We start from the raw sequence: 144,179 nt of genomic DNA on the forward strand, positions 1-144,179 counted from the left end.
ATGCGGAGGACTTGTTGCTATATGTGGCGGACCCGGTGGGGGGAATGCCGGAGGTAATGAGGATCCTCAGGGAATTCGGGGATTTCTCTGGGTACAAGCTCAACATGGGGAAGAGCGAGTTGTTCGTGGTTCACCCAGGGGACCAGGAGAGGGGGATTGGCGAGCTCCCACTAAAAAGGGCGGAGAGGAGCTTCACGTATTTGGGTGGCCAGGAGCTGGGGGGTCCCTGCATAGGCTTAATTTCACAAGGCTGGTGGAGCAAATGGAGGAGGAGTTCAAGAGGTGGGACGCGTTGTCGCTGTCTTTGGCGGGTAGGGTGCAGTCAGTCAAAATGTCGGTGCTCCCAAGGTTTTTGTTCCTGTTCCAGTGCCTCCCCGTGTTTATCCCGAAGGCCTTTTTTAGGCGGGTCAACAGGAGTATAATGGGGTTTGTGTGGGCGCGAGGGACTCCGAGGGTGAGAAGGGTGTTCCTGGAGCGGAGTAGAGATAGAGGGCGGCTGGCGCTGCCCAACCTCTGTGAATACTACTGGGCCGCCAATGACGATGGTGCGCAAGTGGGTGATGGAGGGGGAGGAGGCTGCATGGAAGAGGCTGGAGATGGCGTCTTGTGTGGGTACGAGTCTGGGGGCGCTGGCAACGGCGCCGCTGCCGGTCCCTCCAAGGGGGTATACCACAAACCCGGTAGTGGCCTCTGCCCTCAAAATCTGGGGGCAGTGGAGGCAGCACAGGGGGGAAGTTGGGGCCTCGGTGTGGACCCCAATACGGGGGAACCACCGGTTCGTCCCAGGGAGAACAGATGGAGGGTTTTCGGGGTGGGACAGGGCAGGGATACGAAGGTTGGGAGACCTGTTTGTGGACGGGAAGTTCGCAAGCCTGGGTGAGCTGGAGGAGAAGTATGGGCTCTCCCCCCCCCCCCCCCCCCCCCCCAGGGAACACCTTCAGGTACTTACAGGTAAGGGCGTTTGCCAGGCGGCAGGTGGTGGAATTCCCGCGGCTGTTGCCATGCACAGTACAGGACAGGGTGCTCGAGGGGGGAGTGGAGAAGATCTCAGAAACTTACCAGGTGGTGCAGGAGGAGGAGGTGGCCTCGGTGGTGGAGGTGAAAGGCAAGTGGGAGGAGGAGTTGGGAGAGGAGATCGAGGAAGGGATGTGGGCAGACTCCCTAGGGAGGGTGAACTCTTCCTCATCGTGTGCGAGGCTCAGCCTCATACAGTTTAAGGTGCTGCACAGGGCCGGGACAAGGATGAGCCGGTTCTTTGGGGGCGAGGACAGGTGTGTTCTGGACATATGTTCTGGGCATGCCCAGCGCTGGAGGAATTTTGGAGGGGTGTAGCGAGGACGGTGTCGAGGGTGGTAAGTTCCAGGGTCAAGCCGGGCTGGGGGCTCGCAATATTTGGGCTTGCAGAGGAGCCGGGAGTGCAGGAGGCGAAAGAGGCCGGTATTCTGACCTTTGCGTCCCTAGTAGCCCGGCGGAGGATTCTTCTTCAGTGGAGGGATGCGAGGCCCCCAAGCGTGGAATCCTGGATCAACGATATAGCGGGATTTATTAAGTTGGAGAGGGTGAAATTCGCCTTGAGTAGGTCGGTACAAGGGTTCTTTAGGCGGTGGCAACTGTTCTTAGACTTCCTGGCAGAACGGTAGACATTGGTCAATGGCAGCAGCAACTCAGAGCGCGGGGGGGGGGTGGTGTTTACTTTATTTTTGTTTTTGTTATTTACACTGGGGGGTGTATATATTTGTTGTGTTAAGTCGGGGTGTTAATGTTAATTTATTATTTATGTACAGGGGAGAAGGGGTATGGAGGGTTGCTTTTTTGGACTGTGTTTTGTACGTAACCCTGTTTGGTTCCTTTTTCATTTTGTTACTGATATTTTATGAAAACCTTAATAAAAATTATTTTAAAAAAAAAATTACAGCATTATTTAGTGCTTTATTTAACCCTGTGGTATATGCTGATTTGGAATTAATTACTTAAAACTTATGATACTTGGTGGAACGATTGACTTCATTGTTTGGGCAGGTAAGGTAGCGAGGATTCGGAAAACAATGCAGGGTGGGGGCTATTTTTCGAGTCATGTGTATTGGTTTTTTTTTTTTTGCTTTGTATTTTTTGTTTTATGTGTAAAATGTTAACCAAATAAAAATACATATATTTAAAAACTTACGATATTTAGCAATAGAACTGAAGAAAGTTTACTTTGACAAATATGGAAATATCTGTATCCATTAGGGAGTAATCAAAAACCATTAATGATTTGCAGTTATACATCAACATGAAAGACATTATAAAGAACTGTTAATGGATTAAAATTGTATTTTCTTAGACTCATGATGCCTGGAGTGAAAGGGATGTTGTTTCTTGAAAGCTCCATAATTGAATAAACAGCTCTCTCCGTCCCTCAGGCTACACACATCTCAATGCTTGTTCATCTGACCATGAAAAACACAGACAACCGAAACAGAGACTGAGTGTACAATGTTTGCTTCCTCCATATTTTGCAGGAACCAAACAAACCGTACTGTCACAGAGAAGATCTTTTACAAAGATCTTTCCAAATTTTCCAGCCTGACTACCCCACCCCCCCACCACCCCATCTTCGCACCCTGATCTTGTTAATTAAATGCTCTCTTCTGACATGTTATTAGGAATGCTACATTAGTTATCACATTGGTATATAAAAACAACTTGAGATGATTGAGTTTATAGTTAATGTTGTATTCAGCAATTCCTTTTGCCAATCATTTTATTCCTCAACATCGAGGGAAAGGCCCTAGTGTCCTTTAGGGAACAAAACCTACTCTTTGACCTGGTCTGGCCTACTCTGCCACCACCTCCTTGACACGGGAGTGGTTATGCAAGTTTGGGGTGCCCCCTCTGGTCTCGATGTCTCCCTCTTGTTCTGGGCTATCTTGTTCTGCATGAAGACAGATGGACAGGGTGTGCTGGGCCCTCCCCAGTAAGAGCTGAAACCACTGTGCAGGATCCTGCATAAGATGGTGATGCGAAAATGGTGGTCAAATATTCAGTTCTGTTGTCCCATCTGCTGAAAGTGTATGAGATCCCTATGGGCTGTAACCCTTAGATTGCCTGATCGCCTTAGGGGAATGTGAGGTTGAAGGCTCGCTTACCCTGGCAAAGCAGATGTGATCATTCATTCTCTTCCTCCACTGCAGCGCAGACTTTTTTTGTTGCCCATGGGTGTTGACCTCCCTGGCGATCACCTCCCCAGGTCACCTGAGGTAGGTGGATAGCCCTTCTGCTCCCATCTCTTGGAATGAGGACCTCCCGCCTTCCCTTGATGGCCTGGAGGAGAATCACCAAGGACGCTTTGCTGAACCGTGAAACTGATGGTTTGAAATGTTTTGCAGACATTACCAGGAGATTTCCCAGACATCTGGACTGCAGAAAGTAAATATGTCTGCAGGCACAGTTTAAATATGGTGCAAGGATCTTCGACTCCACGAGATAATGGCTGGGCAGACAAATCACTGTTCCACCCACCGCCCTCCCCCGGCCCCCACCATCACAAGATTTGACAAGCTGCATGCTGATGCATAATTAATGAGCTCAAAAGAGGAACATCGGGGGTGAAAACGCACCCCGCGGCCCAGATGGAAACACGCCAATTTTCCCACCTGCCACTGCATCGAGTCACCAAAACAGAAATTTCCACCCTGGGGAGTGTGGAATTCTCTTCATCAGAAGGTAGTGGAGGCTGGGTTTTAAATTAATTCAAGGCTGAGTTAGTTACATTTCAGTTTGACAAGACAGTCGAGGTTTATGGGAGGGTGGGCAGACAAGAATGTGGATCTGAGACCATAACCAGATCAGCCATGATCTTATTGAATGGTGGAGCAGGCTCAAAGGGTCGAATGGCCTACTCCTGCTTCTAAGTCCTTTCTTCCTACCTAACCTCAAGCCACCCGCGGTCCACTCCTTTTCATGGCCCGTCAACCCCACCTCGGAACTCCAATTTACTGACCAAGTAAAATTCTGGCCCCTATTACATCAATATTACCAGTGTAGGGCAGATACAATGGGCTGGATTCTCCGCCGGCGGGATGCTCCGTTTTGCCCGACAGCGTGGGGCTGCCCCACAATGGGAAACCCCATTGACCTTCCGGTGTAACGGAGCATCCCGTCGGCGGGCTGAAAGGGAAATGTGGCGTGGCGGGGCAGTGAATCCAGCCCACTTTTAAAATTAGCACTGAAGTTGTAGTAGTTTCAAGTCACGTTGAGTATCTGTTGCAACTGCAATTGAATTGACAATTTTCTATAATTTATCAGACTGTCAGTTAACAATCAAGCAGCGTGCCCTTGTTGCAAGGCTGTCCCTGATTTAGAAATCAAATTGGCCTCAAAACCATGAATATAAATTCAGTGCTCTAATACCAGAGGTAACTGGCTTCTTCCTGTTAATCTTTACACTTTCCCCTGCTTACTTACATTTGTTTTCCTCCATTTCATATTAATTTCATCACATCTATCCCACTACACAGCTGACCCAGCAGTCGTTATTTCCTGTATATTACCCACGCATGTCTATTCAATCTGTTCATTATTGCTGCTAGTTCTGGCTCTAGCATTTTCGTGCCTGATTGCATTGTAGCATTCTCGTGCCTGATTGCACTGCAGCATTCTCATGCCTGATTGCACTGCAGCATTCTCGTGCCTGATTGCACTGTAGCATTCTCGTGCCTGATTGCACTGCAGCATTCTCGTGCCTGATTGCACTGTAGCATTCTCGTGCCTGATTGCACTGCAGCATTCTCGTGCTTGATTGCACTGTAGCATTCTCGTGCCTGATTGCACTGTAGCATTCTCGTGCCTGATTGCACTGTAGCATTCTCGTGCCTGATTGCACTGTACTATTAACATATTTCCATATGTAAAAAAACAGGTGGTAGATTTTCTCTGTGATTTTCTTGCATCTGGGGCTATTGGATCACCTGGCCGATTGCAGGTGAAGTAAAAAGGGAGGGAAATCCCCAATGGAGCCCACAAAAATGTTGATTGATTAAATTAATGGATGATTTGTGTCTTTGTGGATTGGTGTATTCTGTGCTACAGATGACACAATGCGTGCGATTTAATTTTTAAAAAATATATATATTTATTAAAGTTTTTAACACAGTTTTTCTCCCTTACAAACAATAACCCCGCCCCCCCCCCCCCCCCCGTAACAAAAAAAAGGAAACGAGAAATTGCGTGGAGCAAGATATATACATGACAAAATAGTATCTTTACATACGGTGGGCACAGTGGCCAGCACGGTAGCATGGTGGTTAGCATAATTTCTTCACAGCTCCAGGGTCCCAGGTTCGATTCCCGGCTTGGTTCACTGTCTGTGTGGAGTCTGCACGTTCTCCCCGTGTGTGCGTGGGTTTCCTCCGGGTGCTCCGGTTTCCTCCCACAGTCCAAAGATGTGCAGGTTAGGTGGATTGGCCATGCTAAATTGCCCTTAGTGTCTAAAATTGCCCTTACTGTTGGGTGGGGTTACTGAGTTATGGGGATAGGGTGGAGGTGTGGGCTTGGGTAGGGTGCTCTTTCAAAAGAGCCGGTGCAGACTCGATGGGCCAAATGGCCTCCTTCTGCGCTGTAAATTCTATGATGATGGCATAGCTTTGTACTCTTCATGTTATCTCTTGCTCATCCACCCCCCCAGGCAGCTCCCCCCCCCCCCCCCCCCCCCCAGGTTGCTGCTGCTGCTGACCGACCTTCCTCTAACCCTCCGCGAGATAGTCTAGGAACGGTTGCCACCGCCTGTAGAACCCCTGCGCAGACCCTCTCAAGGCGAACTTGATCCTCTCCAACTTTATGAACCCGGCCATATCGTTTATCCAGGCCTCCACGCTGGGGGGCTTTGCCTCCTTCCACATTAGCAAGATCCTTCGCCGGGCTACTAGGGACGCAAAGGCCAGAATACCGGCCTCTTTCGCCTCCTGCACTCCCGGTTCGTCCACTATTCCGAATATTGCTTGGCTTGACCCGGACTTTCACCACCTGAGATATTGCTCCCGCCACTCCTCTCCAGAACCCCCCAGTGCCGGGCATGAACAAAACATATGGACATGGTTCGCCGGGCTCCCTGAGCACCTTCCACATCCGTCCTCTATCCCAAAGAACCTGATCAACCTCGCCCCCGTCAAGTGAGCTCTGTGAACCGCCTTAAATTGTATCAGGCTGAGCCTGGCACACGAGGAGTAGGAATTAACCCTACCCAGGGCAGCAGCCCACAGACCTTCCTCGATCTTCTCCCCAAGCTCCTCCTCCCATTTACCCTTCAACTCTTCTACCAGCGCTTCCCCCTCTTCTTTCATCTCCTGGTGTATTGCCGACACCTTGCCCTCCCCGACCCATGCACCCGAGATCACCCTGTCTTGAATTTCTTGTGCCGGGAGCAACGGGAATTCCCTCACCTGCATATATCTAAAGGCATTTCCCGGGGGTAACTCAAACTTCTCCTCCAGTGCCCCTTGGCTCGCAAACGTTCCGTCAATGGACAGGTCCCTCATTCTTCTGATCCCCGCCCGATGCCAGCTCTGGAACCCCCCGTCCATCTTCCCCGGGACAAACCGATGGTTACCCCTGATCGGGGACCACATCGATGCTCCCATTGCACCCCTGTGCCGTCTCCAGTGGCCCCAGATCCTTAGCGTTGCCGCCACCACCGGGCTCGTGGAATACTTTGTCGGCGAGAGCGGCAGCGGTGCCGTCACCAACGCCCCCAGGTTCGTTCCTTTGCAGGACGCCATCTCCATCCTCTTCCATGCCGCCCCCTCTCCCTCCATAACCCACTTGCGGATCATCGCCACATTTGCTGCCCAGTAGTAGCTCCCCAGGTTTGGCAACGCCAACCCTCCTCTGTAAAGGAGCTTAACCCAACTGATAAACCCTCCCCCGAAGCCAAACCTACGCAGCACCTCCCAGAGGTACTCCCACTCTACTCGGTCAAAGGCCTTCTCCGCGTCCATAGCTGCCACTATCTCCGCTTCTCCCTCCACCGATGGCATCATTATCACGTTTAAGAGCCGCCGCACATTGGTGTTTAGCTGCCTACCCTTTACAAATCCTGTCTGGTCCTCGTGAATCCCCCCGGGACACAGTCCTCGATCCTCATGGCCAGCACTTTTGCCAGCAACTTTGCATCCACATTAAGGAACGAGATCGGCCTGTACGGTCCACATTGCAGTGGGTCCTTGTCCCGCTTTAGGATCAAACAAATTGTCGCTTCTGACATTGTCGGAGGTAGGGTCCCCTTCTCTCTTGCCTCATTAAAGGTCCTCACTAGTAACGGGGCCAACAGGTCTACATACTTCCTGTAGAACTCCAACGGGAACCCGTCCGGTCCCGGGGCCTTCCCCACCTGCATGCTCCCCAAACCCTTGCTCAGCTCCTCCAACCCAATTGGTGCCCCCAGACCAGCCACCTCTTGCTCCTCCACCCTTGGGAATCTCAGTTGGTCTAGGAATCGTCTCATACCCTCTTCCCCCGCTGGGGGCTGAGATCTGTACAGCTCTTCATAGAAGGCCTTAAATTCCTGTTTATTTTCGTCGCACTCTGAACCGTGGCTCCCCTTCCATCTTTGAGTCCCCCTATTTCCCTCGCTGCCATCCTTTTACGGAGCTGGTGTGCCAGCATCCGACTGGCCTTTTCCCCATACTCATAGGTCACCCCCTGCGCTTTCCTCCACTGTGTCTCCGCCTTCCCTGTGGTCAACAGGTCAAACTCCGTCTGGAGCCGTCGTCTTTCCCCAAGTAATCTTTCCTCCGGGGCCTCTGCGTATCTCCTGTCCACTCTTAAAATCTCCCCCACTAACCTCTCCCTTTCCATGCCCTCTGTCTTCTCCCTATGAGCCCTAATGGAGATTAGCTCTCCCCTGACCACCGCCTTCAACGCCTCCCATACCACCCCTACCCACGCCTCCCATACCACCCCTACCCGCACCTCCCTGTTGTCATTGGCCTCCAAGTACCTTTCGATACACCCCCTCACCTTCCCACACACCACCTCGTCCGCCAGTAGTCCCACATCCAACCGCCACAGCGGGCGTTGGTCCCTCTCCTCTCCCAGCTCGTTCCACCCAGTGCGGGGCATGGTCTGAAACGGCTATGGCCGATTACTCCGTCCCCCCCACCCTCGGGATGAGCGCCCTGCCCAGAACAAAAAAATCTATCCGGGAGTAGGCTTTGTGTACATGGGAAAAGAAAGAAAATTCCCTGGCCTGCGGCCTTGCAAACCGCCATGGGTCCACTCCCCCATCTGATCCATAAACCCCCTAAGTACCTTGGCCGCCGCCGGCCTCTTTCCAGTCCTTGATTTGGAGCGGTCCAGTGCTGGATCCAACACTGTATTGAAGTCCCCTCCCATTATCAGGCCTCCTATCTCCAGGTCCGGAATGCGCCCCAGCATGCGCTTCATGAATCCTGCATCATCCCAGTTCGGGGCGTATACGTTTACCAACACCACCCACGTCCCTTGCAGCCTACCGCTCACCATTACATATCGCCCTCCATTGTCCACCTCAATAGTCTTGGCCTCAAATGACACCCGCTTTCCCACTAATATTGCCATCCCTCTATTCTTCGCGTCCAGTCCCGAGTGGAATACCTGTCCTACCCATCCCTTTCTTAACCTGACCTGGTCCACCACCTTCAGGTGAGTCTCTTGGAGCATGACCACGTCCGCCTTCAGTCCCTTTAAGTGTGCGAACACTCGAGCCCTCTTCACCGGCCCATTCAGCCCCCTCACGTTTCACGTTATCACCCGGATTGGAGGGGCTCTCCCCCCATCTCCTCCCCCCCCCCGCTGACTAGCCATCTCGTTTTCTGGGCCAGTCCCGTGTCCACGCCTCCCTCACCCTCCAGTCCCCCAGACGGGGTACCCCCGTCCCAACCACCTCTTCTATGTCCCATTCCCTTTCGGCCAGTGCAGCAGCAACCCTTTTTCCCCCCTGCTAGACCCCTGTCTAGCTTTTTTGCTCCCCCCATGTCACTCCCGTAAGTCAGCTGACACCTGCTGACCCCGGTTACCCCCGCTATCCCATTGACCTCCCCGTGTGGGAGTTCCCCCTCCCACCTTTCTTCCCACATGCGGGAAAGACAAAAAACCCCGCGCTTTCCAAAGCCCGCTCCGCCCCCTCTGGCGCAGCTCCTGTCGTGGCCTTGTCTCTCTCCCCCAGCCCATATAACATTTCCTGCGCGTGATTGTGATTGACCCCCTATATACAACAACCATCACACATCAAACCTCAAATATCAAATATCCCCCCCACCCTCACAAACCCTCAGTTAGAGTCCAACTTTTCGGCTTGTACAAAGGTCCACGCCTCTTCAGGCGAAGTAGTAGTGTTGGCCCTTGTATGTGACCCAGTGTCGCACTGGCTGCAGCATTCCGAATTTCACTTCTTTCCGGTGCAACAGCGCTTTGGCCCGGTTGAAACCCGCTCTCCGCTTTGCAACCTCCGTGCTCCAGTCCGGGTATATTCGGATCTCTGCATTGTCCCACTTACTGCTCCGCTCCTTCTTGGCCCATTTCAGGACCCACTCTCTGTCCGTGAACTGGTGGAACCTCACCACCATCGCCCTTGGCGGCTCATTTGCCCGGGATCTCCTTGCCAGCACCCGGTGTGCCCCGTCCAACTCCAGCGGCCTCGAAGGGGCCTCCTTGCCCGTCATCGCCCCGAGCATCGTGCTCGCGTATGCCCCGGCATCGGCCCCCTCCGCTCCTTCAGGGAGACCCACGATCCGCAGATTCTTTCTCCTCCACCTGTTCTCCAGGTCTTCGAGTCTTCCCGCCCACCTCCTGTGTAGCGCCTCGTTCTGCTCCATTCTCACCACCAGGCCCGAGATCTCATCCTCGTTCTGACCAACTCTTTTTTGTACCTCCTGGATCTGAACCTCGTGGGCCTTCTGGGTGATCCCGAGTCCTTCGATTGCCGAAAGCATAGGCGCCAGCATTTCCTTACGCATCTCCTCGCACAGCTCCTCGAAGCAGTGCTTGATAAACTCCTGCAGCTCCACTTTGTCTCTGGCCGCCGCCATTTTGTCTTTTTTCCCCAGTTTTTCCCGTTGCTCCAATGCCACTTTTGTGGCCGTTACGCTTTGAGTCCGTTTCATAAAAGTTGGAGGGGTACCTCCCTCTTACCTTCCCCACGGGTTAGTCTCGGAAAAAGTTCCGTTGGGGCTCTTCTAGCGAGCCCGAAAGTCCGTGGTAGCGGGAACTGCCGAATCGTGCGGCTCAGCTCCGCATAGCCGCACCCGGAAGTCTCGCGTGCGATTTAATGGCTGCGTCACGCTTGAGCCAGAGAGGCCAAAATTGAGAACCGTGCCCGGCGCCGATTGGTTTGTGATCTAACCAGCCCTCTTTTTTTTTTTTTTTACCATAGATTAACATAGAATTTACAGTGCAGAAGGAGGCCATTCGGCCCATTGAGACTGCACCGGCTCTTGGAAAGAGCACCCTACCCAAGGTCAACACCTCCACCCGATCCCCATAACCCAGTAACCCCACCCAACACTAAGGGCAATTTTGAACACTAAGGGCAATTTATCATGGCCAATCCACGTAACCTGCACATCTTTGGACTGTGGGAGGAAACCGGAGCACCCGGAGGAAACCCACGCATACACGGGGAGGATGCGCGCACAGACAGTAACCCAAGCCGGAATCGAACCTGGGACCCTGGAGCTGTGAAGCAATTGTGCTATCCACAATGCTACCGTGCTGCCCCAGTTGGTTGGAGAGGGGAACGGCCCGCACCCCCCACCCACCGAGACTGGATGCAGCTCTCCTTGACTAAAATATCCCAAGCCATCAACGATCCTGCGACCAGAATGGGAAGGTCTTACACTCTGCCATCTGCGAGGTTCTGAACGTGGTCATCAGAGGGACTTATTAGGTCCATGGGGAGAGGAAGGAAAGGGAAACCAAGCAGCAGCTGATCGACTCCATACTGGGGGTGGATCAGCAGTCCCCAGAGGGGAGGCTAGGGCTGGGCGGAGTCATGGAGTGCATCAACTCCATGCAATCAGGGAAAGCGCTGCGACCAGATGCTGAAAAAGCCTTCGATTGAGTAGAATGGTTCGGAGAGGGATTCACCACATAGATGAAGCTCCTGTACAGCACTCCTATGATGAGCGTACGGACAAACACCACCAGCTCCGAATGCTTTCGGCTACACAGGGGAACGAGGCATGGGGTGCCTATTATTCCTGCTCCTGTTCACACTGGCAGACTTTAACAAAAGATTCTCAGCAACGTTGGCCCCACCAGCGGGAGATGTTAAATGACTCACTGTCTAATGGGTCCCTGCCGACTACGCTGGCCCAGGCCTCCATCTCATTGATCCCCAAAAAGGACAAAGACCCGACCGAGTGTGGATCATACAGATCCATCTCTCCTAAACACTGACGCGAATATCCTGATGAAAGCTCTGGCGAGGCGACTGGAGAGCTGCCTGCCAGATGTGATCACGGGAGATGAGACCGGATTTGGGAAAGGCAGATAACTAACAGCGAACATCAGAGGCCTGCTGAACATGCTAATGACCCCATCCGGGAGAGGACAGCAGAAATGATCGCCTCTCTGGACGCTGAAAAAGCCTTCGATTGAGTAGAATGGTTCGGAGAGGAATTCACCACATGGATGAAGCTCTTGTACAGCACTCCTATGATGAGCGTACGGACAAACACCACCAGCTCCGAATGCTTACGGCTACACAGGGGAACAAGGCATGGGGTGCCCATTATTCCTGCTCCTGTTCACACTGGCAATTGAGCTGCTGGCTATCACCCTTAGATTGGCGGATTGGACATCTGAAAAAGAGGCAGAGAGCATAGAGTGTCACTTCATGTGGATGACCTGCTCCTCTTGGTGTCAAACCCTCTACCAGCATGGGAAAGATAATCCGATTCCTCAGGGAGTTCGGCGCCTTCTTAGGTTACAAACTCAACCTGGGTAAGAGCAAAATCTTCCTGGTAAACCTCAGAGGGAGGAGCGGAGCTGGAGGAACTACCGTTCAAAGTAACCCAGACCAAGTTCAGGTACTTGAGGATCCAAGTAGCCCACACCTGGCGAAGGCTCCAGAAATGGAACCCCTCCAGCCTGGTGGAGGAGGTGAAGTGGCACCTGCAAAGATGGGACTCACTCCCTATTTTGCTAGCCAGAAGGGTACAGACGATCAAAATAAACGTGCTGCCTAGATTCCTTATCATATTTAGATTGTCCCGATCTTCATCCCCATATCCTTCTTCACCAAGGTTGACAAACTAATCATGGCCTATGTCTGGGAGGGAAGAGTACTTAGAATACAGAAGTCCATTTTACAATGAGGGCTGCGTGTGGAGGGCCTGGCTCTACCAAATCTTCTGTTCTACAACTGGGTGACCAACCAGGAGAGGGTGAGGAGGTGGCTAAGGGAGTGGATTTGGTCTGAATGGAGGAGGCCTCCTGCACACGGACCTCTCTCTCCTAACGCTGGCCACCGCACCATTCCTGCCCCCCCCCCCCCCCCACCCCCACACATGCACATACTCTAGGAGCCCAGTGGTAGTGGCCACCCTTAGTTCCTCCAGGTCCTGCTCCCTGTAAAGGGTGAGGACTCTGATGTCCGCACCCCACCACCTGTCAGAGCCCTCTCCCGTCTGTTGTGGGCCAACCTCTCCTGCGGGGACACGGGGGCATCATGGGTTGCACGCTTCATTCACTACGGGTAGGGGGTGATACGAGGGGAAGGGGGAAGCGGGGGGGCGGGCGGGATGGTGAGCATTGGATTAGATTTGTTTATTGTCACGTGTTCCAAGGTCCAGTTAAAAGTATTTTTCTGCAAGCAGCTCAAACAGATCATTTAGTGCATGAAAAGAAAGAAAATACATAATAGGGCAACACAAGGCACACAATGTAAATACATAAACACCGGCAGCAGGTGTAGCATACAGGTATATTAATCAGGTTGGTCCATAAGAGGGTCGTTTAGGAGTCTGGTACAGCAGAAGGGCAAGGAGAAAGCAGAAGGGCAAGGAGAAAGCATAAGTGAGTCAATTTGAGCTTCAGTGGCTGGTTACTGACCAGTATTGGCCGAGATTCTGCAGCATTTTACTCGGGCGAAATAATTTGACAATGGCCAATTTAGGTTTAATGGAAATGAAAATCCTAAATTGAAAATTAACTACATATTTTCTACTGTCATGTGCATCCTTTTTGTAGTAAACTGGACAAAAACCTGGGTAAAGAATAAAAAAGCTCCGAGCAGGACAGTGGCACAATGGTTAGCACTGCTGCCTCATGGCATTGAGGACCGAGTTCGATCCCAGCCCCAGGTCACTGTGTAGAGTTTGCACCTTCTGTGAATAATGTGATGCAGTGTGCTCATTAGATTGTGTAGAGATAGAAGGACAACTGTTAGTTTAATGAAGCATGAAAAGACTGCTGGCTGAGCTAACCCATCTGTTCTTACATTGCTGGTTGTAGATCTAGCAAAGATTCACTGGACCCAATGAGAATCCTTACTTTTGCTATCTACATTTGGATATTACATATTGCATAGCCAGTCGTGTAGTTAACAATTCAAATTTCCAGTTATTATTGAGTCCAATCCCATCTCCCACAATTCTGGGACTTGAGCAAAAAACACCAACTCAGCAGTCATCACCATAGATAAGGCTTAGTTTCTGGATTGCTGACATCACCAGTACGAAGCTGAGCTGTGCTGTGAATCACTCCAGTTGATTTGCCTGCTGCTGCTGAGACAATGTTGAACAAATCTGAATTTTTTTTATGCTTACCTGCCTGTTAAAGCAACCAGTTTTTCTGATTGATTTTTTGTACCACGCTATTCATTATATCCAGTGTTATTGAATCCCAAAAGAAATCTAGTGTGTTACTTTCTGTGCAAACTGGTGAGCTGCAAAACAGAAGCTCCGTTACACTCTGCTGTTTGACAACACCAGTTTATTGTGAACAATAAATTGCACACCAGAATACCAAGGTAACATTACCAAGGTAACATACAATACTGTTGGGAAGACATTGGTCAACGAACATTATTAGCTGATGAGTGCATAATGCTGGAATGTCTACCCTGGAAGAATGCAACATGCAGTGGAGCATTCAGGAGTGAATAACGTTGACCTTGAATAGTATTGCAAAATAAGACGCAGCATCCAAAACAATCAAATAACAGTGTCTCAAGTCACGTGGTACGAATGTTGGTTGCCACAATCGGAATGTTTTTGATTTTTCCAATTTCAATATTTGCTATTATATAATCAGTTTAATGAATGACAAATAGTTTGGAATTGCCTCCCGTTCCTCCCCAACCACTAAGTCAAATTCTAGTTCTTTGCTTTCCGATGTTTATTGTACAAAATAAACAAAGGTTATAGAGGTAGTGGGAAACGCTTTATTAGTTTTGTTTTTTTCAGAAAAATAGTTAGCCATTTTGGACAATGAAGCTTCACAGGTGTAATTGATTGGTATTGACAATTGGGTGACAAGTTTTGACAACAAGGATGTCAACTCCATAGGATTCAATCTTGTAATACATAAATTGGAGTTTCACTCTGCAAACACGGAGACACTGCCCCATTTATAGGGAACATGACAAACTGGAATATGAACCACTTCTAGATTAAATGGTTTATAAATATTGCATATAAAATAATATTCAGGCTATTAAGGTTTTTGCAGCTACAGTATTAATCTACACTAACATATATTTTTGTGAGTATTTCAAGTTCCACATGCTATTTGTGTAAATGTTAATCTTTTAAATTCCGATTTCCATATTGGGAACCTGAGTTGCCACGAAACACCATGCTACAAAGTGACGGGACACATGCCTGCAAAATCCCCCCCCCCCCCCCCCCCCCCCACTTTAGCTTCATACACATGGCATCACAGAGTTGAGCTCAATTCAAGATCAGACACATTATTCAGAGGAAAGGAGGGAAGTCACCCAGAAGTCAACCATTTCACAGTTCCTAACAGCTGAATTAACCTAAGCAGACTTCAACACCATGTTCTCCAGGGACACTTCAGTAATGAAGACAAAAAAAAATACTGTAAGACTCAAAACACAAAAAACATTATTTTGTACCTGTTGGTAATAGCTCTAACATTGGTTACTGTCATCTGAAATGTAGAAAAAAAATGTACAACGGTCAGAATATTTTCTACTGTTTTCATTTGGACAAATGAGACACTGGCCGGGATTTTCCCCTCCCATTGGGCAGGTTCGGTGATGAGTGCGAAAAATATTGTTTTAAGTCGGCATAAACGTGTGGCATGACAAATACAGTGGTTATCACTGCTGACTCACAGGACGAGAGACCCGCGTTCAATTCCAGCTTTGGGTGACTGTGTGGAGTTTGCACTTTCACCCCATGTCTGCTTGGGTTTCTTCCGGGTGCTCAGATTTCCTCCCACAGTCCAAAGATGTGCAGGTTAGGTGGATTGGCCATGCTAAATTTCCCCTTAAGTGTCCAAAATGTTAGGTTGGGTTACCGGGATACAGTGGGGCCTGACCCTAGGTAGAGTGCTCTTTCAGAGGGTTGGTGTAGACTCTATGGACTGAATGATCTCCTTATGCACTGTGATTCTATGAACTGGTTTGCTCGCTGCATGCTGGGGCAGCCTCTAAAAATGGCACCCCAAATCTTGCACTTCTAAGTTGCTGGCAGGTTGGGCAAATCAGAGGCTGCCCCAACAGTGTGACTTGCTTCAGTGCCGCTTTTCCCTCCCGATATCAGGGAAAATCCCAGCCGCTGGTTGCTGGGGTTCTTTATTCCTATGTTTGTTAAGAGTCAGAATAATGGACGTAAAGGTATATATATACATCAATGATTTTATTTTGAACAATGGGGGCAAATGGGATAAGATTGTGTCTGTTGGAATACTAAGCGCTGTTGGCGTAATATTTGACCACTGGAATCCAAAAAGGTGAATGAATGGGCCAGATTTGGAATTCTAAACAATGTGAATGAAAGAAAAATGATTTGATTCATTGGAACTACTTATAATCATAGATTATCATAGAATTTAGTGCAGAAGGAGGCCATTCGGCCCATCGAGTCTGCACCGGCTCTTGGAAAGAGCACCCTACCCAAGGTCAACACCTCCACCCTATCCCCATAACCCAGTAACCCCACCCAACACTAAGGGCAATTTTGGACACTAAGGGCAATTTATCATGGCCAATCCACCTAACCTGCACATCTTTGGACTGTGGGAGGAAACCGGAGCACCCGGAGGAAACCCACGCACACACGGGGAGGATGTGCAGACTCTGCACAGACAGTGACCCAGCGGGGAATTGAACCTGGGACCCTGGAGCTGTGAAGCAATTGTGCTATCCACAATGCTACCGTGCTGCCCATGGGCGTGAATGTGAATGGATTTATTTGTTGGAGCTTCATTTATGTGAAATTGACTGTAGTTTAAGATTATAAAAACAGAAAATTTCTATGTTTCTGACCATCATTGAACCAAGGGAAAATCTTCTTGATTGTTGACCTGATGATGAACTGGATAATGTTGTAATGCTGCAACCAGCATTCAGCATCTCTCAAGTTCTTGACAGGTCGTAGCTATTGCAATGGCAACTGATGTTGCACCTGAGCATTGGAAGTTTCTTTTGTTTTAAATAGAACATTTTAGAGGAATCATTTTCTATATTCTATCTTAATTTAAAGCTTAATTGATGCAAATCTCTATAGTATAGAAATATTTGTTTCCGTTCAAAAATACATCCACATTTACTGTTGATTATTTCCATTATAGGAAATGCTTCTGTCAGGGACTTTCTGCTCAAGATACATGAACATTTCTCAAAAAGATCAGATCATCTATTCCTCAAAAACCTAGGCTGTTGGAATATTTGGAACCATTAACACCATTTGACTGGACAACCCAAAACAGCCTAGGAGGAAATAACCTTTCAAATGACCTATTGTTAAAATTACATTTTTGTTACCTGTTGCTGAAACGATTGTATAAAACGCAAATTTATTTCATGTCACAGTACACAAGCCTGGGAGCAGCATAAAAGAATGAACAGGTGTAGTATTCCCAACACTAGTTAGAAACCTAAATTGGAACAATCTTTTGGTGATTTGAGGGAATGGTGGTCGGAAAGGAGGGACGGTTTACATAACTGTCCCCTCCTCATCTCAATCAGCTTACTCCTGTAGTGAGACAAGCCAAAGATTACAGCAGTCACAAAGGGGCCAGAAAAAGAAAGAAATCAGGTAGCCTCATGATGTCAAACTATCGTGAGCTTTTTTGTTCAAAACACTAGATTCTTGTGTCCTTTTTCACTCTTTTTCATCCTCTTCATCATTCTCCTCCTCCTTGTCCTCTCCTGACTCAGTTATGAATGGTATCTGTGTTTCTGACTTTCTCAGCAGCAGTGCTCCTCTTTCCAAGTCAATCACACACTGTGGGTAAGAAATACAATTTAAAAAAAAATAGAATATAGTCAATATTGTGAAAATAGCTGAGCTATTGAGTTGCTATTAGTAATGGCGAGAGATAATTGCATTATTTGCCAACTTTAACATAGTAAAACACCCTCAGGTGCGATGTGAAAATGGACAACAAGCATTGGTAGGAGAACAATTAGTAAAGGCAACTGAAGGCTTGGTAAAAGGTTAATTTTGTGGAGGCTTTTGAAGAAGAAAGGTGAATGGTTTATGGAGGCCATTCAATCAAGGTTGAAGAAAGTTGATGCAAAGAAGGTTTGAACTGGAAAAGTGGAGGGTACATACTACCCTCCACAGTCTCCACATACTACCCTCCACAGTCACAGAAAACTAGCATGCAGGTACAGCAGATAATGAAGAAAGAAAATGGAATGTTGGCTTTTATGACAAAAGGAATAAAGATGTGTTGGGGTACATCAAACAGCAAAGAGGTTTGAGATAGCCAGTACCTCAGGAATAAAAATCATCCAATGCAATTTGATGTGCTTCAGGTGTCCTAAGAGTGTGAGACTTTGGTCCCAGAAATGGGTCATGTTGCATCCATTTTAAGCCAATACAATGGGCGCACAGAAGCTGAATGTCTACCCCTGTAACTCTACACTACACCAGCTCAGGGTAGGGTATCCTCAAAAGCAGGCCCAAGAGATGGAAACAAAAGAAATTAAATAAGGTATAAGATATACTGTAGCCATCGACAATATAGAAAGAAGGTAAATTCACTGATTGCCCTAATTGGACCAGAGCCAGAGTAAAGAGCATAGTGAAGCGGAATCGGCAACAATATGAGTGGAATTAAGCCATTTGGCCCATCGAGTCTGCCCTGCCATTCATAGAATCTACAGTGCAGAAGGAGGCTATTCAGCCCATCGGATCTGCACCGGCCCCTAGAAAGAACACCATACTTAAGCCTACGCCTCCATCCTATCCCCGTAACCCAGTAACCCCACCTAACCTTTTGGACACTAAGAGGCAATTTAGCACGGCCAATGCACCTAACCACATCTTTAGACTGGGAGGAAACCGTAGCACCCAGAGGAAACCCACGTAGACACGGGGAGAAAATTCAAACTCCACACAGTGACCCGAGGTCCCTGCGGCTGTGAGGCAGCAGTGCTAACCATTGTGACACCATGCTACCCTTCGATCATGGCTAATATGTTCCTCATTCCTGTTTTCCTGCCGTCTCCCTGTAAACCCCTGATCTTCATATTAATCAAGAAATCCCCTATTGATCATGAACACCATAATTGTGTGTGGGGTGCTGCTACCTACAGTGCTGCAGACCAAGAGCTGGATGGTAAAATCACATGAACTAGGAGTAGAAATAGGCAATTTAGCCTCTCGAGCCCACCACCGTTCAATACGATCATGGCTGATCTCATCCTGGCCTTAACTCCACCATCCTGCCTGTTCTCCATAACCCTTCAATCCATTACCAATTAAAAATCTGTCTAACTCCTCCTTAAATTTTCTCAATGTCCCTGCACCCACTGCACTCTGGGTAGCAAATTCCACAGATTCACAACCCTTTGGTAGAAGGGTTTCAACTCTGTTTTAAATAGATGAACAGAAAAGGAAAAAGACTGAAAGTAAAAGAGAAACTGCTGCGATTAAAAATAGAGACAGACATATTACTTACTTTGAGAGACAGGAGTGTTTGAAGACCGAGGGAAAGCTCACATGTCTTATTATCTACAAACCAAATGCACAACAATTACACCTTCCAAAAGTAGGGCAAAACTTTAATATCATTTAACAATTGCTTTCCGGGTTATGACTGAACAGTGAAGCACAAAATCAGTGAGATTGAACCGTCTTCCATCTTTTAATCAGTAACAATGGTCTTCAAATTCATCATCAATTGGCATAAAGCAGGAACTTAAGCTTTGGAAAGTGTCAGATTTAAAAGGTTTCTCATTACAGGGCTGGAATTGTACAGAGCTATATGGGATTTCAGTATTAATGGTAATGAAATAAGTTTGTATTGCAATATTCTGGTACATTTGAGTGCACATTCTCTCCCAAAACCACAATGATGGATAAAATATGAAGATAACCTTCCCCTGAAGCAACCTTGTGTATTATCTAATGACCAGTTACAGTTTTACAGAAGTGTAGGATTAGCTCACTATCTATCATCTTGCCTGGGGACAAGCATATGCCATAAAAAGGCCGCAAAGACGTGAAAGGGATAAAACTGGTTAAAAAACCCTCACCTTTGCCATTAGATAAGTAAAGTTGAAAAAATACACTTCAGAAGGACTTCCGACAATACATCTTCTGACTACTTACTCGTCAGTCAGCTCAATTTTAATTAAAGCCCATGGCTCCTTTCTGTTAAATAAGGAGTCCTTGGTGCATCAATGCTGATGTGCAAGTAATTGCGTTTGAGTATTTATTCATTTGATTTTCTACCAATTTGTGGAAGATAATGAGGCTGTGACGTAGTTCTATAGGCATCAGTCGCTTTTTAATACCGAGTTGCAATCCTTTATTTCCAAGCCTAGTAATGTCATACTCCAACCATTACAAATTGTGTGTGTGAGGAGTTCCACAAGGACACAGTTTGCGCAAGTAGGCTTCTTAAAAAGATATTTTGATTGCAGGTTTTTTTTTCATTTTCAATTAACAGTTTTGCTTCATGTATTATTTTTATTTTAGGCTAGTTCTCCACGTTTACATTTGTGCTGATTTTGCCCTCTCAACCATTTTTGTCAGCCTTATAGAATTGCATAGTAACAGAATCTTTTCCTCAAAGTGTCAAACCGAAAAATTATTCAAACCTATTTTGACCTGACAAGAGTGTTTATAAAGACACAAGTAACAATGGATTGTCCCCTTTGAGTATAATCTCCATTCCATACCATCAGACTTGGATTACACTCACCTGCTCGGGTCAAGATGAAGAGTTTCTTAACAGACACAGCTTCCGCTTAAAAAAAAGACTTTAGGCCTGGTTCAGATTCATCTAGAAATACGTACTAAAGCTTGGAACTTATTTGGATCTTATTCTTTTACAACTGCAAAGAAATTGGAGGATGATAAAATTACAGATGGGTGCTGCAACCAGCCCTTTCACATTTATTTTTCTAATTCTCAATTGAATGTATCTACACATCACCAACTTCTCTGAATTCTTTGAGATTAAGGTGATCCTTAAACTTGAATTGCACCACATTCCTGTGAATGTGAGATGAGTTGTGCCTGCCAATGCATTGCAGAGCTATTTCCACTGTAGATTCTTCAATCAGTCATTTGCACAGCCATTGGAGAATACACTGGCAAAAATTAGAGTGCATCTTTTAAAAAGCCAATACTAGCTGACATTAGCAAAAGCAACCTGGGTGAGCAGCAGTTAAGTTTGGGCTCAGTGTACACCTGAGCCTCTATGCCACAACAAATATCATCTGCACAGATAAACCCTTAGGAACAGGATGAGGGTACTTCCCTGATCATAGAATCCCTACAGTGCAGAAAGAGGCCATCCGGCCCATCGAGTCTGCACTAACTCTTCAAAAGACCACCCTACCTAGGACGAATCCCCCTCCCTGTAACCGCACCCTAAGGGCTAATGTTTGCATAGCCAATCCACCTAACCTGCACATCTTTAGACTGTGGGAGGAAACCCAGAGGAAACCCAAGCTGACACGGGGTGAATGTGCAAACCAGTCACCTGAGGCCGGAATTGAACCCGGGTCCCTGATGCCATGAGGCAGCAGTGCTAACCGCTGTGCCACCATGCTGCCTCCAACTATACAAGCTGGCAATGCCACCTGGGCACCTTCGAAGTGCCAGGCTGGCACCCAGGTGGCACTGCCAGGGTGCCCAGGTGGTACTACCAGTGCCAGGGTACCACTCTGCCCAGACGGCATGCATCTGGGGGCCTCCAAATTCCTGGGAGACTCCCATAAGTGACATTCTGTCTGGTCCCCATTTGTGAGGGGCGGTACTGAACGGCACTGCTCCGAGGTCTTCAAGGTAAAGGGGATAGATACCAATGCCTCAATTACCTCAGGGAACTGCGTATTAGAGTGAGACTAGCTAACTCACTCTAATATGCAGTTTTGCCGAAAAGTGATTCACATCGCGACATTTCATGAGACCACGTTAGATCTCCCAAGGTGAGCCGGGTAAATTCTGGGAGCGGGTTCTCCCAGCATCTACCGGCAACGATGCGCCAAGTTTCAGGCACAACGTGGCCAGTAGATCGTGCTCATAGTCACTTGTTACCAGAACAGGCTACAAGCATGTTCTCTCAACTGGAGTAGATTCTGTGTCAAGTAGCTCATTAAAAAAATCTTCTACAGTTTATTGAAAATATATAGTGAGGTTCTTACCTACTACCAGAGCTGAACACTGTACTTTCTCTTTCCCCAACATGATTTCTAATTTCTCCACCCGCTCCATTGTGTTTGTACTACGTGTGAATCTGTTATCTCCACAGTCATCACTTTCTGCTGCAGGCAATTCCTTTAAACTGAAGAAATGGATCATAGGTCAAAATACATCAGTTTATGTATTGCAAGAAATTATATCAGAAGAAATAACTAGGAGATACGCTCCTTACCTTCTTGTAACCACATTTACTATGCAGCCAATTTACATTTTACAATGAAATCATGCCCTTTTAATGGGCTAACATCATAATACATTTGAAGATTAGTCTCTAAACTGTACTAATGCAGTTGAAATGGTGGGCCTTTTCCCAAATTTGAAATCCTAAAAAAGTAAGGTTAAATTCGAATTATTAAATATTAAAAAAATTACTGCCAGCTGGACTTGTGAAAGATGAATAACTTGTGTTTTCAAAGAAATAATACAGTAAGCCGGAGCACTTTTATAGCAAAGTCCCAACAGGAAGGAAAGGGCCATTTATCCTTTCAGCTGCAAAATGTGGACAGCCCGAATTCATATATTGTTGCTGTGCCCAATTTCCAATGAAATTGCAACACGTCCCAGCGATGTCAGGAACAAAAGATTCCCTAATGCTGCTGCAATTAAGTGATACAGGCCTAAAAGCCAAACATGTCAGTTGTTGCACATCTCCAGACACTAACCTCAGTGTTTCCAAATAGATATGATATTCCTTGAGAATTCTTCTTTTCAGGCAAGTTCTGTGACTGCCCTTTCAAAGCCTTAGGCAGCCTACTATTCAGCATCAACACGTCATCACCATCCACTTTTCACGCTGCTGGCTTTTTCAAGCTCAATGGTTCAGTCTTACCACATTTTCTAAAACATTATTTAGTTCTTCACTAATCTGGCACTGTACCCTTGTTTCACACAAGAGGAGTGGGTTGCCTTGCTATGTGATCCATTATCTTATTCTCAGGGTATTCTGCATCATTTCCTCTGGTAAGAAGATGCAGCAAGGTGGGTGAAGGTTAGCATGACAAGTGGCATAGGTGTGCTGAATAAACAATGTGGCGGCATCACAATATGAAATTGGAGGAATGTTTTTTTGGGTTGTGAGTTTAAAAAGGTTAATTTGGAGGAAACGAGTAGCTATACTTAAAGTTTTAAGTTAGGCCCCTGCTAATTCATCGCACATCCACCCCTCCCACTCAGTCCCCTTTAACCAGAATGCATGGCAGGGTTGGTAGTAGAGCTGTTACTTCCAGATACCCAGAATGTGCTAGGTAGAAAAGGGTGAGTAGTGGGTGTGGTACATTGCCTGTCATGGTTAGGTCATTGAACATATGCAGCATTGGGGTAGGACGAACATTTCTGGGGTAAGACGAACATTTTTGGCAGATTTAGCAAAATGGACCACGGGATTCTGGGCCCATTATAATTCTTATGTGGATGGGTTTTGAGTAAGTTAAAATCTCTGGAGATTTCTGCTCCCGCCAGCAGTGGGATCATGGTGGGCTGCAGCACTAAATTTAGCGTGATGAGAAAAGTCAGTTTCCTGCCGGCAGAAAATTAGTCTGTCATTTTCTCCTCCTGGGGAAGCACGGTGGCGCAGTGGTTAGTGCTGCTGCCTCACAGAGTCGAGGTCCTAGGTTCGATCCCGGCTCTGGGTCACTGTCCGTGTGGAGTTTGCACATTCTCCCCGTGTTTGCGTGGGTTTCACCCCCACAACCCAAAGAGGTGCAATGTCGAGGGATTGGCCACACTAAATTGCCCCTTAATTGGAAAAAATGAATTGGGTACTAATTTATAAAAAAATTAAAATTCTCCTCTCGTATTTACAAGGTGGGTCGAGTTTCATTTGAATCTTGTGAATGCTCATTAAAAGCCCAACACGCTGGTATTACCTTTCCTCTCTAAATTAAGTGCCCCGCCAGGGGATAATTAGAATGGTTTGTTTCCTGACCGTGTGTGTGTGCCACGTATCTGGTGAGTTTCACTTTGTCAATGACTTTGAGGTATGTAGATGCAGCTTTTACCTTCCTTAACAGCTGTGAGAATCCGGGAGCTTGTATCATAAGCAGCGCCAAGGATGGTATGGTGAACGTATTGCTGCTACAATTCACCACTGTATTGTATTATGTTGATGCCCTTGTGGGCTCTGCCCCCTCGGGGGTGGTATATAAACCTGCAGCCTGTAGGCGGCACTCAGTACAGAGCAGTCGCAGGCAGGCACAGATCTAGCTTATTAAAACCACTGTTCACTTCTACTAATCGTCACGTGTGAATTGATGGTCGCATCAATTTAATAAGCTATGATATTGCAATGGAAGCCGCCCTCAAACATTTCGACTGGAACTCGACACACAGGCAGCTGAAGCAAAAGGAATCCTTTCACACTGGCTCCGCTGCTTTGAGGCCTACCTCGCCGCCTCCTCCTCGCCCGCCATCACCGAAGCACAGAATCTGAGTCTCCACCATGCCCGGGTGAGCCACAGAATCTCTGTACTAATCGAAGACGCGACCACGTACGCAGACGTGGTCGCGATCCTGAAAAGACATTACGTGAGGCCGGTGAACGAAGTGGTCTCACGGCATCTCCTCACCCCACGTCGTCAACACCCCGGGGAATCGCTGGAGGAATATCTACGCGACTTGAGGGTACTCGCTCGAAACTGCAACTACAAGGACGTCACGGCCTCGCAGCACAGGGAGCTCGCCATCCGGGACACCGATGTGGCTGGAGTCCGGTCCAACTATGTCAGACAGCACCTGCTCGAAAAGGGCGCCCTCGACCTAGAAGAGACGGTAAAACTATCCACCTCATTAGAGGTAGTCTTCCTGAGCCTAAATGCCTTCCCCTCCGACCACGCGATTTCCTCGTGGGCGCCGGAGGCGCGACCATCACCCGGCCCGAGGGTGTCCCAGGCCTGTGCCGCGCGGCTGCCCGCCCAATCCGGGGGGGCCGCCTTGCTATTTCTGCGGTCGGAACCAGCACCCCAGGCAGCGTTGCCCAGCTCGGAACGACTGCGGCAAGAAAGGACATTTTGCCAAAGTCTGCTTGGCCCGACCCAAAGTTCCAAAATCGCAGGCCCGACTCACTGGCCCGCTGCGGGCCTGCCGGTAACGCCCCCTTCTGACGCGTCATCCGCCTCGTGCTATCCGTGGGGACTGCCATCTTTAACCCTACCCAACACGTGTGACTCATGGGGGCCGCCATCTTCAATGCCATCCGACACGTGCGACCGATGGAGGCCGCCATCTTCAACGCCATCTTCAACGCCGCCCGACACGTGCGACTGATGGGGGCCACCATCTTGGGACACCCCGCTACCGCCGACCACGCCGGCTACCCGCAGCTTGGTGCTGTCACTCTCGACCAGTCACCGCCCAACACCTCAAGAACTCCATGATGACCGTCCGCGTCAATGGGCACAAAACGCCCTGGCTGTTTGACTCTGGGAGCACGGAGAGCTTCATCCATCCGGACACGGTAAGGCGCTGTTCCCTTCAGATTTCCCCCGCATCCCAAACAATCTCCCTTGCTTCCAGATCACATTCAGTGCAGATCCGGGGGTACTGTGTCGTGAACCTCGCGATATAGGGTGCCGAGTACGCCAATTTTAAACTCTATGTCCTCCCCCATCTCTGCGCTCCTCTCTTGTTCGGACTGGATTTCCAGTGCAACCTCAGAAGCCTGACCCTGAAGTTCGGCGGACCCCTACCCCCTCTCACCGTATGTAGCCTCGCGACCCTTAAGGTCGCCCCTCCCCCGCTCTTCGTGAACCTCACCTCAGACTGTAAACCCGTCGCCACCAGGAGCAGGCAGTACAGTGCCCAGGACAGGACTTTTATCAAGTCGGAAGTCCAGCGGCTCTTGAGGGAGGGGATCATCGAGGCCAGTAATAGCCCCTGGAGAGCCCAAGTGGTGGTCGTCAGGACCGGGGAAAAGAACCAGATGGTTGTAGACTACAGCCAGACCATAAATCGTTCCACGCAACTCGATGCGTACCCCCTTCCCCGCATAGCGGACATGGCTGATCAGATTGCACACTACCGGATTTTCTCCACGGTAGATCTGAAGTCCGCATACCACCAGCTTCCGATCCGCCCAGAAGACCGCCACCACACTGCCTTTGAGGCAGACGGCCGCCTCTTCCACTTCCTCAGAGTCCCCTTCGGCATCACCAATGGGGTCTCGGTATTCCAAGGAACGATGGACCGAATGGTTGACCAGTATGGGCTGCGGGCCACGTTCCCGTACTTGGATAACGTCACCATCTGCGGCCATGATCAGCAGGACTACCAACTACAACCCCCAGGAAACGGTCAGGTGGAGAGGGAGAACGTGATGGTATGGAAGACCATCCTTCTGGCCCTACGTTCTAGAAGTCTCCCGTTTTCCCGCTGGCAGGAGGTCCTCCCCGACGCGCTCCAGTCCATTCGGTCGCTCCTCTGCACAGCCACGAATGAGAACCCTCACGACCGTCTATTTGTCTTCCCCAGAAAATCCACCTCCAGGGTCTCGCTTCCGTCCTGGCTGACAACACCGGGGCCTGTCCTCCTCCGGAAGCACGGGAGGAGCCATAAGTCCGACCCCCTGTTCAAGAGGGTCCAGCTCCTACATGCCAACCCTCAGTATGCCTACGTGGCATACCGCGACGGTCGACAAGATACAATCTCCCTCCGGGATCTGGCACCCGCCGGTTCCCCAGCGACCATCACCTACGCACCCCCCCCCTCCCCACCGAATACCACCACTACCCCTACACGCCCCCTCCCCGACCCACTTTGATGAAGCTCCAGACGACACGTTCCCAGAGTCAACAAGCCCAATACCCGTGCCCGCAGCGAAGCCAGAGCTGAGGCGATCACAGAGTCGGACAGACTCGATCTGTGAGCCCACTTCACTCCCGCTGGACTTCAATTTTTAACAGGGGGTGAATGTGGTGAACGTATTGCTGCTACAATTCACCACTGTATTGTATTGTATTATGTTGATGCCCTTGTGGGCTCCGCCTGTGGCTCCGCCCCCTCAGGGGTATATATAGATCTGCAGCCTGTAGGCGGCACTCAGTACGGAGCAGACGCAGGCAGGCACAGATCTAGCTTATTAAAACCACTGTTTACTTCTACTAATCGTCACATGTGAATTGATGGTCGCATCAGCTGGACATGGGAAGCGATATAAGTAGGGATGGGGAAGACTGAAACAGGGCTGTGGGGAGTAGTGGTGGAACATGAAAGGAAGGGGGAAGTCAGAGGTAGGACTAGCGGACGATGGGAAGAGAATGGAGTATTGAAAAATTGGAGCAAGAGTTATAAGACTGTTCAAGGAGGAATCAGAGATTGTCCTTGGGCTGAGGCCACACTGCGGGGGCATATTGTAGAAACTGTCCGAAGGCTGGTGCCATGCTGATAGGTGCATATTAAAGAGACTGTCCTGGGGCTGAGACCATGCTGTAGGGGGAACATTGATGAGCCTGTCCTGGAGCAGTGCAGGCTTTTAGAAGATGGCACACATGTCTTGGTCTCGGTCGTGGACTAGGTATGGTCTCTGTGGTCAGTGACTGTCGTGGTCAGTGACTGTCATGCACAGCATGGTGCGTAGGGCATAGTCAGTCTCCTAACGAATTTGGTCTTGGGGGAACAGAGACATGCTACTGTGAGGCAGATGGCACAGTCATGGTCAGAGGAGGTATCTGCATCCTGTAAATCCGAAGTTGAAAAGCCATGGCGGGATTGGATGATTTAATGGGTTGGAGTACTCTTGGAAAGTCAGGGTCCATGTGGCCTCAGGAAGGGGAGGGGTCAGATCAACTAAGGGTATGGGGACATCACCATAAAGGGTTGCGGGAGGATGGCCAGGAATATCAACATGGATGATAATGGGTTGATGGGTGATAGGGAGGTTGATAGTGTTAGGAGGAAGGAGAATTAGGTGGTGAGGATGGGAGGAATTTGTTGGGTGATAAGGGGAGATTGGAAGCTGGTCTCCCAAACAAAGGTTAACAGTACCATTCTGGGCTCACCTTGTAATAACACCAAAGTCAAGCTAGTAGGAAAATTGGTCAGGAAGAGCTCTCTGGGCATGTGAGAGGTTTTCAGCACAGCAAATCTTGGCCCTTGGAAGGGACGCCATATCACTGTCTTGTTCAAACCTTGGAGAGCATGGCTCAGCTGAGTGCTGGACTGAAGTGTTTTGTGCACAATTAATTAGCTTGGTTCCTTCACTGATGATGTGCATTCAGGTGAGAATTCAGCATGTTTAGATGCTATGGTTCTTTTAGTCTTGATTGGCATCTGATCCTTACAGGGGCATGTCTGAATGGATGTAGACTCCCAAGAATCAGTAGTCATGCCTGCTACGCAAGACAGTACGGACCTTACAAGCCTCCATGGTCATGGCATTTGAGGCTTGCAATCAGGTCTGGCTATTTATAGTTGTTGTCAAGGTCACTGGAGGACAAGGCTGATTGCAGTTCCTAAATGTTGGGTCTTTTGGCCCTAATTAAGACCCTCGTTGTGAATGCTCATTGACATCTGAAGGGAAATATCAGCCAAATGTCTTCCTGCAAAATATGGCCTTGGTATGTGATGAGTAGACTAAGAGAAAGTGAAAGCTGGAGAATGCGATGCTGCCTTGTAAATGGAGGAAGATAGTTCAACGGGAACTACCACTGATTGCTCAATTGTATTCATTGACCAGAGAGGTCTCACTGATGCATGGAGTAAAGGATTTGGTATGTTTGGTCAGCTTGGAATGTCTATCTTCACACACCTGGTCTTCAATGAATGATTGTACCAGAACCTTTGACCCCATGAGGTCACGGCATGGCGGAACAATCACTGCCCGCCCGTTCATGAGAACTGAAGAGCTCCTCACTGATGCATAAGTAATGAGTTGGAAAGTGGAAAATCAGGTGCGAAAATATGCAACAGAGGCGGGAAAGTCAACACGATCCCGTGGGCTGCAGGGCGTATTGACCACAAAAAACATTTTGTCAGCATCAACCCAAAACAATTGTAGTTTGAGAAGACACTTAACAAGGCCAAATATGAACGGTTAAACTGATTCACAGGACATGAATATACAAAGTAAAAGTTGTAATTGAAACTCACTTATTTCATTCAGTTTCTCTTTGCATGCTGTACGATTCAATTGGTGACTTTCTTAATCAGAAGGATCTTTCTGGAGGACAGTTGCCTAAAGGAAACTGAACCTCTGCATGTTGGCCTTTAGCCCAGGGCAGGGCATTTTCTCTCCCCAGTTTTATATTTTTTCCCTCAAATTAGTGTAATTGTATTGTCATCTTTTAGTCTAATTGATATCCCCCCTACCTCACCTTACCCGTGATTAACTACCTAACTTGGCAATGACTGCTACATTTAAATGAATACTTGCAGCAATAAGAGTGTTCAGGTATGTTTCATTGTCAATACCACACAGGTTCAAAATGTTGTTGTTTTGTGAATTAAGCCCTCTTAGGGATAGGCTGAGCTCAGCAGCCACATTTTATAAGCAAGTTTTCTCTCCCTTCTTTTGTTAATAATATGTTAACCTTATTATGGTTAAGGCTACACAGGGTGGGTGAAAGATTGATGATGGATGGAAGATCGATGGATCGAAACCAAAGATGATTGTTGTGCCCCTATAAGGGCTGTTAATTTAATTAGTTTATTTTATTGGTTTCAAAAAGAGCATATAAAGAGAGACTTCTGCAACACAGGGTGTTGGTTAGGGAGGAGGCAAACATATAATGTTGCCTTCTGGAGGAGCAAGTAAAAGATTGATATTTAGTTTCTTACTTCACACCTGGTTTCAGAATGAATTAACATGGTAGCAGCGGATAATTACCTAAAGGTTAAGGTTAGAAACTAAGATTTTCTTTTCATACAGAATTTCGTTCGAAGATTGGAGAAGTTGGGACTGTTTGCCTTGGAGGAAAAGATTGAGAGAAGGTTTGGTCGAGGTATTCAAAATTATGAGGGGAAAATTCTTCCCAATGATGGAGGAATCAAGATTAAGAGGGCACAGGTTTACGGTAATTGGCAAAAGAAACACTGGTAACACGTGGAAAAATATTTCCGTACTGGGTGGTTAGTATCTGGAATACACTGCCTGAGAGTGTGTTGGATTCAGGCTGAATTGGAGAGATATTTGGATTGTTATCTGGAAGGGAAGAATGTGCAGGGATACAGGGGATGGGGTGTGTGACACTAGATACATTGCTCCCATGGAGAGCTGGTGCAGATGTGACAGGCCAAATAGCCTTTTCCTGTGCTGTAAAGAAAAATCTGGGAGGATTGTAATCAGAGTTACTTTTGAGAAGCATAGCTGGAAGCACGTGTAAATTGTCAGGATATTACCCAGCAAGGTTCTCTGAATGTGAATCTTATCAATGGACATATTAAGTGCATATGTGTACACGGATCACATCCTTACCAAAGAGAAAACAAGATATGGCCTCAGCATTGTCTATTCCCAGCAAAGATAAAATCAGAAGTATTTGGCTGCTGTAGCTTGATCCGCTGCTATTCAATCAGATCATGGCTGATCTGATTGTGGCCTCAACACCAGCCTCAATAGAGGCTGTTTAGCACAGGGCTAAATCGCTAGCTTTGAAAGCAGACCAAGGCAGGCCAGCAGCACAGTTCAATTCCCGTAACAGCGTCCACGAACAGGCGCCGGAATGTGGCGACTAGGGGCTTTTCACGGTAACTTCATTTGAAGCCTACTTGTGACAATAAGCAATTTTCATTTCATTTTCATTACTAACCTCCAAAATCCTCTGATTCCCTTGTTAGGCAAGAATCTATCTACCTCTGCCTTAAAAATATTCAATGACCCTGCCCCCTCTGCTTTCTGGGGAAGAGAGGTTCACATACACTCGACCCTTTGAGAGAAAATAATTCTATGCCTGTCAGAAGAACACTGATGAAAGTTTGGATCTTCTATTAAGCTTTACAGATAAAATTTACAAGAAAGATGATCTATTAGATGCCTACAAGGCATCGGGAGACTTTGATAGGTTTTGAAAGATGGACTGTTATTCTACAGGACAATATATAGGTTCTATAAAAAGATTTCAGAAATTCAGTTTGGAGATTCCTTATTCGGTGCTCGCATTTAAATTGCTGATAGTGCTAAAGTGATGCCTATCGATTGGCTGCTGGTCACTGGCATTCAAAAAATCCACCTTTTTAGATCAAATGTCCGCTGCTGTAAAAATATTCCTGGGAAACAGTTATTTCCAGCTGCTTTGATGGAGGAAATAGGACATTCTGCAGTGTCATAGAATCTTTGAATTCATAGAATTTACTGTACTGAAGGAGGCCATTCGGCCCATCGAGTCTGCACCGGCCCTTGGAAAGAGCACCCTACCTAAGCCCATACCTCCACCCTATCCCCGTAATCCCTCCTAACCTTTTTGGACTCTAAAGGCAATTTATTATGGCCAATCCAGCTAACCTGCACGTCTTTGGACTGTGGGAGGAAACTGGAGCCCCCGGAGGGAACCCACGCAGACACAAGGTGAACGTGCAGACTCCGCACAGACAGTGACCCAGACTGGGAATCGAACCAGGGACCCTGGAGCTGTGAAGCAACTGTGCTAACCACTGTGCTACCGTGCTGCCCCGTGGCACAGAGGTTGGTGGACTCTGTGGCCTTTTGAGATCTTTCTGATATGGGGAGCAGGTGTCATTACAACAGAAGAGTCACACCCCAACGGAATGAGGATGAAGATGTTTTTTGCAGGTCGTGCAGATGACAGGATTGGAGCTGCAATAACAAACAAATAAACCCCAGAAGTGCCCAGAGAACAGTTAACAGGTGCTTCAGATGTGACGCAAAAGATCATAATGCGATGAACTGCTCAAAAACGGAAGAGTAGGTTTTTCAAAGCGACTCATGACACAGAGAATTCCATGGTTGAAGACAATGGTCTGAGAAATTGTCCTAGTCACAAGAGACTTTAGTCTGTTAATAAGTGCATTAGTTGCAGATGAATTTTGTGATAGATAGTGATTACACCTCAACAGTATTTGGTATAGATTGGTTAAAATGTTATTCAGATTCACACAATAGTAAGGGTTGAAGTCAAGTCTGAGTCTGGAAGTTGCACTTATTTAATGTTTGGGGATGACATCACATTGAGGTCACTGAAGAGAGTGGTGATCCCATGTGAAATAGCTGGAGTAAGCCACTTAATTTGTGCAGTTGCAGTCTCTACTGAGATACCCCTGCTGCTGAGCAAGCCTTCCAACGAAAAGGCACAAATGAAACTGGACGTGGAACTTGAGAAAGCATTGTATTTCTAAAATCAGTGGATCTACAGTTTACCAATTCAGGACATCATTGCATCTTTTAAACAAAATCTCGTGTATCTGATGTTAGAGATTTGTTAATGGTTTCATGATCAGAATTTGAGGGGACAAAAAGCAAATTGTCTTAAAGCTGACAATTTTCTCACCCTTTTCAGACTAAAGATCCCCACTAAAGAACGCAGGTGTGGTTAATGATAAGTGTACAATGCCTTCTGGTGGCAGCCATGTGCTTGACGGCCGTTGACTTGGTGGTTCCCGCGCGAGGACGTCCTGATCAGACTTTCTACCGCAATCCCATAGTCTTAGTTCCATTCAGTGAAGGTGCCGGCAAACATTTTGAGCGGTCCGACATGCATCCATCAAAGAATAACGGGGGTGGGGGCGGAAACGGCAGCTGACAGACGGCGAGGCTCTGGAGAGCGGAGTTAAAGGCGTGATGGCGGTGAGCCCAGAGCCTGTGCTCCTGGACCAAAGGTCTACGGCACAATTAGTGGACGTTTTAACCACTCAATTTCAAAAGCAGAGGAAATTTTTGAAGACCTGATAAGGGTCATTGACCCGATAAAAGCAGCAGAGGAGAGGGTTGACCAGAGGCCTGAGCATTCAAAGGACACAGGCAGCACTCAACAGTGTGAGCAGCCAGGAGCCTGTAAGTAGTACTAAAGCTGTAAGTAGTACTATTTAATAGCCAGACTGCAACAATTGCCTTCTGAGCCAGGCCACCCTGATCCCGAGGGGGACACCCCGAGTCCACGGACTCTACATCAAGTTGCTCCCTGCTACTGACCTCAGCCTGGGCAGCCACTCCCCAGCAAGTCGACAGTTTTCAATGGTTTTCCAGTGTCTTTTTTAGCCTCCTGCACCCCCTCCGCAGCCATGGCTGTAAATATTTGTAGTAATACGCGCCAGACTTCCGCCTGAGAGGAGTGGAGCATCGAGGAGAGGTAGAGCATGAAGTGTCCAACTCACTAATCACATTTAAATACATGGAAATGCCGGTTTTGCATCCCATACCCCCACCTGCAGGGTGTGCAAACATTTTTGTTGCCGCCATGGAGGGACGCGCGAATCAGCGGTCGGTGCGAACCTCTATTTTTGCCAGATGCCTGATTCTCCGTCCAATTGTGATTTGCACTTCCAGCGTCACAATCCAGCCCAACACTGAAGCATAATCAGCAATTTAAAACATGATCAGTGTAGACAAGTCAGACAGTCTTGCAATACTTTCTATAACATAATGATTAATAGATTAATTATTTATAGAGGTCCTAATACAAGCATTTCAATTAGTTAACAGCCAGCTGATAGCAATTGGTTAAAATGGCTTAATTGTCATCTACTGCCTTGTGATATAAACAGCACCAACTCTTATCAGGGCACAAACCTTTGTCTCTGAAAATTCTTTCCTAATTTAAATTAGACTGATTCATCTGCTAACTGATATCTTACCCTATTCTGTTTAAGCAACTGGTGGAGATTGTGTTCTGTTGGCAGCCTGTGTTGATGGTGACTTTGATCTCTTGGTCGCAGCACTGAGGAAATAAGGGACATAAGTTACTGAAAGAGTAAATAAAAAGGAACGAGGAACAGATTTTCTGTATTATATTTCTATCTATATGAATTATTAAAAACTTGGGCTTTTCAAGCATTACCTGTGCCAAGGTTTTATACTATAAAATTCTCTCTAAACATTTCTGATGGAAATGTCAATGTTAAAAGATGTTAACACTTGGTTGTAACAGCACTGGTGGTGAAAATAGATTTATCTTCTAATTTCTTCCCTTTACCCTATTTACACTCCCCATATGATAGTGTGTGCACGTTCATTATTACATTTTTCCTCCTCTCTTAAGTCTGCTTTCCTGAAATTAAAAATCATAGTTCTGCTCACTTGCAAGTTGGAATGAATATTGTGGTCTTTGTGAACTGCTCTCTGACTTTGACACAATCCACTGCTCTATGGCCATAATGATAAACATAGTGTTCGTCGTTTGCCCTACAGCATCTATGACGATTTGAGATATGTAATATATATATATATATATAAAAAATACTTCAAAATATTATTTCACTCTTCTTAATCTTATTTCATATAATTTGTCTCTCAGTAACTGAAATTTTTGAGTACTTAAAAATATGACTTTAAAGACAACTTATTTCACGGTGCTACTGCTGTTACTCCTACCAGGAGATATGCTGTCATGGTATGTCACAATGGGCCATCTTGCACCATCCTCACACCCACTGTAGCTCGTCTGCAATCACTGTCATCCAACTAGCCTCGGTTGACCCCTGTTTCTGCTGCCTGCCACTTTGCCTTCTGGAAGAGATCTTTGTAGCTTTTCAGTTCTGATCAAATGGCCGATATACTGATATTTTCTTTCCTAAATGTCATGTTTTAAAGTTATTTTTGCTCTTGCAATTTCAAGCATCCTTTCATTTGTCTTATGATCTGTATATGGAATTTTACATTTCATAATAGCATGATTAAATTTAGGCCTAGCATCAAATGCTACAGTTTGCAATGGCAATTTTTGCCTCAACAGTTGGACAGAACTTCTAACTGAACTTAGGAAATATTTTCTTCATTACAACAATGATTCAATTCAAAGAAGTACTTCATTGGCTGTGAAGTGCTTTGAAATCTCCTGAGGTTGTGATATGTGCTTGATAAATTCAAGCATTTAAAAAATGGGGATCCTTGGTTTCATTAACAAAAGTATAAAAGAGGATGTTATGGTAAATATTTGTAAAACTGGTCAAGTCTCTGCTGGAATATTTTGTTCATATCTGGGCACCACATTAGGAAGGGTGTGAAGGACTTGGAGGGCCCAATAGGGATGAGGAATTTCAGTTATGTGGAGAGACTAGAGAAGCTGGGGCTGTTCTCGTAAGAGCAGTGAAGGTTAAGGGGAGATCTGATAGCGATGTTCAAATCATGAAGTTTTGCTGAAGTTAATAAAAAGAAACTTCAGTGGCAGAAGGGTCACTAACCAGACGACTCACATTTAAGGTCATTGGTAAAGGAACTAAAGGTGGCACAAGGAAACTTTTTAAATACATTGTGTTGTTGCCATCTGAAACATGGGTGATAGAAGCAGATTCAATATCTAACTTCACGTTGAAAGTTGTCAGACACTACATGGGAAATCATTCACAGGATAATATAGAAAGTGCAGAAGATTGGGACAAAGTGGATAACTCCACTAAAGAACCACCATAGGCATGATGAATGTTTTCCTTTTGTGATGTATAATTTTATTATTCTGTGAACTGCCATTCTAATATTCTTACAGTCCTCCTGCCTCTCACCCCTTGGCGTATGGTGCCATGCTTCTTAAGACCATGTGTTTTGGGTCATTGATCCATATATTAACTCTTAGGTATGTTGGATATGTGAAGGTCTGATATCACGTGGGAAACCCAAAAGTAAGTTTGGTATGTTTGTTGGTGGCATTTTAATGCAGCTAGCTCATATAATTTTAGTTTTAGGTTTGATTGCACAGCAATGGGGGTGATGATGAGCTGCATGATGTTATCTCAACTCCAATATTTAAAGATGAAATTTGGTGGAGTTCAGAGTTAGAAGCGACAAGGTGTGACAATGGATTTGAGTCACTCAAAGGCTATGCAACATTTCATTGACACTTCTCTTTTTTAAAAATAAATTTAGAGTCCACAGTTCATTTTTTCCAATTAAGGGACAATTTAGCGTGGTCAATCCACCTACCCTGCACATCTTTGGGTACAAACACGGGGAGAATGTGCAAACTCCACACGGACAGTGACTGAACCTGGGACCTCGGCGTCATGAGGCAGCAAAGCTAACCACTGCGCCACCGTGCTGCCCCTATTGACACCTCTCTTAATAAACTGTTGAGGGCTATGCAGAGCCAGAGAGAGGTACTGTTCCTTAGCAGTGGGTGGGGGGGGGGGGGGGGGGGGGGGGTGGTAGGGACTTCCGGTTGCGGCTATGCAGAGCTAAGTTGCTCGTTCGGCAGCTCCCGCTTGGAACGGACTTTTGGACTCTTTTCATGGCCCCCAATGGCATTTTATCGACATTTCCCAGTGTGGGAAGAAGATTGCAATATTCCCCCGACAGTGTATTGGTTGGACCAGGAGCAGGGTGACTAAAAAGGTGGTGGTGAACCCAAAGAAAGTGCAGTGCAATGCAGTGGGCGCAGGAGCAGCAGGAGGGTATCCAGCGCTGCTTCAGGGAGATCAAAGCGGACCTGCTGGAGCCGATGAAGGCTTCTATCGACAAGCTGCTGGAAACCCAGACGGCCCAGGGGGTGGCAATCCACGAGGTCTGACAAAAGATCTCCGACAACGAGGACGAGATCTTAGGCCTTGCGGTAAAGGTGGAGGCGCACGAGGCGCTCCACAAGAAATGGCAGGAGCGGTTCGAGGAGATGGAGAATCGGTTGAGGTGGAAGAATCTGCGGATTTTGGGCCTCCCGGAGGGGCCGGAGGTGGGGGCCTATGTGGTCATCATGTTAAACTCGCTGATGGGAGCGGGGTCCTTCCAGGGGCTCCTGGAGCTGGAAGGGGCCCATAGAGTGCTGGCGAGGAGGCCCAAGGCTAACGAGCCGCCGCGGGCGGTGCTGGTGTGGTTTCATCGGTTCGCTGATCGGGAGTGCGTGCTCAGATGGGCCAAGAAAGAGAGGAGCAGCAGGTGGGAGAACACGGAGGTTCGAATATATCAGGACTGGAGTGCGGAGGTGGCGAAGAAGAGGGCCGGGTACAATCGAGCGAAGGCGGTGCTGCACAGGAAGGGGGTGAAGTTTGGCATGCTGCAGCCGGCGCGACTGTGCGTCACGTACAAGGACCGGCACCATTATTTTGAGTCCCCGGAGGAGGCGTGGGCCTTTGTTCAGGCCGAGAAGCTGGACACAAATTGAGGGTCGGGATGGGTGGTCGGGGATTGCTGTGTTGGTGTGTTACATTTTGAGGGGGGGTTCTTTGCTCTTGTTTCTTTTTGGTTCGGTGTGGGTGGTTAGGGTGGGTTGGGCACTGTTTTGGTTGGGTCTGTCGGGTGGGCTCTTGGAGGGGGGTAAGTAAATGGAGTAGAGGTGGATGGCCGGTGGGGAGGATGGGGCCCCGTGGGGAAGGGTGAGGCCCGAGTCGGGGGTGAGGGACTTGGCCTGTAAAAGGAGCTGCGTCAAAGGTGGCGGGGCCTGGCAGGTGGAAAGCGAGGGTTTTTCCCGCGCTGGAGGGAGCGGGGCGGGGAAGCGAGGGTTGTTTCCCGCGCTTGGGATGGAAGGGGGAGGCGGCGAGCCTGCTGATGGGTAATGGAGGAGGAGGGTATGTCCCACAATGGGAGGAGTCGAAGGAGAGGCGGGAGTGGCCGGGTTCAGCAGGAGTCAGCTGACTTGCAGGAGTGGAATGGGGGGAGCAAAGCAGCTAGGAGGGGCCATAGCTAGGTGGAGGGGGGGGGAACCGGGTTGATGCTGGTATGGTCAAGGGGGAGCTGGAGCAAGTAGAGGGGGTTGGGACGGGGGCTGAAGGCGGATGTGGTCATGCTCCAGGAGACACACCTGAAGGTGGCAGACCAGGTAAGATTGAGGAAGGGGTGGGTAGGTCAGGTGTTTCATTCGGGGCTGGATGCCAAAAATCGGGGGTGGCGATCTTGGTGGGAAAGAGGGTGTCGTTCGAGGCGTCGAGCATTGTGACAGACAATGGCGGCAGGTACGTAATGGTAAGTGGTGAGCTGCAAGGGGAGAGGGTGGTGCTGGTCAACGTCTACGCCCCAAACTGGGACGGTGCGGGTTTTATGCGGCACATGTTGGGTCGATCCCGGACTTGGAAGTGGGGGTCTGATAATGGGGGGGGGGACTTTAACACGGTGTTGGATCCGGCACTGGATCGCTCCAGGTCTAGGACGGGTAGGAAGCCGGTGGCTAAAGTGCTAAGGGGGTTTATGGACCAGATGGGAGGGGTGGATCCTTGGAGATTTGCAAGGCCAGGGGCAAGGGAAATTTAATTCTTCTCGCATGTTCATAAGGCTTATTCCCGGATCGACTTTTTTATTATGAGTAGGGCGCTGATAGCGAGAGTAGAGGATACCGCGGTAGTACTCGGCGATAGCCAGTTCGGATCATGCCCCGCATTGGGTAGACCTAGGGCTGGGGGAGGAGAGGGACCAGCGCCCGTTGTGGCGCTTGGAGGTGGGGCTGTTGGCGGACGAGGAGGTGAGTGAGCGGGTCCGAGGAAGCATAGAGAGATACGTGGAGGCCAATGACAACGGGGAGGTCCGAGTGGGGATGGTATGGGAGGCGCTAAAGGCGGTGGTTAGGGGAGAGCAGATCTCCATTAGGGCCCACAAGGCGAGGAGAGAGCAGAGGGAGAGGGAGAGGCTGGTGAGGGAGATGGTGAGGGTAGACAGGAGGTATGTGGAGGTGCCTGAGGAGGGACCGTTGAGGGAGAGGCGCAGCCTCCAGGCCGAATTCGACCTGTTGACCACCAGGAAGGCGGAGGCGCAGTGGAGGAAGGCCCAAGGGGCTATTTATGAGTGTGGGGAAAAGACGCATCAGCTTCGGAAGCGGGACGCAGCTAGCGAGATCGGGGGAGTTAAGGATAGGGGAGGGAGTGTTGTGCGGAGTGGGGTTGGTATCAATGGGGTCTTCAGGGACTTTTATGAAGAACTGTATGGTCCGAGCCCCCACTGGAGGAGGGAGGGATGGGCCACTTTCTGGACCAATTGAGGTTTCCGAAGGTGGAGGAGGGACTGGTGGCGGGATTGGGGCCCCCGATTGGGCTGGAGGAGCTGGCCAAAGGGATAGGGAGCATGCAGGCTGGGAAGGCACCGGGGCCGGACGGTTTCCCAGTCGAATTCTACAAAAAATATGTGGACCTGTTGGGCCCGTCCCTGGTTAGGACCTTCAATGAGGCAAGGGAGTGGGGGCACTGATTTCCTTGATTCTGAAGTGGGACAAGGATCCCTTTCAGTGTGGGTCTTACAGGCCGATTTTGTTGTTAAACGTAGATGCCAAGGTGCTGGCGAAGGTCTAAGCCACGAGAATTGAGGATTGTGTGCCGCAGGTGATCCACGAAGATCAGACAGGGTTCGTGAAGGGGAGGCAGTTGAACGCGAATGTGCGGAGGCTCCTGAACATCATTATGATGCCGGCGAGGGAGGGGGAGGCGGAGATAGTGGTGGCGATGGACGCTTGGAAGGCCTTCGATAGAGTAGAGTGGGGGTACTTGTGGGAGGTGCTGAAGAGGTTCGGGTTTGGGGAGGGGTTTGGGAGGTGGGTTAGGCTGTTGTACGAGGTCCCGATGGCGAGTGTGGCCACGAACAAGAGGAGGTCTGAGTACTTTTGGTTGCATCGAGGGATGAGGCAGGGGTGTCCCCTGTCCCCCCTGCTCTTCGTACTGGCAGTTGAACCCCTGGCTATGGCACTGAGGGAGTCGAGGAACTGGAGGGGGTTGGTGCGGGGTGGGGAGGAGCATAGGGTGTCGCTCTATGCGGAGGACTTGCTGCTATATGTGGCGAACCCGGTGGGGGGAATGCCGGAGGTAATGAGGATCCTCAGGGAGTTCGGGGATTTCTCAGGGTACAAGCTCAACATTGGGAAGAGCGAGTTGTTCGTGGTTCACCCAGGGGACCAGGAGAGGGGGGTTGGCGAGCTCCCACTAAAAAGGGCGGAGAGGAGCTTCAGGTATTTGGGTGGCCAGGAGCTGGGGGGCCCTGCATAGACTTAATTTCACGAGGCCAGTGGAGCAAATGGAGGAGGAGTTCAAGAGGTGAGACGCGTTGCCGCTGTCCCTGGCGGGTAGGGTGCAGTCAGTTAAGATGACTGTGCTCCCAAGGTTTTTGTTCCTGTTTCAGTGCCTCCCCATTCTTATCCCGAAGGCCTTCTTTAGGCGGGTCAACTAGAGCATAACGGGGTTTGTGTGGGCGCGAGGGACTCCGAGGGTGAGAAGGGTGTTCCTGGAGCGGAGTAGGGATGGGGGGGCTGGCACTGCCCAATCTCTGTGGGTACTACTGGGCCGCCAATGTGGCGATGGTGCGCAAGTGGGTGATGGGAGGGGGAGGGGGCTACATGGAAGAGGCTGGAGACGGCGTCTTGTAAGGGTACGAGTCTGGAGGCGCTGGCAACGGCGCCGCTGCCGCTCCCTCCAATGAGGTATACCAGGAGCCCGGTAGTGGCGGCTGCCCTCAAAATCTGGGCGCAGTGGAGGCGGCACAGGGGGGAAGTGGGGGCCTCGGTGTGGACCCCAATACGGGGGAACCACAGGTTTGTCCCAGGGAGAATGGATGGAGGGTTTTCGGGGTGGCACCGGGCAGGGATAAGAAGGTTGGGGGACCTGTTTGTGGATGGGAAGTTTGCGAGCCTGGGTGAGCTGGAGGAGAAGAATGGACTCCCCCCGGGGAACACCTTTAGGTATTTACAGGTAAGGGAGATTGCCAGGCGGCAGGTGGTGGAATTCCCGCAGCTGCTACCACGCACAGTACAGGACAGGGTGCTCTCGGGGGGTGGGGGGGGGGGGGGGGGAGCGGGGAAGATCTCGGCAACTTACCAGGTGATGCAGGAGGAGGTGGAGGCCTCGGTGGTGGAGTTGAAAGGTAAGTGGGAGGAGGAGTTGGGAGAGGAGATCGAGGAGGGGACGTGGGCAGATGCCCTTGGGAGGGTGAACTCTTCCTCTTCGTGCGCAAGGCTCAGCCTCATACAGTTTAAGGTGCTGCACAGGGCACACATGACCGGAACAAGGATGAGCTGGTTCTTTGGGGGTGAGGACAGGTGTGTTAGGTGCTCAGGGAGCCCAGCAAATCACACCCATATGTTCTGGGCATGCCCAGCGCTGGAGGAATTTTGGAAGGGCGTGGTATAATCCAGGGTTAAACCGGGCTGGGGGCTCGCAATATTTGGGGTTGCAGGGAGCGCAGGAGGCGAAAGAGGCCGGTATTCTGGCCTTTGCGTCCCTGGTAGCCCGGTGAAGGATTCTTCTTCAGTGGAAGGATGCGAGGCCTCCAAGTGTGGAATCCTGGATCAACGATATGGCGGGGTTTATTAAGTTGGAGAGGGTGAAATTCGCCTTAAGGGGATCGGTACAAGGGTTCTTCAGGCGGTGGCAACCGTTCTTGGACTTCCTGGCAGAACGGTAGACAATGGTCAGTAGCAGCAGCAACCCGGGGGGGGGGTTCTATTTTATTTTTGTTTTTTTACACTGGGGGATCTGAGGGGGTGTATATATTTGCTATGTTTGCTTTGTGTTAATTCGGGGTGTTCATTTATTATTTATGTATCGGGGGGCATGGGGTTGTTTTATTTTGTTCCGTATTTAATTCTACTGGGTTCCTTTTTCATTTTGTTGTTGATATTTTGTGAAAACCTCAATAAAAATTATTTTTTTTAAAAAGCAAATGGGCTTTTTAAAACATAGAACATACAGTGCAGAAGGAGACCATTCGGCCCATCGAGTCTGCACCGGCCCACTTAAGCCCTCACTTCCACCCCATCCCCCTAACCCAATAACCCCTCCTAATCTTTTTGGAGACTAAGGGCAATTTAGCATGGCCACTCCACCTAACCTGCATGTCTTTGGACTGCTCCTGCCACAAAGAAGACACAGCTGGAGGTGGTGACGCATAGGCTCACCAGCAGGAGCTGTGTGCCACACCAATGGATTCAATGCAGGAGACACTTTACTGACCTAACCAGGTTAGGAAAAGGGAGTTGCACATTTATGTATGTCCTACTGTCGGCATCACCCCACCCACTTACTCTGCCTTGTGTTGCCTATTCCTTCACATCATTCCTCTCACTGACTTACTTTGCAGGCGTACCCATCCTTCTCTTTCTGTGTACTTCTTTATATCCACCAACTAGAGAGGAAGAAGAGCTGGAGGTCAGCATTTCAGCGTCCTCTGCCATTGCAGATGGGGGCTTCCCAGTCATGTGGTGATACAATTGAATAACGGCAAACCGCATGCCATACAACAATCAGTTATGCTGGATAATCTCAGCAGGTCCGACAGCATCTATGTCAAAGTTTGCAGATGACACTATGATGAGTGGTAGAGCAAAATGTAAAGGGTCTGGCAGATGGAGTACAATGTTCGTAAATGTGAGGTCATCCATTTTGGTAGGAATAACAGCAAAATGGACTATTATTTAAATGGTAAAAAATTGCAGTATGCTGCTGTGCAGAGGGACCTGGATGCCCTAGTGTATGAATTGCAAAACGTTGGGTTGCGGGTTAGCACTGTTGCTTCACAGCGTCAGGGTCCCAGTTTCAATTCTAGCTTGGGTCACTGTCTGCACATTCTTCCTGTGTCTGTGTGGGTTTCCTCCGGGTGCTCCGGTTCCCTCCCACAAGTCCCGAAAGACATGATGTTAGGTGAATTGGACATTCTGAATTTTCCCTGTGTACCTGAACAGGCGCCGGAGTGTGACGCCTTGTGGATTTTCACAGTAACTTCATTGCGGTGTTAATGTGACGATAATAAAGATTATTAAAAAAAGAAGGCAAATAGAATTTTGTCCTTCGTTGTTAAATGGATGGAGTTTAAATGTTGCAGCTGTATAGGTTGCTGGTGAGGCCACACCTGCAGTTTTGATCTCCTTATTTGAGAAAAGATGTACTGACATTGGAAGGGATGCAGAGGAGATTCACTAAGTTGATTCTGGAGTTGAGGGAATTGGCTTACGAGGAGAGACTGAGTAGACTGGGTCTAGACTCATTGGAATTTAGAAGAATGATGAAGGGATCTTGTAGAAACATATAAAATTATGAAGGGAATAGATAAGATAGAAGAAGGAAGGTTGTTTCCATTGGCGGGTGAAATTAGAACTAGGGGGCACAGCCTCCAAATAAGGGGGAGCAGATTTAGGACTGAGTTGAGAAGGAACTTCTTCACCCAAAGGGTCGTGAACCTGTGGAATTCCCTGCCCAGTGAAGCAGTTGAGGCTACCTCGCTGAATGTTTTTAAGGTAAAGATAGATGGACTTTTAAACAGTAAAGGAATTAAGGGATATGGTGAGCGGGCGGGTAAGTGGAGCTGAGTCCACAAGAAGATCAGCCTGAAAAACAAATCCCTCTCCTTGACCAGCCCCACATCCCTCCACCCCCGATATACACTACCCATCTCCCCGGCTCAAGCCCATGATTCTCGCACAGCGACATTAGCACCAACATCCCTTCCACCCTAAAATGCCTCCTCGACTGATTCCATAGCTTCACCGTGGACTGCACCACCGGGCTCCCTGAATTACCTACTCAGAGCCGTTGGTAACGCTGCCGTCACCATAGCCCTCAAACTAGACCCCTTACAAGAGTCCTCCTCCATCCTAACCCTTCTCCTTCTCATCACCGCTGCTTAATATTATATTTTCATATTGTATTTTCCCATTAATTAATCCCTTGGTCCGCTTTGGCTGAATTTTAAACTGTTTCCAATCCTCAGGTCTATTGCTTTTTCTTGCTAATTTGTATGCCTCTTCTTTGAATCTAATACTATTTCTAATTTGCCTTGTAAGACATGGTTTGGCCACTTTTGGAGTTCCCCTATTTGTTCCTTGAATGCCTGCCACTGGCCTTCCTTTCAGTAATGTTTCCGAGTCCATCATAGCCAACTCATGCTTCATACCATCATAGTTACAAAGAAAAATACAGCACAGGAAGAGGCCCTCCAGTCCTCCGAGCTTGTACTGGCCATGATACCTCCCTTGGCCAAAACCCTCAGCACGTCCTAGTGCCGTATTGCTCTACACCCATCCTATCCATGATTTTGTCGAGATGCTTTTTGAATGCCGTTAATGTATCTGCTGCCACAACCTCCCCTGGCAGCGCATTCCAGGCTCTCACCACCCTCGGTGTAAAAAAACCTGCCTCGCACATCTCCTCTAAACTTTGCCCCATGGACATTAAACCTATGCCCCCTAGTGACTGACCCCCACTCTGGGAAAGAGTGCCTGTCCATCCACTCTGTTCCTGCCTTTCATAATCTTGTAGACCTTTATCAAATCGCCCCTCAACCTCTGCTGTTCTAATGAAAACAGTCCCCGTCTATTCAGCCTCTCCGCATAGCTAACACCCTCCTGACCAGGCAACATCCTGGTAAACCTCCTCTGCACCTTCTCCAAAGCCTCCACATCCTTCTGGCAGTGTGGCGACCAAAATTGCGCACAATATTCCAAATGCAGCCTTACCAAGGTTCTATACAACTGTAGCATAACATGCCAGTTTTTATATTCGATGCCCCGTCCAATGAAGGCAAGCATTCCATATGCTTTCTTAACTACCTTGTCCACTTGTGTTGCCACTTTCAAAGATCTGTGAACCTGTACGCCCAGATCTCTCTGACTTTCTATATTCCTAAAAGATTTGCCATTTAATGTACTTTTCCCCTACCAAAATGCATTACCTCGCATTTTTCTGGATTAAACTCCATTTGCCATTTCTCTGCCTATGTCCTGCTGTATCCTCTGACAATCCTCAACACTATCTGCCACTCCACCAACCTTGGTGTCATCCATGAACTTACTAATCAGACCAGCAATAATCTTTATTAGTGTCACAAGTAGGCTGACATTAACACTGCAATGAAGTTACTGCGAAAATCCCCGAGTCGCCACACTCCGACGCCTGTTCAGCTACACTGAGGGAGAATTCAGAATGTCCAATTCACCTAACAAGCACATCTGTCAGGACTTGTGAGAGGAAACCAGAGCACCCGGAGGAAACCCACGCAGACAGTGACCCATGAGGGAATTGAACCCGAGACCCTGACGCTGCGAAGCAACAGTGCTAACCACTGTGCTACCATGCCGCCCTAATATTCAGATTCAGGTTCCTGGTCTCAGAACCAACTACCTCACTATCTACCTTGAAAACAAATTCTAACATATTATGGTCACTAATCCTCAAGGGTTCTCTCACAACCAGATTGCCAACTAATCAATTGCACAATACGCAGCCTAAGATGGCCTGTTCCCTTGTTGGTTCCTCAATATATTTGTTCAGAAAACCATCCAGTACACAGTCCGGAAATTCCTCCTCTATTGTACTGTGACTAATTTGACTCACCCATTCTATATGTACATTAAAATCACCCATAATCTCGGGTGTTCCTTTAACACAAGAAAACACTGGTAAAGGTCGATGATAAATCCAGTCGCTGGTTTATTTTTCACAATACAAACAACTGAACAAATTGTTCTCAAACAACTTCTACAATGCTTGACCTAACAACAACCAATCCCAGTTCGGGGCCCAGAAAGGCTGCCTGGCCCCAGGAAGGTGTGTAGGCACGTCCGCTCATTGTTAAATGTTGGTAATTGACGCTGATTTAGATTTTCCTGCAGGTGGGCACACAATTTTAGGCTGCTGGCAGGCTTACCCCTGGATGGGGGTACAAAGTCAAAGGCAACCCTATGGAAGGGCTCACCCACATAAAAATCATGATTTAATCAGATTCCCACTGGAGATGGGTTCAGAACCTGAAAACATTCCCAACTTCTGTTTCCCGCCTCCATGGAGAAAATTTAGCCCCCTGTCTGAATCTTAGGCAGAATTAAATGCCCCCACTAGAGGTGAGTTCGGAAGCTTGGGGAGCGTGGGCATGTGTTTAAGTGCTGTCACGGTTGAGTCGTGAAGGAAAAGATATATATTTGTCAGATGAGCTACTAGCGCGAGTTCAATTCCCGTACCAGCCTCCCCGAACAGGGGCCGGAATGTGGCGACTAGGGGCTTTTCACAGTAGCTTCATTTGAAGCCTACTTGTGACAATAAGCGATTTTCATTTTCATATAGTTATTTCTTTGTGCTTTTCAAAATGGACAATTGCTGATCTGACAAGATGGCTCTAGTTGGTCACACTCTGGCATTAAATGTTTCAAAGTTAACAAAGGCTACCTCAAACATTTGGAATGCTGTTCAAGTACAGTTACAAGACTGACATCTACCCAGCAATGTGGAAAATTGCCCAGGTGTGTCCTGTACACAAGAAACAGGACAAATCCAACCCAGCCAATTACGACTCTATCAGTCTAGTCTCCATCATCAGCAAAGTGATGAAAGGAGTCATCAACAGTGCTATCAAGCGACACTTACTCAGCAATAACCTGCTCACGGACGGTCAGTTTGGGTTCTGCCAGGGTCACTCAGCTCCTGACCTCATTACAGCCTTGGTTCGAACATGGACAAAAAAGCTGAATGCCAGAGGTGAGGTGAGAGTGACTGCCCTTGACATCAAGGCAGCATTTGACCGAGTATGGCACCAAGGAGCCTTTGCTAAACTGGAGTCAATGGAAATCAGGAGGAAAACTCTCCATTGGTTGGAGTCATACCTGGCAGCGGTTGTGGTGGTTGGAGGTCAATCATCTCAGCTCCAGGACATCACTGCAGGGGTTCCTCAGGGTAGTGTCCAACCATCTTCAGCTGCTTCATCAATCACCTCCCTTCCATCATAAGGTCAGAAGTGGGGATGTTTGCAGATGACTGCACAATGTTCAGCACCATTTGTGACTCCTCAGATAATGAATCTGGCCATGTCCAAGTGCAGCAAGACCTGGACAATATCCAGGCTTTGGTAGACAAGTGGCAAGTTACATTAGCGCCACACAAGTGCCAGGAAATGACCATCTCCTACAAGAGAGGATCTAACCACCACCTCTTGACATTCAATGGCATTACCATCGCTGAATCCCCCACAATCAACATCCTGCAGGTTACCATTGATCAGAAACTGAACTGATCTAGCCACATTAATACTGTGGCTACCAGGCCAGGTCAAAGGCTAGGAGTCCTACAGTGAATAACTCACTCCTGACCTCCCCAAAGCCTGTCCACCATCTACAAGGCACAAGTCAGGAGTGTAATGGAATACTCTCCACTTGTCTGTATGAGTGCACCTCCAACAGTACAAGAATCTCACCATCATCCAGGACAAAGCAGCCCACCCTAATTGCTCCCCCTTCCACAAACATTCAACCCCTCCACCACTGACGAACAGTGGCAGCGTGTGTACAATCTACAAGATGCACTGCAGTAAGTCACCAAGGTTCCTTAGACAGCACCTTCCAAACCCACAACCATCTAGAAGGACAAGAGCAGCAGATACCTGGGAACCCCACCACCTGGAGGTTCCCCTCCAAGTCACTCACCACCCTGACTTGGAAATATATCACCGTTTCTTCACTGTCGCTGGGGTAACATCTTGGAACTCCCTCCCTAACAGCACAGTGGGTGTACCTACACCTCAAGGACTGCAGCGGTTCAACAAGGCAACTCACCACCACTTTCTGGAGGACAACTAGGGATTGGCAATAAATGCTGTCCTAACCAGCGGTGCACACATCCCGTAAATGAGTTTTAAACACAGTAACATTCCTTGCAAGGCATAAATATTTCAACCTAGCCAACATAATGGCCCATCAGATGATCAGTCTACTCCAGCTAACTTCGAACAAGGACAACTCTTTGCAGATCTTAATCTTGACTCATAGTATTAATGGCTTAAACATTAAATGTTCGAATACAATGGTTTCAAGAAAAGAGCCTCGTTTAACAATCCAAAACCAGTATCACATGACTAGCACTTGGGCCAGCTGACATTCTTTAATGCTACAGTCTTGGGACCTTAGGTTAATTATTGTTTGACCACCAATGAGCACAGAACTTCAGGCAACAGCCTGTGCTATCTACCATCAAACAGTTGGCAGCAGAGAGATCTCTGGCCACCCGCATCAAAACTGCCAAGTGCTGGAACCTTGGTTCTTCTGCCTCCAAGACTAACTCAATCTATGTGCCTTCTCCCATCATGGACATCTTGCTCGATCAGCCTATAATCAGTCAGCCTCTCCTCGGAAGAAACCTTCCAGTAGACTACTGACTCTGGACACACATAAAACACTAACTTGTATTTTGTTGTGGTCATGCCCGGACCATCTTCTTTTTTCCTTATTCTCATTTATTCGTGGCTGCAAAAGGGGTGCATGCATGCGTGTGTTTGTGAGTGTGTGTGTAGAGAAAAATAAACCAACCCGTATAATTTTATCTTGCATCAAGTTTGCTGTGCGTGTTATTCACAGAGGATTGGAACAATCCAAATTTAAGGGGTGGGGGAAATCAGAATAAAAAAACACCTTTCTGTTTACGGACAGATGTTGAGCAGAGAAATCAAGGCTGTTTAAATTGACCCCATCCTGTCCGTGACAGTGGACAGGTGCAGGATGTGGACATCCCACTGCCTCCCTACCTCCAATTAAGTCAGGGCACGAAGGCTTGAGGGCTTCTTGCCCCAAGGCCAATTCAGGCCCTTAAGGGCCTCATTCTGCTGCCGCTGGTATTCAATCAGTGGTGGGCAGGAAATGTCATGTGAGGAGACTACCTAGCAAACTCTACTAGATTTGCTTGTGGCTTTCTCTGGAGAGATGGGAGAGAGGGATTATCATAGAATTTACAGTGCAGAAGGAGGCCATTCGACCCATCGAGTCTGCACCGGCTCTTGGAAAGAGCACCCTATCCAAGGTCAACACCTCCACCCTATCCCCACAACCCAGCAACCCCACCCAACACTAAGGGCAATTTTGGACACTAAAGGCAATTTATCACGGCCAATCCACCTAACCTGCACAACCTTGGACTGTGGGAGGAAACCGGAGCACCCGGAGGAAACCCACGCACACACGGGGAGGACGTGCAGACTCCGCACAGACAGTGACCCAAGCCGGAATCGAACCTGGGACCCTGGAGCTGTCAAGCAATCTTGCCACAGAAAGCCATCATTCTGCCTTTGCTGTCGGCATCCCACCCCAATTACCTGCTCGTGAAAGTCCATAGATGATCATCTGTGGAAGAACTGTAAGAATCCTCTAGCTTAAACCTTGTTTTCCCTGTGTATTTCCTTTATTTTCTGTTATTTTGGCTTTTATAATTTTTGTATCTGGACAAAAATTCACTATGCCTTTAAGATGGACTTCGCAGTTAATTTATTTTTAAAAAGGGCAACATTGGACTATTTTAGACTGCACCGGGGGACGAGACAGGAATGCCCCCTCTCCCCACTGTTGTTTGCGCTGGCTATAGAGCCGATGGCAAATGCTCTGAGGGCCTCGAGGGGCTGGAGAGGACTGGTCCGGGGGTGGGGTTTTGCTCTATGCGGATGACCTGCTTCTGTACGTTTCGGACCCAACAGAGAGGATGGAAGAAATCACGAGGACTCTAGGGGAATTTGGCCGGTTTTTGGGGTATAAGCTTAATATGGGAAAGAGTGAGATGTTTGTGGTCCAGGCGAGGGGACAGGAGAGGCGACTGGGAGAGCTGCCATTTAGGTTAGTAGAGGAAAGCTTTAGGTACCTAGGCATCCAAGTGGCGCGGGAATAGGACCGGCTGCATAAATTGAATCTGGCCCGGCTGGTGGACCAAATGAAGGACGATTTTCGGAGATGGGACGCGCTTCCGTTGTCTCTGGATGGGAGGGTGCAGACGGTGAAGATGACGGTCCTCCCGAGATTCCTATTTGTATTTCAGTGTCTCCCCATCTTTATTCTGCGGTCCTTTTTTAAGCGGGTCAACAGAGTGATCACGGGCTTCGTCTGGGCGGGCAAGACCCCGCGAGTAAGGAAGATGATGCTTGAGCGGAGTCGGGGAGAGGGCGGGCTGGAGCTGCCAAATTTTAGCAACTATTACTGGGCAGCAAATATAGCCATGATGAAGAAGTGGGTGGTGGGGGAGGGGTCGGCATGGGTGCGTCTGGAGGCGGCTTCATGTAAGGGCACCAGTTTGGGAGCGTTGGTAACTGCGCCTCTGCCGTTCCCGTCGGCACAGTACTCCACCAGTCCAGTGGTAGTGGCGGCCCTGAGAGTTTGAGGCCAGTGGAGGTGGCATGTGGGAGCAGTGGGAGCATCGGTTTGGGCCCCAATGTGTGATAATCACCGGTTTGCCCTGGGGAGTATGGACGGCAGGTTCCGGTTATGGCGGAGAGCGGGGATTGAGAGGATGGGGGATATGTTCATAGAGGCGAGCTTTCCGAGTATGAGGGCATTGGAGGGAAGGCTTGGGTTGGCGAGGGGAAGCAAATTCAGGTATCTGCAGGTGCGGGACTTCCTTCGTAAACAGGTGTCAACCTTCCCGCTCCTACCGCTAAGGGGGATTCAGGACAGGATAGTTTCCAGAGGGTGTGTAGGAGAAGTGAGCGTCTCGGACATCTATAAGGGGCTTATGGGGTCAGAGGAGACGCAGACCGAGGAGCTGAAGCGCAAGTGGGAGGAGGAGCTGGGAGGTGAGAGAAAGGATGGTCTATGGGCAGACGCGTTGAGTACAGTCAACACGTCTGCAACATGTGCCAGGCTCAGCCTGATACAATTTAAGGTTGTTCACCGGGCTCACATGACAGTGGCCCGGATGAGCAGATTCTTTGGGGTGGAGGACAGGTGCGCAAAATGTGCGGGAGGACCAGCGAACCATGTCCACATGTTTTGCACATGTCCGAAGCTTAGGGGATTTTGGCAGGGGTTTGTGGACGTCATGTCCACGGTGTTAAAAACAAGGGTGGCGCTGAGTCCAGAGGTGGCGATTTTCGGGGTGTCGGAAGACCCGGGAATCCAGGAGGAGAAAGAGGCAGACGTTCTGGCCTTTGCTTCCCTGGTAGCCCGGAGATGGATACTATTAGCTTGGAGGGACTCAAAGCCCCCGAAGTTGGAGACCTGGCTATCGGAAATGGCTAGCTTTCTCTGTTTGGAGAAAATCAAGATCGCCTTGAGAGGGTCACTGTTAGGGTTCGCCCAGAGGTGGTTCGTCGACTTCTTTGTGGGAAATTAATCGTCAGCAGACGGGGGGGGGGGGGGGGGGGGGGGGGGGAGTAATTTAGATTAGAATCAATAAGGGTGGGACCTGTACGAGAGGTAAATGGCTTTTGCACTATGTTTATGGTTTCATGTATATTATTTATTTTGTTGTTGTTAGTCTACCAAAAATACCTCAATAAAATGTTTATTAAAAAAAATTTTTTTTTTTAAGGGAATCTAGCCGGATGTGGTGACATCAGTGAGAACTCATCTTGATGGACTTGGCCAATGAGTTGTTTACTTTGCCGGGCCGTCAGCTAGTCATTTAAACTGATTGGTAGTGACTCTTCTGGAATGTTCCTTTTCTCAGTGAGACTGTTTGCAAGTTAGTTTTGGTTTCAACTCAAGAGCTGAAGGAAGCTCTTTTGAATGCCTCGCTCCCAAAAAAGGGCGGAACTTTCTCAAACCCCTCGGCTGTGGCTCACTCAAGGTAAATGGAACAGGCAGCTTTTCCTCTCAATCCAGCCTGTGACTATTTGATGCCTGAAGACAGAGCTGGAGGACACTTTGTGGGTATCTCTCCCTGTAAGTTTAACAGACCACTCTAAGAGCTCGTGGAAGTGGCTTCTCTGCTACTCCGTTTATCAAGCTGGTGATCATTTTGGTGGAGTTGGAAACAAACAATATTAACAAGCCTGAGGCTGTTCTTTCGAGTGCAGGCCCAGATAAATAATAATTATCTTTATTAGTGTCACAAGTAGGCTTGTATTAACACAGCAATGAAGTTACTATGAAAAAAGAGTTAAAATGACTCCCCAGAAGGAATCCCACAGTCTGGGGATTCGGACTGAATGTTCAAGCCAGAAGATCCTCATTAGCAGGTGGTTCTCAATCATTCTGCGTCCTGGAAGGACAGTTAGCTGAAAAAACAACTTCAATATCTGAAGCAAAGCCATTTATCTTCCATCTCACATTAATCCTCTTTGATTTTTTTCCCCGCCCTCCCCCTCCCGCTGCATATGTATGTCTTGTATGTGTTTAGGTAGAGGGTGGGACGGTAAAAGGGGGGGGGGAGTAGTAGATTAGCTGGCCATTATTCTGGTATAATTATTGCATGCCTTATCTCTATTGTTATAAATGAACAATTGTTGCGTTTCACTTACAAATCTGGTGCCTGTAATAGAGCAGTCAAGGGCCAAAGATCTCAGAAACCTTATACAAATTATTGGTTAATTCACTTGTGTAGGGACTCCAGACCTGTTGGGCTAGAACTGACTGTGCATTAGTCCAGAGTGTTGTAGCATAAATTGGGGGCTCGTCCGGGGTTTGGAATGTTAGATGCCGAATTTGGGTTGCAGCGTAAATTAAAAGGACACCAAGTGATATAAAAGGATGGCTCTGGAAGCTGCAAAATATTTTCTTCAGGTGGACGACGTTGGAGGGCCTTCGCAAAGACTTGCTAGTCAAATTAGCAGGAAAATTAAAACTGCTTATACCAGCTAGAGCTAAGGAGGCGGAGGTAATTCCAACAATTGCTCAACATTTAAACTTGGAGGAAATACAGGCAATACAACTGAGGTCAGATCAACAATCAGTGGAGTTTGCTAAAAATCCAGTTACAAAAGAAACAGAGCAGAGAGAGATGGAAATGCAGCAAAAACAAAAAGAGAAAGAAATGGAAGTGATGAGGTTGGAAAATGAGAGAAAGAGAGAAAGAAAGAGAGAGAGAGGAACAAGAAAAGAATAAAGACCTCCTGCTTAGGGTACTGGAAGTAGGTGGGAATCTGCCAGAACATAGATGGGTGCTTAGTCCTAGAACAGAATTCAGTGGCAATATGTTTACATTTATACAGGCTCTCCCAAAATTTGAAGCGAACTAAGTGGAAACGTTCTTTAGGACTCTTGAGAAAATAGTAACCCAAATGGAGTAGCCAAATGCGAAGTGAACATTACCCCCGCAGCGTAAATTTACGGGGCGGGCACAGGAAAGGGTCTAAGGATTACGAGATGGTAAAAAAGGCTATTCTGAATCCCGAAGCTTATAGGAGAAAACTTCAGAACTTGAGGAGACTGCCGGGACAGACTTATGCAGACTTTGAAAGGGCCAAGCAGAGCAATTTTAATAGATGGGAACGAGCATTGGGAGTTGAAACTACCTATGAGGCTCTGAGAGAGGTCATTCTCTTGGAAGAGCTTAAGAATTTCCTACCTTCTATAGTAAGAACCAATGTTGGCGACCAGAGGGGAGAAACTGCTAGACAAGCAGCAATTATGGTTTGCGAATATGAACTAATTCATAAATTTAGAGGAAGGCAGGTAGCAAAGGTAGCTGGGAGTGCTCCGAGATCTCCTCAGACCAGGAAGGAAGCTACTGTGGGTAGAGGTGAGACTTAGAAGGTTAGGTGTTACCATTTGTAAAATGATGGGACACGTTCATTCAGCATATTGGAAGTTGCAAGGAAAGCCCATGGGACTTGTGCGGGTTCACAGGAACGATTCTGAAAAGGGAACAAAAACGGACAATACCATGGTGCAGACTGCAGCGTTAACTGAACTTAGGAGACCTGAGTACAGCAATGTTGTGGGTGCAGGTGTGAGGACTGAGTAGATGAGAGATATGATGATTTTGTGTCTTAAGGGGAAGGTCACCCCATTTTCTTCAACTGATGTAGCTAAACTTAAAACAGTTTTAAGGGACACACGCTACCCAAACTCTTGTGCTGGAGAAGAATTTGTCTTTTTCGAGAGAGAGAGAGCAGTGTGAAAGCTGAGGTATTTGTGAATGGGATAGATGGAAGTTGTATTCCAGTTCCACTGTATAAAGTGCAATTGGAGTGTGATTTAGTGTCAGGTCCAGTAGTTGTTGGTGTGATTAAGGAATTCCCAGTGGAAGGAGTAGCCTTACATTTGGAGAATAATTTAGTGGGAGTGAAAGTTGAAGTTTCACCCATGGTTACTGTAGCCATGTAAAATGGCTGACTCCCGATTAGAATGGTCAAAACCCGATCTAAAATGGCGAACGAAAGAGGCTGATGGGAAAATCAGCCAACAGGACTAAAACGGACAGCTGCAGGTAAAACAGTGTATTTGCCTCTGGGGAAGTCAGTCCAGACCGATACCTGCAGCAATCAACATCACAACAACCCAGCCATCTGCATATTAAGCAGCCATCCCCGGGAACAATTGCTACAAATTAGCAACTCAAAGCCGACCCAGACCTTTCGGCGCCAGCAGGGGCTAAGACAAAGAAAGGTAAACGACCACCCCCGATCAAGGAATCGCTCCAGTATTGGAGCATATCGAACCAAGTGATTGGGACCAAGTCCAATCACTTGGAACCAGGTAGAAGGTCCGCCCCGAGAGGCGGAAAGCCCCTGGGGACTATAAGAATAGGGGCCAAGTTCAACTCGACCCTTCTCCTCCTGCCCGCAACCTTCGAGACCCTTCTACAAGAAAACTAAAGTTTTACTCCAGCGATCGCTACCAGATAGGCACTCCCGACTATCGACTTGTACCAGCTTTTGAATCCCGAAGGCTCAGAACCAATTCGAAAGACCATTCGTTTCCCTGACCTGGTGGGCCATTTCCAAAAGTTAAGTATTGGCCTTTTAGTGGTAGGTAGTAGTCTAGAAGTAGAATTATTGTATAAGTATTAATTGCTGTATATAATAAATGTGTGTTGATTTAACTCTTACTAAGCGGTGTGTTGCATTATTAATCATTACTTGGACTTGAACCACGTGGCGGTATCAGAAAGATACCTGGCGACTCATGAGCAAAGGTGACAGAATTAGAGCAAATAAACTAAGGCTAAAACGAGCAACATTACAGAGAGTCCGTAACAGACCCAGTGCAATATCAGCAGTGGCCAGTGCTCCCAGTGGCTCTGTCGATACTGCAGAACTGCCAGTCTCTTATTGACTATCAGCTCTTGAAGGCAGGATATCTGTCCCACAATAGGAAGTGTAGTTATTTAATGACCCTAGGGAAGGCGGGAACCCTGGTAGCAGCTTCCCACTGCCAATTAGGAACTTTATTACTTCAGGGCTCCCACACATTGGAGTCAGTGGGGGAATGCCACCAGTTTTCACTTCGGATGACCAGCCCCCCATTTCCCACATTAAATTCCATTCTCATTCTACATTTGTTCAGCACAGTAAGGGATTCTAGGAAGGGGATAACTCAACCATGGTTAACCATGGAAGTTAAGGATAGCATTAAACAGAAAGAAAAACCATACAATGTGGCAAGCCAGAAGATTAGGAAAGTTTTAAAATCCAACAAATGATGACCAAAAAGTAATAGAGGAAGAAGATAAGCTATGAGTGAGGATAAACTAGCAAGTAATATGGAAACAGATAGTAGGAGCTTTTTAAAATATGTAAAAAAGGAAGCGAGAGGCCAAAGTGAACATAGGCTCCTTAGAGAACAAGACTGTGGAAATAATAATGGCGAACCAGGGGCAGCACGGTGGCGTAGTGGATTAGCCCTGCTGCCTCATGGCGCCGAGGTCCCAGGTTCGATCCTGGCTCTGGGTCACTGACCATGTGGAGTTTGCACATTTTCCACGTGTTTGCGTGGGTCTCGCCCCCACAACCCAAAGATGTGCAGGCGAGGTGGATTGGCCACGCTAAATTGCCCCTTAATTGGAAAAAATGAATTGGGTACTCTAAATTTATTTTTAAAAATAATGGCGAACCAGGAAATGGCAGAGGAGTTAAATAAATATTTTGTGTCAGTATTCACGGTAGAAGACACAAATAAAATTCCAAAAATACGAAATAATCAAGGGGCAAGGCAGGAGGAAATACATACAATAACTATCACTAAAGAAAATGTACTAGGGAAACTAATGGGGCTGAAGACCGATAACTCCCCAGGGCTTGATGGATTGCATCCTAGGAAATTAAAGTAAATAGGTAGAGAGATGGTGGATGCATTGGTAGTAATCTTTCAAGAATCCTTAAATTCCAGAAATGTCCCAGATGATTGGAAAACTGCTTATTCAAAATAGGAGAGAGACAAAAGCAGGCCACTTTAGGCCAGTTAGCTTAATATCTGACATTGGAAACTGTTACGAGTCCATTACAAAGGCTATAATAGCAGATCATTTAGAAATGCATAATATCATCATGTAGCGTCAGCATGGTTTTATGGCTTCATGCCTGACAAATTTATTAGAATTATTTGAGGTGGTAATGAGCAGGATAGATAAAGGGGAACCAGTAGATAATAATAATAATCGCTTATTGTCACACGTAGGCTTCAATGAAGTTACTGTGAAAAGCCCCTAATCGCCACATTCCGGTGCATGTTCGGGGAGGCCGGTAGGGAATTAAACCCGCGCTGCTGGCCTTGTTCTGCATTACAAGCCAGCTGTTTAGCCCACTGTGTTAAACCAGCCCCATTAGATGTAATATACTTGGATTTCCAAAAAGTGTTTGATAATGTACTGCACAAAAGGCTACTTAAATAAGAGCCCATGGTGTTGGGGGTAGTATATTAGCATGGATAGAAGGTTAACTAACTAATGGAAGACAGAGAGTTGGGAAAAGAGGGTCATTTTCAGGAAGACAACCTGTAACTACTGGAGTGCCACAGAGATCTGTGCTGGGGCCACAATTATTTACAATATATATATTAATGACTTGGATGAGGGAAGTGAATGCTCTATTGCCAAGTTTCTGGATACACAAAAATAGATAGGAAGGCAGAGTCTACAGAGAGATATAGACAGGTGAGTGAGCAACAACTTGTCAGATGGAATATAATATATGAAAATGTGAAGTTATGTACTTGAATATAGAACTTGAATATTATTGAAATGGAGAAAGACTGCAGAAAGCTGCAGCTCAGAGGGGTGTGACGGTCCTCATGTATAAATCACAAAAAGCTAGCATGCAAGTTCAGGTAACAGGGAAGCAAATGGAATGTTGGCCTCCATTTCAAAGGGAATGGAGTTTAAAGATGGGGAAGGCTTGCTAAAACATGGCATTAGCTAGACCACTCCTGGAATACTGTGAACAGTTTTGGTCCCTTATCTTTGAGGTTGTCCAGAGAAGGTTCACTAGCTATGGAGGAAAGGTCGAGTATGTTGGGCCAGCACTCAGTGGAGTTTAGAAGAATGAAAGGCAACCTTATTGAGACATATAGGGTTCTCAGGGTGCTTGACAAGGTAGATGCTGAGAGGTTGTTTCCCCTTGTGGGAGGGTCTAGGACCAGAGGGCACAATCTCAGAGTAAGGGATCGCCCATTTAAAACAGCGATGAGGAGGAATTTCTTCTCTCAGAGGGTAGTGAATTTGTGGAATTCTTTACCGCACAGGGCTGTAGAGGCTGGGTCATTAAGTTAAGGCTGAGATAGACAGATTTTTAATCAGTAAGAGAATGAAGAGTTTTGGGGATAAGGCAGAAAAGTGGAGTTGAGAATTATTGTTTCAGATTAGTCGTGATCTCATTGATTGGCGGAGCAGCCTCAATGGGCCGAATGGCCTACTTCTGCTCCTAAGTTTTGTAGCCACCTGGGTTGGCTACTTCCAGACTTAAAATGGAGAACAGCAAAGGCTAAAGGGAAATTCAGCCAACACAGGCAAAGACTAGCAAGTGCAGAATTCATGTATATTGAAACCTGTAAGAAACCAGACAGCACTGAAACCAGCAGCCACCTGCATAGTAATGAGCAATTCCAAGGCACAATGGCAACTGTTAAGGTGAATAAAGCCAAGCCAGACTCCTCGGCGCCAGCAGGAGCCAAGACAAAGGAAGGCCAACAGACACTTGGGGACCGCCCAGCGATCAGGGAACCGCTCCAGCATTGGAGAAATCGATCCAAGTGATCGGAACGCAGTCCAATCACTTGGAACCAGGTACGGGGTCCACCCCGAAGGGCGGGAAGCCCCTGGGGACTATAAAGTAAAGCCCCCAAGTTCAAATCGTCCTTCTTTGGCAGGGTCACTCAGCAACTTGAACCAACCCTTGACAGTGACCTGCCTCGCTGCCGCGCCAACCAAGTAAGTCTCAAGTCAACGCTCGCTATGAGATAGGCGCTCCTAGCTACCAGTCCATACCAGCTTTTGAATCCTGCAGACTCAGGACCTGAACGGAAGGCCATTTGTTCTCCTGACCTGGTGGGCCAGTCCGAAGCTAAGTATAGGCCTTTTAGTGATAGGAATAGCCTAGAAAGTAGAGTTTATGCATGAGTAGTGATTTACTGTGTATAATAAATGTGTTTTGATTTGAATCTTACTAATTGGTGTGTTGAGTTATTGATCATTACTTGAACTTGAACCTTGTGGCTGTATCATAAAGTTACATGGCAACTCTAGAGCAAAGGTTAAACAAACAGAGCAAATTACGAATTAAGAGCCAACCAAAAGTTAGCAACATATTACTGGCGACATCCTGACGGGACCCGACTTAGAAGTGGCTTAAGCACTCCGGGAGAACCCCAAATTTGAATTAGAAATCCAATTGGGAACAGAAAAACCACAAGTGTTCAAGCAGTTCTGATCAATCCTCATAATTCGGAAGTGTGTTAATGCAGGCGTAACTAACAGGGCTATAAGGTAAACTGATAGATTTTTGTTGCGACAAACTGTCGGGAGTTTGTATTCTGGAAAATAGCGAAAGCCGTACCCGTAATTACAACACCGCCTTAATACCCCTCGTTCCAAATTTTAAGAGAAGTATTTAGAGAGGAAAGATGGCAATGCAACTCCTCATGAACCCTGAGGAATTTGTGGTCGCAGCGACCAGCAGTAGAGTAGGACAGTGTCCCGTTTGGGAAGAGGAAATCAGAAAGTACCTCAAAGGGAAAGGATGGCCATTTTGCAGCGAATTCTGTGACAATGAGGAAACAGGACCCGGGAGTATAGGACATACTTGGTGTCAGAAATTCATAAGAAGCGCTTGGGAAAAGCTCGCAAGTCGATGGCAATCGTGTCCTGTTTAGCACAATTGCGAGGCACAGAGGAGGTCGTTCGGACGCTCCACAAAGAGATAGAGGAGACACATCAAATGAGCAAGGTCGATGTGGGCGAGATAGAGAAAGAGAACCTAGAATTAAGAAGGAAGTTAGCAGCAAAGGACGGAGAGGTGGATGATGCCAAGTGGGCACACCAGTCTTGTCTGGCGCACCTAAGCAGCTTCCAGACACAGTACGAAAAGGCCAATCAGGACACGCAACGTGCAGTCCTGGTAAGAGAGGAAACAGAGAAACAGGTAGAGGCATTGCAAAGGCAGTGTAGCGACCTGAAAGCAGCATTAAGAGCGCTCCATGCTGCCACCACGGAGCACAGACAAAGCTCACTAGATCATGCGAAGTGCAGGAAGCAGATTGCAGAACTGCAGTCTTTGCTTACAGTTCAGAATGGATTCCAGAGCACCTTTGGATCCCAGTTAGATACAGAAAACGGCCCGGATTGGGAAGAATTAAATGAGGCCGCGCATAGATATGTTCAGGGAACATGTGCGCAAGGAAAGCCCCAGAAGAGAAAAGCGCTCCAACCCCCCACAGAGCAGGTAGTTCAGGCACCAATGATTCTAGTGACCACCCACCGCACAGTCACGTCGGACGGAGATACAGAATTTCTTTATACCACCCCCTTAACCGTGACCCAATTACGGGACGCGTGAGAGAAAATCACACCGTTCCTCCCCACCTCAGACCCCCCACCACTTCTTTGCCAGAGTAAAGCATCAGGCGACCATGTACGGCCTGGATGAGCATGAGCACATGAAGCTCACAGTTTTGAGTTTAGACCCTTCGGTCATAGCAGCCCTTCCCGACCCACAGAATGTAGGAGGAGGCACCCTTGCAGAAATGCACGCAGCGATCCTAGATGCGATCGGCTACAACAGAGGTGACCCCGTAGAAGGCCTGAATAAGTGCAGGTAGAAAAAGACAGAACACCCCACAGCGTTTGCTGGACGCCTGTGGATCCATTTCACAGCAGTTTTGGGAAATTTAGAATGCGCCTATTTGTCCCAAGACGGTATGGCTAAATGGACCCGCACATCTCCCATGCCACAGAGGCAGGACAAAAGGCTTGTACGAATTATGACCCCTCCGATGAAGCCCAGAATGAGAAATGGGTTTTAAAGAGATTGTCCCGCGCCTGGGAGCAGTCTGTACAAAACAAACCCGCAGTTAGGAAACCCGAAGAACAGCAGGCAGAGGCAGACATCCAAGCGGTGAAAACGCACCAGAACCCCGCATGGGTGAACAAAGGCAGGAACAGCCCCCCACAAAACAACAGGAGTGTTACAACTGTGGACAATTAGGACATTACGCACGAGAATGTCAAGCCCCCCTGAAACAGCAACGGAATCAGCCCACAAATGCCCCCCGAACCAGCAAAGACACCAACAGCCCCGACCTCCCACCCAGGGAACCATACCCAAGGGAGCAATGCACCAGAGAGCCTGCTCCACCTTATGTGCCCCAGGGGTCATGTTACAACTGTGGGCAGTCAGGACACTTCGCCCGAGATTGCAGGAGACCCCTACCAGCTAGACTGGCCCCCAGATATGAAAGAGAACATCACCCACAGCAGCTACAAGGTCCCAGCTGCCCCATGCAAACTGTGAGCACTTACCCACCACTTGTCCTGGCAGGGACACCTCAGCAAGGCCACTTCATTTTTGTTGCACTCCCAATATATTGCTAACTTTTGGTTGGCTCTTAATTCGTAATTTGCTCTGTTTGTTTAACCTTTGCTCTAGAGTCACCAGGTACCGTTATACCGCAACGAGGTTCAAGTTCAAGTAATGATCAATAACTCAACACACCAATTAGTAAGATTCAAATCAAAACACATTTATTATACACAGTAAATCACTACTTATGCATAAACTCTACTTTCTAGGCTATTCCTATCACTAAAAGGCCTATACTTAGCTTCAGACTGGCCCACCAGGTCAGGGGAACAAATGGCCTTTCGTTCAGGTCCTGAGTCTGCAGGATTCAAAAGCTGGTATGGACTGGTAGCTAGGAGTACCTATCTCATAGCGAGCGTTGACTTGAGACTTACTTGGTTGGCGCGGCAGCGAGGCAGGTCACTGTCAAGGGTTGGTTCAAGTTGCTGAGTGACCCTGCCAAAGAAGGACGATTTGAACTTGGGGGCTTTACTTTATAATCCCCAGGGGCTTCCCGCCCTTCGGGACGGACCCCATACCTGGTCCCAAGTGATTGGACTGCGTTCCGATCACTTGGATCGATTTCTCCAATGCTGGAGCGGTTCCCTGATCGCTGGGCGGTCCCTAAGTGTCCGTTGGCCTTCCTTCGTCTTGGCTCCTGCTGGCGCCGGGGAGTCTGGCTTGGCTTCATTCACCTTAACTGTTGCCATTAGGGCTGCTGGTTTCAGTGCTGTCTGGTTTCTTACAGGTTTCAATATACATGATTTCTGCACTTGCCAGTCTTTGCCTGTGTTGGCTGAATTTCCCTTTAGCCTTTGCTGTTCTCCATTTTAAGTCAGGAAGTGGCCAACCCAGGTGGCTACAGTTTTATGGTCATATGTCTTTATACATATATATATAAAATCTGAGCTCGCAATAAAGTACGGATGATGAACTGTTTAAATTTCTTGTTTTGATCAAGGTGAACAAATGTATGAGACATTTTCAAGTCACTCTCCCTTTTCAGTTTGTTTTCTCGGAGATGCTCCAAACAATATAGCAATAACGACTGCATGATTATTACATGGAGAACATTACAACATCGCACTGCAATGAAACTGAACATACCTTGCAGTAGACACCGAGTGTGTCCCATTGCTGTGAACATGCAGTATCCTTGCTCACGCTGGACTTTATCTCCTCAGCAAGTGGTGATTGAGTCATAGACCTTATATCCCTTGGATCTCCATGCAACTTTGTGATGTTACTCTCAAGTAACCGTCTTTGTACAATGTTGTGTGGTTGCTGTGTGGAAATATCAGAAAGTAAAACAAAGCAGCATGTGCACAAAAGAAGCCACTGTTGAGCTCTCTCCATCATTGCAGTACCAAACTACCTCAAACTCAAGATCATTAGGAATTCCATTCATAAGGAACAGGAGGAGAAGGTTATAAAGATGACAAGTGTTATAGTTCCTTTCTTCATATCCATAGCATAGAAGCATATCAAATATCCACTTAAAACTGGTGGGGATATTGTCCCCACACCACAAGCCATCTGGTGTATCAACTCATATGTGGCACATTTGAGTATTTGAAACCTTTCAATATAATATTTTAAGCTAGAAAATGGACAGAAAAAAGTATATGAATATATTAAGCATCTGCCTGCTACAATAGTGGTCAACAGTAATTTCTGGCATTTAAATGCTCCTAATTCCTCATTGGTATCTTCACCTTTACTCTGCCATGACGCAATAACTGCGCTAAAAGATACATTTATTTATAGTGTGTGCAGCAGATGACGGTTGTTCTGGAAGCCAAGCTGGGGAAAGGGAACTGCAATGCAAAGTTGCTCCCAATTGGTCCAAATATGTACAACAGGGTTTCAAAATCCCAGTTTAAAATTTGAAAATGCTGGGAATATTTAGCATCTGTAGAAGGAAAAGAAATGGAGTTAATGGGCACAATTCAGCCACAGCATTGCACCCAGCGTGGTGGCTGAATAGCGGACGAGGCCCATATCCGGCTTCCCGCCGGGCACCGAGCTGATCACGAGTCGCCAGGCATGATCCAGGTAATGAAAGTTAAATGAGCAGCAGCGGAGCCTCAACAGGGTGCTGTTAGTCCTGGTCTCCACAAGCAGAGACCAGCCGTGACGGCCATTCGGGGATGTCGGAGGCCGTTAGAATCCCCCCCGCCGCCGAGTGGTCAGGGACAGGGCACAACACTGCCCATCATGGCATCTGGGCACCCTGACAGAGCCAACCAGGCACCCTGGAAGTGCCAATCTAGCACTGCCAGTGTGCTCAGGGCAATGCTCGGGTGCCAGGCTGACAGTACCAGAGTTCCCGGTTGCCAGATTGGCATTGCCAAGGGGCCTGAGGGTGGCTATACCCATGTAAAGTTTGGGGAATGAAGGGGGGGATCGATCCTAGGAGTAAGGTACTCAGAGGGTTGCTGGAGCCCAGGACTCTGCTGCACCCCTGGCCGATGACGTGCCCCTGAGTTCGATCATCCCAGAGTTGCTGAAAGAAAGGGATGACGGCATCCATCCTCGGGAAGCAAGGCCACCTGGAGGAGTCCAATTGCCTCCTGACTGAGGAGATAGTGCCATCATTGCAACTCAACAAGGCCAGCACTCTGACGCATCAGCAGTGGCGACCTTGCTGCAGGACGTGCACTCCATGGCAGGTGATGTCCACTATATGGCGCAGCTCATAACCTCCATGGCTGAGGGCATGACCTCCATGGTGCAGGGCTTTAACAACATGGTGCAGGAACTGGTGGAATCCATGCGAGTCAGGGCCCCTCTATACCATGGAGGAGCACAGGGGCTCCCAGGCACCCGAAGGGAAGAGGATTGGAAAAAGCTCCGGCCCTTCCAACCAATCTGACACCTTTTCATTGTGAGCAACGCACCGTCAGCCCCGAACACTGAAGAGGGTAGTAATGCAACACCTGTGCTGCCCGGGCCACCCGCAAAAGTTATCTCAGGCAACGAGGCGTGAAAGGCAGCAGACCATCTCAATCTCACCTGTGGATCCTGGGGAAACACCTAGACATAGTGGGAGGGTGAAAAAGTGTAAGAAACTGGGGCAACTAGTGGGCAAGAGTGAGAATAGGCATGAGGTAAGATAGGTCACCACATGTAAATAAAGGTCACTTTGTTCACCAGCAGATCCTCCAACCTGTCATTTCATGGCGCATGCTCTGCGAACACCCACGCCCACTCGGCGCCACATCCCCGTGGCGTATGAGAATGACAGCGTTATGTCCCTCCTATCTTCAATTGCCACACTGATGACTCTGTAAAGACACGCTGCTGCTGGCAGCGCCCTCCCCATTGCTCAGTGATGCACGATCAATGACTACTAAAGCGAGGTTGTAGTCCAAATGAAGGCTTTAATAAGCTAGATGTTTCCCCCAGCAGCTCAGGTACAGAAAGAAGGCTGCTGGGGCGGCATGGGCTCTTATACCCCGCCTTGCAGGGCGGAGCTACCATACAGCTTGACCAATGGGAAACATACAATATCTACCAATGGTGTTCCAGCATTACTAGGTACCGTAGTACCTCTACACAGACTACCACATTCACCCCCTGTTAAAAAATAGTCCGGCGGGGGTGGTGGCTTCGAATTACAACATGGTAACGTGGCAGAAGTTATAGTTATGGAGATACCGTAATTCCTCCATACAGCGTTTATTCTTATTGTCGTAACTATTTACAATTTCACAATTAACTATATACACTTTAAGATGAAGCAATCAGTCGATTGGGGGCCCTGGTCGTCCTCTGTGATCGTCGAAGCTTCGGTGGTGACTCCGGTGGAGGCTCCGGCATCTGTGACTCCAAGAGCGTGGCCTCGATCTCTGTGGCAGCTTCAACACCCCTAGACGGCGCTGGTGGGGAAGCCGATTGACCTGGGAAGGGAGCGTCTGCGGGGTGCGTCGGTGGGTGGGAGGGCCTAGACGGGGCCGGCGGAAGGACCGATCCTCCTGTAAGGTGCACTGGTGGGAGGGAGGGTGGGACTGGTGCTGGGGTGTGCGTGGGGATCCGGCAGGCGCCAGGTCTTGTAGGGAGACCGTATTTTGTCGGCCTTCGGGGTAGGCATACTGGGGGTTAGCGTGGAGAAGATGGACCCTCTCGACCAACGGGTCCGACTTGTGCGCCCGCACGTGTTTTCTGAGCAGGATGGGTCCGGGAGCTGCCAGCCAGGTTGGGAGCGAGGTCCCAGAGGCGGACTTCCTGGGGAATACAAGGTGTCGTTCGTGAGGTGTTTGGTTGGTCGTGGTACAAAGCAGTGACCGGATGGAGTGGAGGGCATCCGGGAGGACTTCCTGCCAGCGGGAGACTGGGATATTCTTGGACCGTAGGGCCAGTAGGACAGTCTTCCAGACCGTTCCGTTCTCCCTCTCTACCTGTCCGTTACCCCGGGGGTTGTAACTGGTCGTCATGCTCTAGGCAATGCCCTTGCTGAGCAGGAATTGATGCAGTTCGTCACTCATAAAGGAGGACCCCCTATCACTATGTATGTAAGCGGGGAACCCGAACAGCGTAAAGTTGCTATGGAGGGTCTTGATGACGGTGGTTGCGGTCATGTCGGGGCAGGGGATGGCGAATGGGAACCGGGAGTACTCGTCAATCACGTTCAGGAAGTACGTGTTGCGGTCGGTGGAGTGGAGGGGGCCTTTGAAGTCCATACTGAGGCGTTCAAAGGGACGGGAAGCCTTTATCAGGTGCGCTTTCTCTGGCCTATAGAAGTGCGGTTTGCACTCCGCGCAGATTTGGCAATTCCTGGTGGCTGTCCTGACCTCGATGAAGTAGGGCAGGTTGCGGGTCTAGAAGCGAATGACCCCCAGGTGGCAGAGATCCTCGTGGAGGTCTCGGAGGCGGTCCAGTTGTGCGTTGGCACATGTGCCGCTGGACAGGGCATCAGGAGGCTCGTTTAGCTTCCCGGGACGATACAAGATCTCGTAGTTATAGGTGGAGAGTTCGATCCTCCACCGCAAGATCTTATCATTTTTTATCTTGCCCCACTGTGCATTATCAAACATGAAGGCGACCGACCGTTGGTCAGTGAGGAGAGTGAATCTCCTGCCGTCCAGGTAATGCCTCCAATGTCACACAGCTTCTACTATGGCCTGGGCCTCCTTTTTGACTGAGGAGTGGCGGATTTCGGAAACATGGAGGGTACGTGAGAAGAAGGCCACAGGTCTGCCCACTTGGTTGAGGGTGGCCGCCAGAGCTACGTCGGACGCGTCGCTCTCGACCTGGAAGGCAAGGGACTCGTCAATGGCGTGCATCGTGGCATTTGCAATGTCTGCTTTGATGCGGCTGAAGGCCTGGCGGGCCTCTATCGAAAGGGGAAAAACTGTGGATTGGATCAGGGGACAGGACTTGTCCGCATAGTTGGGGACCCACTGGGCATAGTAAGAAAAAAAGCCTAGGCAGCGCTTCAGGGCCTTGGAGCAGTGAGGGCGGGGGAACTCCATAAGGGGGCGCATGCGTTCAGGGTCAGGGCCTATAACTCCATTTCGCACTACGTAGCTGAGGATGGCTAGGCGATCGGTGCTAAACACGCATTTATCCTTGTTATACGTAAGATTAAGGATCTTTGCGGTCTGGAGGAATTTTCGGAGGTTGGTGTCGTGGTCCTGCTGGTCATGGCCGCAGATGGTGACATTATCGAGATACGGGAATGTTGCCCATAAACCGTACCAGTCAACCATTCGGTCCAGCTCGCACTGGAAGACCGAGACCCCATTAGTGACACCGAAGGGAACGCTTAAGAAGTGGTAGAGCCGCCCATCTGCCTCGAAGGCAGTGTACTTGCGGTCACTAGTGCGGATGGGGAGCTGGTGGTAGGCGGACTTAAGATCCACCGTGAAGAAGACCTTGTGATGCGCGATCCTGTTTACCAGGTCAGATATGCGGGGGAGAGGGTACGCGTCCAGCTGCCTAAACCTGTTGATGGTCTGACTGTAGTCGATGGCCATCCTATGCTTCTCCCCGGTCTTTACCACCACTACTTGAGCTCTCCAGGGACTGTTGCTTGCTTCAATGACTCCTTCCCTCAGTAGCCGTTGGACCTCTGACCTGATAAAGATCCGATCCTGGGCACTGTACTGTCTGCTCCTGGTGGTGATGGGTTTGCAATCCGGGGTGAGGTTCACAAACAGGGAAGGCGGATCGACCTTGAGGGTCGCATTGCTGCAGACAGTGAGAGGGGGTATAGGGCCGCCGAATTTGAAAAATAGGCTTTGGTGGTTGTACTGGAAGTCTTACCCTAGGAGTGTGGCCGCGCAGAGGTGGGGAAACTCCCTTTCCTGGACCGTGAGGTTTGCTACACAATACCCCTTTATCTCTACTGAGTGGGAACCGGAGGCCAGGGAGATTTTTTGATTAACTGGGTGGACAGGGAGAGAACAGCGCCTTACCGTGTCGGGGTGTATGAAGCTCTCCGTGCTCCCAGAGTCGATTAAGCAGGACGTCTCGTGCCCGTTGATTAGTACTGTTGTTGTAGTAGTTGAGAGTGTTCGAGGCCGGGACTGGTCCAGAGTCAGCGAGGCTAATCGCGGCAGCAGTTGAATGTTCTCTTCGGGCAGTGTGTGGTCAGCCGAGCTGGGGTCCTGGGAGTCCATCCAAGATGGCGGCGCCCATTGGTTGCACATGGCTGGGGGTGCACAAAATGGCGGCGCCCATCCATCGCATGTGGCGTCCGCGGGACAAGATGGCGGCGCCCGGAGGCCGCACGTGACCCTGGAGGAGGAAGATGGCGGCACCCGCTGGCCACATGGGGACCGTGGAGGGGATTGTGGTGGCGGTCCGCATTCGCCACCAGAGACCGCAGCGACCGCCCGGGCCTGGCATACCACCATGAAGTAGCCCTTTTTACCGCATCCCTTGCAGGTGGATGCGCGGGCCGGACAGCGCTGCCGGGGTGCTTGGCCTGCCCGCAAAAATAGCAGTGGGGCCCCCCGGGGTTGCCAGGCCGTCTTGCAGCACAAGCTTGTGGGGGGATGGGTGATGGCTCGGGGTGGGCCGCGGGGGGGGGGGGGGGGGGGGTTCCACGCTGCCCAGGGGGCTGCCGCACAGTCAGGGACGTAACTGCGGGCGTTTCGGGAGGCCACATCCAAGGAGCCAGCAAGGGCCCGTGCCTCCTTGAGGCCTAAGGTGTCTTTCTCCAGCAATCGCTGGCTGATTTGGGAGGACAGCATACCTGCAACAAAAGCGTCCCGGATCAAAGGTTCTGTGTGGTCGCTCACCGAAACTTGCGGGCAGCTGCAGTTTCTCCCCAACATCAGGAGCGCACGGTAGAATTCTTCCAGCGATTCCCCAGGGATTTGTCGCCTCGTCGCTAACAGATGTCGGGCGTAGACCTGGTTTACCGGGCGAATATAATGTCCTTTTAGCAGCGCCATTGCTGCATAGAAGTCGTCCGCGTCCTCGATGAGGGTGTAAATTGCTGGGCTCACCCTTGAGTGCAGGACTTGCAATTTCTGTTCTCCCGTGGGTGTGTTTTCGGCCGTTCCGAGATATCCTTTAAAACACGCCAGCCAGTGCTTGAAGGTTGCCGCTGTGTTTGCCGCGTGGGGGCTGAGTTGCAGACACTCCGGCTTGATTCGGAACTCCATCCTTTTAAATCTAGCTTATTAAATTGATGCACAATCAATGACTACTAAAGCGAGGTTGTAGTCCAACTGAAGGCTTTAATAAGCTAGATGTTTCCCCCAGCAGCTCATGTACAGAATGAAAGCTGCTGGGGCGGCACGGGCTCTTATACCCCGCCAGGCAGAGCGGAGCTACCATACAGCTTGACCAATGGGAAACATACAATATCTACCAATGGTGTTCCAGCATTACTAGGTACCGTAGTACCTGTACACAAGACTACCACACTCAGGCCTCTCATTTCTGCCAGTGATGAGGAGGCCACGGGCTCACAGTGTAGAGGGGCTGACCCACGCCGGAGGTTAGTTGGAGGAACACAACAGAATCCCTGACCTCGAAGAGGGCTAATGCACAGGAGAGCTCATCCCTCGTCTTTGAACTCCATGATCAGCCCTTTCATTGGCAGGAGGTGGTCGGCTCTCTGTCAGGCAGCAGTCCGACATATCGCTAAGGAAGAGAGGAGTTCCTGTCTTCAATACAAGTCATCATCATTCTCCTGCAGAGTCCGGCAAATCGCTTTAGCCCCCTGCCCATGGAATCAGGCACAATTACGGAAACCTACTACTGTCACCACACTAATGATGAGATTATAATCCTCACGGTAGGAGATCGCCTCACCCCCTAGTCCTGTTCGTCCCCAAACCGTGAGGCTATAGGGGCATCTCTACCTCAACAGCCATGGAGGCCATGGCCTGAGGTCCTTCCTCCTTCTCCTGGGATGTCGCTCGCCATCCTCCTGGTCCTCCTCCTCACATTAGGAGATGTGGCATTTCTCCATCTCTTTCTGATCCAGGTGGTCTCCCACTGCATTGCCAAGTTGTGGAGAGTGCAGCAGACGGCAATTATGTGGAACACCTTCAGGCACCGGAACTGCATCTTCAGCTGTCCAATTGCCTGCTCGACCAGCACGCGCATTCACAAGTATGAGCCTTGTTTAGCGAGTCTCTCCCTCAGTTTGCGGCCTGCACATTGGGGTTATCAGCCACCTCTATACTGGTTCCTTGTCCTGAAAAGCCATCCCTCCAGACACTGCTGTACCTCTGGGATCTGTGAGCGCCCCAAGATGTAACTATCATGGACACTCCCTGGCAAATGGTCACATACCTGGACTCTCATCATACCTGGACGTGGAAGCTTTGGAGCGGGTGCAGAGGAGATTTACCAGGATGTTGCCTGGTATGGAGGGAAAATCTTATGAGGAAAGGCTGGTGGACTTGAGGTTGTTTTCGTTAGAGAGAAGAAGGTTAAGAGGAGACTTAATAGAGGCATACAAAATGATTAGGGGGATAGATAGGGTGGACAGTGAGAGCCTTCACCCGCGGATGGAAATGGCTAGCACGAGGGGACATAGCCTTAAACTGAGGGGTAATAGATATAGGTCAGAGGTCAGAGGTAGGTTCTTTACGCAAAGAGTGGTGAGGCCGTGGAATGCCCTACCTGCAACAGTAGTGAACTCGCCAACATTGAGGGCATTTAAAAGTTTATTATATAAGCATATGGATGATAATGGCATAGTGTAGGTTAGATGGCTTTTGTTTTTTGACTTCCCATGTCGGTGCAACATCGTGGGCCGAAGGGCCTGTACTGCGCTGTATCGTTCTATGTTCTATGTTCTATACCTGCATGATTTACATTGTGTGGTCACAGATGATCTGGACATTGAGTAGAAATCCTTGCAGTTCATAAATGGTGCCCGCATGATGCCATGGAGACTGCAGGGCCATGTGAGTACAATCTATCATACCTGCATTTGGGGAATGCCAGCTAAGTGGGAGTAGCCCATGGCCCTAGGATCTTGGCTCTCCTGGTTCCGGTCCAAGTTGATATATATGTGGGCCCTCACATAAAGGGCATCTATAACCTGCCTAATGCATTTGTGTGCAGCTGACTGGGAGAAGCCACACAGATCACCGGTGCTGTCCTGAAATGAACCACTCGTAGAGCAGCGGTGACTTTAAGGGCCACGGGCAGTGGGTATTTCATGTGGTGCCAGCTCTTGCAGGACATGGTAAAGGTGGTCCACCATCCTCCAGGACAGGGGCAGTCTTCTCCGGCACTGTGACTTCGACATCTGTAGATAGGATTCCAACATCAGAAGAACCTTTGCTGGTACTGTCTCAAATGGGGCTGTTCCCTCTGAGGTGCAGCTCTCAGAATAACTATGGGCCCAGCCCCCTCCCTCCCTCCTCAGCAGGATGCTGGTCCTGGCTGTGTGCAGTGGCACGTCTCTGTCTCTGCTGCTGCTCTATTGCAAGTAGCAGAGACGCCAACTCGACAGGCTCCATGATTCCCAGTCGCTATTTTTGATTTTCTCTGGATGAGCCCGCACTGCTTTTCTCATGGACAGAGTGCGGGCTCAAAATCTTCCCTAGTATTTTGCTCAAATTCCTAGTGGTTGAGACTTTCGGTGGCAGCTTTTAGGTGGAGGTCGCACATTGGGTGGCTCCTCCTAGAGTCTCTGTTTTTTTGGGATTTTATGCCGGTTTAAAGGGTAGTTTGTGAATGAGTTGTTGTGGGAAGTCATAAGGAAGATGAGGAATGTCGAAGGAAAGGTGCTGAAAAGAAGGGGCCGAGCGAAAGTCCGCCGTCGAGTGCCGCTGTGAGTCCTGCAGGAAGAAAGATGGTGGGGCTGGATCGTCAGGTGAGGCCATTCCAGTCACGGTGGAAACACTGACCAAGGTGATGTCGGTGGATGTTCGAGAGGCTGTTTGCCAAGCATATGGAGGTGCTTCGGAGGGAGATGATTGCTACTCTGAAAGACTGGGTGTATGAGATAATTGCTCCGATAAAGGAGGCAGAGGTCGAGGTGCAGGAGCAAGGAGAGAAGTTGAAGAGGGAGGAGGAGGCATTGTCGCAACACAGCAACCAGTTCACCTTGATGGGTGAGGCGCTGCAGAGGCTGGCGGAGGTCAACAAAGGGCTCAGAGCTAACATGGAGGACCTGGAGAACAGGTCAAAGAGGCAAAATCTGAAAATTATGGGCCTGTCCGAGGGAGTTGAGGACGTGAGGCCGACCGTGTAATTTGCAAAAATGTTTGCAGAGTTGATGGGAAGGGGGAAGAACCCACCTGCTACGAGTTGGACAGGGCTTATTGGTCGCTCAGGCCGAAGCCTAAAGTGAATGATCTGTTTTCACAGCTATCACGTGAAGGTTTTGAGCTGGGCAAGAGAGAGACGAGATGTGAAGTGGGAAGACGTTGGTAGACGAATATATCAAGCACTTTCGGGAGTTGGTTACCATTGACTGGTGGGGGTGGGGGGGTTGGGGGGGGGGGGGGGGTTGGTGGGCTGGGAGGTTTTGTGGGGTTGTTGTGAACTGTAAAACTTTTGAAAGTTTGTTGAAAAAAATTCCTAGTGGTTGCAAAATGAGCTTTGTTGTAACTGGTCTGTGCTTCAATCTGGTAGCACAACAGGTGGCATGACCTATAACTGCACAGGATAGACTTAGGCTGAGAGCTATCCTTTCATCCTCTCTGCAGATAAGGATGGCAAATGTATTTGACTTTTCATTAGGACTTTGGATATTCATTAGGATATTGCACGATTCTGAGCCGGTGTTTAGACTGAGAGAATAAAGTACCTTTGGGACATATAGGGCAATACATCGTGCAGAGAGAGGTCCAAATAGCAAAATGGTCTCAATTGATGACCCTCTAGACTCTGGTAAAACCAGCAACAGCGTTGTTTCTTTTTTTGCTTCTGTTAGTGGAAAAAATGGATGAAGCTGTTGGCCATACTGAATAATTCATCTGTAAATTCTTTGATACATCCATAGAAAGCAAACAGGCAAACACTGCAGATGGCCGCAGTGCTAGTCTGAAGGAACCTGACATGATAAAATTGAAGGTCTTCCTTCTTTTGCTGCTTGTCATACGAAGGTTTTCCTGAGGAAGACAGCACAACTTTGTTATTGCCTCCTTTTTCCAATAGCAGCCTCCTTAGGTACATTTGTCCTCACACTTCCAGATAACTGGGTCCACTATAGTAAATCCACCGGGTATCAGAACAAGGGAACTTGATGCTGCCCTGTGCGCCTCATGCCATTTGTTTTGCAGTCCTCTGCCAATTCAAGTGCTAGTCAAGCACTGAATGTGACCCTTATAGAGTAAAAAATGCTCAGGAATTTGGAAAGAAAATTCACAGTAACACATTCGCAAACTGTAACATTAGCATTGTCTGTTCCATTTGAACAAGATGAAAGCAACAAACAAGCAACGTGTTTATGTGATAATCAGCCTCTGCCAAATGCCAGTTTAATGGGCCTTTAGGGAAAATTGAATGCATTATCCCTCAACTAAAAACTCTTCATACAATAATTTGTAAGTGGATATAAGAAAGCAATATACTTCAGCTGTAGTCTAGCCCGCTCCCGATATTAGTGGCCATTATTGCACATTTGCCACAGGCATTATATTAAATGCTGACAGTAAATTTCAGCTTTTAGTTTAATGTGGAAGATGAAAGGCTTTATTCCATATCTAACTTGTGCCTGATGTGGAGGTGTTTCATGTGACAGTCTAGTTTTTAATCCTGCATCTGATCAACATGCATTTGCCCAAAATGACTAGGATCATAACATATCCATGGAATAACCAATATGGTTTAAGAGTGAACTATAATACTGTAGCCACCTGGGATGGCCACTTACAACTAGGAACACAGAAACTCGCAAAGCCTAGCAGGTAAAATGGACAAGGCAAGACTCAGAGCTTGAAATGTATATTTGCAAGCAAGGAGTCCAGACGGTATCGAAGCTCCAATCAATTAGCATTTTGATGGGGCCGATTAGCATCTTCACCAAAACAAAGGACTGGTACTCGAGCGACCGGTACAGTCCCAGACATTTCGGCGCCACACCCTGTTCAGGGGAAGCGTCAACAACAGGGTTAGTGACCGCTTGGGACATGCGCAGCCATCCAGATCCCCGCCCACTTATTGGTTAGGAATTGAACAGAGCGATCAGGGATCACCCAATTTGTGGACCGCCCGAAAGAGCGCAAAACCCCCCAAGTATAAGAAGAGAGTTCGCCATATGTTCGTCCTCTCTTGGACCTGGCGCCCCGGCCACGACCATCTCCAAGTGCAGCAACACCAGAAGCAAGTCCAAGTTCAATGCTCGCTACCAGACGGATGAGCCCAGCTGAGCAGCAGTTACTTCTCCAGACTCGATAGATCCAGAATCGAACAGCGGCCACTGTTTCTCCGACCTAAGCCGGGTGCGTGAAGTTAAGTACAGGTTGTCTTAGTCGATAAGTGTAGTTAACTAGTAGTGTTTATGTTGCATGACTAATTGTGTGTAAATAAAGTACCCTTGACCTTGAACTAACAAACTGGTGTTTGGCTCTTTGATCGATAGCCGGTTGAACCTCGTGGTTGTATCATTTGATACCTGGCGACTCTGAGCATTAGAACATAGATATCAAAAGAAAGGAGGGCAAACTCAGTGATTGCCACAATTGGAACAGAGCCTCAGGAAAAGACGGTAAAAGGAAGGCATAACAATACTGCAAAACCGAGGCTGAAGCTCCATACATCTCCTGCAGAAACAGTAGAAAAACATCCCAGTTTCACTCCTCTCTGGAAAGCATTTTTGGTTGAGAGATGATTTCTCAGGTACAGTTTACAAGTATCTCAATTAAGTTCCTTCTTAGATATTAAGCCATAATGGAGAACCCGTCAAAATGGCATTAGTATGACACATGGCAGGCCTTTATCCAATTGGGTACTGAGAAAACAGTGATTAACAATATTTAATTATAATGCAATTCCATCAGGAGGTTTGTTCAATATTCTGCCTAAAAATATAAGATTACAGAAACACAGTAATATTTTGTACAATGAAATCCTCACAATGCTAGGTTTTCTTTATTTAATATAATGATGTATGACACTTGCTGATTTGGTCAGCTATATTAACTACAAAAAAATACACAGAACAAAGGCACAAAGTGCCTGGATTCTTTCAGAAAACATGGTGTGTGTTTCAAAAAATTGGACAATTATTTTCTCCAAAATAGTTGTACATAATAATGCATCTCTGGACATTATTGACTGATATTTTAGTATGGTATCAATTATTTTCATTAAACATTTATGATTCCTCACTAAATAGGGAGGGTTCCTATAAGACCTATTTTACACATCTATTATTGTAAAGAGCTGCAGTGTCATTTTATTTCTTTTTCTTATTTTTTTCATTAACGATGGACCTTGTGCTCTACATCCAACCAAATCCCCTTTCCTTCAGTCTAACTTTTTCCTTCATTTTTTCTGTTCATCCACGGCAGCCCGAGAGAGAGAGCAATGGTTCAGCACTGCTAATGGGACCCCATCATTTAATCTGACACTCACAATCACCAGCTCAAATATGGCACTGCAGGACCTTAACAAGGTGGTACATGTGGTGATATACATCACCGTAAGTACACAAAGGGTTAATGTACATACACTACACCTAGCTAGACACTAGAGGGAACACCAGAGACATGACACACAGACAGTGTCAGTAAGATAGGACACGACCAATGGGCAGTCACGATACACACATAGGTGACACTACCACAGGAGGGCATTACACCAACCCATATAAAAGGACACATCACACATGCTCAGTCTCTTTCCAGTGGAGACTCTCAGTGAGTACAGACACAGGGTTGATTACACATCACTCCCACCACATGGATTGTAGCAGACTGGTTCGTCAGCCTGAGGAGCTATAGAAGGATTCACAGTAGCGTTGAATCCAAGTAGGATAATTGTTAACAGTAATAAACATGTTAAAGCTATCTCCAAGTCTGAACTTTCCTTTGTCAGAGTGCACATCAAGGAAGCAGCTTATGCCACGACAAGAGCATAACAAAACATGGTTCCAGGAGTGACTGTTAAATCCATATAGTTAAAACTCAGCGAACAGTGACAACCAGCAACAACAGCCAGGCAAGATGATGTTCGGGATTCCGTTTCCACAGCAGCTCAGGTACCAAGGCAATCTCAGTGAAAACTGGCGTTGGTTCAGGCAGAGATTCGAGATCTACCTGGTAGCATCCGACATAGATGGCGTGGCGGATGCAGAGAAAATAAAGCTTCTACTTACCATCGCGGGTCCAGAAGCAGCTGAAATCTTCCAGGCCTTCAAATACTCAAAGGGGCAAAACAAGAGCGATTTCCAGACAGTCCTGGACAAATTCCAAGAATTCTGCAAGGAACATACAAGAAGAAAAGGCGCCAAAACTCACCGCGAGGTAAGCTTGCAGCAACGAACGGCAGTTTTGAATTGCAGCCATCTTGGAAGAGGTGCTGCACATGCGCAGTTGCACGAAGAGCGCACAGAACGGAAAAGTCCGTTTGCGCATGCGCGAGAAGCCGCGCGTGCGCAATTGAGAACAAGGCCCCAAGTAAAGGAACAGCGATCTGCGCATGCGCAATCCCTTCCTACGCACTACGTCGCACACTTCATGACTTCAGAGGCCCCGGACCACGCCCACATAAAGGGGAAATGTCCCAAAACACGGGAAAAAAAATTTAAAGCATCAAAACCAGATTCTTTCACCTGGAACGACAGTACAATGCCTGAAATTCGACCAGTAGCTGAAAGTAACCTCCGCAGAACCCTGCAACAAGCAGTTAGCACCGCCCAAAGAGATGATATGGTCTTGGAAGACAACGACCCAGACGAAGCTTTCACCTTGGGAGGCTACCCCAGTACCAAATCTGAACCGCAACTAGACGTGTTGTACATTGACGACCCCGACGACAGGTTCTTCGGATTCGGGAATCTTCAGCCCAGCATATAAGACATCCCGACTCGTGAGTGCAGGATGATGCTGCGGCCTGACACCAAGAGACAGAGAGCGGTACAAGCCCATAGAGAACGGCATACTGCCACACAGAGAGTGGTCCACACACCGTGAAGGGTCCCTGACTCCACACAGAGAGTGGTCCACGCACCACAAAGGGTCCCAACCTCCACACAGAAAGCGATGAAAGACTTCACAGCGAGACAACTGCACGTCTCCACACAAGAAGTGACTCCATTGACCAAGCCTCCACAGCGAGCTCGTGGACAGACTCCACGATAGAAGCAACGCAAGCATCCAGAGCGCAGTCCTTGCATGAACAAGAAATGGCGACAGTTTCCACAGAGAGACCGTTGCACGATTCCACACAAGGAACGCTGCAAGACTCCACAGAAGGAAAGATACAAGCCTCCACAGCGAGCTCGTGGACAGCCTCCACGATAGAAGCAATGCAAGACTCCAAAGCGCAGTTCTTGCATGAACAAGACCATGAGGGTCTAGCAACCTCCTCTGAGCAACCAGCAGCAGACAATGCAAGTCTGCCACGCTCAAGTGAACAACAGAGAGACTATGACAGTCTGCCATGCTCAAGTGTACAGCAAGCAGACTATGACAGTCTACCGCGCTCCAGTGAACAAGAAGAAGACTCTGACAATCTACCCAGCTCAAGTGAACGACAAGAACACACTGAGGCTCTACCCACTGAATGTGCGACCAGTGACGATGGCATCCCACTTCCCATACCAGATGTGCAACGTGACAGACCTCAGCTACAATGTACAGAGGCACTCGACAATCACAGTGAGACTACTGGTGACTCCGGTGACACCACATTACTTCAAACCTCACTCGCTCGAGCCTCTCCGCAAGCAAATGCATTCCTGACTGTTTTAACCCCGGACGGGGAGCATCACGAAACTTCAGAAGATTCAAGTGAACCTAAAATGACTCCGGAAGGGGAGCATCAAGAAGCCAAAACTGACTCCGGTGAAACAGACCAGACTCCAGACGGGGAGCATCCACAAGCCAAAGCTGATTCAAGTAAGCCGGACATGACTCCAGACGGGGAGCGCCGCGAACTCAGTGACGGCACGCTCAAGGAGACAGCAGATGCCACAAAGCACGCTAACACGAGTAACTGTGTGAGGGACTCGTATTATACACAGAGTGTGGTCCTTGAGCGCAGCAAACACGGCAACAAAACCAACCACCACAACAGCAACATCAAAGACAATAGCAAGGAGCGTACCAAAGGCAACAACGTCGACAACAAGCACGACAAACACAACACCACTGGAACAACGACTGGTACGACATCGTACAATTCTGCCCATGAGGGACACTGTTACTGCTCAGGTCAGTACAATGACATACCATGGCAGGATGATGCATCTTGCCAATTCACGTTTGCTACACTACCAACAGGCACCCTGGCTTTCAGGACAGATGCCATCAAGAATTACCACCACAAGCATCGAAAGAAAAAAAAAGAGTCCAAATCAGACAACAAAGTGAGTTGACCACTTCTTGGTTCCTTCAGCACAGGGACACTGATGGCGTTTACAATGCAATGCCACCACCATCATCACCAACTCACCAATCAAACAGGAAAGCCACTCGACCATAATAATTAATGAACTTTGGACTCATGCATATGATTTGGACTTATTGTTTAATGATCACTGTTATCATATCTTGTACAGAGTATCACTCATCTACCTAGTTTGTTCAATTTTCTTTAACACTGTACAGAAAATATGTAACACAAAAAAGGGGGGATGTGGTGATATACATCACTGTAAGTACACAAAGAGTTAATGTACATACACTACACCTAGCTAGACACTAGAGGGAACACCAGAGACATGACACACAGACAGTCAACCAATAGGTCAGTAAGATAGGACACGACCAATAGGCAGTCACGATACACACAGAGGTGACACTACCACAGGAGGGCATTACACCAACCCATATAAAAGGACACATCACACATGCTCAGTATCTTTCCAGTGGAGCCTCTCAGTGAGTACAGACACAGGGTTGATTACACATCACTCCCACCACGTGGATTGTAGCAGACTGGTTCATCAGTCTGAGTAGCTAGAGAAGGATTAACAGTAGCGTTGAATCCAAGTAGGAGAATTGTTCACAGTAATAAACGTGTTAAAGCTATTTCCAAGTCTGAACCTTCCTTTGTCAGAGTGCACATCAAGGAAGCAGCTTATGCTACGACAAGAGCATAACAAAACAGTACAGAGTTGGGGTCTGAACGTGTTCATTGGTTTATGTGCCAGTTCCCCAGAAGTGGAGGTCCCAGAAGAGTTCTGCTGCAGAGGACAGCAGCATATAGAAAATGTCGATGATCATACACACCAAGATGTTGATGCCTTGGCTGTCCTGCCAGACAGCTTCCCGTCACTTCCCAAGAGGCATGGACAAGTCCAACTCCAAGGCTGCAGAGAGAATCATGCAGCTTCTGATCTGTCATGATATCACCAATTTCAGATTCTCAGAGGAAACACCCCTTTTCTCAAAAAGGGATGTGCTGTGCAAATCATGCCAGAAGCAGTTGTCAGCATAGTCTGCAACCCAGAAGTGCATTTGGCTTCAATAATGTCACGGAACACAATGCGACTGATCCAAATTTTGCCTTTGAAGTCTCCCTAAACTTGAACATGCCAGGCTGTTACTTGCTCAGGTTCCTCCGTGGACCTGCTCACCCCACATTAAAATTATGGCCATTACACCTTTTTGGATTGAGATTTGCATCAATGAATTCTCTAATGGATACGCCAATGTTACAATCTGTGAATCTCTAGTGCAGACACGGACCTTTGGCTTTAATCTCATTTCATATTGTTGAAAATGTGATGCAACAAGAGGTGAAAATTTGGGGACATAATTTTAAAGCAGGTTGTGTTTTTTAATCTATCAATCGCTCTAAAATTGCTACCCTGAATACCAACAAATTCTCAGTCTATTATAACTCAAAAAGAATGTAATATACAAATGTAATTTTCTTACTGTCTTTACTGTGCAAAGCTTCGGTCATCAGGATTGTCTGTACAATCCGCAGATTACTGAAATGTGTTCACCAGAGAGTGTTCACCAGAATCACTGCTAATTAGAACAGCTGGGAAGTATATGTAATGAGCCTGTCTGTCTCTCCCTCCTTCACTCTCTGACTGGCTTTCTCCTATTTGCTTCTGTCTGTCGCTCATCTGTTTGAGGCCTTCTCTATCATTCCCCATCTTTCCCTCAAAGTTGTTGGTTGTGTCTGTTTGTGTCCCTGTTTTATTCTTCTTGTTTTTTTCACTTTTCTTCAGCTATACGTCTACACGATGTTATTTTCAGAGTTTCTCTTGTCATCTTTACTTTTGACAGTCAACTTTTTCAAACCTTTTGCCTTCCTGCCTTCCTCACTTTTTCCACCTGATCCATCAGCCTCCAGTTTCTATTTTGTAACAATTGCAGCTGTCACACAGAGGAAAGTAGAGTACTATTTCAACATGCCGTGCTCTGGATATTGTTATTCATTTGGAACAAAGATAATTTGTTCCTAATGGCCTGAGCTAACGAACATGTGAGCTGACTTTAAACAGACTGAGGAAGCTCAACAAACTTAGCAGCAACATACAGTTATCAGTGATTCAAACCAAGAAATTTGTGCCACAAGCTGTACAAAAGCTTCTGATGAAGAAGCAATTTGGAATGGAGTAGAGAATAACAACCACCCAGGTGGAATAAAATACAGGAATTGTAGAGGGAAATGGAGCGCAAAATATAGACTGCAAAATTGAAGGCTTGTCAACTAGGACAACTATTTTTCTTGATATATATTAAGTGCAAATTGGGTGACAGAGCACAATCTCAAAAACTGCAATTAACACAAAATTTGAAAGTGTTGTGAACTGATAAACCTCAGGAGAACATAGGCTGGTGGAATGTGTGGACATGTGGCAGAAGAAATTTAATTCAGTTGAGTGTGAAGTGACACATTTTGGTAGGAAAAATGAAGAGAGACGATATAAAGTAAAAGGTACAATTCTGAAGGAGGTGCAGGAATAGAGAAACAGATGGCAGGGCAGGATAGATTGAGAAAGTGATTAAAAAGGCATTTGGGATGCTGGCCTTCAAAAACAGAGGAAAACAGAGGATAGGTTATGACTCAATTGGAGTATTTATGTCCAATTCTGATCACCGCACTTCAGTTTGGATTTGAAGGTTTCAGGGAGATAGTGTAAAAAAGATTTATACAAATGGTTCCAGGGATGAGGGACTTCAGTTACATGGATAGATTGAAGAAGCTGAGATTGTTCTTAGAGAAGATTAAGAGGAGGTTGTGTAGAGGTTTTCAAAATCATGAAGGATTGAGTCAAAGTAAATAGAGAGAAATTGTTCCCACTTCCATAGGGTCAAGAACCAGAGAATATAGATTTAGGGTGATTTGCAAAGAAATCAAGGCAAGTTGAGGAAAAACTCTGGAGACGGGAAAGAAGCAGCTGCTATGAAACGCAGAGAAAAGGGCTGCTTTCAGTTAGTGCCCAGGCAGGATAGCAGTAAGGGTGTCTTTTCTGGTTGAAGCGATGAGACTTATGGAGATTTGAGGACATTGGAAAACTAGTTTAGTTGCCTGCTATATTACATTTAGTTGATGATGATTTTTGTTTGCTTGTTATAGTAAAAGTCTTAAAATGTGAAATATTGTCATGCTCTTTGAGTCAGTCTCTGGGAATTCAAATCTTAAAAAATTATCGGTCAGTACAGGGATCATAACAAATTGGTGGCTCGTCTGTGATACAAATTAATTTAAAGGTAGAGGGGCTACGAGTGATTTAAAAGTAGTGGCGAAAGAGACAGAGATTGTTGAGGTATAGGTTCAACATCTGAACCCTGAGGAAGGAAAAGTGATCCCAATAGCACTCCATTGAATTAGCTAGAATTTAATTGCAAATAAAGTGACTTGAATTGGAAAGAGAAAAAAGAAATAAAAGATTTGAATTCAAAAGAGGAAAAGAAAGGAAAATGCGAAAAGTTGAATTAGATTCCAAATACACAGGAAAAGGAAAAACCTTAAATTGCAGAGAGAGAGAAAAGTCAGAATTTGAACTGGACAGAGAAACATTTTGATTCCTCAATTAGGAGGGGGGGGGGGGGAGAAAAACTTGACAATGGGCCAGATTCTCGAGCCTCCCAGCCGTGTGTTTCCCGGCGGTGGGAAACGGAACACTGGCAGCCGGATTCTCTGCTCCTGCTGCCTTCAATGGGAATTCCCATTGAAACCACACCATATCGCCGGGAAACCGGCAGGCGGGGATGTACTGCCGGCGGGACCAGAGAATCACGGCTCTTTCAGATTTAACTCTTGGTTTTGAGTCGGCAAGGATTATTCATTTAGTGCCTAAATTTAATGGAGGGAAGAGTTCAAATGTATTTTCAGAAAATTGCAACAAAGCTGCTATGGTCAAAATAAAGTTTTGTAGACCGCGAAGGAATCCACACCGAGTGGTTAAGAAGAAATAAGGTTTTATTACAATACCTATTATTTACACTGCATGAAAAATCCCAGCCGGGGTCTCTCTTGTCAGAACTCAAACTGGCCAACTTTACACAGAAGCTAACTATACATGGTTTAGGGTTCCCCACCACCTTTTAACGGGGAGTTTGTATTCAGTGAGGCTCATTGGGAGTTTAATCATTGCCATTTTGTAAGTCACATGCGGGTTATGACACATCCCCCCCCCCCAAAAAAAAAGTACGAAGAATCCTCCGACAACTGCGGAGATGGAGGGCACCAGACTCACTTTGTATCACTTTGGCAGTGCATCATGTACCCGCCACACAGGATTGCGAGGTGTGTACCGGGAAGGTAAACATTGCTTTTGATTGGAACGCCGAGGCGGTTTCTCAGCGGAGGCTGCTATATTGTAGAATCCCCATCAGAGACCACCGACGGTTAGGTCTCCATATCTGAATCTGTGTCGACGACCTCTGCCATGTCAGCACCTTGACCCACTTGGGTTTCTGTTCTGGCCCTTTCCGGTAAGTTACATAAACGTCTTAAAAAGTATGAAATCTTGTCATGTGATACTTATGCCTTGATTTTCCGGTACAACCGCAGCAGGTATTTTGGAAGCGGAGGTGTCTCACCATTGGCCACCGGCAGGATCTTCCCTTCTGAAGGGCAGCTAGGGATGGGCAATAAATACTGGTCTAGCCAGCGTCGACCACATCCCATAAATAAATAAAACAAAAATAACCATTTGTGTTGCTTGCCGTCCATGCCACCAGGAAACTTGGCACGGGAGGTCTTCATGGGACTGAAAAATCCTGCTAGTGGGAAGGCGGGAAAATGCCGCCCTTTGGGTCAGTCATTGGGAATTCAGATCTCTTTTCAGCAATTATCAGTTCCTAGAATCGCAGTACGTGTAGAGAGACCAACAGTTATAAGAAAGAAATCGATTTAAGGACTGATTTACCTCACTTTTTTTCCCCGGACTACCCATTTTCCTGAGTAAAGGTCAGAAAAGGAGATTCAAAATATCATTTTGTTTTAATATTTAATGGTGTTATGTAATGGCTATTACAGAGTGTAATTCTGAGTACAGAATGATCATGAGCCTTTCTTCAATGTAATTGTTTTTCTGATGTCTAATGAGGATTCTGAGCATGTGCAGACTTTGGCGGCCTTTTCAGTCTGCAAGATGGTGATCTGTAAGCAACACCTGTTTTACTAGTGCTCTTGGTTTCATAGTTATTACTGTTAGTACTGTTCGGTTGAGTTACTGTTATTGTCAAACTTTGTTATTTATTTATATGAAGAACATATTTATTTTAAACAACGCATTCGACTATCTTTCTGATCTCAAGTTACCACATCTTTTGGGCAACAAGGAGAAAACGGCAAGAAAATAAAACAAAGCTTTTCAATGTTCAGCGTGGCAACGCAAGGTTGCATTCAGTGAGTAGCTAGTTTTCATTGTGGGTTTATTTAGTGGAATTTCAAGTTAGCACCACCGTGGCTGTGTTTGGGTTGGTCGGTGAGTTTGATGAGAGAAGCAAGGACTGCGTTTAACCACAATGTAGTTTTGGCTGACTCCACCACCTCTGTTGATCAATGAGTTGACAAGAATTTCAGAAGCAGGCTGAAGATATTAGGGTAGGCCAAGGATTAATTAATCTATTTATTTAACCTTTATTTAGCCAGATGAGTCAACTAAGAACCAATTCTAATTTACAATAATGACCTGCCCAGAAAATAAAATTACACAATCCAATTCATATAAACACTAACAACAATAAAATACAAATTAGCAATGAAAGAGAATTGACAATTTCACAAGTACAAGTATCGGTGAACACGAGCCTTAACCTTTCAGTGAAATGAATCGATGGTAATAAAGTTAGTTTGCTTCGGCTTTAGTTGTATCTCCCGGCATCTGGAAATCAAAATGAATTATGACTAAAGATTGTGCTCACTCATAGAGTGACCAATTTGATCAAGTTACAAATCAATTTAGGACATCTTTCTGGCAACCTTCATTGGCAGCCAGATGATTCCAATCATTCAGTCCGCAGAGGCTCTCAGCTGGCATTTACACTTTTGATCCTAACATAGCTCCCACCAACTCCCCCAATTATTTATATAGTTTCCATAGGAAATTCCAGCCATTTGAGTGCTGTGAGAATTATTATAAATATGACTATTTGGAAAGAGTAGCAGTTAATAGGGTTTTTTTCCATGGCTTTGGCAACAGATGTCCTGTCTCAACAGCTTAGTCCAATTTTGTTTAAAAACCTACAAAGTTGGTCATGGATGGTGGCCTTGAGGACGTGCTGCACAATTCTGTAGAACATGGGCCAAAAGTCAAATTTTATACTAAATTGAGAACTGGTTACAATAGTGATCAATAATCCTTTCTGCTAAATTTAGGGCAGTAAGAAGGAAGCTTATGGGAAGGAACACCATTGCATTATTTTCTGGAACACTGTGCTTGTGAAACAGGGTAAGTAGGCAACCAGGGTGTAGGTCAGGCTTTGATGAAAGCAATCAGGATTTCAGTTTCCCAAGCAAGGTGCCATCTTTTGCAACAGGGAGAACCTTTCTGGATGGAAGTCATTTCAACAAAGGAATTGAGTTGTTGGCTAGCAAGATTGGTAGAATGGTGTGCAGCATTTAAACTAGATGCGGGCGAGGTCGCATTTGGTGTAAGACAGCACCCACCCATAGTTATCGGAGCAAACCTTAAAGTGCACCAGTGAAAAGCTCAATCCCAGTGGTGGGAGATAAACCAAATAAAAATTTGCAATGTAAGGATGCATGACAGCCAATTTATACAGGGCAAGGTCCCACAAACAGCAATGCCAAAATTACCAGATTTATTTTGGTGATCTTGGTTGAGGGATAAATATTAACCAGGACACTTGGAAGAACTTCCCTGCTGTTCTAGTAATGGTGTCATTGGATCTTTTGCATTTACCTGAGAAGGAAGATAGAGCCTTGGGTCAACCTTTCATCTGAAAAATAGTGGGCAAGATTCTCCGTTCCTGCAACCAGCCTGAGAAGGCAGATAGAGCCTTGGGTTAACCTTTCATCTGAAGGATAGTGGGCAAGATTCTCTGTTCCTGCAACCAGCCAATGGAGTTCCCTATTGTGGCCACCCCATGCCGTCGGGAAACCCACGGCGGACCGAAGGATCCCGCCAATGGAGAATTTCACTGAGTACCTTTAGGCAGGTCCAGTATAACCTCAGTACTGCACTGAAGTGTAGCCCAATACCAGTATGTTATATCCTATAACAAGCGCAGGACCCTAATTTGAGTACTTTATTTTTGATTTTAAATAGCTTTGGTGTGTGCTCCGAATGTCTATGGAGTGGCCCAATCCAACATGGTCGCTGGTGCACTTCTGGCAGGTAATGAGCTTGCGTGCCCCCCCTGCCACTTTAGATATCGAGGCGCCTGTTTTGCACGTACAATAATGGGATGCTGCGCCATTGAATCTCTGGGCCATTGCCGGTTTCATAACTTATGAATTAGGGAAATAATCAGTAAAGAGAGGAAAGAAACATCTCCCAGTTTTACGTTCTGTAAATGCTGTCTCGCATTTGCCTCCTGGCAACAAATGGAAATGTGACATATGACATTTCTTCACTGTGTTAGAGTACGCATGATTAGCTGCTGCTGAGACATGGACATGGTGCTGTGAAGGAATTTTATTCATTTGTTCACCGAATCGAAAATGAATGAACCCTCACAAGCTGCATCATGTCTCTGTAGCACCCAATTTCTCCAGGGGGATAAAATGTCAAATGACAGACGTTACCTCCATGAACTGCCACGAGGCTAAAGTTTTTCTCATGCATCCCTCTGGCAATGCTTAGTCCAGTTTCTTAATATGCCCCTCCAAGGGCAGAGATCTACATTCAGGGAACAATTCATAAAATGATCCTTTTATGATTCATTTCTGGTTGGCTAGTCTAGTATTTTGATGCTTTATAATCATATAGAGCTCCAGTTCAACCACTGGAAAGTAACTTCCTGCTCTTAAAATACTGGTTGGATAATCAAGATGGGGACCAAGAATGACTGAGGTTGAAGCTATCAAACCTGAGGGTGGGTGGTAGACGTTGGTCAGATTTGCAAAGGAGGTGAAGAAACTACACAGCAAATGTTTCAATGGGAACACTACATGTCAGGCACACTGACTTCCCTTCCCAGTTCTTCCATCTGTGATGTATATGATTTTTAAAAATGTTAATTTATTTTAGATCACCAGAAAATTCAAAACACCTAAAATTAGAGTCTGACCCTTATGTTTAATTCTCTGATCAGTGCCACCTTCAAGCAAAGGCTCCCTGCCAAGCGCCCCACCTCACAAGATTTATCCTTTATGTCTGAAGAATTGAAAGAAATAAGATTTTCATTTTCTCATCAAAGGGCATGAAAGTATAGCAGCAAAACACTATGGGACGAATAATGCATGCGCAAACCATGTGATCTGAAAGAAGTTGATGAATGTAAAGTGATATCTTCAGCAAAAGAGGGGATAGGAGGATAATGATTCAAGAAGTTGCTTAATATGAAGTTGTTACAGAGTGGTAGAGTGGATAGAGCCCAGGGAATCTGAGTAAGTGGATGATGAGTCAGAGCATGAGCCATCAACTGCAGCACATGTTTCTCATCTTTTTATTGTTTTCTATCTGCCCCATTTATCTATTTTCTTTGTCGATTATCCTCTTTCTCTCTGATGCAGCTTCTCTCTTCCCCATCTCTCTTTCTAGCCACGATTCTACAGACCTGAATAAAGTGGCCAAAAAGACAAGGAAGATATCCTAATCCTCCAGATCCAATGAAGAATTGTAATTAAAAGTAACCCCAAACTTACTGCACCTCTTCTGATCTGACGCTGTTTGCCCTTGCTGGCGAATTCGATGCCACGTGGGCCTCACATCTTGGCTGGTAGAATCATGACGCCAACGACATAATCAGGCTGCAATTTTTCCGTTTCACTCACACAATTACCAGGAGGGGTCAGGCAGCATCGGCACTGCTGGGCTCTTGCCAGTTAAAATGGCATGAGTGGGAACAAGTCAAGAATGAGTTGCGACCACCCCTCCACACTCCCACTCTGTTCGTGCTGGGGATACTCGAGTTAAAATCAAGGATCCTGTTCATGTCTCCTCTGTTCCTCTCTCCTTCATTTGTTCCTTTTGACTATTTATTTTTCTCTGTTTTTCCATCATTGTTTCCTGTTTCTTCCTCCCAGTTCTTGCCTATTCCTTTCTCTCATTTATTCCTTGTCTCTTAATTCTATCTTTTGTTCCTGAATGGTTTTCGACAAAGAATCAGAGATGAGGAGATTTGTTTTGTGACCTGGGATGCACTGTATGAAAGGGCAGTGAAGGCAGATTCAATAGTAATTTCCAGAAGGGAACTGGATAAATACCTGGAAAAAACATTGCAGGGCTATAGGGAAAGAGCAGGGGAGTGGGAATAATCGGATAGTTGTTTCAAATATCTGACACAAGCAGTGGGTCGAATGGCCTCTTTTGCTGTTGTATGATTCTAACCCATCTGTTCCTCTCACCTTTATTCTCATCCATATCTGTATTTCTCTCTCTCAGTCGCTTCCAGCAGCTATTTTCTCTCTCCTTCCTATCAGTGCTCCTTTTTCACCTGCATTTTTATTTCTTTCCTTCAATTTCTAACTCCCCGACGATATTTTTCTCCAAATCCTCCTTTTATTTCTGTATCTGTACCCCTGGTCCTATCTCTATCCTCACTCATCTATCTGTCTCCGGTTTCATTACTTTATCCCACTGACAGACATCCAGACTCTTAATTTTTCTACTAAAGCTGCGACTGTAAAGGGTTCCAGCATTCTCGGGTAATGCATAATTCCCAGTCACCACATGAATCCCGCATCCTTTATGCAGTAAGCCAGAATTTTATTTCATTTTAACAGGAACCTTTTCCAATAATGACAAGTCCGGCTGTCCCTGCTTCTGCCTATGGATAAATAGCTGGACAAACTCAAACTGTCCTCAAGTGGAATCTTAAACTAATACCAAACATAATAATAATCTTTATTATTGTCACAAGTAGGCTTACATTAACACTGCAATGAAGTTACTGTGATAAGCCCCTAGTCGCCACATTCCGGCACCTGTTCGGGTACACGGAGGGAGAATTCAAAATGTCCAATTCACCTAACAGCACGTCTTTTGGGACTTGTGGGAGGAAACCGGAGCACCCGGAGGAAACCCACACGGCGAGAAGTGCAGACTCCACAGACAGTGACCCAAGCAGAAATTGAACCTGGGACCCTGGCGCTGTGAAGCCACAGTGCTAACCTATATTAAACACATCACCAATTTATACTATGAAACAAATATGCATATGAAATAAATGAATATAAAAGGAAATATATATACAAACTCGTAAATGTATATGCACGAACACGTATCCACGACGATATAGCTATCCATTCTCCTATTTCCACATATTACCACACCTAAACTATTCAGGAGTTCACATCAAACATCTATTGATTATAAGTATAAACGTCCCTCCGTGATCTACCCTGCATTATTAGCGCTGCCCACTGCAGGCACCGCTAGACTGCCCGCTGCCCGCAGAAAGGGCGACTCACCAGATCTTTCGATGTTCCCAACCTTTTCAGCCCATCCAAAGGGAGCAAATCTGCCGAATCTTTATGGATGAACTGGGTGGCTTGCTTTAGACGCCTCTGCTGATGAAGGATAGCTTTGTCCCTGATTTCCATTTCGTTCTTCTTCAGGTCGGACATCGCTGCTGCATTTGATTCCTACCCCACACCACCCCCACTAGCTGGCGGTCTAAGTGCTTCCGTGTTGTTGCCCCTGTCCTAATCCTCTCCGCTAGCACTTTGCTCCTCCGCAGCTCTGGGATTTTTTCTCCCCCCCTCCTCCTCCTCCCTCAAGGGTGTCTGCCTGCAACATACGTCACATGCAACACACTTCCAGAAATAACAAAAGCAAAGAGCAGAAGAAATCTGCAGGGATAGAGAAAGTGACAAATACTGGGAGAGGTGAGAGGAGGGGCTGGGAAAGTCACCGCTGTAACCAGCGCCTATCGATCAGCACCGATTCCGGATTGCTCCCCACACCGAATAATGCTTCCTACCGAATGTGGGAAGTCCAGCTAGAATTGGTGCCCGCAGATCCTACCAAAAAGACACTCGGAATGGATAGTAAATCGCAATAAATAATTTTTAAAAACAAGGAGAGAAGTTAATTGTTTCTTGTTTTTCATCCAGATTGTTGTTTTGTTTCCAGTTGGAATTTACTATAGTGCAAGGTTTCCTCGTCCCAAAGAGTCACAAAACCGTATTTCGGAAACTAACGACTCTATTATTGAAATTATCTCACGTAACAATGCAGTCTGGTAATGTATTGTAGGGAAGTCTCTGGTATTTAGAATTATTCCCTCGCAGGATCAGTTTAGGCAAATCTGCTCGCAGTTCCGGGGTTTCATCTGCTGTGATTTGTTAAACTGTGATTTTGTAACAGATTCGACGCAAATCCTGAAAATGTTATTCATGGCTTAAGTTGCATTGTGAGCAGACGATGTTCAGACCTCCCCCCCCCCCCCCCCCCGTCTTCAATCTAATACTTGGAAGTGTTTTCGTTCAATGGACCCTATATAAATCCAGCTGCCTTTTGCGATCATTGCGGCAATCCCGGTGCTATTGAAAAGCAAATGCAGTTTTTAATTTGTTTGGTCTTACAGACCGAGAAACCAGCTCGCTGGAGAGTATTAAAAACACGTTTCGTAAACAGACTATGCCACTGCTGCTCATGCTGAATGCTATATGGTTCCCAAATAGATGGTCTGCCATTAAGGGAGTTTGCACTCCAACTGAAACACCTATTTTACATTAACAATTAGCTTCGTTTGAACCCATAATCGTGAGATCAATGAATTTAACCTTTCCTAAAACAGGCACGCCTCAGTTGTGCAATGCTTCCGATTGTGGCACCACACCAGTCATGTCTGAAGAATGTCAAAGCCTTTGGAGAGGGTGCAGGCGAGGTTTACCAGAATGATGCTTCAGTTGTATAGCGAGAAACTGGAATTGTTATTGGGCCAGAGAGACCATTCAGAGTAGATCTGATAGATGAACAATGAACAGATTTAATGCTGTAAATGAGAAATTGTTTTCACTGGGAGAGGGCTATTAGAGGGCATAGATGTAAGGGGATTGGCTAAAGAACTAGAAGCTACAGACCTCTTTCTGACCCAGGGAGATGTGATCTGGAATGGACTGCCTGAATGTGTGGCAGAAACAGATTACATAGAAAATCGGAGCAGGAGGAGGCCATTCGGCGGATTATCTCAGCACCGTACTCCAACACTCTCCCTATACCGTTTGACACTTTTAAAGAGTCTAGAATTCTATTTCCTTCTGAAATCTGTTCAGTGATTTGGACTCCACAGCCTTCTATTGTAGAGAATTCAACAGGTTCAGCACCCTCTGAAGAAGTTTCTCCTCATCTCAATTCCAAATGGCCTATCCCGTATCCTTAGATTGTGGCCCCTTGCACTAGCCCCTCCAGCCAGAGGAAATAACAGCCTTGCATCCAGTCAGTCCAGCCCTGTCACAATTTTATACATTTCAGTTAGATCCCCTCTCATTCCTCTAAATTCCAGTAACACAGACCCAATCAACCAAATCTCTCCTCACATGACAATCCTGCCACAATAGGAATTAGTCTGGTGAAACTTCACTGCACTCCCTTTATAGCAAGTGTATCATTTCTTAGATAAAGAGACCAATACTCTAGGTGTGGTCTCACCAAGGTTCTGTAAGCTGCAGTAAGACATCCTTGCTTCTGTACTCAAGTCCTTTTACAATAAATGTCAACATATCATTTGCATTCCTAACTCCCCGTACCAGCCTCCCCGAACAGGCGCTGGAATGTGGCGACTAGGGATTTTTCACAGTAACTTCATTGAACCCTACTTGTGACAATAAGCGATTAATACTGCTTGCTTTACCTGCATGCTTGCTTCCCCCTCTCAAAGCAAACTTGATTTTTTTCCAGCTTAAGGAATTTTATGAGTTTGCGCACCCACAACCCTGGCTTCGGCGCCCCCAAGTCGCTCCACTCCAACAAAATCCGTCTCCGGGCTACCAGAGAGGCAAAGGCCAAGACATCTGCCTCTCTCGCCCCCCCCTGGGCTGCCAGGTCTTCCGACACTCTGAAAATCTCCACTTTTGGGCCTTCACCTTCAGTACCTTGGACATAACGTGAGCGGACCCCTGCCAGAATCCCTCCAGCTTTGGACAAGCCCAAAACATGTAGACATGGTTCGCGGGTCCTCCCGTGCACCACCCGCATCTATTCTCCACCCCCTCCAAGAACCTGCTCATTCTGGCCGCTGTCATATGCGTCCTATGAACCACATTAAATTGAATTAGGCTGAGTCTCGCACACAAAGAGGATGCGTTCACTCTCCTCAGAGTTTCCTCCCATAACCCAGCCTCCAACTCCCGATCCAGCTCTTCCTCCTACTTCCGTTTAACTTCTCCTATCGGGGCTCCCTCCCAATCCATTAATTCCTTACAAATCTCTGACACCTGACCCTCGCCAACTCCTGCTTTTTACACCACCTTGTCCTGCAGCGCCAGGGGTGGCAGGTCGGGAAAGGACGGCACCTGCTTCCTAACATAATCCCGAATCTGTAAGTACCGGAACCCATTCCCGCTGTGCATCTCAAACTCCTCTTCCAATTCCTCTAGGCTTGAAAAGCTGGCCCCCACAAGTAGGTCCCCAAACCGTTCAATCCCCGCCCACCACCACCCCCGGAACCCCGCGTTCATCACTTCCCACAGGTATTCCCATTCTATCCAAATGAAGGTCTTCTCGATGTCCATAGCAACCGCCACCTCCACCTCCTGTCCCACCGGGGGCACCATAATCGCATTCAATAAGCGCCTAATGTTTGCGGACAGATGCCTCCCCTTTACAAACCTCGTCTGGTCCTCCCTTATCACCCCGGCACACAGTCTTCAATCCCCAAGGCCAATATCTTTGCCAACTGCTTTGCATCCACATTTAGCAGTAATATTGGGCAGTAGGACCCACACTGTTCCGGGTCCTTATCCTTCTTCAAAATTAAGGATATCAAAGCCTGTGATAGTGTGGGGGGGGGGGGGGGGGGAGAGCTCTTCTTCTCCCATGCCTCATTGTATGTCTTTACCAACAGGGGCCCTAGATCCTCAGAATACATTTTATAAAATTCCACCAGGAACCCATCCGGGCCTGGGGCTTTCCCTGCCTGCATCACCCCCATGCCCTCCATCACCTCCACCAGTCCAATGCCCCCAGCCCCTCGAACAGATTCTCCTCCACTTTAGGGAATTCCAACCCATCCAGAAATCGCTGCATTCTCTCTCCCCCCCGATTCATATAGCCTCTTATAAAATTCCTCAAAACACCCCATTCACTCCAACTGGGTCCAAGACCGCCCTTCCCCTCTCATCCTTCGCTTTTAGATCTCCCTCGCTGCCTCCTGCTTCCTAAATTGGTGATTGGTAAGGCCACATTTGGAGTACTGTGTACAGTTCTGGTCGCCTCATTTTAGGAAGGATGTGGAAGCTTTGGAAAAGGTGCAAAGGAGATTTACCAGGATGTTGCCTGGAATGGAGAGTAGGTCTCACGAGGAAAGGTTGAGGGTGCTAGGCCTTTTCTCATTAGAACGGAGAAGGATGAGGGGCGACTTGATAGAGGTTTATAAGATGATCAGGGGAATAGATAGAGTAGACAGTCAGAGACTTTTTCCCCAGGTGGAACAAACCATTACAAGGGGACATAAATTTAAGGTGAATGGTGGAAGATATAGGGGGGATGTCAGAGGTAGGTTCTTTACCCAGAGAGTAGTGGGGGCATGGAATGCACTGTCTGTGGAAGTAGTTGAGTCGGAAACATTAGGGACCTTCAAGCAGCTATTGAATAGGTACATGGATTACGGTAAAATGATATAGTGTAGATTTATTTGTTCTTAAGGGCAGCACGGTAGCATTGTGGATAGCACAATTGCTTCACAGCTCCAGGGTCCCAAGTTCGATTCCGGCTTGGGTTACTGTCTGTGCGGAGTCTGCACATCCTCCCCGTGTCTGCGTGGGTTTCCTCCGGGTGTTCCGGTTTCCTCCCACAGTCCAAAGATGTGCAGGTTAGGTGGATTGGCCATGATAAATTGCCCTTAGTGTCCAAAATTGCCCTTAGTGTTGGGTGGAGGTGTTGACTTTGGGTAGGGTGATATTTCCAAGATCCGGTGCAGACTCAATGGGCCGAATGGCCTCTTTCTGCTCTGTAAATTCAATGATAATCTATGATTAATCTAGGACAAAGGGCCCGTGGAGATTTAGCAGACCTAGGAGTAAGGAGTTCTCGTTTTTCTCCTATGTCCATAAAGTCTACTCGCGAATAGACTTTTTTGTGCTGGGAAGGGCGTTGATCCCGAAGGTGAGGGGAACGGAGTATACGGCTATAGCCATTTCGGATCACGCTCCACACTGGGTGGACTTGGAGATAGGAGAGGAAACAGGAGGGCGCCCACCCTGGAGAATGGACATGGGACTAATGGCAGATGAGGGTGTGTGTCTAAGGGTGAGGGGGTGCATTGAAAAGTACTTGGAACTCAATGATAATGGGGAGGTCCAGGTGGGAGTGGTCTGGGAGGCGCTGAAGGCGGTGGTTAGAGGGGAGCTGATATCAATAAGGGCACATAAAGGAAAGCAGGAGAGTAAGGAACGGGAGCGGTTGCTGCAAGAACTTTTGAGGGTGGACAGACAATATGCGGAAGCACCGGAGGAGGGGCTGTACAGGGAAAGGCAAAGGCTACATGTAGAATTTGACTTGCTGACTACGGGCACTGCAGAGGCACAATGGAGGAAGGCACAGGGTGTACAGTACGAATATGGGGAGAAGGCGAGCAGGTTGCTGGCACACCAATTGAGGAAAAGGGGAGCAGCGAGGGAAATAGGGGGAGTGAGGGATGAGGAAGGAGAGATGGAGCGGGGAGCGGAGAGAGTGAATGGAGTGTTCAAGACATTTTATAAAAAATTATATGAAGCTCAACCCCCGGATGGGAGGGAGAGAATGATGGGCTTTTTGGATCGGCTGGAATTTCCCAAGGTGGAAGAGCAGGAAAGGGTGGGACTGGGAGCACAGATCGAGTTAGAAGAAGTGGTGAAAGGAATTAGGAGCATGCAGGCGGGAAAGGCCCCGGGACCGGATGGATTCCCAGTCGAATTCTATAGAAAATATGTGGACTTGCTCGCCCCGGTATTGACGAGGACCTTTAATGAGGCAAAGGAAAGGGGACAACTGCCCCCGACTATGTCTGAAGCAACGATATCGCTTCTCTTAAAGAAGCAAAAGGACCCACTACAATGCGGGTCCTATAGACCTATTTCCCTCCTAAATGTAGATGCCAAGATCCTGGCCAAGGTAATGGCAATGAGAATAGAGGAATGTGTCCCGGGGGTGGTCCACGAGGACCAAACTGGGTTTGTGAAGGGGAGACAGCTGAACACGAATATACGGAGGCTGTTAGGGGTAATGATGATGCCCCCACCAGAGGGGGAAAACGGAGATAGTAGTGGCGATGGATGCCGAGAAAGCATTTGATAGAGTGGAGTGGGATTATTTGTGGGAGGTGTTGAGGAGATTTGGTTTTGGAGAGGGGTATGTTAGATGGGTGCAGCTGTTGTATAGGGCCCCGATGGCGAGCGTGGTCACGAATGGACGAGGATCTGCATATTTTCGGCTCCATAGAGGGACAAGGCAGGGATGCCCTCTGTCCCCATTATTGTTTGCACTGGCAATTGAGCCCCTGGCGATAGCGTTGAGGGGTTCCAAGGAGTGGAGGGGAGTACTTAGAGGAGGAGAATAGGGTATCTTTGTATGCGGACGATTTGTTACTATATGTGGCAGACCCGGCGGAGGGGATGCCAGAAATAATGCGGATACTTGGGGAGTTTGGGGATTTTTCAGGGTATAAATTGAACATGGGGAAAAGTGAGTTGTTTGTGGTGCATCCAGGGGAGCAGAGTAGAGAAATAGAGGACCTACCGTTGAGGAAGGTAACAAGGGACTTTCGTTACCTGGGGATCCAGATAGCCAAGAATTGGGGTACATTGCATAGGTTAAATTTAACGCGGTTGGTGGAACAAATGGAGGAGGATTTCAAGAGATGGGATATGGTATCCCTGTCACTGGCAGGGAGGGTGCAGGCGGTTAAGATGGTGGTCCTCCCGAGATTCCTCTTTGTGTTTCAGTGCCTCCCGGTGGTGATCACGAAGGCTTTTTTTAAAAGGATTGAAAAGAGCATCATGGGTTTTGTGTGGGCCGGGAAGACCCCGAGAGTGAGGAAGGGATTCTTACAGCGTAGCAGGGATAGGGGGGGGCTGGCACTACCGAGCCTAAGTGAGTATTATTGGGCCGCTAATATTTCAATGGTGAGTAAGTGGATGGGAGAGGAGGAGGGAGCGGCGTGGAAGAGATTAGAGAGGGCGTCCTGTAGGAGGACTAGCCTACAGGCTATGGTGACAGCCCCATTGCCGTTCTCACCGAGGAACTACACCACAAGCCCGTTGGTGGTGGCTACACTGAAGATTTGGGGACAGTGGAGACGGCATAGGGGAAAGACTGGAGCCTTGGGGGGGTCCCCGATAAGAAACAACCATAGGTTTGCCCCGGGGGGAATGGATGGGGGATATAGAATGTGGCAAAGAGCAGGAATAACGCAACTGAAAGATCTGTTTGTGGATGGGAAGTTCGCGAGTCTGGGAGCGCTGACCGAGAAATATGGGTTGCCCCAAGGGAATGCATTCAGGTATATGCAACTGAGGGCTTTTGCGAGGCAACAGGTGAGGGAATTCCCGCAGCTCCCGACACAAGAGGTGCAGGACAGAGTGATCTCAAAGACATGGGTGGGGGATGGTAAGGTGTCAGATATATATAGGGAAATGAGGGATGAAGGGGAGACTATGGTAGATGAACTAAAAGGGAAATGGGAAGAAGAGCTGGGGGAGGAGATCGAGGAGGGGCTGTGGGCAGATGCCCTAAGCAGGGTAAACTCGTCGTCCTCATGTGCCAGGCTAAGCCTGATTCAGTTTAAGGTATTACACAGGGCGCATATGACTGGAGCACGGCTCAGTAAATTTTTTGGGGTGGAGGATAGGTGTGCGAGGTGCTCGAGAAGCCCAGCGAATCATACCCATATGTTTTGGTCATGCCCGGCAGTACAGGGTTTTTGGATGGGGGTGACAAAGGTGCTTTCAAAAGTAGTGGGGGTCCGGGTCGAACCAAGCTGGGGGTTGGCTATATTTGGGGTTGCACAAGAGCCGGGAGTGCAGGAGGCGAGAGAGGCCAATGTTTTGGCCTTTGCATCCCTAGTAGCCCGGCGCAGGATATTGTTAATGTGGAAAGAAGCCAAGCCCCCGGGGGTGGAGACCTGGATAAATGACATGGCAGGGTTTATAAAGCTAGAGCGGATTAAGTTCGTTCTAAGGGGGTCGGCTCAAGGGTTCACCAGGCGGTGGCAACCATTCGTCGAATACCTCGCAGAAAGATAGATGGAATGGAAAAAAGAAGGCAGCAGCAGCCCAGGATCGGGGGTGGGGGGGGGGGGGGGGGGGGGGGGGGGGGGGAGGAGGAGGAACCAGAAGGACTCTCAGGGTTATTAATATATACGGTATAATATGTATAGGTCGTTGCTACAGATAATTATATATTGGACTGTTAAATTATATTTTTGGAGAGTGTTACATGTGATAAGACAGTTGCCAATTCGGGTTAGTTTTCATTTTTGTTATTTATTATTTATTAATTTTCTGTTTATAAAATAGGTCATTGTTATTTGTGTTGTTATAATATTGTGTAAAGGATGCACAATGTACTGTGTTGGTTGACCAAAAATTTTCAATAAAATATTTAAAAAAAAAAGAAAATCTAGGACAAAGGTTCGGCACAACATCGTGGGCTGAAGGGCCTGTTCTGTGCTGTATATTTCTATGTTCTATGTTCTCCCTTCTCCCCATATTCATACACTGCCCCCCCCCCCCTCACCCACACCCCCAGCCCTCCGTAACAGCCCCACTGCTTTCCCCCATGGATGCCAACCCGAACTCCATCTGGAGCTTCTGCTGCTTCTTCAACAAACCTGCCTCAGGGGCCTCCGAGTATCTCCTATCGACCCGCAGGATCTCCTCCACCAGCCTAGCCATCTCTGCCCGCTGCGTCCTATCCTTATGCGGCCAGATCGATATAATCTCCCCCCTGACCACTGCCTTAAGCGCCTCCCATAGCGTGGCAGCCAAAACCTCACCCATGTCATTCAGCTCCACATACCCCTGAATGGCGTCCCTCACCCGCTAGCACACCTCCTCATCTGCTAGCAACCCCGTGTCTAATCTCCTCCTCGTCTGCTAGCAACCCCATGTCTAATCTCCTCCTTGTCTGCTACCACCCCATGTCTAATCTCCTCCTCGTCTGCTAGCAACCCCATGTCTAATCTCCTCCTTGTCTGCTACCAACCCCATGTCTAATCTCCTCCTCACCTGCTAGCAACACCATGTCTATTCTCCTCCTCGTCTACTAGCAACCCCATGTTTAATCTCCAATGCAGGTGCTGGGCTCCCCTCTGGTCCACTTACAAGTCCACCCAGTGTGGCGCGTGGCCAGAGACCCCGATCATCAAATTGACCACCCCTGCCAGCAGCGCCTTTTCCACCACAAAGTAATCGATCCGCGAGTACACGCTGTGCACATGGGAGAAGTACAATTCCTTCGCCCTCGGCCTCCCAAACCTCCACGGAGCCACGCCCCATGCGCTCCATGAACCCTTTTAGCTCCTTCACCACCGCCGACATCCTCCCTGATCGCTGACTCGACTGATCCAATCTCAGCTCGATAACCGTATTAAAATCAGCCGCCCTATAATCGACCGGTGCAAGTCCAGGTCCGGGATATTCCCCAATAGACGCCTCATGAATTCAACATTGTCCCAATTTGGGGCACACTCGTTCACCAGAACCACTGCCATCCCCTTCAATTTCCCATTCACCATCACACAATTTCCCCCCGGATCCGCCATTATATTCCCCACCTCAAACACTACCCGCTTATTTATCAGCACTGCCAATCCCTGTATCTTCGTGTCCAACCCCGAATGGACACCTGTCCAACCCACCTCTTCCTCAGTCTAGTCTGGTCCCCAATCTTCAAATGTGTTTCCTGCAGAGATGCCAAATCTGCCTTTAAGCTCCTCAGGTGCACAAACACAAGCGACTATTTGACTGGCCCATTCAGCCCCGTCACATTCCATGTGACCAGCCTGGTTAGCGGGGACACCTCGTCCCCCTCCCCTGCCAAACAACTATAATCCTTCTTGGGCCAGCACCCAGCCTGCGCACCCGCAACCTGCCAGGCCCACCCTCGGATGCCCACCGTCACCAACTCCCTCCTTATTGCACATCAACAATCCTACATCCGTCAGCAGTTCCCCCTCCCCTAAACAAAACAACAATCCCATCCCCCCTAAAGCTCTAACCACCTGATTGCCCTCCCCACCTGCTCTCCCATAAACTAGCTCGCCAGCTAGCCTGACAGCCCCCACCCCTGGCGCCAAGCATCCTACCCCCCCACTAATTCCCCTCCCCCGCTCTCACACTGTCATAGTGCAAACAACAATAACAATTAAAAGAAGAAAAAAAGGTGCACTCAGCCTCCACAGACCTCCGACATCACACCAAAGTGCCTCATAAAAAAGCTAAACAGCCATAAAAGAAGAGAGGTTGTCCCCTGACCATCACCAAAAAAGGAACACAGAGCAATAAAGCAAAATGAGGGGCTGGGAGGACCACCACCACCTCACATTTCCTCCAAAGTTCAATGTCCTCCCCTCTCCTGCCAGTTCATTGTCTCTCAAAAAACCTGGTTGCCTCCTCCCGTGTTCCAAAATAATGCTTGCGGCCGTTGTGGGTCACCCAAAGGCGGGCCGGGTACAGCATCCCGAACTTCACCTTCTTAAAGAGGGCAGCCTTGACCCGGTTGAATCCAGCTCTCCACTTTGTCAGTTCCACGCCCAGGTCCTGATATACCCGGAGTTCGTTACCTTCCCAGGTACATCCCCTTGTCTGCCTGGCCCACGGGTGCAGCCTCACCACCATCGCCCTCGGCGGCCCTTTCACCTGCAGCTTCTTCTTCATCACCCTAAGCGCCCAGTCGACTTCCAGGGGCCGGTCGAAGGCCCCTCCCCCATTAGCTGCTCCAACATCTTGGCCACCTAAGAGCTAGCATCCGGGCCCTCAATGCCCTCTGGCATCCCCGCTATTCTCAGATTCTACCGCCAGGAGTGGTTCTCCAAATCCTCCACTTTCTCCTTGAGCTGCTTCTGGGTCTCTCTCAACATCCCAATTTTGGCCGCCATTCAGGTAAGCTGCTCCTTGTGCTCCCCCTGCCGCCTCCTTCACCTTCTGGATCGCCTGACTCTGGGTCTCCAGTCTCAGCTCCACACGGTCGATCGTCGATTTTAGTGGGTCCACCACATTTGCCAGGTCCTCCTGAGCCTTCCTCCTCTGCTGAATGAACTTTTTGTTCAGGTAGTCCACCAACTGCTCCATCGATCTTTGGGCTGGTAGAGCCGACCCCTTACTCTCCGCCATCTTCACCTGTGTCGCACAAAGAGTTTCCTGTTCTTGCAGCTCCTTCCTTCTGGACCGATTTCTGGTCCGCGGATCTATCCACCAACCTCACCAGCGGAGTAGAACTTTCCTCCACCTTTTTGCACCTTTTTTCTCCAAAACATCCACCCTGCAAACGGGGAAAAGGACTGAAAAAAATCCTCGCGCGGGAGCTGCCAAATGTGCGACCACTCACACCATGGCCGCCACCGGAAGTTTCCCATCTATCACCATTTAAGTAATACTCTGCCATTGTGTCTCTTCATCTGAAGTGGATAACTTTATATTTATCCACGTTATACTGCACCTGCCACGTATTTGCCCACTCGCTAAACTTTTCTAAATCACCTTGAAGCCTCTTAACAACTTCCTCACCACTCACATTCCCACCAAATTTTATGTCATCGGCTAACTTAGAAATATTACTTTTGGTTCCCTCATCCAAATCATTGATGTATATTGGGACTAGCTGGGGCCCAAGCACTGATGCCTGCGGGACCCCACTAGTTCTACCCCATTAGTTCTGCCTGCCCCTATTTCTGCTTTCTGTTTCTTATCTGCTAACCAATATTCAATCCATGCCAATATATTATCCCCAATCCCATGTGCTTTAATTTTGCACACTAACGTCTTATGTGGGACTTTATCAAAAAACTTTCTGAAAATCCAAATACACCACACCCATTTGTTCACCCTTATCTATTTTACTAGTTAAACCCTCAAAAAACTCCAGTAGATTTGTCAGGCCTGATTTCCCTTTCATAAATCTCTTTAATTTGTCTAATCCCATTGATAATTTTGAAGTGTCCTGTTATTGCATCCTTTATAATAGACTCTAGATTCATTAGTAACTTTCAAAAGGGAAATTAATAGAGGAAGACATTTGCAGGGCTATGGGAAATATACAGGGTGGTGGTACTAACTGGACAGCTCTGCCAAAGATGGGATAGAGTCACAAAAGGTCGAAATACTCCTATGCTGTATTATTCTTTGATTCAATGATAACATAGAATTGGAACATAGAATTGGTAACAATCATAGAACTACAATACAGTTGGTCCCTTCATCCTAATCATTAATGTAGACCTTAAATAGTTGAGGCCCATCACTGAACCCAGCAGCACTCCAGTAGTTACAGCCTGTCTACTTGAGAATTATCCATTTACCTTGACTCTGATTCCAGTTAATTAGCCAATCCTCTATCCATACTAATATCTCACTCCCAACATCATGAGCTCTTCTGCTGTGTCATTTTATGTGGCACCTGATCAAATGCCTTTTGAAAATCCAAGAGCACTACTGGTTCCCTTTTATCCACCCTCCTTGTGATAGCCGCAAAGAACTCTAAAGTTGGTCAAACGTGACTTCCCTTTCACAAAACCATGTTGACTCTACTGATTGTATTATGATTTTCTTAATGTCCTGCTTCTACCTCAGTAAGGATTCTAGCATTTTGTCAATGACAGAAGTCAGACTAACTGGCCTTTTGTTTCCTGCTTTCTGTTTCTCTCCTTTCTTGAACAGTGGTGTTAGATGTGTGACTTTCCAATCCTTTGGCTCCTTTCCACAATCTGGGGAATTTTGGAAGATTGTAACCAATGTGTTCACTATCTCTATAGTCACTTCTTTTAAGATCCTAGGATTCCCTAGCTCTGCAGTGTATCTACACCACATGGACTACAGCAGTTCAAGAAGGCCGCTCACCACCACTTTCTCAAGGGCAATAAGGGATTGGTAGTAAATGCTGACCTAGTCAGCGATGGTCGCATCCCATAAACACATTTTTAAAACTCCCGGCAACAGGTCCAGGGACTTGCCAGCTTCCCTAAAATGTTGTAACTGTCTCTGCTCCAAAATCGTCCAGTGATGGAGCATTCTATGTTTTGACAACCCACTGCCTAAACAAATATTCCGAACCTCTCTCCTCATTGTTTTAATGACAATAATAAATTAATGGTGGATTGTAATTGAATATCGAACCAGAGGAAATAGTCTTTGTTTATTCACTATCTCAAACCCTTTTATCATTTTAAATGCTTATTAAATCTCCAATTGGGCTGAGTGCTCCAGTAGAAATGTTCTTCTCAAATTTATTTTCATTACTATAGTTTCCTTTCACTATCATCCGATGCACTAATAATCTTTGATATCTTTCTATGATGCAGTACATCAAACTTACACTCTGTGGTTCAATTACTCTGTCACATTGGTGTATCATTATTTCCTTACCCATGCTTCCTCATTCTAAATCCTATACTACTGTTAACCTTTATTATGGCTTTATTGATCTGCACTCAGTTATTCAGGGAATTATATATTTGAACCTTAGGTCTCTTGGTACATCCATATCTTCAGATAATCCTCTCAAGTCTACTACATCACACTTCACAATAAATTTTACCTGCCACCTATTTATGACATCAGTCCTACTCACCATGTGCCATACCCGTTACTTTTGAGTTGTCAGAAGAATTTGACATTGTGTTCCCTATACGTAAGTTCAGATCATCAATGTATATACTGAAAACAGAAGTGGACCCAATAAGGAATGTACTTGGGGTACTTTGCTTCTCCAGTCAATGCAGTCTAATCCAATCCCGGCGTATGCATTCTATCCAGTCAGTCTCTTCCAAAAATATTTTTGTCAAACAGCTTGCCTTTAACAAATCTGGCTGTTCTTAATAAACCTTTACATTTTTCGAAGTCCTAACTAACTTTATCTCAAATATGGATTCTCAAAAACCTATCTGGAAATGACAATTTAATTGGCTTATTGTTACCCAGTTTGCCCATCTAACTTGAACACAGTTATTATGACTCCCCAATGCCATGCCACAGTTTGTGTGAAAAAGAAGATAGAATAATTGTTAAAGTAAGTTAATTCTTCTCTGACTACCTTCAATAGACCTCATTGAGCAAGATTGTACATTATACAAGCCCAGAGATGTATTCATCTTGAATTCTGCTAATTGGTTTAGAACCATTTTCTTTACTACAGATATAGAACATACAGTGCAGAAGGAGGCCATTCGGCCCATCGAGTCTGCACCGACCCACTTAAGCCCTCACGTCCTCCCTATCCTGTAACCCAATAACCCCTCCAAACCCTTTTTGGTCACTAAGGACAATTTATCATGGCCAATCCCCCTAACCTGAACGTCTTTGGTTTGTGGGAGGAAACCGGAGCACCCGGAAGAAACCCATGCAGACACGGGGAGAACATGCAGACTCTGCACAAACAGTGATGAAATGTTCCAGTTCTGGGTCCTCTGCTGTTTGTGATTTTCATTAATGACTTGGATGAGGGAGTTGAAGGGTGGGTCAGTAAATTTGCAGACGATACGAAGATTGGTGGAGTTGTGGATAGTAAGGAGGGCTGTTGTCGGCTGCAAAGAGACATAGATAGGATGCAGAGCTGGGCTGAGAAGTGGCAGATGGAGTTTAACCCTGAAAAGTGTGAGGTTGTCCATTTTGGAAGGACAAATATGAATGCGGAATACAGGGTTAACGGTAGAGTTCTTGGCAATGTGGAGGAGCAGAGAGATCTTGGGGTCTATGTTCATACATCTTTGAAAGTTGCCACTCAAGTGGATAGAGCTGTGAAGAAGGTCTATGGTGTGCTCACGTTCATTAACAGAGGGATTGAATTTAAGAGCCGTGAGGTGATGATGCAGCTGTACAAAACTTTGGTAAGGCCACATTTGGAGTACTGTGTACAGTTCTGGTCGCCTCATTTTAGGAAGGATGTGGAAGCTTTGGAAAAGGTGCAAAGGAGATTTACCAGGATGTTGCCTGGAATGGAGAGTAGGTCTTACGAGGAAAGGTTGAGGGTACTAGGCCTTTTCTCATTAGAACGGAGAAGGATGAGGGGCGACTTGATAGAGGTTTATAAGACGATCAGGGGAATAGATAGAGTAGACAGTCAGAGACTTTTTCCCCAGGTGGAACAAACCATTAAAACGGGACATAAATTTAAGGTGAATGGTGGAAGATATAGGGGGGATGTCAGAGGGAGGTTCTTTACCCAGAGAGTAGTGGAGGCATGGAATGCACTGCCTGTGGAAGTAGTTGAGTCGGAAACATTAGGGACCTTCAAGCAGCTATTGGATAGGTACATGGATTACGGTAAAATTATATAGTGTAGATTTATTTGTTCTTAAGGGCAGCACGGTAGCATTGTGGATAGCACGATTGCTTCACAGCTCCAGGGTCCCAGGTTCGATTCCGGCTTGGGTCACTGTCTGAGCGGAGTCTGTACATCCTCCCCGTGTGTGCGTGGGTTTCCTCTGGGTGCTCCGGTTTCCTCCCACAGTCCAAAGATGTGCAGGTTAGGTGGATTGGCCATGATAAATTGCCCTTAGTGTCCAAAATTGCCCTTGGTGTTGGGTGGAGGTGTTGAGTTTGGGTAGGGTGCTCTTTCCAAGAGCCGGTGCAGACTCAAAGGGCCGAATGGCCTCCTTCTGCACTGTAAATACAATGATAATCTATGACAAAGGTTCGGCACAACATCGTGGGCCGAAGGGCCTGTTCTGTGCTATATTTTCTATGTTCTATGTTCTATGTAATCCTTTTGTATATCTACAGACTGATATTATTTGTAAAAATCAATACAAAATATTTATCTGATATCTTTGCCATAATATTATCCTCCATATTCGGCCCAGGACCGCAAGAAACTTCAGAGTCGTGAACACCGCCCAGTCCATCACACGAACCTGCCTCCCAAACATTGACTCCATCTACACCTCCCGCTGCGTGGGGAAAGCAGGCAGCATAATCAAAGATCCCTCCCACCCGGCTTACTCACTCTTCCAACTTCTTCCATCGGGCAGGAGATACAGAAGTCTGAGAACACGCACGAACAGACTCAAAAACAGCTTCTTCCCCACTGTCACCAGACTCCTAAATGACCCTCTTATGGACTGACCTCATTAACACTGCACCCCTGTATGCATCATCTGATGCCAGTGCTTATGTAGTTACATTGTATACCTTGTGTTGCCCTATTATGTATTTTCTTTTATTCCCTTTTCTTCTCGTGTACTTAATGATCTGTTGAGCTGCTTGCAGAAAAATACTTTTCACTGTACCTCCGTACACGTGACAATAAACAAATCCAATCCAATCCAATTAGCCTTCCCCTTCATCCCTAAGCAGTTGTAGCTTTATTCCCCACTTTTTATATATTTCTAAACCTTGACTATTTCCTTTGTTATCTGCTATGCTTTTTCTCATTGCCTCTTTTAGTGTTCCTCATCTTCATTTTCAACTCCATCATATTTTCTATATTTCCCATGATTTTCTTTAATATTGTTAACCATGACCTCATTATACACCTCCCTTTTACATTTCTCATATACAGTAAAATCTCTGTTTTCTGGCAAGTTTCAGGAATGGGAGATGCCTGGTTAACTAAGATGTAAGGTGAGCCCCACATTTTCATCCGTCAGAAAGCTCCTGGATAATCTTGCAGTGTGGCCTGTGTTGAGGTCTTGAGAGAGGCACAGAAGTGACTGAATCTAGTGCCGAGGGAACGTGGTGCCGTAGACCAGTGGGAGGCTGAGACTAGAGCTAGTGCAGGCCACCGAGAACAACTTCCTGTGAGTTTGACAATTATTAGCGATTGTGTGAGAGCGGGACTGACGGGGGACAAGTATTTGGAATGAGAGACATCTCCAATCAAAAACCAGACAGATAAGCTCCACCCCAGAATTCTGTTTTATAGAGAATTCCAGTTGACAGAGTGCTGAATAACAGATTTCACTGTATGTAGTATATTGGTACATGATAAACTGGAAATATTATTCCTATAATGTTATCTTTTTCTTTTAGTTACATAATATAAATTGTTAATGTAACTAAGTGATATATAATTTGGTAATATACAATTGTGTAACATTTGGTAATTTAAACATGCAATTAAGCAATATGTAAAGTATTTATTAAATGTAAACATTTGGTAATAAATAAATACACAGATTATATATGTTTATACATGTACTTACGGTAAGAATAATAATGATATTTAATGGAGCAGTACTGTCATTTGAATTGGCTAATGCTCAGGCACCAATATGCTATTAAGACCAGAAAAAAATGTGCTTAGCCTCTGTACGTTTACATAGTGCTGGAGCTCACTTGATGACATAACAGCCAAGATTTTCCAATTAGGCTCCATGTGGCCAAACAGAAGGAGGATAGTGTTTGATTCATGCCTACTGGCATGATAAACACTGACCTTTAAAAGCTTGCAACAAGATAAAGGGATCGGCATCATGATTACCATCTGTGTTTGGAAAAGGTCTAAGGTTTAAGAATAGCTGAAACATCTGCAGGAGGTTAAGGGGCCTCAGAGGGCAGTGAAAATACTGATGCAAGGAGCAAGTTAAAGAGGGTAATACCATTTGGCATGGAGGTGTACAGAATCCAAGGTTAATGGCAGGAGATTGATAGGGCAGTGAGTGGAAGCTCCACTGCCCCACTTGATTAAACAATGTCAGATGTAAGTTAATGACCCTACCAGGTTAACCACAGACACACAACCCGCATCTCTCAGGTGTCCACTGTACTAAGCATGTCTCTTACACTTTAGTAACCCTCCCCCACCTTGTCTTCATCTGGAAGTAAGCTCTATTCTCACCCTTACTTGCCTTTGCCCAATAGAAATCTCAAATCTCAGCCTCCTCCCAGATTCCAGTTTTCAGTCAATTTGATTCACTCCACATGATATCATGGCGGAATTCTCCACCGGCAGCAGGATTCTCCGTCCCACCAGCCGGCCAATGGGGTTTCCCATTGTGGGCAGCCCCACGCTGCCAGCGCAACAGAGAATCCCGACAGCGGAAATCCAACCCCATGAAACCATAAGACCATAAGACATAGGAGTGGAAGTAAGGCCATTCGGCCCATCGAGTCCACTCCACCATTCAATCATGGCTGATTTCAACTCCATTTACCCGCTCTCTCTCCATAGCCCTTAATTCCTCGAAAAATCAAGAATTTATCAACTTCTGTCTTAAAGACACTCAACGTCCCGGCCTCCACCGCCCTCTGTGGCAATGAATTCCACAGACCCACCACTCTCTGGCTGAAGAAATTTCTCCTCATCTCTGTTCTAAAGTGACTCCCTTTTATTCTAAGGCTGTGCCCCCGGGTCCTAGTCTCCCCTGTTAATGGAAACAACTTCCCTACATCCACCCTATCTAAGCCATTCATTATCTTGTAAGTTTCTATTAGATCTCTCCTCAACCTCCTAAACTCCAATGAATATAATCCAAGGATCCTCAGACGTTCATCGTATGTTAGGCCTACCATTCCTGGGATCATCCGTGTGAATCTCCGCTGGACCCGCTCCAGTGCCAGTATGTCCTTCCTGAGGTGTGGGACCCAAAATTGCTCACAGTATTCTAAATGGGGCCTAACTAATGCTTTTATAAAGCTTCAGAAGTACATCCCTGCTTTTATATTCCAAGCCTCTTGAGATGAATGACAACATTGCATTTGCTTTCTTAATTACGGACTCAACCTGCAAGTTTACCTTTAGAGAATCCTGGACTAGGACTCCCAAGTCCCTTTGCACTTCAGCATTATGAATTTTGTCACCGTTTAGAAAATAGTCCACGCCTCTATTCTTTTTTCCAAAGTGCAAGACCTCGCACTTGCCCACGTTGAATTTCATCAGCCATTTCTTGGACCACTCTCCTAAACTGTCTGTCTGTCTCCTAAACAACTGAAGGAACTGGATACTGCAAAGGCTATGGACCCTAATAACATTCCAGCAATAGTATTGTGCTCCAGAACTAGTCACCCCGTAGCCAAGCTGTTCCCATACAGCTGAAACACTGGCATCTACCCGGAAGTGGAAAATTGCCCAGACTTAGAATCAGAGATTCATAGAATTTACAGTGCAGAAGGAGGCCATTTGGCCCATCAGGTCTGCACTGGCTCTTGGAAAGAGCACACTACCTAAGCCCACACCTCCACCCTATCCCCACAACTCCAACCTATCCCCGTAACCCCACCTAACCTTTTCTTTTGACACTAAGGGCAAATTAGCATGGCCAATCCACCTAACCTGCACATCTTTGGACTGTGGGAGGAAACCAGAGCACCCGGAGGAAACCCATGCAGACACGGGGAGAACGTGCACACTCCGCTCCAACAGTGACCCAAGCTGGGAATCGAACCTGGGACCCTGGAGCTGTGAAGCAACTGTGCTAACCACTGTGCTATCATGCTGCCCACAAAAAGCAGGACAAATCCAACCTGAGCAAATACCGCCCCATCAGTCTACTCTCGATCATCAGTGATGGAAGAGTTGTCGACAATGCTATCAAGTGGTACTTACGCAGCAATAACCTGCTCATTGACACTAAGTTTGGGTTTTTCAGGACCACTCAGCTTCTGACCTCATTACAACCTTGATTCAAAGATGGACAAAAGAGCTGAACTCAAGAGTGAGGTGAGAGTGACCGTCCTTGAAATCGAGGCAGCATTTGAACAGGTGTAGCATCAAGGAACCCTAGAAAGACTAGTGTCAATGGGAATGAGAGGGGATATTTGCCACTGGGTAGAGCCATACCCATCAAAAAGGAAGTTGGTTGTGGTTGTTGGAGGTCAATCATCTCACCGCCTGGACATCACTGCAGGCGTTTCTCAGGTAGTATCCTAATCCCAACCTTCAACTGCTTCATCAATGATCTTCCCTCCATCTTAAGGTCAGAAGTGGGGATGTTTACTGATGAATGGACAAACATCAGCACCATTTGTTACTCTTCAGATACTGACGTGTCCATATGCAGCAAGACCTGGACAACATTTAGGCTTGGGCTAATAGTAGTAAGTAACATTTGTGCCGCACAAGTGCTAGGCAATGACCATCTCCAACAAGAGACAATCTAACCATTACCCCATTACATTTAATGGCATTACCATCACTGAATCCCCTACTAGCAATGGGCTAACCATTGACCAGAAACTGAATCGCTCCAGCCATATAAATAATGTGACTACAAGAGCAGGTCAGCAGCTGGGAATTCTGTGGCAAGGCAATGAGTAACTCAGCTCCTGACTCCCCAAAGCCTGTCCACCATCTACAAGGTACAAGTCAAGAGTGTGATGGGATACTCTCCACTTGCCTGGATGTTTGCAATTCCAATAGCATTCAAAAAGCATGACACAATCCAGCCTGATTGATTGTCACCCTATCCACCACCTTAAACATTCACTCCCTCCATCAGTAGCAGCAGTGTGTACCATCTACAAGATGCACTGTAGTAAAGTACAAAGACTCCTTCAACAGCACCGACCAAACCCACAACCTGTATTACCTAGAGTACAAGGGAAGGACATTAAATGCTGGCCTAGTTCTCCCTCAATTGGCAAAGAGCACAAGTTCCAGGAGTCAATTCTGATGGTTGGAGAGATCATCACACATCATTGGATAGTTCCTACCCACTTCTAGCTGGACAGCCCGAGTCAGCTAGGTGCTGCCTACCACAGCCTGCTGGCTTTACTAACGGCTTAGAACTCAAGAGAGTTATCTCTCAACAAACCCAACACAGAAGGCAGCAGTTCTTCACATCATATGCTAGAATGTAACGACCATGCGACCTGGCCTTACTGATGACGTTCTGCACATTGATGATGCAGGCAAGATAGCTGTGATCAACAAAGAACTTACAATGTTCAATGTGGTGAATCTAGGCTCGCTCAAAATGGATCCCTTAAAATAAACTATACATTCTTCTGGCAAGGGAAAATTAAAAAGGCAACACATCAGCACGGAATGGATTTTGCAATAAAAATAAACACTACTCATGACAATTGAACCCCTCACAGAAAGCACCAGTTCTTACACTTTGGTTGGCAGCAAACATGGACTCAGTCAAACCATGATTGTGCAAACATTTTTTTTAAAAATAAAATAATTTTTATTAAAGTTTTCATAAAATATTAATAACAAAATGAAAAAGGAACCCAACAGGGTTAAGTACAAAACACAGTCCAAAAAAGCAACCCTCCATGCCTCCCTCCCCTTGTACATAAATAATAAATTAACGTTAACACCCCGACTTAACACAACAAATATATACACCCCCTCAGACCCCCCAGTGTAAATAACGAAACCAAAAATAAAGTACCCCCCCCCCACCCCCCGAGTGGCTGCCAATATCTACCGCTCTGCCAGGAAATCTAAGAACAGTTGCCACCGCCTAAAGAACTCTTGTACCGATCCTCTCAAGGCAAATTTTACCCTCTCCAATTTAATAAACCCTGCCATATCGTTGATCCAGGATTCCACGCTTGGGGGGGCCTGGCATCCTTCCACTAAAGAAAAATCCTTCGCCAGGCTACCAGGGACACAAAGGCCAGAATACCGGCCTCTTTCGCCTCCTGCACTCCTGGCTCCTCTGCCACCCCAAATATTGCGAGCCCCCAGCCCGGCTTGACCTTGGAATCTACCACCCTCGACACCTTCCTCGCTACACCCTTCCAAAATTCCTCCAGCGCTGGGCATGCCCAGAACATATGGGTGTGATTCGCTGGACTCCCCAAGCACCTAACACACCTGTCCTCGCCCCCAAAGAACCGGCTCATCCTTATCCCGGTCATGTGTGCCCTGTGCAGCACCTTAAACTGTATGAGGCTGAGCCTCGTGCACGATGAGGAAGAGTTCACCCTCCCTAGGGCATCTGCCCACGACCCTTTCTTGATCTCCTCTCCCAACTCCTCCTCCCACTTACCTTTCAACTCCACCACTGAGGCCTCCTCCTCCTCCTGCATCACCTGGTAAGTTTCTGAGATCTTCCCCACTCCCATCCACCCCTCTCTCTCTCCCCCCCCCCCCCCCCCCCCGTCCTGTACTGTGCGTGGCAGCAGCCGCGGGAATTCCACCACCTGCTGCCTGGCAAACGCCCTTACCTGTAAGTACCTGAAGGAGTTCCCTGGGGGGAGCCCATACTTCTCCTCCAGCTCACCCAGGCTCGCGAACTTCCCGTCCACAAACAGGTCCCCCAACCTTCGTATCCCTGCCCTGTGCCACCCCGAAAACCCTCCATCTGTTCTCCCTGGGACAAACCGGTGGTTCCCCTGTATTGGGGTCCACACCGAGGCCCCAACTTCCCCCCTGTGCCGCCTCCACTGCCCCCAGATTTTGAGGGCAGCCGCCACCACCGGGCTCGTGGTATACCTCCTTGGAGGGAACGGCAGCGGCGCCGTTGTCAGCGCTCCCAGACTTGTACCCACACAAGACGCCGTCTCCAGCCTCCTCCATGCAGCAGCCCCCCCCCCTCCATCACCCACTTGTGCACCATCGTCGCATTGGCAGCCCAGTACCACAGAGGTTGGGCAGCGCCAGCCCCCCCCTATCTCTACACCGCTCCAGGAACACCCTTCTCACCCTCGGAGTCCCTCGCGCCCACACAAACCCCATTATACTCCTGTTGACCCACCTAAAAAAGGCCTTCGGGATAAACACGGGGAGGCACTGGAACAGGAACAAAAACCTTGAGAGCACCGTCATTTTAACTGACTGCACCCTACCCGCCAAGGACAGCGGCAACGCGTCCCACCTCTTGAACTCCTCCTCCATTTGCTCCACCAGCCTTGTGAAATTAAGCCTATGGAGGGACCCCCAGCTCTGGCCACCTGGACACCCAAATACCTGAAGCTCCTCTCCGCCCTTTTTAGTGGGAGCTCGCCAATCCTGGGTGAACCACGAACAGCTCGCTCTTCCTATGTTGAGCTTGTACCCTGAGAAATCCCCGAATTCCCTGATGATCCTCATTACCTCCGCATTCTCCTCACCGGGTCCGCCACATATAGCAGCAAGCCGTCCGCATAGAGCGACACCCTATGCTCCTCCCCACCCCGCACCAACCCCCTCCAGTTCCTCGACTCCCTCAGTGCCATAGCCAGGGGTTAAATCGCCAGTGCGAAGAGCAGGGGGGACAGTGGACACACCTGCCTCGTCCCTCGGTGCAACCGAAAGTACTCAGACCTCCTCCTGTTCGTGGCCACTCTCGCCAACGGGCCCTCATACAACAGCCTAACCCACCCGACAAACCCCTCCCCAAACCCAAACCTCTTCAGCACCTCCTACAGGTACCCCCACTCTACCCTATCGAAGGCTTTCTCAGCCTCCATCGCCACCACTATCTCCGCCTCCCCCTCCCTCGCCGGCATCATTGATAACGTTCAGAAGCCTCCGCACATTCGCGTTCAACTGCCTCCCCTTCACGAACCCCATGGTCTTCGTGGATGATCTGCGGCACACAATCCTCAATCCTCGTGGCTAAGACCTTCGTCAGCACCTTTGCATCTCCGTTTAGCAGCAAAATCGGCCTGTCAGACCCACACTGCAGGGGATCCTTGTCCTGCTTCAGGATCCCACAGGTACCCCCACTCTACCCTATCGAAGGCTTTCTCAACATCCATCGCCACCACTATCTCCGCCCCCCCCCCCCCCCCTTGCCTCATTGAAGGTCATGACTAGCAACTGGCCCAACAGGCCCATATTTTTTTTAATAGAATACGACCGGGAAACCGTCCGGCCCAGGTGCCTTCCCCGCCTGCATGCTCCCTATCCCTTTGGTCAGCTCCTCCAGCCCAATCGTGGCCCCCAATCCCACCACCAGTCCCTCTTCCACCTTCGGAAACCTCAGTTGGTCCAGAAAGCGGCCCATCCCTTCCTCCTCCAGTGGGGGCTCGGACCGATACAATTCCTCATAAAAGTCCATGAGGACCCCATTGACGCCAACCCCACTCCGCACCACACTCCCTCCCCTGTCCTTAACTCCCCCGATCTCCCTAGCTGCATCCCGCTTCCAAAACTGATGCGCCAGAATACGGCTTGCCTTTTCCCCACATTCATAAACCGCCCCCTGGGCCTTCCTCCACTGCACCTCCGCCTTCCTGGTGGTCACCAGGTCGAATTCGGCCTGGAGGCTGCGTCTCTTCCTCAACAGTCCTTCCTCGGGCACCTCCACATACCTCCTGTCTACCCTCACCATCTCCCCCACCAGCCTCTCCCTCTCCCCCCGCTCCCTCCGTTCCTTGTGGGCCCTAATGGAGATCAACTCTCCCCTAACCACCGCCTTCAGTGCCTCCCATACTATCCCCACTCGGACCTCCCCGTTGTCGTTGGTCTCCAAATACCTCTCTATACTTCCTCGGACCCGCTCACTCACCTCCTCGTCCGCCAACAGCCCCACCTCCAAGCGCCACAACGGGCGCTGGTCCCTCTCCTCCCCCAGCTCTAAGTCCACCCAATTCGGGGCATGATCCGAAATGACGATCGCCGAGTACTCGGTATCCTTTACTCTCGCTATCAGCACCCTACTCAAAATGAAAAAGTCGATTCGAGAATAAGCCTTATGGACATGTGAGAAGAATGAAAGTTCCCTAGCCCCCGGCCTTGCAAATCTCCAAGGGTCCACCCCTCCCATCTGGTCCATAAGCCCCCTCAGCACTTTAGCCGCCGCCGTCTTCCTACCCGTCCCAGACCTGGAGCGATCCAGCACCACGTTAAAGTCTCCCCCCATTATCAGGCCCCCCACTTCCAAGTCTGGGATCCGACCCAACATGTGCCGCATAAAACCCGCATCGTCCCAGTTCGGGTCATACACATTGACAAGTACCACCCTCTCTCCCTGCAGCTTACCACTTACCACTACGTACCTACCGCCATTGTCTGCCACAATGCTCGACACCTCGAATGACACCTTCTTTCCCACCAAGATCGCCACCCCTCGATTTTTGGCATCCAGCCCCGAATGAAACACCTGACCTACCCACCCTTTCCTCAATCTTACCTGGTCTGCCACCTTCAGGTGTATCTCCTGGAGCATAACCACATCCGCCTTCAGCCTCTTCAGGTACGCGAACACACGGGCCCGCTTGACCTGCCCGTTCAGTCCCCTTACATTCCAGGTTATCAGCCGGATCAGGGGGCTACCTGCCCCCCTCCCCCACTGACTAGCCATAACCCCTCCTTGGCCAGCCATGCGCCCGCACCCCATGCCCGGCCCGTTCGCCACGGCAGCAGACCCCCGTCTCGGACCCCCCCCCTCACTCGCTCCAGCTCCCCCTTGACCAACTGGCTAGGACCCATCCTACTGCTTTACTCCCCCATTGCACTTCCACAAGTCAACTAACTCCTGCTGACCCCGGCCACTCCTGCCTCTCCTTCGACTCTTCCCATTGTGTGACACACCCTCCTCTTCCATTCCCCATCCGCAGACTCTCCCCCTCCCCCTTCCATCCCAAGTGCGGTAAACATCCCTCGCTTCCCGGCCCAGGCCCCACCCCCTCTTCAGCGCGGGAAAAGGACCCGCGCTTTCCACCTACCCGGCCCCGCCACCTCTGCGCAGCTCCTTTTACAGGCCCAGTCCCCTCACCCCTGACTCGGGCTTCCCCCTCCCCCGCGGGGCTCCATCTCACTGCCGGCCATCCACCCCTGTTCCATTTGGTTACCCCCCTCCAAGAGCCCCCATGACCAACCCAACCCAAACATTGCCCAACCCGCCCTAACCACCCACCCCGAACCGGAAAGGAAAAAGAAAAAGAAAAGCAAAGGACCCCCCCTCAAAAAGTAACATATCAACCTGTGGTAATACCAGGTATTGCAGTACCTGAGAGGTGAATGACCATGGGCTAGACCGAGGGGTCTACCATTGGATAATGTACATAGCCCCGCCCTGAGAGGCGGGGTATAAGAACCAATGCCGTCCCAGCAGCCTTCACGTTCTGTATCACCGCTGCTGGGTACAGTTCTAGCTGATTAAAGCTGATTAGATATGACTCCTCTTTGTCTCGAGAGTATTGATTGTGCATCACAACCACAATCCCCAAACGCCCATCCCGAACGTCAATCTGTGTCCAACTTCTCGGCCTGAACAAAGGTCCACGCCTCTTCCGGAGACTCAAAATAATAGTGCCGGTCCACAGTCACGCCGGCTGCAACATGCCAAACTTCAACCCCTTCCTGTGCAGCACCGCCTTCGCTCGATTGTACCCGGCCCTCCTCTTCGCCACCTCAGCACTCCAGTCCTGGTATATTCGAACCTCTGCGTTCTCCCACCTGCTGCTCCTCTCCTTCTTGGCCCACCTGAGCACACACTCCCGATCGACGAACCGATGGAACCGCACCAGCAGCGCCCGCGGCGGCTCGTTAGCCTTGGGCCTCCTCGCCAGCACTCTATGGGCCCCTTCCAGCTCCAGGGGGCCCTGGAAGGACCCCGCTCCCATCAGCGAGTTTAACATGGTGACCACATAGGCCCCCACGTCCAGCCCCTCCAGCCCCTCCGGGAGGCCCAGAATCCGCAAATTCTTCCGCCTCGACCCATTCTCCATCTCCTCGAACCGCTCCTGCCATTTCTTGTGGAGCGCCTCGTGCGCCTCCACTTTTACCGCCAGGCCTAAGATCTCGTCCTCATTGTCAGATCTTTTACCGGGTCTCGCGGATCGGCACCCCCTGGGCCGTCTGGGTCTCCAGCAGCTTATCAATGGAAGCCTTCATCGGCTCTAGCAGGTCCGCTTTAATCTCCCTGAAGCAGCGCTTGATAACCTCCTGTTGCTCCTGCGCCCACTGCATCCACGCTGCCTGGTCTCCGCCTGCCTCCATTTTGTTCTTCTTCCCTCGCACCTTCTTCGGGTCCTCCACCACTTTTTTAGTTGCCCCGCTCCTGGTAAAAGCCATACTCTGTCGGGGAACTATTGTACTCTCCTTCCCACCGCAGGAAACGTCGAAAAAGTGCCTGAAAAGAGCCCAAAAGTTTGTTTTTTGCGGGAGCTGCCGAATGTGCGCCTTAGCTCCGCATAGCTGCAACCGGAAGTCTTGATTGCGCAACCATGCCCAACACTCACTTCCACCCGAAATGCCAAGGATCACCTCTATGAGTCCATCGGCAGAATTGCCAGCACCGAAGGACTGTACCTTATAGGAGACTTCAACGGACGTGTGGGTACTGACTACACAGCTTGGCCAACATGCATAAGGCACCAGGGAATTGCCACGGTAAATGAAAATGGAGAGCTTGCTGGAGCTATGCAGCTACTATGGCCTCAGTGTATGGACGAATAGCTACTTCCAACTCAAGCCCTGTCACAAGGTGTACGAAAGGTTGGGGTCATCTTAACGCAGCCTGTGAAGCAATGGTGTTCTATTGGCCTAGCTGGATACCTGAGAAATTGCAAGGAAACTTGATAACACATGGCGATCCAGGGCAGAGGAATACTGAAAGAGGTTGAAATTCTGGAGGTGGATCCTTGCTGAAGGCATCCAAGATAAAGTGTTGTTTGGGAGAAGATTCCAAGGCCTGTTCTTCGAGAGTGGAGTTTGGAAACACTCTTAGGAAAGTCAAAGTTCCAATGAGACTAGTTAGCTCACAGTGTGACAAGCATCTGGGGGAATTAATGAGAAATCCATAGAACTTGTATTGGGTGGCATCTGTCACTTGGTTTCAGAGTGTGCTGTGTCTGATCACAGGTTGCCTATTAGTTTACATGGACTCTGCACTTACTGAGAACATTATATAAAATAGATTTTGTAACTTGTGTTATCCTTACAAATCTGTATGTATCTGTAAATGCATAGATTGGGTGAAGGAGTAGTGTATTATATATAGTTAATCTTTTCTTGTTTAATACATATTTTGCTACAAGTTCATCGGCAGGCCTGTGGCCCTCTACATCCACATACCTGAACAAAAAATAAAAGTTAGGATCTATAAAGCCAGGTTCCACTCTGGGATTTGACTTGTCCAGTAATAACATCAGGGATCAGAACACATACATGATGCAAAAATGTACAAAAACAAAGAGGAATTGTACTAACCTTAATAATGACTAAGGCATCGCTTGTGTTTAAGCATGGTGGGGTGGTCTTTGCTCACATTGCTGTGATCAGACTGCGGTCCCTGGCATCATGCATGTACACCGAGTCTCAGTGTGACTTCAGAGTAGGCAGATTCACAGTGGACACGATTTTCTCACTTTGTCAGTTACAGAAGAAGTGCAGTGAACAGCACAGTCTTCTCTACATATAACTCACCAAGGCCTTCAATATTGTCAGCAGAGATAGACACTATAAACTGCTGCAGAAAATAGGCTGTCAGTTTGGACTCCTGGGCATCATTTCTTTTTTCCATGAAAACATGCACAGTTTCATCATTCAGAACAGAGGCTTTCAAGATCAGCAGTGGGACAAAGCAGGGCTACATCCTAGCATAAACTCTCTTTGGCATATTTTTCTCCATGCTGCTATTGAATGCTTACGGTGACTCAAATAAGGGCGTTTACCTGTATGCCAGAGCTGACGGAAAGCTGTTCAATTTGGCAAGACTACACTCCAGGACCAAAGTGCATAAAGCCCTAATCAGTGGCTTGCTGATTATGCTGCGTTAGGATCCCATACTGAAGTTCATTTGCAAGAACTTGTAGATCAGTTCTCTCAGGCCTGCAAGGAGTTTGGACTCACCATGAGCATCAGGAAGACCAAAATTATGGACCTGGATGTAGACCCTGCCCCTTCCATCCATATTGATCATCTCACTGGAGATCAACAGCTTCACACACATTGGAACAACAATTACAAGTAACCTGTCCCTTGATGCTGAAATTAGCACCAGAGTTGCCAAGGGCATAGCTGTCATGTTAAAGTTGGGATGTCAAGTGTGGACCAATAGCAACCTTACCCAAAAAGACAAAGCTCCATGTGCACCAGACTTGTGTTCTCAGCTTCCTCCTTTACAATAGTGAGGCATGGGCAACTTATGCAAGCCACGACAAACACTTCTGTTGCCTCAGTTCCTGCATTTCCTGGCAAGACAATGCTAGATATGGAAGTGCACCAGCATGCAGTGATCCCCAGCATATTTGCCCTGCTGAGTCAGCGGCAACTTGGGTCACGTGAGCCAAATGGATCACCGCCACATCCCCAAAGACATTCTCTATGACAAGCTTGCTATCGGCACAAGACGCAGAGGTTGCTCCCGTCTGTGATACAAGGATGTCTGCAAGTGAGACTTCAAGTTTACCGGAATCGGAGTTGATGCATGGGAAGTCCTTGCTGCTGATTGGAATGCCTTGGGACAAGCAGTCAGGAAAGACATGGAAAAAGCAGGGGACAAAGAAATGACCAGATGGTGGAACAGAGAACCAGCCAATGGAAATAGAAATCAGTTGACCTCCACCCATCCCTGTTCATCTGTGCCAGCTGCGCAAGGGACTACCAGTCATGTTCAACCTCTACAGCCACAATAGACCATGTTCAACCCAGCAGTGACATATACCTTGGGCACAGTCCATCAACTCCCGAGATGCCCACATCTTGCAAAAGAATAAATAATGAAAAGAATGGCGAACCTATTGTGGTGTTGGGTGTTCTGACACACAGATGAGCCAACACAGTTGCATATGGTACAACGCTTCTTTATTTAAACTTACTATTTACAGTTTGGTCTTTGCACTCTGCACGTGGGGGGTTCCCTGCTTGTGGTGTTTTAACAGCTCTTTCTTGTTCCCTTCTCCCCAGACCTACTGACCACCAGGTGTCGTGCTCGTGCTTTTTATGTGGTTGGTGTTCTTGTCTGTGATTGGTTGTGGTGTTGTGTACTCTGATTTGCCTGTTAGTGTGTCCATCATGATGTGTGTGTTTGAATATCATGACATCCCCCCTTTTTACAAAGATATGTGCCTACGTGGTGATAAATATGATCGTGTCGTGAGTGCATCTAGGAGTGTGTGTGTGTCGTGTGCAGCATGTGCATATGACGGAACTATGTACATGGGGCGATGTCGGGTGCGTCACATGAACCAAGTTGTACCATAACATAACATAAATGCGAACGAGAGAAGAAGAAAAAAAAAACTTGAACAGTTGTCCAGTCAGACGACATCTGGAACGATAAACAACAACAGGTTATCATGTAAAATTGTGCAACTTGTTAAACATATGAACGGTATTATAAGTCCAGTCTAATGGGCTTGCGACGAGTTCGGGTTGACCGTCAGGGTGGCACACCACTCATCGGCTGGATTGATGGCATTGACCTTGTTGACATCAATGACGGAAACTCGGAAGGCATCCTGGTCATCTGCATCACTTAACTGGAAGTCTTGATGCGTGGGCTGGACGGTCCTGACTCGTCTACGAGGTTGTCGAGGATGCGCCGGATCCATGGGTTGAGCCGAACGACAGTGGGCTGCGTAGTGGCCCATCGTGCCACATCTGTGGCACTGTCGGTTTTTTGCAGGACATTGCCCTTTTAAATGTAGAGCTCCACAATTGCCGCACGTCATGACGTCACGGCGTTCGTTGCGCCACTGCGCATGCGCAGTGCGATCTTGCGGTGGGCGCGCCTGCGCAGTGCGTCCCTCGTTGTGGCCGTTATTTTTGGCGCGCACCTGCGCGGGAGACCGCGAAAAGCGCGGGAAGCGGCCGCTGTCGTCCGGGCCGTGGGTCGGGAAGTAATCGACGGCCTGGATGCGTTCGACGTCGTGGGCGGCCTGGCTTGCCGATTCGACGGCTGGGGACCCCCTCCGTGCCAACTCGGACGCCTGAAATCGGGCAAAACGGCAGGTAGCATTTTCATGGAGGACACAGGCTTCCACAGCAGACGCTAAGGTGAGGCTTTTCATTTTAAGAAGCTGCTGGCGTAGGCCACTAGAGGCAACGCCAAAAACAATCTGGTCCCTGATCATGGACTCTGTGGTGGTGCCGTAACCGCAGGACTGCGCTAGAATCCGGGGGTGCGTCAAAAAGGGTTGAAAAAGCTCCTCCTTACCTTGCAGGCGTTGCTGAAAGAGGTATCTTTCAAAACTTTCATTTACTTCAACTTGAAAGTGCTGGTCCAGTTTGAGGATGACCGTGTCATATTTGGCTTGGTTTTCGCCTTCTTCGAACACCAGTGAGTTGAAGACGTCGGTTGCGTGCGGACCTGCGTAGAAGAGGAGCATTGCAATCTTCGAGTCATCCGAGACATTCTGTTTTTCGGTGGCACGGATGTACAGGTCAAATCGCTGCCTGTAGAGCTTCCAGTTGGTACCTAGGTTCCCCGTGACTTGCATCGGCTGCGGTTTGCCGGTGTGGTCCATGTCCAGAATGGCAGGTTAGTAGGCAGGTCTCGATCCACTCCTGTACCATGTGGTGTTGGGTGTTCTGACACACAGATGAGCCAACACAGTTGCATATGGTACAACGCTTCTTTATTTAAACTTACTATTTACAGTTTGGTCTTTGCACTCTGCACGTGGGGGGTTCCCTGCTTGTGGTGTTTTAACAGCTCTTTCTTGTTCCCTTCTCCCCAGACCTACTGACCACCAGGTGTCGTGCTCGTGCTTTTTATGTGGTTGGTGTTCTTGTCTGTGATTGGTTGTGGTGTTGTGTACTCTGATTTGCCTGTTAGTGTGTCCATCATGATGTGTGTGTTTGAATATCATGACACTTATCATCATATCGATTGGGCTATCGCTGAAACCTGGGTTTGACGCAGGTCAAGATAACAAAATCTAATTCTCACTCTTTGCAACGAAGGATAGGCCTGATGTGGACGGAGAGATGGAATAGTTAGTGGTCACACAAACCAACGACTTGGTGCAGCAAATCCTGAGGACATAATAAGTATAGAGAATGTGAAGTAGGAAATCATGCCAGCTGTAGATTTAGCAGGAGCATGAGTTTTTCTACTTTCTCATCTTGTTCTGTTTTAGTTATCAGCAAAACCATGAAACTCTCATGTCATTTCCTCCACTGTAAGTTATAATACAAAATCTTGCCACCATTGTGACTCCTTTTCCTCATCTAGAAAGAGCGCATAATCCTGGGGTATCCAGTTCCGTCAACACTTCATAGCATGTGTCTTTTCCAAGCACCAGTAAGAAACATGCGTAACAGGAAATGATAGATTGAGCCAGAATTGAGCACATTGGGTAGTCAAGCTGAGCAAGAGTGAACAGGCAGGGCTGATGTTAACAGACAAAGTGGAAGTCATTAGTGACTGGAGCGTCAATTACAGCAGCTTGTATTTATAAAGTGCCTTTAATGGAATAAAACATCCCAAGGTGATAGACCTCTAAATAAGGCTCCCGGGATGTGATTTCATTGGTTTTACTTTTAAACAGTTTGTTGCTGAGCCAGATAATGTGCTGCTGTTGGTGAATTAGGCAGAGGAGTGTGCACAGGCCATTAGAAGGCAGTTTTGCTCCTGCAGTCCATTTTACAGTGTGCCATTCCAAGCACAACTACTATAAAGATGCCAACGACGGTCTAGGTTTCTTCCTGTGTACTTCATTTGCTCCCTGGAGGCCTAAGTACCAGTTCGGAGAGAGACTTTTCTTCCAAAGGATTGGAGATGGATTGTAAACATATCACATAGGATTTAGCTGATCATTACCACCAGTATTATTGGTCATGTTGTGCCATTGCCCACTGCTCGCAGAGTGGCAGGAAGGGGCCTGAATTATGTTGTGGTCGAGAAGAATATTAACACGTGCGCCATACCACCTGTCCCCACCTTTACCTGCACTTTTGCCAGTTAAAGTGCAAGTCCAGGCTGTCCAAGCACTGACAAGGAGGTGCAATCTGCAGCAGTACTATCTCAAAGGTTACTTACCTTGGCACATGAACTACCTGCAACACAACAACCATGCACTCCTGTCACGAGGAGAAGCCAACTGGAATAATGTAGTGGGGTACATATAGTAAGGGAGTTCATTAAAATTATGGAGCATGCAGGAATTGTGTATCCAAAGGTTTTGAATTAACTTTAATCAGGTGAGTAGTGTACAGAGAAAGGTGCGTAGATATTGGGATTGGTGATACATAGAAGGACGGTGTAAAGAGGACTCTTGGGCGGCATGGTGGCACAGTGGTTAGCACTGCTGCCTCATGACTCCGAAGACCCGGGTTCGATCCTGGCCCCGGGTCATTGTCCGTGTGGAGTTTGCATATTGTCCTTGTGTCTGTGTGGGTCTCTCCCCCACAACCCAAAGATGAGTTGGTGAGTTGGCCATGCTAAATTGCCCCTTAATAAATAAAAGAGGAATCTTATCTCATGGGCAGATGTAGAAGCCAAAAGAAGTTCTCTTGTGGGAGGGTTGGAAATTTTGAACTGATATTATCAATGTTGAAGTTAGCCTCTTTAACTTCTCTCCCTAACACCTAACATATTGAGATGAATGGAATCAGAACAATGAGGTAGAAATAAGAGAAAGTGGGCTATTAAAAGTCGTTATGACACTCTTGGTTCATATGAACAGACCGCTTTCTACACTGACTGGAAAAGTCCGGCATGTAAATAGTGGACAGCGAAACTAGGATCTTGGATTTCTGCCTGATTTTCCAATCACTGATATCTCTGGCAGAAACAATTGGAAAATCCAGGCTAGGTAATTTATCAAGTGGATAGCTGAGTCATATAGAACAGGAAAAACCCATGGTGGTGGCGGACTGAGGTGGAATTTTAATCTCCAAGAGGTGGGGTTTGAAGAAGTAAAAAAAGCTAACGTATTGGAAACCTGACAGGAATATCCAACTTCTTTAGTTGGTGCATTTAACTGATGCTGCATTGAAGGCAAAAGGAAAACTCAAGGACAGTCAGATGGAGATTTGAGTGTGTAAATAGACAATTGACTGGAGATTTAATACTGCATTCTGTCTTTAGCTGCCAACACACAGGTTTCCTGGGTTGCCTGAAAATCACCAGCAGCAATGAGGTGAGGAAAGCACAGCGTCAGTTGATGGGGTTGTGAGATTGGCAACCTTTAAATGTTAATCAAGGTTAACTGTTCTTCCTTGCCTAAGGAAAAGACATCTGCTCACATGACTTGTATTGAGATGGCGCTTCCGTACCTTTGAGGTAATTTCTTGGGAGGTAGTTTTTTGATGCCTTTGACGTCTTGCCTTTGATCTGCACTTTCTTGCTGCCAGCCATCAGAGCAGCAAGGGAGCATTTATACAGCTACAGTTTGCTCCTCCTCTTACACATCAGAGATCCATTGTTAGGAAAATTCACCAGCAGCAAGACTAACACCCAACATCAGCGGCAGGAGCAACACCATCAGCAGCAAGAATAACCCCACCAGCAGCAAGAATAACCCCACCAGCAGCAGGAATAACCCCATCAGCAGCAAGAATAACCCCACCAGCAGCAGGAATAACCCCTTCAGCAGCAAGAATAACCCCACCAGCAGCAAGAATAACCCCATCAGCAGAAAGAATAACCCCTTCAGCAGCAAGAATAACCCCACCAGCAGCAAGAATAACCCCATCAGCAGAAAGAATAACCCCATCAGCAGCAAGAATAACCCCATCAGCAGCAAGAATAACCTCACCAGCAGCAAGAATAACCCCATCAGCAGCAAGAATAACCCCATCAGCAGCAAGAATAACCCCACCAGCAGCAAGAATAACCCCATCAACAGCAAGAATAACCCCATCAGCAGCAAGAATAACCCCACCAGCAGCAAGAATAACCTCACCAGCAGCAAGAATAACCCCACCAGCAGCAAGAATAACCCCATCAGCAGCAAGAATAACCCCATCAGCAGCAAGAATAACCCCACCAGCAGCAAGAATAACCTCACCAGCAGCAAGAATAACCTCACCAGCAGCAAGAATAACCCCATCAGCAGCAAGAATAACCCCATCAGCAGCAAGAATAACCCCACCAGCAGCAAGAATAACCTCACCAGCAGCAAGAATAGCCTCACCAGCAGCAAGAATAACCTCACAAGCAGCAAGAATAACCTCACCAGCAGCAAGAATAACCCCATCAGCAGCAAGAATAACCCCATCAGCAGCAAGAATAACCCCATCAGCAGCAAGAATAACCCCACCAGCAGCAAGAATAACCTCGCCAGCAGCAAGAATAGCCTCGCCAGCAGCAAGAATAACCTCACCAGCAGCAAGAATAACCTCACCAGCAGCAAGAATAACCCCATCAGCAGCAAGAATAACCCCATCAGCAGCAAGAATAACCCCATCAGCAGCAACAATAACCCCATCAGCAGCAAGAATAGCCTCACCAGCAGCAAGAATAACCTCACCAGCAGCAAGAATAACCCCATCAGCAGCAAGAATAACCCCACCAGCAGCAAGAATAACCCCACCAGCAGCAAGAATAACTCCACCAGCAGCAGGAATAACCCCACCAGCAGGAATAACCTCACCAGCAGCAAGAATAACCCCACCAGCAGCAAGAATAACCCCATCAGCAGCAAGATTAACCCCACCAGCAGCAAGATTAACCCCACCAGCAGCTGGAATAACCCCACCAGCAGCTGGAATAACCCCACCAGCAGCAAGAATAACCCCACCAGCAGCAAGAATAACCCCATCAGCAGCAAGAATAACCCCATCAGCAGCAAGAATAACCCCATCAGCAGCAAGAATAACCTCACCAACAGCAAGAATAACCCCATCAGCAGCAAGAATAACCCCATCAGCAGCAAGAATAACCCCATCAGCAGCAAGAATAACCCCACCAGCAGCAGGAATAACCCCACCAGCAGCAAGAATAACCCCGCCAGCAGCAAGAATAACCCCACCAGCAGCAAGAATAACCTCACCAGCAGCAGGAATAACCCCATCAGCAGCAAGAATAACCACATCAACAGCAAGAATAACCTCACCAGCAGCAAGAATAACCTCACCAGCAGCAAGAATAACCTCACCAGCAGCAGAATAACCCCATCAGCAGCAAGAATAGCCCCATCAGCAGCAATAATAACCTCACCAGCAGCAAGAATAACCCCACCAGCAGCAAGAATAACCCCACCAGCAGCAAGAATAACCCCACCAGCAGCAAGAATAACCTCACCGGCAGCAAGAATAACCTCACGAGCAGCAAGAATAACCTCACCAGCAGCAAGAATAACCCCACCAGCAGCAAGAATAATCCCATCAGCAGCAAGAATAACCTCACCAGCAGCAAGAATAACCTCACCAGCAGCAAGAATAACTCCACCAGCAGCAAGAATAACCTCACCAACAGCAGAAAAGCCCCACCAGCAGCAAGAATAACTCCACCAGCAGCAGGAATAACCTCACCAGCACCAAGAATAACCCCACCAGCAGCAAGAATAACCTCACCAGCAGCAGAAAAGCCCCACCAACAGCAAGAATAACCCCACCAGCAGCAGGAATAACCTCACCAGCAGCAAGAATAACCTCACCAGCAGCAAGAATAACCCCACCAGCAGCAGGAATAACCCCATCAGCAGCAAGAATAACCCCATCAGCAGCAAGAATAACCCCATCAGCAGCAAGAATAACCCCACCAGCAGCAAGAATAACCCCATCAGCAGCAAGAATAACCCCATCAGCAGCAAGAATAACCCCATCAGCAGCAACAATAACCCCATCAGCAGCAAGAATAGCCTCACCAGCAGCAAGAATAACCTCACCAGCAGCAAGAATAACCCCATCAGCAGCAAGAATAACCCCATCAGCAGCAAGAATAACCCCACCAGCAGCAAGAATAACCCCATCAGCAGCAAGAATAACCCCATCAGCAGCAAGAATAACCCCATCAGCAGCAACAATAACCCCATCAGCAGCAAGAATAGCCTCACCAGCAGCAAGCATAACTTCACCAGCAGCAAGAATAACCCCACCAGCAGCAAGCATAACCTCACCAGCAGCAAGAATAACCCCACCAGCAGCAGGAATAACCTTACCAGCAGCAAGAATAGGCCAAGGTGGTATCTTACAGACATCAGATTTGGTTTGGGGTGATGTTCCAGGTCACACTTTGGGTAACGCATGACGGCCGGGAGTATAATTTAGGTAACGCTAATGGCCTGGAGTATTATTTGGGTAACACAAGGCGGGCGGGAGTATTATTTAGGTAACGCATGACGGCCGTGTGTATTATTTGGGTAATGCTTGATGGCCGGAAGTATTATTTGGGTAATGCTTGATGGCCGGAAGTATTATCTGGGTAATGCTTGATGGCCGGAAGTATTATCTGGGTAATGCTTGATGGCCGGAAGTATTATCTGGGTAATGCTTGATGGCCGGAAGTATTATCTGGGTAATGCTTGATGACGGGAGTCTTATCTGGGTAACGCATGGCGGCCGGGAGCATTACTTTGAGACGCTGAAGGAGGCAAATTACTTTATAAGGGACCATACATTTGGGGAGAACTGAGAGGATGGAAGAGTTAAGTCCAGGAAAGCTTGGAGTTACGAATGTTTTGACTCGCCGATGGGGTTTATTTTTTCAGAAGCTGTAAGTTTGTAAAGGGGGGGGATATGGTGATCACTCCTCCCTCCCCCCCCTCCCCACCCCACCCACCTTTTGATTTTTGGAGAGGAGGTAAATTGTGAACACTGGTGTTTTTTCAGGGGTGTTATTGATGGGGCCCTTTGGGTGGTGCTGATGGTTTGGTTGTTATTTAGGGGGCCGGTTGCGCAGACAAAGGTGGGCTGGTGGGGAGTGGGTGGGCAAGAGGGCAAAATAAGTTCCCCCCAGAATTACCGGAGTACAAGTTGTTGGAGCAACTGTTGCACCCTGATGATTTGGGAGAGGGGAGGATTAGGGATATATATGGATGGTTGGGGGAACAGGGTGAGCCACGGGTGGTGATAAGTAGGAGGAGTTGAGGATGGAGATAGAGTGGGGACTCTGGAGTGAGGCGATGCAGCGGGTGAATTCAACCAACTCCTGCACAAGAATGAGCCAGATTCAGTTCAATGTGGTGCACAGGGTACACATGACTCGGGTGAGGATGAGTGGGTTCTTCCCGGGGTGACTGATGGGTATGAGAAGTGTGGCAAGTGAATCATGCACACATGTTCTGGGGCTGCGAGAAGCTGGAGAACCTTGGGAGGCGGTGTTTGGGACATTGTCCAGGATAGTGGGGGCGGAGTTCAGGCCGGACCCTATGGTGGTGATCTTTGGGGTTTCGGAGGAGCCGGAGCTGTTGAAGGGGAAGGGGACTAATGTCATGGCTTTCACCTCTCTGATTGCCCGGCGACAGGAAGGCAGATTACTACCTGAATGGTTGTAAATTGGGAGGAGTGTACAGCGGGACCTGGATGTCCTTGTCATCGCTGAAGGTAAGCATGCAGGCGGTCAAGAAGGTATGTTGGCCTTCATTGCAAGAGGTCTTGAGTACAGAAGCAGGGGGGATCTCATAGAGACTTATAAAATTAAAACAGGACTAGACAGAGTAGATGCAAGGAAGATGTTCCCAATGGTGGGTGTGTCCAGAACCAGGGGTCACAGTCTGAGGATTCAGGGTAAACCACTTTCGACAGAGATGAGAAGACATTTCTTCACCCAAAGAGTGGTGAGCCTGTGGAATTCATTACCACAGGAAGTAGTTGATGCTAAAACATTGAATATATTCAAGAGGCGGCTGGATATAGCACTTGGGGAGAATGAGATCAACGGCTATGGGGAGAAAGCAGGAATAGGCTATTGAGTTGGATGGTCAGTCATGATCATGATAAATGGCAGAGCAGGCTCGAAGGGCCAAAAGGCCTCCTCCTGCTCCTATCTTCAGTGTATTTATGTATCTATGAAGAATCCCGTTGAATTGGAGGTCGGATACGTCGCTGGGGGTGGCTGGGGGACATACGATTTTCTCCGACTGGAGAACGTTCGAGTTGAGGGGGTCAAAGATGGTTTTGAGGTGCGGTGGAGGCCGTTCATGACCTTATTTGAGGGGGGGGAGGGCGGCAGGGAGGCGGGGGAGGGATTAAAAAGGGAAAAACTGTACAAACTGTTGACTATGTTTTGGACTGTATGTTCTGCTGATGTTTGGAATAAAATATTTTTAGAAAAAATTGTCATCTTACTATTGTAAAGGATAAAAACTCCATCCATGTAAACAAACATTCTGGAAAGGTACAGACTATCACAGACCTATAATCAGTTCAAGTGAACATATACATTTGATTTACTGGTGACAACACAGGTTTTACAATAAATCAATATGGTTTGATCAGCATATTCTAAGCTCCCCTCTTCCAAAAGCTGTTAACCTTTGTTTGATAGAAAAAAATCCTATAAATGTATTAATGAGTATTACAATATTAAAGCTTTTTTAGTGCTTGCCCTAATGATGTAAGGCTTATTGTTGAATATGTTACTTGAGTTGGCACACACTATACAGGTTGACAGATCATAATGTCAATCAGTGTGCAACATTTTGAAGCTCCGTGCTTCAATCAATGCCCTCCAGCTCGGCTGAGCATGAATTACTCAGCGTGAAGGATTCTCCCTCCCCCACCAACATTATTTAAAGGGTTCATTAACTGCTTATAAGTCATTTGCTGGTATATTTATTCTGGTGGTATTGCAGAATTTAGTGGGGCCCGCTGGAACAAGCAAAATGGCGTTGGGCGGGGAACCGCTTGGGAGGACTCCCATCCCATCCCCGGCAGCTGGAAAGATTTGCCTCGTTAGGTGTGTGGCGGGAGGGAAGTGATGCAATAAAGTCTCCCGCTGTCAACTGGAGGGTATTCTAAATTTATTCATGACTCACTTGTGGTAGCCACCACTAGTTGTATTACATGTATTATGACACTGCCCGTACAGTAGAGGTACATGGGTAAATCCCTGCCTGCTGGCTCCCCGCCCAGTAGGCGACGTATAAATGTGTGTGCTCGCCGGTGCTGCAGCCATTCTGGTTCCAGCTACAGGAGGCACAATATCTTTGCTCAATAAAGCCTCGATTATTCCACTACTCTCATCTTTGTGGTAATTGATAGTGCATCAATTTATTGAGCAAAGATTTTTTTTAAACGATGGATCTCCGCATCAAGCCTGATTCCCTGCAGCTGAGCCCAACGCTATGTCCGCCTTTGACCACTGGCTAGCCTGCTTCGAAAGCTACCTCCGAACATCCGCTGAAAACCCTCGGACTCGCAGAATCTCCAAGTCCTCTATTCACGGGTGAGCCCTGACATTTTTCCTCTCAATCGGGATGTGCCCACTTACTCCAAAGGATGGAGCTCCTGAAGGGACACTACGTTCGACCTGTCAATCAAGTATACACCAGGCACCTCCTGGCCCTGGGGAGTCTCTGGACGATTTCTGGTGTGCCCTGCACATCCTAGGTAGGAACTGTGACTGCCAGGCAGTTTTGGCAGTCCAGCACACAGAACTTTTAATTCAAGACGCTTACGTTACGGGCATGGAGTCTGCGTCCGTCCGTCAGCAGCTACTGGAAGGGGGTAGGCTTGATCTTGCAGGAACTAGGCAGCTGGCTAATTTGTTAGAAGTGGCCTCCCGTAATGTCCAGTCCTACGCCCCCGACCGCGCGGCACCCTCATGGGCATCGTGGGCCCCACCAGTTGCCGACTCCAGCTGACTGCAAGCCTGTACCGAGCGGCAGCCAGCCAACTCTGGGGGGCCAAGTGCTATTTATGCAGGCAAAACAAACACCCCAGTGCGACCTGCAATGGCTGTGGGAAGAAGGGACACTTTGTTTCTGTTTGCCAGGCCCGGTCGGTCGCCGCTGTTTCCTACACCCCCCACATGCGACCCAGGCTCATGCCATTTTCCCTTCGCAAGCCACGTGCGGCCCGTGGGCACCGCCATCTTCTTCACCGCAAGCCACGTGCGGCCCGTGGGTGCCGCCATCTTTGATGTCGCCCGCCATGTGCGCCTAGTGGACGCGCCATCTTCGGCGCCATTTTGGACAGCGTCTCAGGAGCCCTGCTCATCTAGCCGATCCCCGCCTGCCGCTACCTCCACCACTGCTGACCAAACGGGACCTCCCAGCATCTGCCGCAGCTCGCCTCTATCACCCTGGATCAGTCCCAGCCCCGCAACCTCACGACCGTGACGACGATGGTGAAGATCGATGGGCACAAGACGACCTGCCTTTTTGACTCCGGGAGCACAGAGAGCTTCATCCACCCCACTACGGTAAGGCGCTGCTCCCTCCCAGTACTCCCCGTCACCCAGAAAATCTCCCTGGCCTCCGGATCCCATTCCGTGGAAATCCGGGGGTACTGTATCGCGACCCTCACCATTGTTGCTCTCTTTATTTGGTTCTAAATATGGCGGTCAATATGGTCGCCTTTCTTAATCCTAATTATGTTTGCTTTAGAGTCGCCAGGTATCTCGCGATACCGCCACAAGGTTCAAACCCGAATACTGATCAAAGAACCAAGACACAAGTTAGTTAGTTCAAAGTCAATACTATTTATTTACACACACAGTAATACCTACTCATGCACAAAGTACTACAAACTAAACTATCTCTAACACTAAAGCCTATACTTAGCTTCGGGCGCCCACTCAGTCAGAGGAACAATGGCCGTTGTTTGGATCTAAGGCTGCTGGGGTCAAAGTGGTACAAGAGAACAGCTAAGGTCGTCCGTCTGGTAGCGAGCGTTGACCTTGGACTTACTTGCTTCTGGTGTAGCTGGTGGAAGGGTCTCTCCGCTTTGAGAGCCGATTCCAAGAGAGCGATTCTCTCCTGGGCTTTCTTCTTATACCTGAAAGGGCTTTTGGGCGGGCCTTAAACTTGGCCCCAATCAATTGGGCCGTATCTTGATCACTTGTATTGATCTTGACCAATAAATGGGGTGGGTTCCCTGATGGCTGGGCAGATCCTAGGTGGCCGTTGGCCTGGCTTTGTTTGTGCTTTCGGTTTGGGGAACTGGCGTCGCGAGGTCTGGAGCCAGATCGGTTACTTGAGTATCTCCCTTTGTTCCCGGAGATGGGCCATCAATATGCTAATAGACCTACAGTTTCAGTCTCATCTGGGAGCTGCGGTTCCAATACACGTACAGGCTCTGTGCCTGCTTGTTTTCTTAGTATTGTCTATAGTTCCCTGCAATCTTTGCAAACATCCATTTTGTATTTTGGAAGTGACCATCCCAGATGGCTACACCGTCCAGGGCGTAGAGTTCAGCAACTTCCTGCTCTATGTCCTCCCCCACCTCTACGCTGCCCTGTTACTCGGTCTGGACTTTCAGTGCCATCTCCAAAGCCTAACCTTAAAATTCGGCGGACCCCTACTCACCGTATGCGACCTCACGACCCTTAAGGTCGATCCACCTTCTCTGTTTGCGAACCTCACCCCGGATTGCAAACCCGTCGCCACTAGGAGCAGACGGTACAGTGCCCAGGACATGACCTTCATCAGGTCTGAGGTCCAACGGCTTCTGCGGGAAGGGGTCATTGAGGCCAGCAATAGGCCCTGGAGAGCTCAAGTGGTAGTAGTAAAAACTGGGGAGAAGCACAGGATGGTCATTGACTACAGTCAGACCATCAATCGGTACACGCAGCTCGGCGCGTACCCCTTCCCACGCATATCTGATATGGCCAATCAGATTGCGCAGTATCGGGTCTTTTCCACAGTGGACTTGAAATCCGCCTACCACCAGCTCCCCATCCGCCCGGAGGACCGCCAATACACTGCGTTCGAAGCAGATGGCCACCTCTATCACATCCTTAGGGTTCCCTTCGGCGTCACTAATGGGGTCTCGGTCTTCCAGCAAGAGATGGACCAAATGGTTCACCGGTACGGACTGAGGGCCACCTTCCCGTACCCAGATAACGTCACCATCTGCGGCCACGATCAGCAGGACCACGACGCAAACCTCCAAAAATTCCTCCAGACCGCCAAACTCCTTAATCTCACATACAATAAGTCGGAATGCGTGTTCCGCACCAACCGCTTAGCCATCCTTGGCTATGTCGTGGAAAATGGAGTCCTAGGGCCTGACCCCTCATGGAACTCCCACTCCCCCACTGCCCCAAGGCCATGAAACGATGCTTTGGGTTTTTCTCCTACTATGCCCAGTGGGTCCCTAATTATGCGGACAAGGCCCGCCCACTCATTCAGTCCACAGTTTTTCCCCTGACGGCTGAGGCCCTTCAGGCCTTCAATCATATCAAGGCAGACATCGCCAAGGCCACAATGCACGCGGTCGACGAGTCCCTCCCCTTCCAGGTGGAGAGCGATGCATCGGACGTGGCTCTGGCCTCCACCCTCAACCAGGTGGGCAGACCCCTGGCCTTCTTTTCCGCATCCTCCATTCCTCCGAAATTCAGCACTCCTCTGTTGAAAAGGAGGCCCAGGCCACTGTGGAAGCTGTGCGGCATTGGAGGCATTACCCGGCCGGCAGGAGATTCACTCTCCTCACTGACCAACGGCTGGTTGCCTTTCTGTTTAACAATAAGCAGCGGGGCAAGATCAAGAATGAAAAGATCTTGAGGTGGAAGATCGAGCTCCCCACCCATAACTATGAGATCCTGTATCGCCCTGGGAAGCTCAATGAGCCCCCTGATGCCCTATCCCGCGGTACATGTGCCAGCGCACAAGTGGACCGACTCCGGGCTCTCCACTATGACCTCTGTCACCCGGGGGTCACCCGGTTCTTCCATTTCATCAAGGCCCGCAACCTGCCCTACTCCATTGAGGAGGTCAGGACCATCACCAGAGACTGCCAGGTCTGCGCAGAGTGCAAGCTGCACTTCTACCGGCCAGATCGAGCACACCTGGTGAAGGCCCCCCGCCCCTTTGAGCGCCTCAGCGTGGACTTCAAAGGGCCCCTCCCCTCCACCGACCGCAATACGTACTTTCCGAATGTGATTGATGAGTACTCCCGGTTCCCTTTCGCCATCCCCTGCCCCGATATGACTTCTGCCACGGTAATTAAAGCCCTGCACAGCATCTTCACTCTGTTTGGTTTCCCCACCTATATCCACAGCGATCGGGGATCCTCTTTTATGAGTGATGAGCTGCGTCAGTTCCTGCTCAGCAAGGGTATCGCCTCGAGCAGGACGATCAGCTACAACCCCCGGGGAAACGGGCAGGTGGAGAGGGAGAACGGGACGGTCTGGAAGGCCGTCCTGCTGGCCCTGCGGTCTAAAAATCTCCCGGTCTCCCGCTGGCACGATGTCCTCCCCAACACGCTCCACTCCATCCGATCGCTCCTCTGCACCACGACCAACGAGACCCCTCACGAACAGGTGTTTGCCTTCCTCAGGAAGTCCACCTCCGGGGTCTCGCTCCCAACATGGCTGACAGTTCCTGGGTCCGTCCTCCTTCAGAAGCACGTGTGGACCCATAAGTCGGACTCCTTGGTCTAAGAACTCCACCTCCTACATGCAAACCCACAGTACGCCTAAGTGGCACACCCCGACGGGCGCCAGGACACAGTCTCCCTCCAGGACCTGGCCCCCGCTGGATCCCCACCTACGACCCCCCCACCCGGGTTGCCTCATTCACCCCTGCGCCACTCACCCTCCCTCCAGTGAACCTCACCGCAGCCCCCGCCCCAGTAGGATCCGTCCTCCCACTGGATCCGCTCAGGGGTGACGAAGACGAGGACAACACGCTCCCGGAGTCGCAGGTGACCAAGTCGGCGCCCGCATCACCACCAGGCCTGAGGCGATCGCAGAGGAGTGGCAAGGCCCCCAACAGACTTAACTTGTAATGTTTTCCACCCCCCCCGCTGGACTCTTTTTTTTAACAAGGGGTGAATGTGGTAGTCACCGCTAGTTGTATTACATGTATTACGGCACTGCCCGTTAGTAGAGGTACAAGGGTAAATCCCTGCCTGCTGGCTCCGCCCAGTAGGCGACGTATAAATGTTGGTGCTCGCCGGTGCTGCAGCCATTCTGGTTCCAGCTACAGGAGGCACAACATCTTTGCTCAATAAAGCCTCGATTACTCCACTACTCTCGTCTTCGTGGTAATTGATAGTGCATCATCACTTAACACATTTACATGAATCTCACCCGCATTTAATAGTGACTGATTTAATGCAATTCACATAGGTTTCCCATGCCTCCAGAAAGCCAAGCAGTGAAACCTGGTAGTTTTCACATGCCTTTCTTGACTCACTGTGAGAGCGGATCTGACATACAGGAGAGTAAGCTCCAGGGCAGAAGTACAATCTGTGAAAATGTCTTCTGGGCAGAAAGGGGCTAAGTGACAGAGCTTCGTACAGAAAGTTCAGATCTGAGAAACTGAGGGTCAACATCTGCGGAGCAGAGGGAAATACACCTTGAAGTCTGCCTGTAAGTAAAAGAGAGAAAGATATCAGAATAGAATCATCCACCCAGGCCCGTTGCATCCATGAGTTCTGAAAGGGATGTGCACTGAGGCAGAGCTGCATGCTGTAAACCCATCAGTTGACTGCACCCATGTGGCTATCAAAGCACCATCAGACTAACTGTCAGCCACTGGGGAGGCGGTGGCATAGTGGTATTGTCACTGGACTAGTAAACCAGAAACCCAGGGTTCGAATCCCACCACTGCAAATGGTGAAATTCGAATTCAATATAAAATATCTGGAATTATAAGTCTAATGATCACCATGAAACCAATGTCAATTGTAGAAAAACTGATATCCTTTAGGGAAGGAAATCTGCCTACAAGTGACTCCAGACCCACAGCAATGTGGTTGACTCTTAATTACCCCCTCAAGGGCAATTAGGGATTGGCAATAAATGCTGGCAACGCCAGTGACTCCCACGACCGATGAATAACCTTTATACATGCAGCTTGTACGCAACACAAGGGCCATGAACTGAATGGAAACATAGTCCCGTAGTCAGTGCTTGTAGCCGGGTGTTTCTCGTTGCTCAAGGGTAGATATGGGGCCTCGGCGGGGAACGCCCCGTTTTCTGCACTGCTCGCCGGACCTGCTCAGTGCAGGAGAAAATCGGGATGCCTCTTGACCGCCGAACCCAAAGCCCCAAGCCCCAAGGGGGTCCTCAGCCCCCCCCCGCCCCCCCCCCCCCCCGCAAACCCCCACACGATACCCCTAGGCCTGATCCACAGCAGATTACAACGTACATCTTAGGTTATAATGGGCTCAGTAACACAAAGTCTCTTTAAACACACTGGCTGTGGTCAGATACAATCTACACTGAAACCATGTGAATTTCTGTCCATTTCTTAAAATTCCCACAGATGGTTCTTATACCTTGAGCCACCTTGTCTTACTGAACTCTGGCTTCCACATGAATGATTTCAAATTCCACTTTCAAAATATACACACTTTCAAATCTTCTTTTAAACAATGCTTTTCCTGAGCTGCTTCCATCAAGAATTCACTTCCAGGTTTTACACTTCTCCCATCAGGGTTCTTTTGTCTGACTGTTAGACAAACACTTCACCATTGCTTTAACTATCAATTCCCAGACTGTATCAAGTTTTTTGCGAGGAAAGTTAACTTTTTGTCATAATGATGGCATGTACAAGTAACACAATGAAACAAAGTTTTGCTAAATACAATTTTTCATGGAGACTTTAGTCCCTTAAGGAAACTTGATAAACAACTCTTGCCTCCATGGCAATCGGTTAATTGCTTGGTCATAGCCTAGCAACAGCTGAAAGCTACCTATGATCAACAATGTTTAAACTTGAGAGTCAAATTGGATTGGTGGAAGTGGAAATAAAACTTCAAACCTCTTACTGTAGTTGCTCAGGATGCACTGCAATAAACAGAAGAGGAAGGGTCTTTGGAATAATTCAGTAAGTTACTTCCAGACTTATCAGTAACCCTTTAAAAACTATTTGTGTATATTGCAGTATTAAGTAGCTTGTAGTACGGGAACCCAGAATCTGAAGGGGAAACTATCAGAAAATTATTCATTGTTAATAAGTAATTCCCAATGCAGCTTCTTCCTTTTACAGCTTTAGCTTCTGACCCTGACTCGCCTCCAAACCTCATCCAAAGTGTTTCTAGGCTTTCACCGATCAAACCTCCATTCATGCCAATTGTTTGCTGGAAGTTTCACTTCATTCCGGGATCAATAGTTCCTGGCCAGCCTCCACATTCCCCAATAAAGTGAGATTGGCAAATCAGTGTGGGAGAAACCATTGAAAGACCCTGCCCTATACGCATATTCCCTCCTTCCTTCCAAGTACGTTGTACATTTGTAAATGCACTTAATTTGAATTGAACTCAAATCAATTTGGTTGTTTCATTTGGATTGCGTGATTTGCTTTCTCACTACGCTCAGTAAAACTCAAGTGTAACATTTTACCAGGCCATTTGTGGCATCTTCTGAAAGTGTGCATAGAAAATGTGGACCTTATTCCAATGTTTTGAGAGAGGGTGGAAACCAATCTTGAGGGCCCTTACAACATTTCCATGGTTGGAGTGTTGAAAAGTTTTAGTGAGTGAATGATTCTTAAGGATATTGCTGAAGGCCAATTAGAAAACAGTCCCGAGCAAGTATTTAAAATAAATTGTGTGGGGCCAAGAGGAGCATGGATAATTATAATTTATATAATATATATCTTTAGGAATCATTCTCCTCTTCTTGCCTGTGAATGCTACTTCAGTGCTTGCAGCTCATTGGTATAATGTAACTGACCCTGACCATTAAGACTGGTGGGGCATATGATAGTTTCATTAGATACTTGGTGAAATTGCACCACCTGCCTCCCACCCAGTGGCTTGCTTGCAAGTTAACTGCTGCTGCTGTAAGGGAACAGGAAATCTTCTTCTTAACTTCTTCTCAAACGGTGTCAGAAACTTCAAGTCACGTTTCTTTAATTTTATGCTTATTTTAACATTTTGGGTGCAGGATGGTTCTGCCTCACTGTGCCAGTAAAGCCAGACTTCACCGAAATAAACCAGAATGCTAACTAAATGTTCTTTTTAAAATATTCTTAAACTGCTGTGCATTTCTATATTTTCGGTTTTAATTTCGCATTTCTATCATTTGCAATTGTTTTCCATCTCCATTGTTGATAAAGTACATTGTTTAGGTGAGGGGCAATATTAAAAAATATCTATTTTTATTGAACTCGGCCCGCCAGCGTCAATGGGAGGCTGTCCCACCTCTGTAAATCTGCCCTAACCGTACTCGCCAACCTAGTGAAATTCAGTTTACAAAGCCATGCCCAATCACGTGCCACCTGGAACCCCAGATAATGGTAACTAGTCCCACCAAGACGAAACAGCCGCCCCCCAACCTTTAGATTATATCTGAAAAGGAGCCGAACCTCTTCAATATCCTCATAATAGCCCCCAAGACTGTCCCCAGGGAACTTACATATAGAAAAAGATTGTCTGCATACAAAGATACCGTGTGCTCCACTCCATTCCCCGCGCCCCTTCACAATCCCTCACCACTTGTCCAAAGTCCTCAAGGCAATTGCAAATGGCTCAAACAATAACGGAAATATAGGGCACCCCTGTCTCGCCCCCCCCCCCCCCCCCCCCCCCCCCATACAGCCTAAAGGACCCTGAACTCATGGTGTTAGTTCGCACATTAGTAGACTGTATCTCATATAGCAGCCGTACCCACGAAACAAGCCCAGGACCAAACATCTCCAGAATCACGAACAGATAGGTCCATTCAATCCTATAGAACACCTTGTCCATGTCCAACAAAATGATTATGGCCGGTTCCAGGGCAATGTTATTAATTCTGTTGCTTTTTCTATTGAGCCAGAACATACAATTGTAGTAGATGTATATGATATTCCCACTGAAGGCTTGAAGGTTTTGAGAGTAAGCATGTAAGTGCAGTAGGTGGTAAAGAAAGCAAATGGTATGGTGGCCTTAATAGCTAGAGGATTTGAGTACAGGAGCAGGGATGTCTTGCTGCAATTATAGAGGGCATTGGTGAGACCACATCTGGAATATTCCGAGCGGTTGTGGTCTCCTTATCTGAGGACGGATGTTCTTGCTTTAGAGGGAGTGCGGCAAGGGTTTATCAGGCTGATTCCTGGGATGGCGAGACTGAGGTATGAGGACAGATTGAGTCGGTTAGGATTTTATTCGCTGGAGTTTAGAAAAATGAGGGGGGAATCTCAAAGAAACCTAAAACATTCTAACAGGACTAGGCAGGGTAAATGCAAGAAGGATGTTCCCAAATGTAGGGGAGTCCAGAAACAGTGTTCACAGTCCAAAGAAATGGGGTAACCATTTAGGACTGAGATGAGGAGAAATGTCTTCACCCAGAGAGTGGTGAGTCTGTGGAATTCGCAACCACGGAAAGCAGTTGAGGCCAAAGCATTGGGCGTGATCCACTGGCCACAGGATTTACCCAAGTCCCGTAAGGCACGGAATCTGAAACACGCCCACCAGGGGTGTGACCAAACGGTGCGCGCCGAAGCCGGTTTTATCCAGCTGCAACGCAGGACCCATCGGCCTCCCCAGTGAGGCCGCAGCCGGGCGTCATTCAGCACTGGTGTACACAAGTGTAAGACCTCTGGTTGGTCAGAGTCAGTGCAGGGTGGCTCCCTGGCCCTCCCCTGGGAACCTTGGCACTGCTAGTCTGGCACCTTGGCACTGCCAAGATGCTCGGGTGGCACTGCCAATTCAATAGGAGTACTGCCCGGGTGTTAGTGCAAGGGTGGGGGTGTGCAGAGAAGGTAAGTAGGGGCTTCCATGAGGTTTGGGGATTGACGGGTGGGGGTCAGGGAAGTGATGGGATACTTTAAGGGAGCTTGAGGGGGGGGCTGAAAAGGGAGCCCTCCATAACGGAGTGTTTTCACTTGAGGGTTGTGGGGTAATGCCTGTGTGTGTGTGTGTGTGGGGGGGGGGGGGGGGGAGGGGGGGGAGGGTGACAATGCCCATAGGTGCGGGGGTATACATGCTCACTTGGAGATCGGGGCACTTTTTCAAAATGGCGGCCCGATCTCTCTGAGTTCAGCTCCCCAGTACTAAAACAAATTCTAGGCTGAACCGGTGTGAAACTCCCCAGGGCCCAAAGTGCCATTGGATAGCGGTGGGGAACTCGTCGGCAGAGCCAGCGGGAAACTCCCTGGAAAACCCGCCACAAAAACACTTAGAAATTTTGGGGAGAATCGCGCCCCGCCCGTTGTATGTTTTCAATATGAAGTTAGATATAGCTCTCGGGGTGAAAGGGATGAAAGGATATAGGGGGGAAGTGGGGGAACAGGTTACTGAGTCATCAGCCATGATGACAATGAATGGTGGAGCAGGCTCATAGGATCGAATGCCTCCTCCTGCTTCTATGTACTAAGATGTGATCACTGCAAATAAATCAGTAGATTTTCTGGAAATCATTTGTAAATTAACATGGTTAGTATATTACAATAAGCAAGCTTTAATTGAAAGAAAACATTTTGAACTGATAATGCTCTTATGAAACTATGAAGTTATTCCAGAACACAAAATCTTGCGCTGTAATAAAACCATAAACATATTATCAGGTTATGTAACAATTGCTAAATTGAGCAATTATGTGAATTTCCCAACGGTTTAATTCTGTGTTGTGGTTCGTTTGTAGGTTTCCATCACACTGATTTTCCCTTGGAGAATTGATCACTGAGGAATGAATTCATAGTTGATTCTAATTAGCATGCTATTAGCAAGAAACTGACATTCTTCCGTGAGTCGGATAACTGCTGAACCAAAATATGAAGCCCACCAGGAGTGTTTGAGCATACGGGTTAGTGTTTCCAAGAAGCACTGATATCCAAGAAAATGGCCAAGATAAAGGATGGAAATAAAAGTAGAGTGAAAGTAGAGGAGAAGTCCAAAGGGAAAAGAAGACAAAAGTTACTCATCAATGCTGAAGGAATAAGGCCAGCTGATGCTCTGAAAGAACCAAGGCAACTGCCTAAACGAACATCATCTCAGAAACCTCATAGGTTTGAGAAGAATAATTTAACTTCCTTTAACCCTGAAGGACTTTCCAGGGCAATTGGTATTGATAATTTTGATGAATCCCAATGTGGGAAGAATGAAGACTTTGAAGAAGCTGAAAATAAGTGCCCTCAAGATCCACCTTTTCCAATTAAGGTTTGTATACTTAAAAAGGAAAGAAAACACAATACAAGCAAAAGTGAAACATTGCAACATAATGAAAAAATCCTTGAAAAGCCCAGAATCATCATTGCCGTGCTGAACCCATTTGGGTTACGAATTCTCTATCCCAATTCAGCCCCAACTGCAAATGTGTCTACTCAGCACATTCAAAAATGGAAAATGAAAATGCGAGCACAAACTAAACGGCAGAATGAAAATATTCCGCTAAAGAAAGTTTCGATCCCAACTGACAGTCATCTGGAAAACTCAAATAATAATGTCATGAAGGAGTGGATTCATCAAAAAAATGAGCTACTAAAAAAAGAGAGAGAAGCAAAGAGGAAGCAACGACAGTTGGAAAAAGCAAAACGCAAAAGGCAAGAAATGGATCATCAAAAGAGGCAAAGAGAATCTGAAGAAAAGGTTAAAATATGGATGGAGAAAAAACTGAAAAACAGCATTCAGAAGAATATGAAGATTAATGACTGTAAGATTCCACATAGTGCAGATGGAAATGCACAAAATGCAAAGACTCCACATCCGGCAGTAAATGCAGTCAGAAAATCTGTGAGCCAAAGTCCAGCTCATACCCGAAAGACTGAAAAACAAATAACTGAAGAAAAATTGAAGATGAATAAGGAACGGATGCTTATTCTAGGTACAGAGAAATCCAAAACCGAGATTTTAAAACCATATTTTGCTTTATCTAAAGATCAAGTGATGAATTCATGTAAGATGGAGGCAACACTGGTTCAAGATTCACAGCATGGCCAAAAGTCCAAGAAATCAAACAGCAAGAAACTGCAGAAGATTACTTTAGTGCATGAACAAAATAAAGAAAAATCTTTTTCAGAACCAACACCTTTCAAAGCCACAAAAAGGGATTCACCAAGTTTGGGCAACACATCTCATACCAAAGAACTGGACATTGGCAATTGCAGAAGTGGGGCACATCTCATACATAGACTGCCATTCCATGAATGGCTTTCAAAAAAGTCAAAGGAATCCAAGGAGATCCAAGCAAAACTGAAGGAACAAGAGCCAGAAATGGATAAAGATTTTCAAAATGTTATCACAGAATTGGCATTTAAACGAATGCAAAATAAAATGGACAGCAAAAGAAGAGTCGATACAGGGAAAAAGTTTGAGAAGTTAGCTAATATTGCCTTAATGACTAAGTTCTCCGGGGTTAATCAGAATCCAATATTGCTCCGAGAAGCCAGAGTTACTCCAGCCGTAAAGAATTGGTTTGTGCACCGATTGGAAGATAATTTGAACAGTGAAAATAGTAATTCATCAACACAAGATGGCCGGAAAGTCCACCATAAATCATCTTATTCCTTGTCAGGAAAGTCAAACAAAGCAGCTAATGCCCTGAAACAAGGGCGCACTTTCAATAATAAGGAAATTGGAGGGAGTTTAGAGGAAATATTATCTGACCATAATGCAAAGCTTTGTCGAAGACCAGATATATGGAGCAGCGAGGAGCCAAAGCAATAAACAAGCAACTAACCTTGAAGTAAGGACTGGTAACACAGTCAGTCTTCAGATCATTTTTGTTCCTAAACTAATCTCACACTAGACTCATTGTAATCACGCACATTTTCTACAATAAATTTGTTTAAATTGTGTTGCGATCCCAGTTGATGTTATAACTGGACAGAAAGTTCCCAGAATCTAGCTCAAAAGATGTAACATTTATATTTTGTTTGTCAAACATGGAGGAACAGAGTCACAGGACTGCTAATTCATTTTAACAAGAAAAAAACATTTCTTAAATGTGAAAAATTGGATTGTGTTACAATACGCATTTACTCCCTTCTTAGCTTAACATGCATGCAGGTTTTAAGATTAACATGGATTACAAAGTGCATCTTAATCTACAATGGTCTCATTAACACAAAGTCCCTTTTAAGCACACAAGATAACTGTGGTCAAATATACGCACTCTGCTATGAACCCAAGTTAGTATTGTAGATTTCTTCTCATCCCAGAGGATGATCATATGAGAGCTTCCAAAATACACATTAAATCTTCTCTCATAATAATGCTTTCCCTTAACGGTTTGCATTCTGAAATCCAGACCAGGTCAGGCTAATGTTAACTTAATGTTCTAGCTGCTGATAGGCTAATTTAATTGGTCCTTAATTGCATCTGCCAATCAATACTACCTTGGTTCAAAGGGACATCGATGCAAGACAATACCTTCTTTGCTAATCTTAATCAGAATGTTCACAATGAGTTTTATTCATGAGCTAGACCGCAAAAGGCTATGGTGTGCTGTAGTTTATCAAAAGTTAGAAAGATTCCATTATCTGAACAGTTACTGCTAACTCTGCATATTTTTAAAACATTCAAATCTATGTGGTATTAGTTTCAAAACATAAAATAAAAATCCAAACTCCCCCACAATACTTTTCATCCATTTTTAAAATTTCATTAATAGAATGTTGGCATCGCTGGCTAGGTCAGCATTTATTACCCATCCCTAGTTGCTGCAGTGCATCTTGTAGATGGTACACACCGTGTTCGTCGGTGGTGGACAGAGTAAATGTTTTGTGGAAGGGGTGGCAATCAAGTAGGCAGCTTTGTCCTAGATGGTGTCAAACGTCTTGAGTTTTGTTGGAGCTGCACTCATCCAGGCAAGTGGAGAGTCTTCCATTACACTACTGACTTGTGCCTTGTAGATGGTGAATAGGCTTTGGGTGCCACGGTAGCACAGTGGCTACGCTCTGTTGCTTCACAGCTCCTGGTTCGATTCCCGGATGAGGCAATTCCTAAGGCGGGAAGGGGGCTGGAGGGTTGGAGATTGGGGCTTGTCAAATATTTTGGAGTTAGTAGAGAATTAATAGCACTGCAAAAGTAATTTGTAAACCTTTGTTTAAACAGCCAGGAGTACAACTTTGAGTACAATTCGTTAAGTCTCTCTACACCAATAGCATGCATGGTACATAATCTGCCCATTGGCACTTTCAAGATTATGTTGGGCCCATTCTAGCATCATAGGATCCAAATGAACATCCTGCCTATTTCCTGCGGATGCTGGGTTCTGAACCTTAAAACCATTCTTGTGAACCTCTTTTGTACTCTCTCCAATGTGTTCACATTGTTCCTAAGTGTGGCACCCAAAACTGTGCACAATGCTCCAAGTGAGGTCTAACTTGTGTCTTGCATACGTTCAGCATAACCTCCTTGCTCTTGTACTCTATGCTACTATTAATAAAGCCCAGAATACTATATGTTTTATTAAGTGCTCTCGGAACATAGGAACAGGAATAGGCCATTCCTCAAGTCTGTCCTGCTATTTAATGAGATCGTGGCTGATCTGTGGCCTAACTCCATATACCTGCCTTTGGCCCATATCATCATAGAGTTTGTACAGTGCAGAAGGAGGTCTGCTCTGATAAAACACTGTCCCTAGGTCCAATCCCCAGCTCCTATCTTCATAACGCCACCTATCCTTTGGGCAATATTAGCCCTTAATATCTGTTAATGTCTTTGCTTAACCATCGGCAGGACTGGAAGATTGCGCAAGAGTGAATGGGCCCAGAATGTTCCAGCTCTGAATTCATTACTATACCTATTAATAAGAGTACTAGAGACACTCTCTGGATGGTAACTCCTTCAAGTTTGTAATTGTTTGTTTACAGTTGATACCCCTTCACAAATATTAAAAACATTCCCAATGGATTCTTGATTTGCCTTTATTTTGCTTAGGATATGATTTATTTTCGACTTTTTAATTATTTTATGCAAAATTCACACATGCTGTAGGCACAGTATATTATGGATGACATGGTATGTGCAGACTGATGTAATGAAGGTCTTACAAAATATTGTCAGTTTTTTTGCCATTAACTGTTGACAGAAAGCTTAGGTTAAACCGGAAACTCACAGATTTCCACTGCCAGGTTGGTGCATAAAGAAGGGAGAATTCCTGAATTTGCGGGTAAATGGGGGCAAGCTCCCAGAAGCCGCAGTGGAGATTTCGATGTGAGGTTATTGACCAATAAAGAGGTCTGTGAGAAGAGAGGGGGGGCATATGGAACTATGTGGAGCATAATAAGAGAGAGGAGGTCTCGTTAGCTACATTGTGGGAGGCATTGAAGGCAGTGGTGAGAGTGGAGTTTATTTTGATTAGGGTGCATTGGGTGAGGGCGGAGAGGCTGAGCCTGGTGGAGGCCATTCTGGTGGTGGATTGGAGATACTCGGCGGTGCCTGAGGAGGCATTGCTAAGGCGAGGCAGAAGCTCCAAATAGAGTTTGGGCTACTGTCAATGGAGGAGGCGTTGGGACAGCTGCGCAGGGCCAGAGGGACAGTGTATGAGTATGGGGAGAAAACAAGCAGGATGCTTGCACAGCAGCTGAGGAGGCAGGCGGCTGCGAGGGAGATTGGGCAGATCAGGGAGTTGGGGGGAGGGGGGGGGGGTGAGCTGGTAACGGGGGCCAGAGGAGATAAAAGGGGTGTTTGAGGCATTTTATCGGAAGTTGTAAATTCAGAGCCCCCGGTGGGTGATGATGGCATGAGTTGGTTATTGGATGGGCTGGAGTTCCCAAGGTGGATGAGGTGAGGGCGCAGGAACTGGGGACCCTGATGGAGTGTGAGGGGGCGATGCAGTCGGGGAAGGCCCTGGGCCCCTAATGGGTTCCTTGCGGAGTTTTATAAGAGTTTTGGGCCTGTTAGTGGAGATGTACAATGAGTCAGTTTGGAGGTGTGAGCTTCCCTCCATGCTGTGTCAGGTGTCTACCTTGCTCACTTAAAGAAAGAAAAGGACCCGGAGTAGTGTGGGTCATACGCCTAATATCATTGTCAAATGTGGATGTGAAGCAATTGGCGAAGGTACAGTCGCTGTGGATAGAGAAGTTTGTTCCTGGAGTGATAGGGGAGGACTAGACGGGGTTCATGAAGAGGTGGCAGCTGTCGGCCAATGTTCGGAGGTCATTGAATGTGATAATGATGCCCTCGATGGGCCGGGGAAGTGGAGGTGGTTGTGTCTATGGATGCGGAGAAGGCGTTTGACCCATGTGGAGTGGTCATAATTATTCGAGGTAATCTGGCGGTTCGGGTTTGGGCAGGGGTTGTCGACTAGGTGAGATTGTTGTGTAGGGCTCCTAAGGCAAATGTGTGGACCAATAGTGTCAATTTGGAGTATTTTTGGGTGCAATGCGGAACAAGGCAGGGGGTGTCTGCTCTTCCCTTTGCTCTTCGCCCTAGCGATTGAACCAATTTTTTGTCAAAC

General features: G+C 47.7%; 2 protein-coding genes across 2 annotated transcripts; one reads left to right on the top strand and one right to left on the bottom strand.

The window, feature by feature from the left end:
- Positions 1-15,458: 15,458 nt before the first annotated feature.
- Positions 15,459-88,610, bottom strand: nrip2 (nuclear receptor interacting protein 2). The gene is made up of 6 exons (XM_072484677.1): positions 88,138-88,610; positions 61,639-61,815; positions 33,612-33,694; positions 21,818-21,957; positions 19,120-19,172; positions 15,459-17,435 (listed from the first exon to the last, which is right to left on the bottom strand). Exons 1-6 carry the CDS (start codon positions 88,291-88,293, stop codon positions 17,313-17,315), a joined length of 732 nt encoding a protein of 243 aa, XP_072340778.1. The 5' UTR covers positions 88,294-88,610; the 3' UTR covers positions 15,459-17,312.
- Positions 88,611-134,584: 45,974 nt separating this feature from the next.
- On the top strand, positions 134,585-142,624 carry LOC140396282 (uncharacterized). Its single transcript, XM_072484678.1, has 2 exons — positions 134,585-134,679; positions 138,420-142,624. The coding sequence occupies exon 2, from the start codon at positions 138,617-138,619 to the stop codon at positions 140,438-140,440; it is 1,824 nt and encodes a 607-aa protein (XP_072340779.1). The 5' UTR covers positions 134,585-134,679; positions 138,420-138,616; the 3' UTR covers positions 140,441-142,624.
- Positions 142,625-144,179: the final 1,555 nt, after the last annotated feature.

The sequence above is a fragment of the Scyliorhinus torazame genome, chromosome 19, assembly GCF_047496885.1.
Source record: "Scyliorhinus torazame isolate Kashiwa2021f chromosome 19, sScyTor2.1, whole genome shotgun sequence".
NCBI lineage: Eukaryota > Metazoa > Chordata > Chondrichthyes > Carcharhiniformes > Scyliorhinidae > Scyliorhinus > Scyliorhinus torazame.

Excerpts from the sequence above, each read along its gene's own strand:
- nrip2 (XM_072484677.1), bottom strand. The coding sequence starts at position 88,293 with ATGTCCGACCTGAAGAAGAACGAAATGGAAATCAGGGACAAAGCTATC. Across the intron at positions 61,816-88,137 it reads TGGGAACATCGAAAGATCTG|CAACCACACAACATTGTACA; the intron begins GTGAGTCGCCCT and ends ATTTCCACACAG. Across the intron at positions 19,173-21,817 it reads GTGTTCAGCTCTGGTAGTAG|ATAATAAGACATGTGAGCTT; the intron begins GTAAGAACCTCA and ends TTTGGTTTGTAG.
- LOC140396282 (XM_072484678.1), top strand. The coding sequence starts at position 138,617 with ATGGCCAAGATAAAGGATGGAAATAAAAGTAGAGTGAAAGTAGAGGAG.